The sequence below is a fragment of the Nyctereutes procyonoides genome, unplaced genomic scaffold (genome assembly GCF_905146905.1).
Source record: "Nyctereutes procyonoides isolate TBG_1078 unplaced genomic scaffold, NYPRO_anot_genome, whole genome shotgun sequence".
In the NCBI taxonomy this organism is placed as follows: Eukaryota; Metazoa; Chordata; class Mammalia; order Carnivora; family Canidae; genus Nyctereutes; species Nyctereutes procyonoides.
The window spans coordinates 39,002,113-39,146,291 of record NW_026575030.1 but is presented as its reverse complement, the minus strand read 5'-3'; the positions used below and the strand labels follow the sequence as shown (position 1 = coordinate 39,146,291).

Sequence of the window (144,179 nt, the reverse complement as noted above, 5' to 3'; positions counted from 1 at the left end):
TATCCACAGAGTGCACCTATACCTTTATTTTGGGCATATTTGAGTCTCCAAGCGAACCTGACAGCCTCTGCTTATGAGAGACAGTCCTGGTTTTTGTATACATTCATCTTCTTCCCTCCTTAATTGGCATTATGTATCACTAAATATTCAGATAGTTCAAATGGAAGATCACTGCTAAGTTCAGAGCACTAGTGGAACCTGATTATATAATTACCGATTCTTTTCAAAGAATTTTCATCTACATACTTAAAGGACTTCACTGATAGCCAGCTCCATAGGCATTGACCCAGATTTTCTGTCTCAGTTTCTGAAGCTTATGAAAAAGGTTTCTTAATATCATGAGCTAGGAGCTCTCTCCCTAGGAAAAATGTTGGAAGCATGTTCTGCATGTTCTCTCTGAAGGCAAAACCAATTTCCAATTGTTGTATGTATATAATTATATAATTATACATATATTATTTGGAATAAGAGGGAGAGAAAAAGCACATGTGCTTACTGTAGAATGACTACATTGGTGTATTAAGAAGAAACATGCTTCCTCCCACCAAAGGATGCACAAGTCAAATCCCTGAGACCAGTGAAAGTTACCTTATTTGGAAAAGGATTTTTTCAGATGGGATTAATTTAAGGATTTTGAGAGGAGATCATCCTGTATTACCAGAGTAGGCCATAAAAATAACAACAAAATGAAAAAAAAATAACAACAGAATAGAATATGAGTGTCTCTCTGGGGTACAGGATACTGGTGGTAGAAGCCTATGAGTTCTTGAAGTCACCCATTCATGACTTTTGTTTATGTGTGTATTATTTTCTAAAATACTCAGGGACCACAGACAAATAATTCTGGGACCTCAGGAGTTTGAGTTACCAAACCAAAATTTTACTTTCTATTCAGCCATGAACGCTTTCAGTAGGGGCCATCATACGACAGTAATAATGCCACTCTATTCTCCATTACCTTTAAATTCAGTCCTTTCCAAAATCTGGTATAAACTGAGATCATACCCAAATTGTACAGAGCTGCAAGGCAGTGGTATGAATTAGTCACTTTATCATGTACCAGTAGCTTTAAGAGTCTAAGGCCAAGAAATAGATTAGAAAATCAGGGGCTATAGATTGTGCTATAAATACACCAAATATCTCTCCTAAGCATTGTTTCCTCACTTGTGAAATAAGCTGATGGAGGACAGTTAGAAATTAACAATTACTTGTTGGTGAATTAAAACAAAAATCCAAAGTAATAGATGACTCCATTTTATCAATCCTAAAATAAGCTAGAAATACATACAAAATGCTAAAATGTGTTGACTGTTTATTTTATCATGAAATAAGTAGTGTCCAAGGGCCCCAAATTCAAAATGAAATATTAAGGGTTTGAACACAGGCATTACCCTTTCCGGAGAGCCAACTGAGATAGGGACAATGACAGCTACTGTCTCTCCCACGAGTCAGAATATCAGAGCAGCTTTTGTGTCTGCCTCAGTTGAAGGAAGAGGAAGTTGGGAGCACATGTTGAAAGTTATGTGATTAAAGGTCATTTAGTGCAAGATTTTGGAGGGAGGATTTATTTTCATGACACAGGAGCTGGTTGATTTCAAAAATGGACAATAATTTTTATTGAATCTCTGTTGATGAATTCAGTCCCATTTGAAAGTTGCATGTATATTGGGCACTAATTCATGCATATTAGTGTTCAGTACACATGCCACTAAAAATGACAATAGCTGTATCACAGACCTGGGATTTTATTAGTATTTAGCAGGCTACAGATTTCAATACACAATAAAGGAATGAGAGCCAGTTTGGAAATTGGCCAGAAAAAAAAAAGTAAGAAAGAAGTTCTCCCTCGTTTTCATTGAGTAGCTGAGTTTTTTTTTTTTAATATGCTGAATAAAGAGATAGTCTACAATTTTTTTAGCTATTTAAGCATCCAAATATTTTTATTCAAATGAATTATAAGAGATCTAGAATTTAAAGACATCAGAAAAAAAAATTCTTTGCAATGAAGGACTTCCTGAGTGAAAATGTTTCATGGCACATAGGATAAATTTAAAAACCAAAATTTAATTAATCTTCTTGGGTGGCCAAATGAACAGAGATTTATGCTTGGAATGTGACATGTGTTTTTTAAGGTATAGTGTGATAACCATTTACATTCAAATGTTGTTTAACAAATTAAACATTCCACAGTGAAAAAGTTTTTGCAAGTGTACAGGAGAATGGAGAAACAGACATGAAATAGAATTCCAGATCTCTGTTAAAAAAAAATAGCATGGAAAACGAGGCTCACAAAACTTTCCACATTATTATAAAAATACCATTCAAAAAATGTAAAGCTTGTACTGAGGAAAACATATTTTAATATATCAGACAACTTGCTCTGAAAGTAAATTCTTGTTAAAATAGTAACAATATTTAAAAGGTAAAATTATATTTAAAGAGGAATACAACTAGTTAAAATGTTACAACTTTTTTAAAAAAGATTTTCTTTATCTATTTGAGACAGAGAGCACAAGTGAGGAAAGGGGGGGGGAGACAGGAGAGGGAAAGAGCAGAAGGAAAAGCTTGAGCTTCTGAGCAGAGAACCAGACAGAGCTTGATCCCAATACCCTGAGATCATGACAGGAGTCGAAGGCAGGAAGGCAGATGCTTAACTGACTGAGCCACCTCAAGAATTAGAACATTTCAAATACATAAGTCAGTGCCCTGAGTAAGAAGTAACCACCCTCTGATTTTTCTGCATGTCCTCAGCAGCATAAAAGTTCTCAACTACTTTAAAATGTATAGGACATCTAAATACATACATCTTAACCACATTCCCTAAAATCTTATAACCATAACTGGTATTTAGTCATTGACCAGTGTACCAACCTATTTTCATATTACATGGGTTTACAGATCATAAAAAGACATAAAGTACACTTAAAAGAAATTTCCTGAGAAGTGAAAAGTATGTCTCACAGGATAATAAGCTGGAATCAAAAAGAGAGTGCTTTGAGTCAAATACGATAGTTGTACTAGGTTCAGGAAACAAATGCATTTGATTGCACTCAGATTTAGCATTTCCGTCAACCCCATCCCCAATTCCACACACAGACACTATACAATTTGGAAAAAATGGGAGATCCACAGTTGAACAGGAAGAGATCATAAAGCATTGCAATCGGGACCAACAATATCTGGAGACATTCAAGGTCACAGGTATTCAATGCCACCACCTGTGTTACATTAGTAAGGCCTAAAAGAGCAGCAATAGCTATAGTAATTAATAACCGCAACTGCATCCTGGAGGTGCAGACCCTGATGGGTCTGAAGAAAACAGTACAGCAGAGAGGTGTGGAGGTGCTGATAGTTGCTGAGAGAAGAGAAGTAACGAGGCCTAGGATACACCACTTGATTCTTAGGACTTTCGGATGAAGAATCGAACGTGGCCTTTCTAGAACATACTCTCGTATGTTAGTGTGGTCAAAGGATATTCAGCATTTATGTGTTCTGAATTGAAGGCATAAGTCTGACTGTTACTCCTATATCTTCAATCTTGTTTCTTGAAACTGTGTCAAAACCAGATCAATGAAACCCAAGTAAGGACAATAAGAATTTATAATTCAAATAGGCAATTCATAAATATATTCATAAAATGTATACAATATACAAGGCATAATTATAAGTGCTATGGGAAATTCAAAGAAGAAATAATAACTAACATTTATTAAACACCTATTTTGGGACTGCCCTGGTGGCTCAGCAGTTCAGCGCCTGCCTTCAGCCCAGGGCATGATCCCAGAGACCCGGATCAAATCCCATGTCAGACTCCCTGCCTGCATGAAGCTTGCTTCTCCCTCTGCCTGTGTGTGTGTGTGTGTGTGTGTGTGTGTGTGTGTGTCTGTGTATCTCTCATGAATAAATAAATAAAAATCTTAAAAACACACACACACACCTATTTTCTGCCAAGAGCTCTCTCTCTCTCTCTCTCTCTCTCTCTCTCTCGGTGGTATTGGTAGTGGTAGGGGTAGATGAGTAAGTGAAGATGAAGACAGGTAAACTAGAGAAAATACTTGAGCTCTGTGATGCAGGTTTTAGGTTTACTGCTCTGATACCACACTAACCTATCTCTTTGATTACACACTACACACATACATAGCAAAGGGTATCATTAATCCTCTTTATAGGGAAAAGTTTATCCTACCTGTAAAAAAACAAAACAAACAAACAAAAAAAACCCCAGAAAAAGTGATTTCCCTAAAGCATTTTTTTAATGTGCTGTTGAAAATAAATATCCTATTAGTGGTAACAGACTATAATGTATTCGCATCTATAAGACAGGTGGGAGAGGGCAGATAGATACAAACTATGGACATAGTCAAGGGAGAAAGAAATTAAAAAGAGGATGTGGGGCTGATAGATTCAGCCATAAATACAGAGCCTCGGTTCACTTGTACAACACTAATTACCCAACTTTATTACTCTCTTATTTTTAATACATATATATAGGATATTAACATTAATCATAATAACAGTAAATCTTTCAAACTATTCGAGGTATGTCTTGGTTTGCTATTACTATGTTGCAAATTACCATGAATTTAGCTTAAAACAACATTCATTACCTCACACTTTCATAGTTCATTTTAAATAAGTTCAGCTGGTTCCGTGCTCAAGGTAAAAATCAAAGTCTCAGCCAGGCAGGGCTCTTACCTAGAAGTGCTAGAAAGAATCTGATTCTGAGTCCATTCAAATTTTCGACAGAATCAATTTCCTTGAAATGGTAGGCCTGAGATCTCTGTTTCTTGATAGTTGTGAGGGGCCTGTCTCTGCTCCCTACTGCTACCGGTGTTTCTTCTCTTGTGCCTTTCCCCTCATCTAACAAGCAAGGGTACGTAAAGTCCTTCTCAGACTTCCCAGCTCTCTGACATTTCCTTCTGCCCTTAGCCAAAGAAAGTTCTCTGTTTTTATGGATTCCAGTGATTAAACAGGGCTCACATAGATAATTCAGGAAAACCTCCCTACTTTATAGTCAGTCATGCCATATGACACAACAATCAGGAGCATCATATCATATCTTCAGGTTCTTGGAAATATGACATCTTTGGAAGGACATTGAAAAATTTCTTTACTGCCATGCTTATGAAATTACATTCCAAGAAGTACAAAACACAATGACAATGACCAAACAATACAGATTCATTCTTCTCTACTGGGAAAAAAAAAAAGAAAGAAACAAGGAATTTCAATCATCGTGGTGGAATACAGAGGCCATCCATCTAGCTGTTGCTTTCTTCAGAAATGAAGAATGAAAACGTAATTGTGATTGTCTGGCCCTGGAACATCTTATGGCTGCCTCCACAGGAGCGTTACCAAGATCAATGACTCTTTCCTTCATGTCTTCCACATTCAGATTCATAATCCTTCTAAATCACTGGGTTTTCTAATATGTTGCTTGGGTACATGAATTTAAACTTCCACATTTAATGGACTTAAGAGATCAATATAGAGATGTCTTGTGATCATGAAGGGTTCATTTCACTCTGTAATTACAGTTCTTTACTGAAATCGAGAGGCAGATAGAAGGCTTCTGAAAATGAATTCATTAAACCTCAGCCCAGTCCCTATGCCCATACATTTCAAAATGTGATCTTCATACTCCTAGAAAAAACTTTTGAGACAGACACTAGGAACTTATGTTTTTAAAAACTAAAGTTTGCTGAGTGGACTCTTTAAAAACATATACATATTTCCCTGATGGCAAGTGATGCATTTTCTCATGTGCATATTGGCCATGTCTATGTCTTCCTCTGTGAGATTTCTCTTCATGTCTTTTGCCCATTTCATGATTGGATTGTTTGTTTCTTTGGTGTTGAGTTTAAGAAGTTCTTTATAGATTTTGGAAACTAGCCCTTTATCTGATATGTTATTTGCAAATATCTTCTCCCATTCTGTAGGTTGTCTTTGAGTTTTGTTGACTGTATCCTTTGCTGTGCAAAAGCTTCTTATCTTGATGAAGTCCCAATAGTTCATTTTTGCTTTTGTTTCTTTTGTTTTCGTGGATGTATCTTGCAAGAAGTTACTGTGGCCAAGTTCAAAAAGGGTGTTGCCTGTGTTCTCCTCTAGGATTTTGATGGAGTCTTGTCTCACATTTAAATCTTTCATCCATTTTGAGTTTATCTTTGTGTATGGTGCAAGAGAGGGGTCTAGTTTCATTCTTCTGCATGTGGATGACCAATTTTCCCAGCACCATTTATTGAAGAGACTGTCTTTCTTCCAGTGGATCGTCTTTCCTCCTTTGTCGAATATTAGTTGACCATAATACAAATCAAAACCACAATGAGATACCACCTCACACCAGTGAGAATGGGGAAAATTAATAAGGCAGGAAACAACAAATGTTGGAGAGGATGCGGAGAAAAGGGAACCCTCTTACACTGTTGGTGGGAATGTGAACTGGTGCAGCCACTCTGGAAAACTGTGTGGAGGTTCCTCAAAGAATTAAAAATAGACCTGCCCTACGACCCAGCAATTGCACTGTTAGGGATTTACCCCAAAGATTCAGATGCAATGAAACGCCGGGACACCTGCACCCCGATGTTTCTAGCAGCAATGTCCACAATAGCCAAACTGTGGAAGGAGCCTCGGTGCCCATCGAAAGATGAATGGATAAAGAAGATGTGGTTTATGTACACAATGGAATATTACTCAGCCATTAGAAACGACAAATACCCACCATTTGCTTCAACGTGGATGGAACTGGAGGGTATTATGCTGAGTGAAGTAAGTCAATCGGAGAAGGACAAACAGTGTATGTTCTCACTCATTTGGGGAATATGAATAATAGTGAAGGGGAATATAAGGGAAGGGAGAAGAAATGTGTGGGAGATATCAGAAAGGGACACAGAACATAAAGACTTCTAACTCTGGGAAATGAACTGGGGGTGGTGGAAGGGGAGGAGGGTGGGGGTGAATGGGTGACGGGCACGGAGGGGGACACTTGACGGGATGAGCACTGGGTGTTATTCTGTATGTTGGTAAATTGAACACCAATAAAAATTAATTTATAAAAATAAAAATAAAAAATAAAATAAAATAAAATGAAAAAAAAACATATACATATATAGCATATATACGTTATTGTAACAATCATCACGTTCTCTAATTCACATTTTTTATTTGCATAATTATCTAAAGAAGCATTCACTCAGAAATATTTAGGCAACCAATTATGGGTTCCCAAAAGATACTTAATTTTTCTGACTGTATATTTTAAAAATTCATTGTTTGTAAACACGTAACAATAGATAAGGTAAATGTCATGTGCCTATTTCAGACAGCTTATTAATTAAAATGACATGTTGAAATAATTGCATATCACTAAAAATAATTTTCTAAAAAGTAAAGCTATTACCTATAACCATCTCCACATAATCTTTGCATGTTATCATTTATCTATGTGTACTTGCATACATAACTTCATTTATTTCAAACATTATTCAAATAACATTAAACCAATAGATACTGCTCATGGTTCTTCACAATTTTCAAGGATGACGTACATGTCATTAGTTCCCTAAACCAGGCCTTTTTTCATGAGATATTTAAGTAATTTCCAGCTTGGGTTCATTTTTTGTGTGTATTCCAGCAAAGTCTTCTCACTTCTAGAACACAGTTACTTGGATGGGGTTTCTGAAAGTGTTGTCCATGCTTGCTGAAATAGAAGAAACCCTGGCCTCACCACAGAATTAATTATCCAATTAGAATCTCTGTGGTGGGGCTGGGGGTTTCATATCCCTGCAATCTTTATTTTAAGACATTTTTCCAAGGTTTCTCCTCTTTACATATTATGAAAGCATTTTTATTTTTCCTTTTTGCTTCTTCTGTCCATTCTAATTTATTGATACATTTTTTTTAGGAATTAATTTTTGAAAACAATCTACTCAAAGATCATTCATTATCTATTGTTCACTGCAGGGTGCATTTTGTAAAATGATCTTTTATGAAATCTCCCTCTATATTTAGAGCTATTATTTATAAAATCATTACAGTGAAACCAGTCTACATTTTCCCTCTAATGCTGGGTTTGCGTGATAATTTTCTTTGTTTTTAAGTGCAAAACTGACTCTCAAGGGGGCTTTTCTCAATTTTTCAACATCTGCTGTAGCTGAATCTGGAATAGCATTTGAGATGCATTTGGTTTCAAATTTATTAAATTGTGCTACCTTCCACAACAGCATCTATAATCCAGTTTTTTGTTTGTTTAAAAAAAAAAAACTTGCCTTTAAAAAATACAAGATACTTACAGTGTGTCTTAAAGAGGCCATCTCTACTAAATAATTGTCCTAATCCAGACTCACCCCTCAAAGTAGATCTTAACTGCTGGAGATAAAGTTGTATAGCGTGTGAGTTCAGGAGGCTTCCACAATCTCACTCAAGAACCATCACAATTATAACAATAAAAATTTATATTGTAAATACATATTTTGCCAATCACTGTTCTAATTGCTTTTCAAAAGTTTATTCATAAGATTCAAAACAATGTTATGATAAAGACAATTAACCTCATCGTCCCTATGATTCAGGTGAAGAGAATGAAGCATAGAGAGGTTGAGAAATTGTTCAAGGTAGGTCCCAGAGCTCATTAGCTGCATAACCAGGATTTGAATTCTGCAGTAGGACTCTAGTCAGTACTCTTAACCTTTAAGATAAGCAACAAACAGCTGCAAGAACTGGGTTGTGTTGGTAGCCAGTACATTTTCCTAAATGTGATACGGATTTCCCTAAATATTAAACATTATTATTTATTCCACCCCATTCCAAAAGTTAGTTGAATTTTGAAATTTCATGGATAACAAACAGCGATTATATTCTGCTACTTATGTCATTTGTAGGCAATAATTAAAAAGAGATATTTAATTTGTATTTTTTGTTCATTTGTGTTTCATATATGATTGATCCTGGAGGTTAAAACTATAGGTTTTACTATTTTAATCTCTCACAGTGACTAGCCCAGTGTTTTGTTCATGGTAAATAAATGTTAGGAAAATAATGTCACTCAGGTAGCAGTTACTAATTTTACCAAAATCTTGGAATTTTGAGAAATGCACCATAATTCTGGTCAAGTAACTTAATATTATATTCTTTATATTAACAATTTTTATTTTAATTAAATTTTCTATGTCAAAGTAACTTGCACTGGTTAAGCATTTACTGCAAAAAAAAAGTTTGTGCTATCCTTGATGCCACATTTACTACATAAATTCAATTAAGGGACACCTCGGTGGCTCACGGGTTGAGCCCTCCTCTCTCCCGCCCAGGAAGTGATCCTGGAATCCTGGGATCAAGTCCCACATTGGGCTCCCTGCATGGAGCCTGCGTCTCACTCTGCCTATGTCTCTGCCTCTCTCTCTCTCTTTCTGTCTCTAATGAATAAATAAATAAATAAAATCTTAAAAAAAAAAACTCTTTAAAAAATAAATTCAATTAAAATTTTGGGAAAAGTTTTTTTCTTCATTGTACAGAAAAAGGAATATATGTTTACTATAAAAATTTATACAAAATATAAAAGTATAAATAAACAAAGGAGGATTTATCCATAAAACAGCTATTCAAATTTAAATATATTCGACACATCAGAATATTCATTTAAATTCCTGTTTTAGAAGTCCCAGGCTATTTATTTTTATACTTCTGCGGATAATCTCATTTTGTTTTGTTTTTATTTTTTATTTTATTTTATTTATTCATGAGAGACACAGAGAGAGATGCAGAGACACAGAGGGAGAAGCAGGCTCCAGGCAAGGAGCCTGACATGGGACTTGATCCCAGGACACTAGGATCAGGCCCCGGGCTGAAGGCGGCGCTAAACCACTGAGCCACCTGGGTTGCCCCTTGTTTTGTTTTCCTAAAGCAATATGAACTGTAACTTTTTTTTTTTTTTCAGAATTCTCTGATATGCTTTTATTTGTTTGCTTAGTTTTTCTGTCATAGCATGTCAATTATTCTTGAGTTTATAGGACATGTGTATGCTCTGTTGAGAGCAGCAAAGCTAAATATGAATATGCTTATTATTAATTTGTCTTCCATTATTTGAACCACTTGAAAAAAAAAAAGAAAAAAACTATTTTACTCATAATAACAACCAAAATATAGACTCTATACCTATTCCAAATGAGGACAAATATAAAAATATATAAAATAGAAAGTTAGGGACGCCTGGTTGGCTCAGTCTTTGGCTCAAGGCATGATCCCGGAGTTCTGGGATCAAGTCCCACATTGGGCTCCCTGCGGGAAGCCTGCTTCTCTGCCTCTCTTTCTGTGTCTCTTATGAATAAATAAATAAAATCTTTTTTAAAAATAGAATATATAATTAATATATTTATTGTATGTTAATAGCACATATGTTTAATACATAGTTAATTTATAACATAGTAAGTATAACATATACAAGATCTACTAAGATAAAACCTAATTTTACTACAGGTAAAATTTTTAATAAATAAAGAGACTAAATATAATAAATGCCATTTGTCTTCAAACTAACTTATAGTGTTTATGTAATCTCAGTGCTTCATTTACTTATTTATTTTACTTTAATTTTACAGGGTAATTCAAAAGTATCTCTGGGGATAAAAATAAGGTGATTATTGCAATGAAAATTCTGAAAATAAGAGTAATGAAAATTGGATATAAAATTTATTATAAGGTCTAATAATTAAACTATGACATCACAAGAGAAATAGAAACTATATGCAGCATCAAGAAACACATTCTAGCTTGAAAAGAATAAAAATTACATTAAAAATTCATATTTTATCTTCAAACCATCACTTCTGAACTCTGTACAGAAATAAATTTCACTTTTTATATACCCTACCTCTAGTTAGATGCCTTTTCTTTTTCCTTTTATTTTCCAGAATTTAATTGTGTTTTCTCTGTGCATAATATATGATCATTTTTATAACAGCTTCATTTGTCCTGGAAACAGATTATATTATCAGTAAGGTAAAAGCAGCAAAATGGGACAATAAAGGCATATTTTCAGTTGCTTTAACATACATTTTGTCCTTTATGTTTGAATTTCTGATCTGGTAAAGCTAAGAGAATTTCATACATACTTAATGTATTTTGGTGCCATGCTGTTCAGTACAAAATGATTTTTAACATAAATTATCTCTTTAATATGATGTGTGTATTGCAGTGATCTAAGTCCCTTAGTCCTGAGCAGGGTGCATTCAGTTTGTTTGTTTGGCTACCTTTTACTTGAATAGGTTTAGGTGACCTTACATGACACTTGGCCATTGGCATTCAGGAGACTCTGAAGTAAGATTCCTGATGGCCTTTGACTAAATGTTGTCAGTTTTGTACAAGAGTAGGTCATATAGCTGTGTCCACTCACCCACCCTCACACTCAACCCCTCCGTGTCTCTCACACAACAGGGCAGCATGACAGAAGGCAGGGGAGCTTGACATGTTTTCCCTACTCAGGCTGCCATTTAAATAGTTTGTCAAAGATCTCCGATAGGTCACTTTATTTTAGATCTTCCTGATTGTACGTTTTTGCTCAAACCCAAAGAATGCTCTTGGTATGGGAGGCAATACATTTATGAATGTGAAGTGAGTAGGAATCTAGTTGTGAAATTTTTATTCTCCAATTGAGTTGATTCTCTTTTGGGTGAAAGTAGAAATTCTGAGCTGTTTCAATGAGATCATCTCACTCTGTCCCACAGAAGGAACAGATTATATACATTGTTGTAACGGAAATACTTTAAGGCATATTTGCCAAACTGTTCTATGATGATCTCTGTTCTATGTGCCTCCTTGTTGTTTCCTGCCTTTATTATGGTAAACATGTGTTAGTGGTAAACCGGGACAGATAATATGAGAATTTCCTAACTGGATGATATTTGGAGATGAAAATATTTAACATTATTTTTATATGATTACCAATGTTAAAAATGAAATTGCTGGCTGTCTTATCTTTATAATAAGAAAACATTTTAATTTCATTATTTTCCTCCTTCCTTCCTCTATTTCATATTTCCAGAATAATGAAGAATTCAATTTAGAAATTTGTAACCACATGCTTATTGTTATTACAATTTTAAATTTGTACATCCACCTCAATATTTTTGATATTTCTATTATTACCTTTGCCTTTAACTATTTCATGGGTCATCATTAGTCTTCCTACTTTGGCTTCCCCAGACGAGAGTAGGGAAGGTTAGGGAAGACAGGAACAGATTGGCATTGTGCGTGTTCTAATTACTAGTTGTGTGACCTTCACTCTCCAAGATTAAATTCCCTTTTGTATAAAATGAGATTAAAAATAACTACCTCTGGGATCCCTGGGTGGCGCAGTGGTTTAGTGCCTGCCTTTGGCCCAGGGCGCGATCCTGGAGACCCAGGATCGAATCCCACGTCGGGCTCCCGGTGCATGGAGCCTGCTTCTCCTTCTGCCTATGTCTCTGCCTCTCTCTCTCTCTCTCTCTCTCTCTCTCTCTCTCTCTCTGTGTGTGTGACTATCATAAATAAATAAAAAATTAAAAAAATAAAATAAAAAAAATAAAATACCTCCTAAGGTTGTTTAGAGATTATATTAGTGCATCTAGAACAGTCATCAAATGCCTGTGACATAAGAAATGGCACTTAACAAGTAGCTATCATGTTTTTTGTTTATACTCATCTTTCCTTCTTTTGACTAAATGTTTAAGTAATTTTTGCAGAAGTTTCTAAGACAAAGAATGTCCAAAAATATTTCCCTTTCACCTTTGCCAGTGAGTGATAACTTCTTGATATAGAAGGACTTATTTTCTATTGCTGCCATCACAAATTACCACCCATTGAGGGGTTTAAAACAACATAGATTTATTATCTTACAGTCTGTAGGTTAGAAATCTGACACAGGTCTCAGTAGACTAAAATCAAAGTGACTGCAGGACTATGCTCCTTTTTGGAGGCTCTAAGGAAGAAAGTTTCCTTCCATTTTGCAGTTTCTAAAAGTTGACCACATAATTGACTTGCAATCCCTTCCTCCATCTTCAAAGCCAGCAATGACACATTTTACTGACTCTTCTTCCATTGTAACATCTCTCTCTTTGACCATAACCTAAACAAGTTTCTTACTTTTAAGAACTTGTGTGATTATATTGCTCCCACCTGAATAATCCAGGATAATCCACCAATATCAAAATCCATAATCTTAATCACATCTGCAAAGTCCCTTTTGTCATGTATAGTAATATATTCACAGATTCCAGGGATCCATAATATAGACATCTTTGAACCACCATTTTTCTGCTTCCAAAATAGTATACTTACTAATAATATTTTATCTTCATGATTTTGTAACAGCATCTTTCATATTGTATCTGTTTCTACAGAGGAGATGTCTGAGGCTAGTCAGATTTTTGGTTATTTGCACTTCAATTGATGAGGATGATGTGTTTTTTATTAAGATTGTATAGAAATGTTTGATTTTCCAGGACCTTTAGAACATTTGTAAAACTTATTGCTTATGATTTATTTGTATTCTTTCTTGTCTCATTCTTGATATGTAAATTGGATTCCCCATATCTGTGAAACTGTCTCCTCTCCTACAAATATTTTCATTTTTGCATTCCTTTCCTATAGTTCCTACTAACTTGAATATCTCACCTTTGCTTTCTCCATCACTAATAAAACTCTTTCTTAAAAAAAATATTTTATTTATTTATTCATGAGAGACACAGAGAGAGAGAAAGAGGGAGAGACATAGACAGAGGGAAGAGCAGGCTCCATGCAGGAAGCCCGATGTGGGACTCCATCCTGGGACTCTGAGATCACACCCTGAGCCAAAGGCAGATGCTCAACCATGGAGCCACGCAAGCATCCCACTAATAATACTCTTTTTAAAACAGCTGATTAAGAGCTGCATATATCCTAGAAATTTATGCAGACCTGTCCACATGGAATTCCAGAAAAAAATGGAGCATGGTTTGAAGACTGCTCAGGTTTTTAGTATCTTCTCAACTCTACGAACTGTGCTCCATCGGAAGAGGAGAGACACAGGGGAGCTCCTTACAGTGTGATAACTAACATAAGAGGGCCCTATTGCCCAGATCTAAGCAAGGAGGTGGGATTTTCTAGCAATGAGAAAAGAAATGATTTTGAGGACCGGGAGAATACAGAGTGAATATTGGGATAACTGGTTCTCCCTTTCATTGGATGCTCAATTTTCAGTATCAGGAACAAATGAAGTATATGTCTTCATAAGAATAGGATTGTCTATGCTGAATAACTGGGTGTCCTTAGGGATTCCTGGGTGGCTCAGTCGGTTAAGCACCTGCCTTTGGCTCAGGTCATGATCTCAGGGTCTGGATCCAGCCCTGCACTGGGCCCCCTGCTCATACAGAAGCTACTACTCCTTCTCCCTCTGCCTCCTTCTCCCTCTCCCTCCACCTTCTGCTCCACCTTCTTGTGATCTCTCTCTGTCAAACAAATAAATACAATCTAAAAAACAAAAAACAAACAAAAAAAAACAGGGTGTCCTTAATTTGACTGGTTCCATGAAACTTCCTCCGACTCGCAAGTTTTGTGAGGTATTTAATTCATATCCTTCAATCCATGGAAAATAGAATACCATTCTCCCTGGCCAGTGGGGCTAGTGTAAAGGAGATGTAAGACAAGGGCCGATTGCATTTTCTCTACCAGTTGGCTGGGTAGCTGTCAAGCAACAGTAATGGTTCTATGAAAGCCAACTCTTTATCCACAATTAGCCTGCCCTGCAATATTATACATGTAATCATTCTACCTGGTGTCATTCCTTTGCTGTTACATTTGGGAGCACATATAGACAACTATCAGTTACAGGTTACTCATTCCATACTGCCTCTAAATAATATTAAATTCTAAGTATTGAAAAGTAGCCAAAACCCAACCCAAGACTCAAATACTACCAGTTTGGTAAGGCATGATGTTTTGTCCAACCTAGCTGATTTATTAAGCAAGACATCTCTAAAAATGCCAAAAATTGTGTTTAGTTATTGCTGCTGCAGGTTGAACTCAATGTATAATATATCAACTTATTAGCCTTTCCCCTTGATAGAGTTATTGATTAATTTTTTTTCCTATGCCTGATGGGTAGACTATTAAATATTCCACTTTGGGCCATATGCAGTCCTAATATGCCTCTTCCGAACAGAAAATTAAAAGTAGGGTGGGGCAGATTGTTACATTTAAAACATTAAAAATTCAATGACACAACTGGTCCTAAATAGCTCATCTTTCTTTAGCAATTACTTTGGCCTAATAAAGACTAATCACCCGGGTGGGGGTGGGGGGATTGCCCAGGGGTAAATCCCACTTGCTACAACCCTGCATTATTGACTTGATAAATTGCAGCAATGCAAAAATAAAATTGCTTACTATTATGTTAGCCTAGGGGGCCTCTAAAAGTTACAGCTTGACTTCTGATTTCAAAGTTCAGTGATTCACAAAATTCCTGAGGCCAGAAGTTAAAACTTCAGAAGAAAAATTATTTTTAAAATGTTTATCAGTTGTTTTCAATGATTTATCATTTTTTTACACATGTATTGGATCAGTTTGTTTGCTCTCTACAATTTATCAAATCAGTTTCTGAAACACAAATGCCCTTATTCTTAATAATGTAGCTGGCTTTGTTTCAGTGGCTGTCTTATTGCTAGGCACAGTAATCAATACTACATAGTTTTATTAGAGCAGAGTAAGAAAGCTCTCTACTGAAAAGTACATTTTTCACTTATTGCCAAAGAGATGAAATTCTGTCACTCAAGACTAATTTTGTTGGGTAGAGCAGCGCCCTTTCTAGTTATATTCTTCAAAAGAAAATATGTCTTACTGGCAACCATATCAGGTCACTAACACTTTAGTGTTACGTATTTTTCTCTCTTCTCACATTGGTAGCAGAGCTCAGCATCATCAGAATCCTGAGCATGGATGTAAAAGAAAGGAAAATTAGAAAACAAAACAAAAACCCTAAGTGAGCTGATGGGAAATTTTTATGGAGATTAATTAGTTCTTTGAATGTATTTAACCCTAGATCCTCTGCAGCTACTAATGACCCCAGTCTCTTTTAATCTCCCCTACTGGAGAGTGGGTCACAACTCTTTGTAGAATTTCCCATAGCCCTATGGATAGTAGGCTGTACCATTTTACCAAAATTTTACTTATCATTTTCATTTTATGGAAGGAAATTAAGCATAAGAACTAACCTCATAGCTCTTATGGCCAGATATACTGTACTCTGCACCAAGTGATAGCCTGTGGGCCCATCTCATCTTCTTGAATCTTGAAATCTTGAGTGTGCTTATAATTCTGGAAGTTATAAACTTTTAACATTCTTCTATGTGACTATCACTGACTACACAGTTAATGGATAGAGAAATCTTGGATGTTATTATTTAGCTGAGTTTTCCATGCCAGTACATTTGTTAAGAAGCAGTTTTTAGGGGAACATTTAGGAGAGTATCCTGTATCTTATATTTCTCTGTGTAGCAAAACTGAAATGATAATTAAAAACAATTATGTATCACTAACACAGCTAACGGAAATGTACTCAGAGTCAAGGCAAATATTACAGAAACAGAGATCAGTGAAGATGATAGAAATATTCTGGAGCAGAGAGTACCTTTTTCTTTTCTTAAAAGCGTAGTTTAATCATGGATTTCTAAGACCAAAAACACGCTTCTTTAAAGGGATTGTAATTTTCATCCACCTGAAATACAGATCTTTGGATATGTGGGGGCGAATGAAACTCAGCTATGGTAACATCTGCAAAATACAGATCCTTGGTGATTTCCAATTTCCAGGCTGGTATCAATTCTAAAAAATCAGTAAATAAAACAAGAAACTAAGTAAATATTTAAAGGAAGTTTCCCTTGACTTGGTTCTATTTGGCTTCTGTTTTAAAACCATTGCTTTTCTTCTCTCTTTCCACTTAGCTTCTGATGACTTTGTATTTCAGAGCTTTCTGATGAGAGCTATTTCTATCTGCTTTTAAAAAGAATGAAGCATTCAGTGAAGTGTTTAAATGTGTTGGGGCTTTTCTTATTCCATCAGTGCTTGATTGAAGCGACAGGTTGGAATAGGAAGAAAGGAGTGGACTCATTCATTCTGGATTCAGGAATCCAGCTGTGTTTGCTGCACTCTAGATGTTAATCAAGTACCAATTTGACCTCCCCAGTAAGAGATCAAAAATTACGGAAGCCATAAAAAAGCCCTTATTGTTCATTTAGCCAAAAGTGATACACAAACCAACCCTTTTGTTATGTTAGTTTATTTCTTCCTTATCACTTATCTGTAATGCTAATTTGTAGTTTGGATCTAAGATTTACATTTTGGCCAAGTTCATTGCAAATATGAAATTTCTAGTATTAATAATACATAAAATGTGATATGCTAGGCTCTTATTTCCAAATGGAAAAACTGGGACATGGGAAGAGAGTTCACATAACAAACAATATAATTATAGAATATGAAGAAAGAAAAAGAATAAAAAATAAAAGAAGGAAGGAGGGGAGAAAGGAAGACAGCTATGCCATAAAGAACTGGCTCCTGAAATAATTTCAAAACTGAAGTAAATGTATTTTTAATAAAATTTAACTATAAATTATGAACTATAATAAACTTCTTAAGTCTTATCTTTAAAAAATGATATGACATTTGCTAGAAAACATCTTTAAAACAGTTTGCTCGTTTTCTGGAAAAGACCATGACTTATTCTAACAGTTTTTTACTCATTTCTTTTAGGACTCTCCGTAATGACACCTTTCACTCCATTCTATAGCTGACCATATTTGAGTTTGAAAAAGAGAAAGAAAAGTTTGAAAAAAAAAATGGTCAATTGCTCAGCCTTCCAGGAATTTATAATAGAGTACAGGAGTAAATAATGACAATATTCTAATACTAAAACAGATACGTGCCACAATAATCGGTGCATCATGCTACAAATTTTACCATAGGGACATGACTTAGGGAAACCCAGGGCAGTGGTGGATTGAATTGAGATTAGAAGGAGAGTGAGAATTAACTATATTTAACTATTTTGATTCCAAACAGGGGGAACATTGACTTAAACAATCTATCATGGAAAGGAGTGTGTTAGTTCCAAACGGTGGGAAATTTATGAGCACGTTGTACAAAAAGACAAAAGAGGGAAGTAAGAGCCAAATTATCAATGGTCATTTACTTTGTATATGCCTCATTGCTATAATGCCCGAGGTCAAGTTAGTCTAGGTGTATGGAAAACATACTGTTCTATATAAATGTTTGGTGTTTTTGCAATGTTAATCCAGGGAGCTTAGTTTCACTCCAGCAAGAATGAAGTTGCAATGTAAGAACGCGGGAATTAACTTGAAATTGACTAGCCTATGAGGCTGTAGATTGGGATAGCACTCATTGTGATAGGTCTTCAGTAGATCTAAAACAGTAGATATTACACAGTCACATTGAAAAAATATCCTTTTCTCATTGAAGAATTGTGCAAATGATGCTCAGACCTGAGTTGGTACGTTATGTTATGCCTGAAAAGGAAAAAAATAAATTCTGAGAAATATGCAACAATTATGATGGACATGTAATTACTATTATTTATAAAGGATACTTAAAAATATTCTTTTAAAGGTGAGCTTTCTAGGCTGACTGAGTCAGCTAAGCATCTGACTATTGATTTCAGGTCAGGTCATGATCTCAGGGTTGTGAAATTAAACCCTGAATGTGGCTTCACGCTAGACATGGAGCCTACTTAAGATTGTCTCTCTCCTTCCCCCCTCATTCTCCCTCTCAAATAAATGAATAAAATATTTAAAAAGAAAAAGATTGTCTCTCTTCCTCTCTTTCTGCCCCTCCATCCTGTGCACTCTCTCTAAAAAAAAAAAAAAAAAAAAAAAAAAATTAATTTAAAAGTGGGCTCTCTAATAGAAAAGTAGAATAACAAGATGTATTGTTATAATATCAAGGTTATCTTAAGAAGAAATATGAATAGCAAATAAGTATGGAAAAGATTTCTACCTCACCAATTTTCATAAATAAGAAAATTAAAGTAAAATGTGTAATTAATATATAACATATTATAATTGCTTTTAGTAATATATTTATTATATAAAAGTATGTATTAAATAATGTATATGTAATTAAATTAACACATACCAACTAATATATTACCAAGTAATTTTTTATCCATTAAACTACCAAATTACATAAAATTAACAAAAACAGCAAAAAATAGAATAGTGATGATGGGTATGTGAGGTCCTGCTCACATACTCCTAGTAGAAGTGTAAATAGGAAAAATATTTCTTAAAGGCAGGTTTGCAATGTATGTTAAAGTGATACATTTTCTTTGTCTCAGAAATCACCATTTTAGGAATTTACATTAAGGAAATTATAAAGTAAGGAAACACTCATACAGATATGTACACACAAACACACATACATTAACAGAAAACATGTATGGATATATCATACAATAGGTATATATGTTTAAAATGTTAATCATGGCAGTTTTCAGAATACCAAAATCTTGGAAATAAGCTGAATATTCTACAATAATGAGTTGTATATTTGTATATGAGACAACATACAATCATTAATTTGATATGAGTGAGCATTCTCTGCAATGTATATTATTGGATATTTCTTGAATGATGAGAGGCATTTCTTATGGAATTGTAATAAAAACTCCATCCTATCACCTCTCTTGCAGATTCATAATGCACATCAGCATATTAATAACTCCAAGTCTCACCTGTTTAATACAGCTTTTATAAAATAATTTAATCATAGAACACCTTTTCCTACATTGTACCCACAGAACCTCTCAATTGAAATATATCTGTCAGTTGCCACCTGCTTTTTCTCTTTTAACCAAAATATTAAAAATATAATTTTTACTAGTTACAAAGATTTAAGGATATAGAGTAATATTTTTTGGATATGCATGATTCATGAAACTATAAAAATAAATTTTTTAAGTACTGGAACAAAATACATATGAGTAATATTTGTTCCTTTCTTTATGCTAAATGTAATCCATGGAAAAATAAGTAACTCCATCCATTAAACAGTGGTGAAAATAAATATCTTGAAGGTGTTTCTAAGAGTTAAGTGAGATAGTCTAACTGAACCACATTATGAATCATAGCAGGTAAAACATTTAAATATCAATTGCATCCTCTGAACGGACTCTATTCCACAGGAACCCTGTACTGTATCTTTGACCCATGAACAGTGCCATCTTTTTGGTTTCTCCAAACAGATCATTAAACATTCTTTTTTTCTTTTTTTTTTTAAGTTTCTCCCTTGTTTAAATAAACACTTCAAAGGTCAAATCATCCAACAGGAAAAAATCAGTCAAAGTTTTATGGTCTGCGGGTGAAGAGTTGTTTCAAGGCTCGAAAGACTAGAAAGTAGTCTGCTCTGAAAGAGCACAGCGAAAATTTTCTTGTCCTATTCTGGGTTTAAGGGGGATGGTTATTTCTCATTTATTCAGTTTCAGAAAAAGACAAAGCTTTGGTGGAAAGAGTCTTAAACTCATTAGAGGAGTAATAACATAAGTTCAAGATATTTTCACATTAACGTTGTTGGAGAACAATTTAACTGGCTTAAATATCTTGTTTTATTAAAGACACCTGGACAACGGGATAGAAATAACTTGGCCAATTTCAAGTGTCAAAAAAGATCCTTGAAAAGGAGCATTTTAAATTTTAATTTAAATGCCTTATTTTAGAGTTCTTTGGTGAGGTCAAGCTATCCCTTGAAGACAAATGTATTTCCAGGCTTAGTAGAAAAGAGACTTTGAGAAAGATGTCAATCAACCAACGGAAAGTATTGAATATGGACTTTAGAGATAAAGGAAAGTATATAGATGTTCTAAAAACAGCTAAGGCAGAAAGAACAGAGAGCTCAAAATTATGTGGCAATACTTTTGAAAGGGAGACATATTGCTTGGACATCCAGATCTTGACTCTATCTGGTCTCTTTCTGCCTTCTGCCTGACATGCAGCCAGACAGACATTAAGAACAAATCATTCAAGCACCTTACTTCCAATCAAGTCCCCCTCTTCTGCAAATAAAGACAATAGGTTGGGCAGCCTCCAGTCTCTGGATGTATGTTATTAAGATCACCTACTCAGAACAATTCCTTGTCCAAATGTTCTAGTGCTCAAAATTCTTCAATGGCTGACCTTTGCCTACAGGATAAATCCAATTATTTAATGGTATCCAAACTCTCCTCAACTGTGGTATTATCTTCCTGTTACATGCTATAGAGGGGAAATTTAATGTTGAAGAGGAGTGTGAGCTTAAGAAAATATAAAACCATTGGAAGGTTTCAAAATGATTGCCTCAGTGCCCTGTGAGCAGTACACATTTGATAAATGTTTGCTAATTAAATTTAATTGAGCCTTCTTTCCTATTTTTTCCTGCCTAAATATTTAGTTGCTACATACATTTTAGGGTATTTTTCTTGCCCATAGCCTTTACTGTGAAACTGTCATATTCTGCACCAATTATTGTTCCCTCACCCCACCCACCACTCCAGCTGTGGAACCATCTGTGGAAGTTTTTATTCGGAGGGCCCTCTCTGTACACTTTTCTCAAAAATCTATTCACTTCTTTTCTAAAAAGGAAAATGTAGTAAACTCAGCCTAGATTGTAGTGATTGAAAGGGAGAGGGGCAGGGGAGATAAGCAAGTTAGTTCACTTAAAGGAGGGGAAGAAACAAACAATACTTTTAGGCTGTGCAGTCCCTTCCTAAAGTCTTTAAAATAATATCAAGTGCAGCTTTTATTGAGATGGATTAATTTCTTTCTGAAAAACCATTTTTATAACTCTAAATATAAAAAATATGTGTTCTCTGATTGACTTTTGACTATTGTTTTTGTTTTGTTTGTTTTTTGTTCCCGGTTTTGAGTTTTTTGTTTTGTTTTTTTAGAGCAATTTTAGGTTTATGACAAAATTGAGAAGAATGTACAGAGATTTCCAGTATATACCATGTCCCCCACCTCCACACACATAGCCTGTCCCAATTTCAATATCAATCACAAGAGTGGTACATTTTTATGAAGGATGAACTACACTGACATAATCACACAAAGTCCATAATTTACATTAGAATTCACTCTTGCTGTTGTACATCCTATGGGTTTGGGCAAAGGTATAATGATATATATCCATCATTATAATATCATACAAAGTATTTTCACTACTTTAAAGAGTAGTATTATGCCCATTCATCTCCCCCTCCCACCCAGCCACCACCCCCTCCAAGGATCTTTCTATTGTTTCCATAGTCATATGGTTGAAACCATAAAGTATATAGCCTTCGCAGACTGGCATCTTTCACTTAGTAATACGCATTCAAGTTTCACCCATGTCTTTTCCTGGCTTTATAGCTCATTTCTTTTCAGCACTGAATAAATATTCTGTTATCTGGATGCATCACAATTTATACATTCATTCACCTACTCAAGGATATCTTGGCTGCTTCTAAGATTTGGCAATGATGAATAAAGCTGCTATAAATACCCATGTGCAGGTTTTCATGTGGATCTAAGTATTCAATTTCTTTGGACAAATACAATAGAGCCCAATGTCTGGATTGTTTGATAAAAGTGTGTTTAGTTTTGTAAGAAACCACCAAACAACTGTCTTCTGAAATGGCTCTACCATTTTGCATTCCCACTAGCTATGTATGAAAGCGTGTGTTGCTCCACATACTCACCAGCATTTGGTATGTTCCACGTTGTGTTCCACGTTGGCCATTCTAGTAGATGTGTAGTGTTATCTCCTAATTGTTTTAATTCACATTTCTTTGATAACATATGATGTGGAGTATCATTTCATATGCTTATTTGTCATTTGTTTTTTTTTAATTTTATTTTATTTATATATTTATTATTTTTTTATGATAGTCATACAGAGAGAGAGAGAGGCAGAGACATAGGCAGAGGGAGAAGCAGGCTCCATGCACCTGGAGCCCGACGTGGGATTGGATCCCGGGTCTCCAGGATCGCGCCCTGGGCCAAAGGCAGGCGCCAAACTGCTGCGCCACCCAGGGATCCCTTATTTGTCATTTGTATATCTTCTTTGGTAAGATGTCTTTGAGGTTTGGGCCCATGTTTTTCATAAGGCTGTTTATTTTCTTATTGTCAAGGCTTGTTAAGAACAGAGTGCTCTGGCTAATTTCAAAAAGGTATCTTTTCCCCACCCCCTGCTGGAAGCATATAGGGATTTTTTTTTCCCCATTGTTTATTGTGGGAATCCAGTCAAGTTCCTGGAAAGAAATCTTGCTCTATTGTCAAGGTTCCCCTTTACTGGGTCTCTCTGGATTTTTTAACTCTCACAGTGGGTCACATCAAGCCTCCAGCAATTTGCCAATTACAGTTCAGGTCTCCCTACCTGGGAGTCACTGTTCACAGTGACGTCCACTCTTGAGTCATTGTTCCAGAGAGCCATGACTCCCTATTGACTCCCTATATTCACTTGTATTTGTCTGGGGACTGAGTTTTGTCCTGTGTCCTCCCTTCTCTTATGGATCCAAGAAATGTTGATTTTTTTTTTAGCCTGTTCATAAGTTTTACTTGTTGTTAGGACCCAGTGGCGACCTCTAAACTCCTTATGCGTAGAACCAAAAACTGGAAAGTTCTCATTACAGTTCATAAGATCTTAACATTGCTGTTGTTATACAACAAAATATTTGTCCTACTTCTTTGTTAAGTCACACATTACACACATGCACGCACACACACACAGAGACAGAAATTCTGGATTTACTTGATCATGAAGAGGTATATATATATATATATATATATATATATATATATATATATATATTGTTCAACAAGAATCTATAGATACGTATAATGGATAGGGTGCCTCATTTCACTTCACACAAATAAACACAATGTATTGTGAGATGAGGGTCAAGCTAATGGTCCTCCCATCGTGGAAGTGATGGAGAACAACAGAAAAGAAGGAGCAGTTTGAAGAAAGCTCACTGACAGAAGAGGAGACCTCATTTCTACATGGTCCCTAAAATAAAGTGAGTCTTTTGGGTGCTGAAGACTTCTAAATCTCACTTTTCTTTTTCTGTATGCAATCGGCCTTTGCTCCTTGAACCATAGACCTCTAACAAGATTATCCTTTCATTTCCCCCTCAAAATGTTCCATATGCCTTTCCATGTCGATTCACTTGCGGGTGACTTTCGTTAGTATAAAGTTTTATTTTCCCTTCTTCCTGGCTATCATTTCAAGGATAAATTAAAGTATCACTTCCCCCAGAAAACCTTCCTCAATATTTGAAATCTTAAGTAACCAACGACTCACTAAACTCTGGTGACACTTTTGTATGTATCACTTGTTCAGCACTTTATTTCTGCTACTTCATCTTACACAGGTTTGTCGGTGAACATCCATCCATCCATTACCTCATTGTAATTTCTCAATTGCCAAGTATTAAGCATGTTTCTATACCCAATATCAACTACAATGCTCTCAAACTTCTTGATGCTCTATAAAACATAGTTGACTATGAAGATGATAAGGAGCAATAGAAGACAGGAAAACCCATAAGCATCTCAAGTGATTTTGTGGCAATATTTCTCTAAGTGTGATTTGCACAGCACCTGAATCAATAACTCCTGGAAATATATTAAAATGTGCATATTTTGGCTCTTCCATAGACCTTTTAAAACAATATCTGGAGGGGTAACATGAGATGTACAATTTTAACAAGCACTTCTGTGTGCTTCACATGTACTCACTGCTTCACTGACCAGTTAACCTACAACTGGAAAAAGCCAGAAAGTTGTTTTTAATTGAGTTTCTCACAAAAAAGCAAAATAAAAATGGTGAACGTGCATGCATTATATCAATGAGGCACAGGAGAAGTAAAATTTGGTCATAAGGGACCTCCAGATATCTTACATCACACTATGTAGTGTCTTATTTCAACTCCATTAAAATTGCACATACCATACAGAAATTCAATGCCATAATTTACAATGGAGAACATATTTTCAAGCAACTTCTTAGAAGGTGCTACAGAAGAATTTTGGAAAAGAAAAACAGATTGGTTTCCAATATCATTGTGTTTTGATTGCAAGGGAGTTTTCAGAATTATTTCACAGATTGGAAACACATGAGATCAACACAATTTTTAGAGAGTATAAGGCTTTTAAAGAAACAACTAGAAATATTCGATTAGGCTCTTTACCAAACACAGCTAACAAAGCCACATGTTTTCACCTCAGAAACCTCATTTCAATTATTTTGCCTATTGTTATGTGGGGTTTTCATTCATTAGCTACAGATGAATCAATTGCTACAATTAGACATGGTGCTGTATATCAACTGAAAAGGAACAAAGAAGGATAAAAACAAGCCCACTAGTTGGAGGAGGTGGCAGATGATGGGTGGATAACGAAGCCCATTACACCTGGCCATTAAGTTGGACAATTAACCTGTACTGCTTAAATTTTCCATTTTCACATGAACTCCAGTAAACATACACTGATCTCTCTCTCTAAATTGTCAAGGCAGATGTTGGTATAAAGCTAGCTTGACAGGTATAAAAATATGCTGAATTATCCATTAACTAATTGCAAGAGTTGGCTGGAGCAGAGGTCAGCTCCAAGTAGCCAATCAAACAGCCACACAACAGTCTATCATTTTAAAGAAGAAAACAAAGGACAATATTGTCAACTGATTTAAAGGAAAAGTCCACATACAAAAACAAAATAAATTATAAAATGTAGACAATTTGCCACACTGACAGAAGCAAAATTAAGAGATTTAGCATCTCACACCCATTTAATTCACTAATGTCCCTACTGAAACAATTAGCAGGGTGGCATTTGCTGTAATTGTAATTTTTTTTTCCCTACATGTGCTTAATTTGCAGGAAGTTTAGCATCTGTGAGGCTGCTCATCTGACAGCCCCAGAGACTAAAGTCTGTTTATTGGCAGAGGAGAAGGGCCGAGGCAGCCTAAAAGTCTGAGCTAATATTATCACCTTTCCATGCATGTTTTTCCTCAATCTGGAGTCTAGTGAGCTGAGAGAAAGAGGTCTGTGAGAACATTAGGCAGTGATTATTCTCATCTCCTAAAGTATGCTTTTTGGGCTGGGCATGATGCAATAAATCAAGTTTTGTGTTAATTCCAAGATATTTTCTCCTGAAAAGGTCTGTGTAAAGACAGAAGAGACAGAAATTGAGGGTTTGATATTTATTGCTAGGGAATATTGAATTAGATTCCTGGGTCATATGACAAAAGTTTTATGATTTTCTGTTCAAAGTTTGTTTTAACTTGAGAGGCAAAAAGTGCATTCTGGTCAAAGCCCAGGCTGTCATCAGTTCTCATGATAGAACCTTGTTTCCAACATTGACCATGATTTTGCCAAGTCATTTTCTGTTTCTGTGTTTTACTTCCTTTTTCTCTAAGCTAATAGAGAAATAGGTTAATATCTAGTACCTATGCCATAAATAAGATTTTTTGAGGATTAAATGGGTTAATACACATATAGCACTTAATACAATACTTGTTTTGGAAGAAAGAAGTAGAGAAGTAAATGTCATAATAGCTATTTCTTCTACTCTCATGGAATGAAACCAGTAGTTACCCTAACAGTTACTTTACCTTAAAATGGGTCATTTTTGGTCATACAAACATGTAATTTCTCCATGATCATCATGAATATTAGGGAGAAGTGAGTACCTTCTCATTCTTTCTTCCTCTTTTTTCCCCACTTAAATCTTAATTGAATACTATTTTTCTTTAACGCGAAATTCTCAAGTTTTGAGTCATTCTGGCCAACTCTTTTTCTCCAAGTGTTGATGAAGAAGAAACAACTCCTTTATCTCACTTTGTGAGTTCATGGAATGAGGTGCACACTTGAGGCTGGGAATGGTCCCTCTGATTACTGCTGCATGTTTTCAGCTGTATTTTATATCCACGGGGGCTGTGGACATTTTCTTTCCCTTGCTGCTGCTGCAGGTATCTGCATAGCATTGCTTTCTTTATCTTCACCTAGTCCTTACTTAAAAATGTGTCTGATTAATTGATTTTGGACAGAACCAACACATGATTTGTGGGGCCAAGTGAAAAATGAGAATGTGGGTGCCTTGTTAAAAATTATTAGAATTCAGTATAGCAGAGCATTAAGCCAAGTACGGTTTCTTCTGAGTGTAAGACCTTACACGACAGCCCAGGTGACATGACCATGAAGCTGCACTTGATATGAGATATTTGTCGACTTTTTACCCACAATCTAAGCTAATCATTTGTGGTATTTGCATTAATGTTTTACCAATAAAAATTTTTGGTTTTGATTTTGTTTTCCGGGCATATGGACATAGAGTCTTAAAGGTATTTTGACAGACTTTAAATTGCAAAGTAAATATCCTTGTTTTTTTATAAGTCATGGATTTCACTGGATTTTCAGAAGCTCCCTGAATATTAGAAAGAGAAAATACCAAAAAAAGAACATAGATTTCATACCCAAACATGAGCCCTTGATCTCTATTCTGAAAGGGAACTACTAGTCGATTGGTTGAGGGCAAGAAAATTGACCAGAAAAAAACAAAAAAGAAAAGAAAAGAAAAACAACTGATGTGTCTGAAGATCTACAAATAGTCCTCTTATCCAGTCTCTGTTTATCTCACAAAAATATTTTTGTAGACTAACCTAATGCTTTTATTATTTAACCTCATTTATTAATATGATAACTTAATTCTTTTGATTTTAATGACAGAACTATCAAAATACTTTTTCACATGTGACATTGCTTTAATTTTTCTGCAATTTTTCTGCTCCTTTATTTTACTTTGGGACTTTTACATAAAAACAAATTTTAAAAAGATAAGACTGTTAATGGTTTGCCATTTTAAGTTAAAATACTCAGCTTGCAACATTATAATCATTTCCAAGAAAGTCAATTGCAATACTGCAAAGTAGCACATTAAGATGTGAAATAAGAAAACTAGAGAAAACTCTAATGATAACCAAAATATAAAACTAATGGCCTTAGGTCTCTACCTGCCAATTCAGCAAGCATTAGTAACACAAGTAAACCTTTGCTGTTTTTTTTAAAGATTTTATTTATTTGTTTGTTTGTTTGTTTATTTTAGAGACAGAGAGAGCACACAAGAGAGTGGGGGCAGTAGAAGGGGAGGGAGAGGGAAGGAGAAATAATCTCTGCACTGAGCGCAGAGCATGACACTGGGCTTGACCTCATGACACTGAGATCATGACCTTAACTGAAACCAAGAGTTGGAAGTTTACCCGACTGAGCCATCCAGATGTCCCTTATGGTTTTAACAGAAAGACATAACTGCAATCTTTCTGTTATCACTGTTCTATGGTATTACAGTAGTTAATTTATGCGTATATCACCTTAAAGTTTGTAAAGGACTTTATATACATTTTACATACATATTCAACAGAATCTTGTGAGGACATAATTATTGTGCCCACCTTATAGAAGATGAAGCTCAGAGAAGTTCAGTGATATCCTCCAATGTCATACAGTTAATAACAAGATGTCCTTTAGGATCTTGTGGGAGAGGGTATCAGAATCAAAGAGCAGAAATGACATAATGGCAGTGGTTTACAATAAATTACTTGGGGAGTTGGAGGGAATGCATGATTAGTAAACAAAACATAAAAAAAAAAATACCACAAGTCTATTTACTGATTGATTTGTGTTTGTACCCATTCACACATTTATTCAAACATTCTTTCCTTTAATAAAAGCAGACTGATGGAAGCCACAACCAATGCAGGTGGTTGTCTTAGTCAACTAAAAGTAGTGACTTGAATACATTCTTGACTTTTCTTGACAATTTCTTTATTATGAGGCTCAGAAGTGATAAGAAAACTGCTGCCCTGAATGGATTTCTGCCAAAGATGAAACATATTTGCTCAAGTGGAAATGATGGAAATCTTGTGAAGAAGGGTAATGGTGGGTACCAAGCTTTACAGAATGAAGATTTGAACATCTTTAAAATATTTTTCCTCAGCCTTGGCTGTAAATTAGACCAATAAGAAAATTTTTTTACTGTATTCATAGAAGCCTTCCCCAGAGGTTCTGCTTTAATTAGTTTAGGATGAGGCTTAGGTGACTGTGTGAATTAATATATGTATGTGTACATGTCTGTATGCATCCGTTGGTTTGCAAAAAGATATTAAGGAAAAATAAACCAGAAACTGCTGAAAACATTGCCTAAGTGGGGAAAGTAAAAAGGGGAAGAAGAAATGGTTCTATGAAACAGAATATGTTAAGAAAATGAGTTTTTATTTTTGAAACATGTAAATGTTTTATATATTTAAAAATGAAATTACATTAAAATACTGAAAAAAAGCAAATATTTAAAGCAAAAGTAAACAAAAACTGGTAAGCACAGAATCTGAACTACACAGTTTGTAGGCTATTAGTCTAAGAACAAAAACAATGCAAAGATACTACAACCCAATGTGTTGTATGACTTGATTACTTCCTGGAAAGGAAAGTATTTTTTTAATTATAAAGGAAATTTGGAAGATGAATAAAATAATGGGAATATAAAGTAAATTTTAGATTATATTATTTTATCAGTGCCAAACTTTTGGATGTGATAATGGCATTATGTTATGTAAAAGAACATACTTGTTAGAATATGCTGGAATATTCACAACTGAAAATACTAAAATTCCTTTTTGTATGTATGTGCATGTGTATATGTAGAGGTTAGATGAGATAGAGAAAGAGGCAAAGTGTTTAAAATTGATGAGTCTAAGGCAAAAGGTGTACATGTGTTCATTTCGCTATTATTTAAATTTTTTTCTGAAACCATGAGAGTATTCAAAAAATGTTTGGAAAAAATCACATATGAATCTAGTAGAAAAAAAAAGAAAGTATGTAATCATAAGAGAATAATTGATATATTTACGACACTAAAATTGAAATCATCCTACATAAAATTTAAAGACAAATGAAAAAAGATGTGATCAAAAGTAACTCAAATATATTTAAAGGCCCTTAGTAATCAATCTGAAAAGATAAATATCTCAAAATAAAAATAACTTATGGAAAGGAATACAAATTTAATGTAAAGAGCAATATAATTTCTCATTTAATATAGAAAAAATCAACTTCACTAGTAATAAAAGAAATCAGCAGTTAATGTCATTATAATGCCTATCATTAAAGAGGTTCAGTGAAATTGTTTTTCCTATAAAATCTTTCTGGAAGAAAACTTGGCAAATACTTGTCTAAAGCCTTAGTAATACACTTTTTTTTTTTTTTTAGTTTATACATGAGTGTGGAAACATTTCAAGAATTAATCACAGGCAATTAAGGATACCTCTAAAGAGCAAGCAGAAAGATATTCACGATAGCATTGTTTATAATGGTGACAAATTAAAAATTAGCCCAACCAAGTAATGACTTGGCTGTCTAAATTGTAGTACCTTTACACAATTGAAAATGATGTGGGCATTAAAAGGTAGGTAGTACAATTATATTTATTGATATGGAAAGAAATGTTGCAATGTGGAAGAATAAAAGGTTACATATCAGCACAAGTCCCTTTCTATTTAAAAAAGAAAATATGCTCTTCTTTCTTATTTTATTTAAATTAATTAAGCTCTTAATCCCCTTCACCTGTTGCATGAATCCCTCCCCCACTTCTTCTCTGTTAACCACCAGTTTATTCTCTGTAAAGTGGTAATTTTTTAGTTTATCTCTTTTTTTGTTCGTTTGTTTTGTTTCTTAAATTCCACATATAAGTGAATTCATGTGTATCTCTTTCTCTGATGAGTTATTTCACTTAGCATTATACTCTCTACAGTGATCCATGTTGTCACAAATGGTAAGATTTTGTTCTTTTTCATGGCTGAGTAATATTCCATTGTATACATATACTACATCTTCTTTACTCATTCATCTATTGATGGATACTTGGGCTACTTCCAAATTTGGCTAGTGTAAATAATGCTGTAACAAGGAGGGGTGCATGCATCTTTTCAAATTAGTGTTTTCATGATAAGCACTGAGTAATGCATAGAATTATTTAATCACACCATATTATATATCTGAGATTAATATAACATTGTATGTTAATTATATTGGAATTAAAATTTTAAAACCTAAAAAAAAAAGAATGTGTTTCTGTATATACATATATGCATATAAACAAATGGAAGGAAACAATAATGTATTATATGTCACTATCTTTGTAAGAATGTTAAGTGACTTTTCCTGGTTATTTTATGTATTTTAAATTTATAATGATTTTTGCAAAACTAATATATTATCTAGTTGAAAAATATTTTGAAAAAAGAAGCTTATAAAATAAGTTGAGAGTGCTACAAAGAGAGCTCTAAAATTAACTCAGATTTTAAAGACTTTATTCAAATGCAATAAAGAAGCATTTTCAAAAGTATCACTAGGTAGTACTAAGTGCAATGGCACAGTGATAAGGGCACAATGAGTTTAGACTAAGACAAAATAATGACAGAAGGGATGGTTTTTTTTTTTTTTTCCTTTCTTTCTTTTCTTTTCTTTTCTTTTTTTAAGTAGGGGGAGAGAGGAAGAAGGGACAAAGAAGAAAAGGGAAAGGGAATGGTAGAAAATGAGAACTGCTTACTGCATTTTCCTGTCAATAAAAATGATCTTTAGATTATTAAGGAAAGAACAAACTGCACTAAGAGGGAATCAATATCCTTAATACGAAAAAAAAATCATAAGAAGCACATAGACTCTCTAATCATGCTTGTTACTTGGCTCAGAAAAACTATTCCTGAAGGAACTGAATAGGAAAGTTGTTGGAAAACTGAGTCCAGTATATACATGTATTTTCAAGAATACAGGAGGAATATGATTTTTTTAGTCTTTGTGGAGGTTGCTTTTAGGCAACTATTTGAGCAAGGGAAACCAGAGCAAGGCAAAGGGGGACCACAGTGACCACTGAGCTGAATAGGTACAGGCTCAGTAAGCGACCCGCCCTGAAGTAGCCGGCTCCAACTGACCAATGGGCTACTTACTACCAGGCACAGTTGCAAAGATTACCAAAAAGGGGGAAATTCCATACATCCCCTTACTCCCTTACTCTGCCCTATAACTGCAGCCCCTCACCACTCTCTCCTTTGCTGTCCTGCCCACTGCTTCCCTGAAGTATAGTCTATATACTTCGATCTCCTTTGTTCTATCTTGGGTGAATTCTTTGACCACCGTGCCACTGGCCCCCATCTAATTGGGATGCCCCACAGTATTGACGTTCTCAAGGTGTCAATTTGCAGTTCATGGAAGTCAGTTCACCAAAAGCTTAATGTGCATAATACTCCATTCCTGAAAAACTATTCCACAAATATTTTAACAGTATCTCGGACAGTCTGCTGCAGCTGAATATCCACCTTGAGCAAAGGCACAGGTGGACTGAGTGAGCTGGAAAGGCAGGAACAACCGGAAAGGACTCAATGCAAGGGGCAGAGGCCAAGATGGGGCTGAAGCAAGTAGGTACTTGGGCAGATGTGTCTCAGCAGGGGCAGGGGCAAGGAGACTGGAATGGGCTGAATCGTTCTGCAAAAATAGAGAAAACAGGGGCAGCGCTGGGGCAAGAGCCTACCATTGGCGAGTAAATGGGAATTCCGAGAATACGAAACCTTGGGACCTTAAATCCAGCTGCTTTCCTGCAAAACAGTTTCATGGAAGTCTTGGCCCTTAAAGCCTCAAAATGATTCTCTCTTAGTTATACAAACTAGTTATTCAACGAACTGATTTTCTGGTAGTTTGACCTTCTTCCTCTCAAGCCATCACTGGAATATCATTTGTTTTTTGTTATTTTTTGAAGGGGGAAGAGTGTATCATTTGTTAAATTGTTCAGCGAACTGAAATCTCCCCCCGCCCCCCCCCCCTGCAGTGATGGCAATTTTTAACTCACTAATACTTGGACCAACCAAAAAACACAGGGGCTCAAGGACTTTTTTGGGAACAAGTATTATTTTTAAAATGCACTAGGCCACATCAAGGATTTCTAAGGGGAACACATAAGGAGAGGCCATCCCAACCCTGCCTGTGACAGTCTCAGAAAAGTTAGGCGGTATATCCTTCTATGGCCTTAAAACCAGACAGGTCTGCCCAAGCATCCTGCCCCTACCAGCTCACAAAGGCACCTCCTCAAACACCAGCCAGGGTGCAAGCTGTCACTCGGGACGAACTCCCCCAACTACACATTCCCTGTCCAGTTCCAGCTGCTTCTGTTGTGATAAAGTCTCCCCAGCTCTAAATTATTGGCTCTGTAACTCCAGTTATGACCCTGGTAATTTGACCTTCTTCCTCTCAAGCCATCACTGGAATATCATTTGTTAAAATGAAGATAATCCCCTGTAGGGCAAAAGGCCAAGATTTGGCATGATGAGTATTTTTGAGTTAAAAGCAATAAAAAACCCAGCAGATTCAGTAAAAGCTCTCTACTTCCCTTCACAATTTCCTAAGAGACTTCAGACAGAGTACCTGTCCAGGAAGAGAGCTATCAGCACAGATACCTACATTATGGTACAAACTAGGCGTGGCAGACAGGGAGGGACCTGACAAGGCCTATTTAATTGAAGTCCTGTATGTCCCATTGTTTCTGAGTGGCCCAGCAAACGTGTTTACCAAACATTGACTTTTTCATCTTCCATCTTCAAAGGGAAAGAAAGCAAATTGTTAAAGTAAGAAGCAAAGTAAATTTCTTTCCTTCCCTTTGAAGTCTCAGATCCCTATCCCCTTCTCCCTAGTTCAGAATGATATCTATACCTCATTTTGCCTGACCTGTCTTTGGAACTTCCATTTCTATGTGGACTTCCCGTAACTAAAAACTTAAATTTGATTTTCTCACATTAATCTGTTTCTTGCCAATTTGATTCTTAGTCCTGCTAGAAATACCTTGAAGGGCAGGGGAAAATCACCCTACCAAACAGCCCCCCAAAAAAGATAACTCTCACTTTATATCATTACCAATATGTTATGAATTGTAACATATATAGGTAATTCATAATGTATACTACCTTGGGATTATTCATAGTGAGCATTTACTGAGGGCTCATTTTATAGCCAACACTTGAGAGGTGTGCTTTTGTTTATAGGATAACACTGAATTTTCACAGCAGCACTATGAAGTATGTACATTTATGTTCTTCATTTTACAGATGAAAAAAAAAAACTAAGTTTATTAGTCTAGAGAGTCCAGACATAAACATACATAGAAATGGCTCTGAAAACAGGAGCCTGATTTCCATGCCATTTTAGCATTGGGTTTTATACCTTTATATTCTTAATTTGAGAATTTGGAAATTAATGGGATAAATAGCATTTCTCGGAGTTTTTAACTGCTTTGGAATTCTTACTCTGTAAAATAAACATAAGCATTATATATATATTTGGCAAAATTATCTAGATTGTGGGAGAGAGTTCCGCATCATTAAAGACTACAGAGAAAGAAATATTGCCAGGCTTTTCTCAAGTTCTGCATTTCTCCCCTATACCCTGTTGTGGAGGATAAACCATGGCAGAGAACAATAACTCTCCAGCTCAATGCTGGAGAAGATGAAATTGCTGGTGAAGAGGGTAAACCATGGCAGAGAACAATAAAGAGCTCTCCAGCTCAATGCTAGAGAAGGTGAGATTCACCTTCAACAGCATTGCCAGGAATTCAGGTTGTCTTGTGCTCTGATGGTGATAACTACACATCAACTCCATCTCTCCATTTGGTTAACCAGGCAAAAACTTTCAGTGCATAGATTATTTAGCCTCGTTAGCAAACCCAACTCTATTCCAGACTGAATTCTGGCTCCTAAATCTTAACTCAGAGGTAGATCCTCCCTAGCATCCTAGAGACTTCCCAGAATCAGATTTTAATTTTCATTGACTATATTTTTAACTATTGTCTGCCCCCAGATCCCTCGGTTCTGTTCATTGACTTTTGATCTGACAGTTCAACACCACAAGGAACATTTTATTGTTGATCTTATTAGTGTAAATAAACAATCACATATAGATTCCCAATTACAGGGTAGCTACTGAGATGGTTTTAGGAGAAAATATAAAAATGATATACTACCAATATTCAGCTGATTTCTAATCTACAAGAGCTTACCCCAGACAGTCTCAAATTCAGGATTATATTCTGAGTATTTCAGTTATATTCACTTACTTTCCATCACTATATAGAATATTTTGCTTTCTATAAATATGGTATATGATATGTCAGCTTTAAAAAAAAATATGGCTCCTAAAGTGGGAGGTACTGAACAATAATATTTTTCAGAATACATCTAACCTAAGAGGTCCAAAAGAAAAATGGAGGATACAGGAGTTTCACCATACAGAAATGCAATATTTGCAGATAAATGTCAGTTTCTTCCTAAAATTTTACATATGGAGAGATATAGGTAACATATTTTTTACTGATAGTTTTCCATGCATTAATAAAGAACTAATACTTATCTTTATACATGATTCGAAAGAGCTCACCATACTCCTAAGGAAGGTTGATACTCCATTGGTTGACGGATTATAATCCAATTGCTATGAACTTTTTAGATTGGTTCAAAGCTATAGGAGCCAAGGGACTTCTATTGGATTTTGAGAATCCTGGAACTTGTTAGGAGCCATCAGTTCTTTCTCATAATGGGCCCTGATTTGTCCTCGGATATTCAGAAATCTTCCCAGGGCTCTTTCAGAGATCCCACTTAATGTGAGAAATTTTTCATAGGATTTCCAAGATCCTGAACCCATCATTTTAAAGCCAATAACAAAAGCAAGATCAAATCCTAGGCATACTAAAACAAAATCAACCAAATAAGCAATAAACAAATAAAAAGGTAATCAAGTTCATAGTCTTTGTCACATTATATTTTGGCAAAGACAATCTAAATCATTTGTGAGACTCCCTAAATGCCTCTCCTTTCAGATGATGTGATGATATTTCAATTTCTCCAATGAATAATAACTTTGTACTTTTTATCTTCCTATGGGGATGTGCTAGAGTTCAAGAGTGATTTTCTTTGGTGCATAATGTAAGATGATTTTGTTTGTCCTGGCAGTTGACAAATGTTTTGTTTCTATTTGCTTAGTTTGCTTATTCTTTCTTGCTTGCTTGCTTGCTTTTTCTTTCTTTTGCTTTTTTTTTTTTTGTCTGTTTACTCATGCTCCATTGCATAACACAATTTAATGCTCTGTTCTATTTGTTTTAGCTCACAAGAAATGTGGGATGATTTTGTTAAATAAAAACATTATAAGTAAAGATTCCTGGGGGAAAAAGTGAGTTAGAGTCAGGCCCCTGGGTATCAGTCTACTCATAGATCTGCAAATGATTTTTTTTTTTTTTTGGTACTTCTGACTCAACCTGAAAGCACATTTCTGGTGCCCTATTTATAACTGGATCCTATGTAGAAAACAACTCATATTATTACCTAGTATTGTTGTAAGAATCAAATTGATTATAAACCAGTAAACACACTGATATGCAGGCTACATGATTAATTTTTAACTTGTAGATTCTCTCATAAGGCAGTCTGTCAGGAGATTTTCAATCAATAGCAATAATTAGGCCTCTTTTTCTAATATAAATATTCAGTGAACCATTATTCTTTCTTGACTTTGAGGTAGATAGGCAAAAAAGGAAGTGTGTCTTTCAACAAGCTGTTCTGACCTATAAGCTCAATAATGACACCATATAATAGGCAGTCAGTGTGCTTGTTAAAATTAGAAAATAAGGGGGATCCCTGGGTGGCGCAGCGGTTTGGCGCCTGCCTTTGGCCCAGGGCGCGATCCTGGAGACCCGGGATGGAGTCCCACGTCAGGCTCCCGGTGCATGGAGCCTGCTTCTCCCTCTGCCTATGTCTCTGCCTCTCTCTCTCTCTTTCTGTGTGACTATCATAAATAAATTTTTAAAAAATTAGAAAATAAGCCTACTTGTTCATTTTTTATATTACTTTTATTCATAGATGATACTTAGAATCTTGGCACCTGACTTGAAGGAAGTAAGGTTTGCCTGATTTGCTCTTTTATAAGTGCTGGATTCTCTACCATTTCAGCTCAGGGTATATATTTACTGGAACCTAATGCTTTCCTATTCAGAGCTAGATAAAAGTGAATATTGTCATGCAGTCAGAGCTAGGGGTGAAAGTAGGGTGAGGAGCATAAGAGAGTGCTCAAAGTACTACCCCAAGAGAAATCTTAACAGAGGGAAAGTTCTACTGCAGACCCTTTTAGCTTAAAACTCTTGGTAGGGAGCCAGTGCACCCTTGGAGAATTCTCCAAACTCCGGGCATTCTACTTGTCTTATCCATTCAACATGATGTTTCACAGTGGGTGGATTTTAAGGGAAGTTTGCACAGCACTTGAAATAATTACAAGAATAATGATTGGTTTGGACAAAAGAATGCACTGCCAAAGAATATTGAATAATGGATGCTATTGAGTAATTTCCCAGTTTAAGCTATCTTCCACCCAATGTCAGAATGATTGCTTTTTTTTTTGTGGTACCTAAACTGCATATGAGCAACTATCCATTTACTCACAGTGGCATTAAATTCTCTTTCCTACAAACCGTAAAAGCTCTATTTTCCCAGCTTGCCAATTTTTATCCTACCCACCAACTATGCAATCAAAAATAGTAAAAAAAATGTGGGGCCAACAAATTGCTGAACTGTTCTATCAAACAATATGTCACGGTCTAGGTCTTTACTGCCTTTTAAGAAAAGTTACTACTTTTCTTGTGAGTGTTGATCATCCATAGTTCATACAGATAGCAATTATACCATCCTGGTTGCCCTTCATTCAAAGAAACATTGATATTTGTGGACACATAAAATCACACGTGATATGTTTATCTAAGCAGATAAGTTCCATCATAATATCAACTCAATTAACAGCCGTGAATCTTTTTCTGAACGGTTGCAAGAATATAAGCATTCTCTTACAAATGTTCCAAGGGTAAATAGTTGAAAGTAACCCAATATATTCAGATTTGACAAGAAACTGATAATGTATTGAAATAAAAATTAAACTGTGATTAGAATGTTGAAAATGCTTTCCTTTACAGGAAAAAGGGAAAAGATAGAAAATCATGAGTTATTTACTTCTTATTATTCTATAATTTTGTATGTGTAAGGTCCACACCAGATTTCATATACCAAAAAGGAAAAAAAAAAGGAAACTATCTCATTTTTGCATCGATTTGATCTGTTGTATATATTGAATTAAATAAGACATAATAAAATTAATTACTACCATTTTATTTTACTTCTGTTACAGTGACACTCAGAAAATTTTAAATTACAGATGAGCCTCTCATGCTTTAAAATATGTGGATGGTACAAATCTCATTCTTGTTATCTGTGTACTATAATATGTTTGTCTTTATAGATACTGTTATAAAAAATAAAAATATGTGTAAAAGTCCAGAGATAGGAGCCTTTAGCAAAGCATATATGTAATCTACTAGTATATAAATAACTTTAAAATGGAAATGAAAGGATTTTAATGTAGATTAATAATTGTTTTTTAATAGTTGTAACATGGAAGACTTAAAAAAATTAAAAGTATTCATTTAAGAGGAAAGTACAATGATACATATTAAATAGAACACAGAAAAAAATCATTGTTATATGAGAAAATACTCCTTTTTGTAGCTAATAAATTAAACTTGACATGATGTGAAAAAATGAAAATTTTAACAATGCATTCTAAGGCAGTGCTAGTAGTGGATGGGGCCATGGTTTCTGCCTTTAGCCTTCATTGATCTTAGATTTGGGTAGTGGCCTTGTGTTCTTGTGTTTGCTACTTAGTGTCTTATTCTTGGTTCTACACAAAGTAGAGTCTGAGACAAAGGCTTGCTTGTCAGCAGTTTGTCTGTTACCTGGTCTGAGGGAGGAAGGCATGTAGCACAATAGGAGTAAAAGAGAAGAAAAGAAGGCCTGTTCAAAAATGACTTAACAAATTGAACATTAATTTTAGGACCTTCTGTGGAGTCTTATGAAATATGTTTCAAAACTGACTGCAACAGGATAAAAAAGTGGGAGAAAGGGCACATTTCTTATTGTCTCCTGGACCCATGGGTCAGGAATAGTTGCACAGACATTTAATACCATCAGACTTCATTGGTCCATATCCTGGTAATGTGGGTCTGGGTTGTGCCTGTACGAAGGCAGAGCTGTGGTTGTCCCATGCTGTGGTGTAGAGGAAGCCTAGAGGCAAGAAGTGAGAAGTATGCTTAGTCCAAGACATACAGTGACTTCATCTTTGTGAAGCCCGTTGACATCCTTTTGGAATTACTTGCTGTTGCTGCAGCAGTGGCTAGAAGAAAAGAGAAGAAACAAGATTTTAGAATGATGCAGGAGAGGTGTGAAAATATTAAGTACCTACAAGTTGCAGTTTTCTCACTTTGAAATGGGAATGAGAATACTACCTTCCACACACTATTGTTATGAATATTAATCAAGATCGTAATGATAAAGTATTAAGCACAGTGCTTGGTACAATGCCCCTTTGTAGTAGATCTTAATTATTTGATTACTTAGGATCAGCTACAGTATGCTGTGTAACAAATAATCCCAGATTCTAATGCTTAAGAAAAAAAATATATGAATGTCCATTGTGTGTTACCAGGAGGGATCTGGTCATTGTGGTCACCCATGATTCAAGGCCTATCATTGGGATGATAAGATTGTTTGTTTTTTTTTTTTTTTAAGGAAGGATGAAGAAATACAAAACACATTTCACAAAGAATGTAAACTTTTATTTGATAATTTTATCTATGCAAGAAGCAGCTCAAAGACTGAAATGATACCTACTTTCCAATTACCTTCTCTATGCTTGTACCCCAAAGACCCTGATTTTCGATCTTGTCAGGTACATTAAAGACTGTGTAACCAAATTATATTGAATTACTTATTTACTGATTTGTATTAAAATCAAGATCTACCATGAGGAAAAATAAGGATAAATTACACACTTCCACATTTCCTTCCAATTTGTGGTAATTTATGAATACTACAACGGTCACACTGATGAAAGGTCAGAAAATGAGGAAAGGGTTACTTGGAAAGAAGGGAATTGCAGAGTTTGAAGGAATACACAGCTGGGTCCTTTCTCTGTGATTCAGAAAAGATAGAGCAAGCTCCAAGGCTTCAGCTGGCATCTTGTTTTCCGGGGCGGGAAGGCGGGGGGTGGGGGGGCACTGTGCTAATGAGGTGAAAAGTGACCTGCATGCTCATTTTCTGGCTCCTGACTCAGGAATGGTGCGACATGCTGAAAAGCTGACAGCGTACACTGTGTTAGAGATTAGATCATGCAATACCTAACAGATGCTCTTAGGGTCTTTGAAATAGCAAATCTAAAGTTTCAAAACTGCATGTGTTTTTCATCTAAAATGCTGAAGGAGTAACAGTGCTCCTGCTAATTTCACATACTTTCACATATGGTTCCTTCATTACAATGTGTCAAAAGCTAGTTGCCTACAAATTACTCTGTTTGCCAATCCAATCAATAATAATGACCTGTGAGGAGCCCACGAATGTCCAATTTGATTTGGATGTATTTTGCACTCTGACTCTTCTATAAGGAAGTGTCTTTCTTTTGATAGCATTAATATCACCTTTTCAGGTTAGCCTTGCAAACTCAGGCGTCAAGGGGCTTTTCTTTTATTGTCACCACATGAAGGGTATCTCTTTGGTTATGGCACTGAGGTTAGTATGGACAGAACATATGTGTCTGTGGATCTCTGCCTATTGGGGGATAAGGGAGGAGGGAAAGGAATTTACCTGGAATTGAGAGCAGCATACTTTGTAAATTACATTTCAAAAGGAATACAGTGAAATAGTTATGTTAACATAAAACAAATGCCAAGTTTGCCTAATCATACAGTAAGAGAAACATGAAAATGGCCCTGACAAGTTTTCTCTCCTAGGTGTTATAGTGAAAAAAGTAAGTTTCCTGCATCAGAAAGGCAATGGCTTCACTATGACTGCTGAGGAAATGTGGTGTAAAGGCTGGGTCATTCAGTCTGCTAAAAAAGAGAAAAGATTATCTTTATTGTAATAGGAGTAGCAGCAAGGGGAACACCACTAATCTCTTCAGGCAATGAAACCTCATAAATAGGAATGAAGAGAGTAGAGTCTGGAAAGATAATATGCCATTTACTAGTGGGAGATCAGAATAGCATTCTAGGTTTTAAATAGAAAGAAACTCTTGAAGAGATAGCATGCGTTTAAATTCAGTGAGTAAAAGACCTGGTCTCTGAGTACAAAAGAATATAAACCTTCAGATTTCTTGAATTGGATGTTTTTTTTCCCCTCCCATCCTTTGCTGTATCACAAGTATTGAAAGTAAAAGCTCTTTTTTATCATGTGGGGAAAGAAATGAAATTCCTAAAGGGATAAGATTACTTGGTTGTTTAGAGCCTAGATCTAATTAACCATCAAGTATTTTTGTAAAGAAAAAGAAAGAATGAAGAGGGCTTTACAGAAGAGGTAAAGGAAGGGGAATATATGGACTTAGAAGACTTAGTGCTCAGAAAGAAGATTGTTCTTCCAGACCAAAAGGAATAGCTGACATGTGATAAAAAGAGAAGAAAGAAAACAAGAAATGAGGAGAGGAAAGAAAAGGAGAATAGAATGGAAATACAGAGATTATCTGCAACTATGATTATCTTACCTAATGGAATCTTCCTAAACACCATGAAATCTTTAAAAAAGAAAAAAGAAAGAAGGAGATTATTAAGAAGCCATTGTTCTTGTTACTGCAATTATTGAACCATCTATACAAGCTCTTCAGGATGGAATTTGATTTTGATGCAATAATTTATCAAACTGGTGGTTAATAAGATTGAGAAATTGTTTCAGGGCTCTTGGTTCTGAGAAGTGCCCTCCTTCCCAATTCTTTGATCACCAACTGGTCTCAGGTATTTTTATTTCCCCATCACATTTGGAAAATTGATAGGCAAATTTCATTATAACAGAATCTTTACTTTGATGCATCTGAATTCCAAAGAAAAGACATGATCAAGGGACATCTACTACAGAATGTTCTGGGCTAGGCATCAACCAGTCTGGGCAAGTCAAAAGGAGAAGAGAGAGGAACTAGGAAGTATATCTTGCTTCTCCAATCAACACTCACTGAGGAAAAAGATGCTAATTGTGTCTCAATTCACACAGCATGAGCTTTACTTTAAGTAGCAATGGATCTCATGAGGGTCATTTCTGATGGGCTTTGGAACCAAAAGGGAGCTGATCCTGCACCCACAGGCTAGCTGACCTCTTAAGTACCACCCACTGCATAGAACACAAAAAGATTGGCTTTACTTGATCAGCAGCCAGATTCTTTTAGTCTACTGTTTTGAAGGAGACATGCCGAAGTGTCTAATGCCTGTCTAACTTATCCCATTTAGATATACCCCTTCACAACACTTCCAGGAAACCCATATGCCTAAGCAAAAGATTTTTAAAAATTCCCATATCTATACTTTAGGAATGAAGAGAGAACAAAACACAGTTTTGAAGTTGTCTGAGCTTATAATCTGGTTAATAAAAACATTTTATACAAACATGAAAAACCACTCGACATGAATATAAAAAAAATCCTTTACTCATTTCATGTGATTATTCAAGATAGTGGTATGTCAAATGAAGGACAGGATTTTGGCTGGACATAAAACTGCAAATGTGTCAACTTCTTGCAGAGAATTTGCTTGCCACAGGTAGTAATCTGACAAAAAGAAGTATAATGCACAGAGGAATATGATGGTTATTTTATTTTATGAATTTTGAAGGTTTTTTAAGGAATTAAGACGTGGATATTTTCATAATCTTTTGAATTAAGAGTTTGGGTGCTGTCCTTGCCCATACCTTGTCTCCTGATCAGAGAATTTTGAAGGGCCTTGGTTCCAGTGGAGGTGGTGACAGGTCTCATTTCACAAGCCCACTAGAGCACACCTAGTTAAAACTCACCACACTCAGGCCAGGGACCAAATACTGCCCACAGCAGGCAAGGAAAGCTTCTGCAGATGGCGACTGAAGGATAGAGCAGCCACAACATGACAGCAGAGTTGAAGAAACTCCCTGAAGTGCCAGGCCCTGAGTACTACTTGATCTCATAAAACCATTACACTCAGGAGCAAGAGACATAACTGACTTTTCTAACACAGAGAAGCTGGCAGAGACAAAATGAGAAGACAGAAAGTGAAAGAACAAGATAAGGCAATGGTAAGAGATCTAAATGAAACAAATATGTAAGTAAGTAATATGCCTGACGGAGAAGTTAAAGCAGTGATTAGAAGGTTACTCACTGGATTTGAGAAAAGCATGGAAGACACCAGTGAGACCCTTACCAACAGAGATAACAGAACTTAAAAAAGAATCAGAGATGAAAAGTGCAATAAAAAGGCCTAGAAACACAACTGAAGATATGAACAGCAGGCTGGAAGAAGGAGAGGAATGAATTAATGACCTGGAAGACAAAGTAATGGAAAGCAATGAAACTGAACAAAAGAGAGAAAGAAGAATTATGCAATACTTAGGGAACTCAGTGACTCCCTCAAATATAATAAAAATCATGTTCTAGGAGTCCCAGAGGAAGAAGAAAGAAAAAGGAGGCAGGAAATTTATTTGAATAAATAATAGCTGAAAATTTCCCTAATCTGGGGAAGGAAACAGATATCCAGATCCAAGAGGCACAGAGAACTCCCATCAAAATCAACAAAAGCAGACCCACACCAAGACATATTATAATTAAACTGACAAAATATAGTGATAAGGAAAAAATCTTAAAATCAACAAAAGAGGACAGTTACTTATAAGGGAAAACCCAAAAGGCTATCGGCAGATTTTTCATCAGAGACTGTCCAAGCCAGAAGGGAGTAGCAATATATTCAAAGTGCTGAGTGGCCAAGAATGTTCTGGCCAGCAAAGCTAACATTGAAAACAGAAGGAGAAATAGTTTTATAGACAAACAAAAACTAAAGGAGTTCATGACCACTAACCCAGCCCTGCAAGAAATATTAAAGGGGACCTTGTGAGTAGAAAATAAAAGACCAAAAGTGATAGTTTAAAGATGGGAAACACAAAAGTACTAAATATGAATATTTCTATAAGAAATCAATCGAGAAACTCACAAAATAGAAGGCTGTAAAATATGACAACATATACATAAAATGTGGGGAGGACAAGAGTAGGGAATGGGTTTACACTTAAGCGACCATTAACTTAATATAGACTGCTACATGCAAAGGAGCTTATGTACAAACCTAATGGTAACCATATATCAAAAAGTGCTAATAAACATTCAAAGAATGAACAGAAAGAAATCCAAGTATATCACTAAAAACATCAGCAAAACATGAGAGAGATCAGGCAAATCTCTAGAAACAACCATAAAACAAGTAACACAATGGCAGTAAGTACATATCGATCAATTATTATTTTGAATGTAGGTGAACTAAATGCTCTAATCAAAAGACATAAGGTGTCAAAATGGATTAAAAAATAAGACCTGTCTATATGCTGCCTAGAAGAGACTCATTTTATACCTAAAGACAAAACAAAAACTGTAACAAGAGACAAAGAAGGGCACGATATAATAATGAAGAAGACTTTCCAACAAGAAGATCTAACAATTATAAATATTTATGCATCAAACATAGGATCACCCAAATACATAAAACAATAACAAATATAAAGAAACTAATCAATAGTTATACAGTAATAGTGAGGGACATTAACACCCCACTTACATCAATGAATAGGTCATATAAACAGAAAATCAGCAAGAAAACAATGCCTTTGAATGACACACTGAACCAGATGGACTTGACAGATATATTCAGAACATTCTATCCCAAAACAACAGAATACACATTCTTTTCAGATGCACATGGAACATTCTGCAGAAGGGATCACATATTAGGCAACAAAACAAATTCAAAAAGATCAAAGTCATACCATGTATCGTTTCTGACCACAAAGGTATGAAACTAGAAATCAACCACAAGAAAAAAAAAATCTGGAAAGACCACAAAAATGTGGAGGTTAAATAACAAGCTACTAAACAGTAAATATGTCCACTAGGAAATAAAAGAAGAGGTAAAAAAAAAAAAATCAATGAAACCAGAAGCTGAATCTTTGAAAAAATTAATAAAACTGACAGACTTCTAATTAGGTTTATGAAAAAGAAAAGAGGAAGACCCAAATAAATGAAACCACAGATGAGAGAGAAGAAATAATAACCAATACTACAGAAATACAATTATAAGAGAATATTATGAAAAATCAATAAATTGGATAACCTAGAAGAAATGGAAAAGTTTCTAGAAACACACATTACCAAAACTGAAACAGGAATAGAAAATTTGAACAGACTAATAGCCAGCAAAGAAACTGAATCAGTAATCCAAAAAAAAAAAAAAAAAAATCTTTCAACGAAAGTCCAGGGCAAGATCACTTTACAGGCAAATTCCACCAAACATTTAAATAAAAGTTAATATCTATTCTGAAACTATTCCAAAAGCTAAAAAGAAAAAGAAAACTTTCAAATTCATTCTAAGTCCAGCACTGCCCTGAGAGCAAAGGCAGATAAAAGACACCACAAATAAAGAGAACTACAGGCAAGATCTCTGAAAAAAATAGATGCAAAAAAACCTGAACAAAACACTAGTAAACCTAATCCAACCATACATTAAAAAAAAAAATCATTCACTACAATCAAATGAGATTTAATCTTGGGTTGTAAGGCTGGTACAATATTTACAAATCAATCAATGTGATGCATCACATTAGCAAAACAAAGGATAGGAACCAAATAGGTTCAGAAAAAGCATTTGACAAAGTACATCTACTAATGATAAAAAAAAAAAACCTAAAGAAAGTAAGTTTAGAGGGAACATACCTCAACATAATAAAGGCCATATGTGAAAAACCTACAGCTAACATCATCCTAAATGGAGAAAAACTGAGAGCTTTTCCTCTGTAATCAGGAACAAGATCCGGATATCCACTCTCACCACTTTTATTCAACAAAGTACTAGAAGTCCTAGCCACAGCAATCAGACAACAAAAAGAAATAAAAGGCATCCAAATCATCAAGAAAGAAGTAAAACTTTCACTTTTTGCAGATGATATTATACTCTTTATAGAAAACTCTAAAAACTCCACCAAGATACTACTAGAACTGATAAACAAATTCAGTAAAGTTGCAGGATACAAAATAAACATACTAAAATCTGTTGCATTTCTATACACCAATAATGAAGCAGCAGAAAGAGAAATAAAGGAATCAATCAATCCCATTTACAATGGTACCAAACACAGTAAGATACTTAGGATTAGATCTACCCAGAGAGGGGAAAGATATATACTCTGAATATTATAAAATACTGATGAAAGAAATTGAAAATGACACAATCAAATGAAAGATTCCATGCTCACAGATTGAAAAAAACAAATGTGAAAATGTCTAGATGCCCAAAGCAATCTACACAGTTAATACAACCTCTATCAAAATACCACAAGCATTTTTCACAGAGCTAGAACAAATGATCCTAAAGTTTGTAAGGAACTACAAGAGACCCTGAATAGCCAAAGCTATTCTTGAAAAAGCAAAGCAAAGCTGTAGGCATCACAATTCCAGACTTCTATGTTACAAAGCTGTAATGACCAAAAGAGTATGGTACTGGCACAAAAATAGACACATAGACACATAGATCAACAGAACAGAATAGAAAACCCAGAAACGAACTACATTATATGGTCAATCAATCTTCAACAAAGCAGGAAAGAATACCCAATGGGTAAAAGACTATCTCTTTAACAAGTGACATTGGGAAAATTGGACAGCAACATGAAAAAGAATGAAACTGGACCACTTTCTTATACCATAAATTCGAAATGGATTAAAGATCTAAATGTGTGACCCCAAATCAAAAGTCCTTGAAGAAAGTACTGGCGGTAATTTCTCAAACATCAATCATAGCAACTTTTTTTCTAGATAGGTCTCCTGAGGCAAGAGACACAAAAGCAAAAATAAACTTTTGGGGGAGGTTGGTTGGTGTAATCGGCTACACATCCGACTCTTGGTTTCAGCTTAGGTCACGATCTCAGGATTGTGAAATCTCTCCAAAATATATAAAGAATTTGGGGATCCCTGGGTGGCTCAGCAGTTTAGCACCTGCCTTCAGCCCAGGGCATGATCCTGGAGTCCTGGGATGGAGTCCCATGATGGGCTCCCTGTGTGGAGCCTGTTTCTCCCTCTGCCTGTGTCTCAGCCTCTCTCTGTGTGTCATTCATGAATAAATAAATAAAAATCTTTAAAAAAAGAGTTATACAACTCAACACCCCAAAAATGAACAATCCAATTAAAAACTGGACAGAAGACATGAATAGACGTTTTTCCAAAGAAGACCTACAGATGGCCAACAGATACATGAAAAGATGCTCAATATCACTGATCATCAGTGAAGTGCAAATAATAACTACAATAAGATATCACCTCACATCTGTTAGATGGTTATTATCAAAAAGACAAGAAAAAAAGTGTTGGCAAGGATGTGAATGAAAGGGAACTTTTTTGCACTGTTGGTAGGAACACAAACTGGTGCAGCCACTGTGGAATAATGTTTGGAGGTTACTCAAAAAGTTAAAGGTAGAACTACTTTATGATCCAATAATTGCACTACTAGGTATTTACCCACATATAAAAATACTAATTCAAAAGAATACATGCATCCCAATGTGTATAGCAGCATTATTTACAATAGCCAAATTATGGAAACAGCCCAAGTGCCCATCAATTGATGAATGGATAAAGAAGAAGTAGTTTATATATGATGAAATATTATTCAGCCATAAAACAGGATGAAGTCTGCCATTTTCAAAGACATGAATGGAGCTAGAGAATATTACACTAAGCAAAATAAGTCAGTCAAAGATAAAAACCATATGATTTCACTCATATGTGGAATTTAAGAAACAAAACAAACAAGCAAAGGAAAGATAAAAGAGAGAGAGGCAAACCAAGAAACAGATTCTTAAGTATAGAGAACAAGCTGATGGTTACCAGAGGGGAGGTGTGTGAGGTGATGGGTTAATCAGGGGATGGGATTAAGGAGAGCACTTGTGATGAGCACCAGGTAATGAGTAGAATTGTTGAATCACTATGTTTGTACACCTGAAATTAATATTACACAGTTATGTTAACTAACTGGAATTTAAATAAAACCTTAAAAAATCAGACCTATGTGAAATCATATGATGTCAGAGATTGGGGGAAGTCAAGTGAAGGGTATAGATCACATAGAATGGCCACGAGTTGATAATTATTGAAACTAGGTGGTAAGTAGATGGATATCCTATACTTTGTATATTTTGAAATTTTCCATAATAAGTGATTAAAAAAGAGAATTGGGGAATTGTATTTTTTCAAGTGTGAAATTGTAATGTACAAAAAGAATTGTCAAATAGTAAGGACATGATCGAAGAGACAAAATTTGAAAGCAAACAATGCTCATGAGCAAGTACAGTCCACCATGGCCTTTTAAAAATATATATATAAGAACTAGGATACATATGTACATATATGTCACTACATATCAACTAAATCTGAATTTCAATCCAGAACAATTTTTGGAAATATTCCAGAGTTTGAGGAATCTAGTGATATTACTGGAATAGTACAGTATGTAGATGATGTATACACAGACATACACACACACACACACACACACACACCGCTAAAATCTCATCTGTTTCTTAGATTTATTATCTGCAACTTATCTAATGCAATCTTTCTGGACACCATAAACCTTTAAAAAGGAAGAAGAAAAGAAGAAAGAAGAAGAAGAAGAAGAAAGAAGAAGAAGAAGAAGAAGAAGAAGAAGAAGAAGAAGAAGAAGAAGAAGAAGAAGAAGAAGGTGAAAAACCCTAAATAGAAATCCTCAGGTCTAATTATTGCAATGATTGAACTCACCTATGCAATACCTTTAAGATGGGATTTGAGCTTGTCACAGAAAGTTACCAAACTGTGGTATCACAAGAAGGAACAATCATTTCAGGGCTCTTCAGCCTGAGAAGTGCCCTCCTTCCGTTCTCTGTTATCACTCACTTGTCTCTGTAATCCACCTACCACATTTGGTAATATGATGAACAATTTTCTTCTTTTTTAAAAAAAGATTTTATGTATTTATTCGTTTTTTTTTATGATAGTCACAGAGAGAGAGAGAGAGAGAGAGAGAGAGAGAGAGAGGCAGAGACACAGGCAGAGGGAGAAGCAGGAGAGGGAGCCCGCAGGGAGCCCGATGTGGGACCGCAGGATCGCACCCTGAGCCAAGGGCAGATGCTCAACCGCTGAGCCACCCAGGCATCCCAACCTTTTTCTTTATAACAGAATCCTCCCCTTGATATGATGGTGTTCAGGACATGCAATTCCAAAATATGGCACATTGGCATATTGAATACCTTAAGCTGAAGGAGTTTGAGAAAATGGCAGAAACTGGAGAGTCACTCTGACCCACCCCCACTCACCCTTCTTCCCTGAAACAGGCCATAAAACTCTCAATGAGATGTGCTCTCCCTGTACCCACCAGAAAGGAGCATCCTTATTTCTGTAGATGAAGGGACACTGAGAGGAATCCTAACAAACTAGTTGCCTCATACTCTTTTAACCTACCACATTCCTCCACGATGCTGCATTCTTCACGAATCCTAGCATGAGATACTCAGGACTGTTTCTTTGGCTTTTCATTTCCCCAGAAAGGCTCTCTTGTCACATAAAACTTACATTAAATAAATGTGTATACTTTTGTCCTTTTAATCTGTCTTTGTCAGATTAACTTTCAGACCCAGCTAGAGACTGTAAGAGGATAAAGGAAAACTTTTTCCTCCCTTACAGATGATGTAGGACATGATAAAGAAAAGGAGAGGGCATGATAAAGGAAAATATACTGGAAATGTTCTGGTCTAGGCATCAGACACTCTTTTGCAAAGCAAAAGGACTAGACAAAGTAAAGACTAATGTTTCTTATAGATCTAATATTCGTATTCATTCCTTTAAATTTGTAAGGGAATTTGTTTAATTTGTAACAACTGATTAAACACATTCTATCTCTCCTTTAAAGTGGGGATTCCCATCCTTTGGGGCAAGATTTTTACCCAAAAGTTATATTCTTCAGTTAACAATATCACAACAGGATTACTTCTTCGTTTTAATTTTCTATGTAGTTTCATTTTATAAAAGGCAATGATGCACTGTATTAGTTGAACAATTCATGGAAGAAATCAGGGAGATTCATAAAGACTAAAAATGGATTGATGTCATTTAATAAGTTGGGAGAGGGAGGCTGGTTATCTAACAAATTGTTGGTTCAAGTCTTTCAACCAGACCAGATATTCAGGGACTTTTCATCCATTGATATCTAAATTGAACTCACAAAGTATATTTCCTCAAAACATAAATTTGTTTACATAAATGAATATTCTATATGCAAAATGCAGGCAGAAATTTCCATTCTGGCATAAAATTACCTTTTTTTATGTGCATAGGAACATTTTGTGATCACAGACATGGGAACTCAACTTTGAGCATCTGAAAGCAGTAAAAAGTTCACTAACTAGCTAACTAATAAAAAAAATGCCTATTTTCAGTGCATATTCTTTTTTTTCAGATTGATCTTGATTTTAGTTTTAGTGATAAAATCAAGACCTAAAATTACTCATGAATTTCTTTAATCCCTCCACTAAGTAGATTTATATCTACATCAAGCCTGATGCTAGGCTGGACAGGCTTTCCAATCTAGTCTCTTCTTCATTCTTTCTATAACTACAGCTAATATCCTTCCCCACCCCCCACTTTGGTTCATCTGTATATCAAATAGGGTATGATCAGGTGGGAATTTAAAGGGATCTTTAAGTTGTTCCTTTTTCTGAACCATCCATACTCAGTTTGATCTTGATAATTGAACATGTTTTCCAATGATTTTCATTATCTCTTTTGATAGCTGCTGCACCATCAACAACTTCAGGCATATCAACCTTGTGCTGATACATCATGATCTTCCTTATTCAGAGCAATTTTTCTTAAAATAATATCCTTTATTCTAATAAGCACATTGTGCTTTTCAGATGTCACAAAGTTTGAGGGAAAAAAATGTTTTGCTAAAAGGGAACAAGGTCTGTTTTCAACCACATCTTATTACACCTGTAAGTTCATTTTCTATACATTGCCTAACATATATTAGGTGCTCAATGAATATCTAATATTTTACAGATTACACTGACTTTGTGAAAACCATGTTAAAAAATATACTGCAATTCTTGGATAAAAAAGGTATAGGTCTTACTGTTGTCGAAGCTATGCCCCATTTCTAAGCTAGATTACTATTTAGGCATTTTACTATGCCTTAAATAAAGCTAAAACTAAAATATCTATACAAAAGTTATCCTGAAATTTGTTGATATGGGAGTGCTTGGTTCTTGTCTCATGGAGTTGAAGAATGAATCTTGCAGACAAAGGAGAGTGAGTAAAGAGAAATTTATTAAGTAAAGATACAGAGAAAACTCTCAGGAGTGAGAGGGGTCCCGACACGGTTGACACTGAGGGCTTATAGGGTTGGTCTTTTATTGGAAGCCAACCAGGGAAATTAAATCCTTCTACTGGCATCACCATTGAGTAAAGACTAGTGATGACATATTTAATGCTTTACTTCTTTGGTGTCTGGTTATTCTTTGTTGGTCACAGATGAGTGTCATAAAAAAAGACATCATCCCTGCACATACCTAGGGCAGGGTGGTGGTGCTTGTTCCCTTATCTCTAGTTTCCTTACACCTCAGTATTTTGGGGATTTTTGTGAGCCTGCTTCTGTGGCCCCCTACCTAGCCCTGCCGAGCGCCATTTGTCCCTAAGTAGAAGTGTGCTCATATCAAAAATAGCAGAGGAAAAAAAATGGAAAAAGCCATAGATTTTATTTTTAATTTCCACTACCAAGAATTTTCAGACTTTTTGGGGGGATAGGGACTCGGAAGAGTAGCAGAAACTCATAGCTACTTAAAGGATATCGAATAAATTTGCATATGAAATATGCAGGTTTATTGCCTTAAATGAGCAAGTTCATAACTTAAAAAATTCTCAGAATACTTCCTATAAACACTATCACGTCAAAACTATAGTTTGTTTGAACATGTTTCTGGGAAAATCCCAAAGAAATATCATTCTTTCACAGTTAGAAATAATTATGAGAAATCTTTTAATAAATATATTTTAATATAACACCGCAGACTTTACATATAATTATTATTCTATAATTAAAATAATAGAATAAATGATTCTCTGATAATAGTACTGATCTTTTTTATATAGTTCTAAATGGCTGATGATCAAATGCAAAGCAAACCAGTAATTGACCCCAGCAAATTATACATACATTCCAAGGCATCACAATTTACTTGCTTTAACTCAAAGGAATATACTTTGATAAGATTTTAGTGGTGTTCTAATTAGGGGGTACCTAACTCAATTCAAGTTAGCCCTCCTATTTTGGATGTTGGTAGATATATCCTGGGATTTGCCACTGGCTGGTGAGACTGCAAAGTTCTTCATTAGCATGCAGCCCAGTGGAAGAAACTCAAAAAGCCTGTGCATGAAGAAGTGGAAGGACTCCTAGTTCTGCATACTGATGTCCTTGGAGGAGTCTGTGAGCCCCAGATATCCCGGGAGCAGATCAAAAAAGCACATTATGAGCCTCATCGTCTATTATTGGACAATATATTTAATGTCCAATGGAAAAATTGACACAATCTTCCCCACCTTGTGATTTGTATAATGGTTTACAATTACCTGCCCACATGAAGGAACAATTAAAATAATGTTGGCTTATATCCAAAAACTTTGCAGAAGAAAAAAAAAAGTTGCAGAAAGGTGGGGGAAGTGGAAAAAGTCATGTCCTTAACTATGAGTGGTTAAAAGTTTTATAGTAAAATATGACAAGCATTTAGTTGTACATGCATCAAAATGCAAACAACTTTCCTGCTGAAAAAGTACTTTCAAGCTTTCCATTTGCATTTCTCTGTACACTTAGATTGGTCAACAAACTCAAAAATCTTAGCCCTTTCCCTCCATTGCTGACTCACTAAACATTCCTTTTTATAAAAGGCAAAGTCAGCTAGAAGCATTTAGATAAAACTGCCTTTAGAAACCTAAAATTCTCATTAGACAGAAAAATAGAAAACGTTAAGATGAAATGTTAGAGTTTGTTTTTTTTTAACAATTTAGGGAGAAATTTTTGTGTAGATAATTTTCTAAAAGGCCTTATAAAACAACCAGAGCTGCATCCTATAAGCAGATTTCCTCACCTTTAACCCAGATGATAATGGTGACATTTTCCTTACTTTTCTCAAGTTTGAGGAAACCTCAAAATAGATCAGAACTGAACACAGAGGACTCTGCCAAATTCCAAATCTGCAGCCCCAATGACTGTATTTTAAACATTTTACAAACAAGTAGCATGGTTACCCACAGCTTTTCAGAGCCATTTTTAAAAGCTTAATAGAGGATTATCTTGGATGATGTCCTGCTCTAACACATTTCTTCTTCTTAAGACAAGTCATGTTCAGGTATTACTCTGGAATTCCAGAGTATACTCTGGAATTAGGATTAAGAAGGAATTGAGTTATGCTTGACTAACACAATTTACTACATCCTCTGGCATCTATGTCCACTAGAAAGCAAGAAAGAGAGGAAGTATATCAATATTTTGCTCTACTTTCTATTCAACTCCTCGTTATCCCTAAAGGAATAATCTAGAACCCTGTTTCTCTCACCTTTAGTCATTTCACTGCTCATTAGAATGGTGATAACATTTGGAAGGCAAACACTATTTTCTTCAACAAATGTTTTCTGAACACTCTGTGAGCAAATGCCATTATACTAAGCACTGTTGTAAGGATGCTACATTCTCTCAAAATATTAAAGTGCTTCTGTCTGAACAAGAACTGAGTGGTTGGCCATAAAGTGAAGGCTGTGGTAACAGGAAGCTCTCTTGACCACTCTAATTAACCTGTATTTTAGGTCCTTTTGCTAGAGCCTTTCCTTCTCCTCTCACTCCTTCTTCTTCCCTTCTCCTTCTCTACTTCTCTCCTCTTCTTGCTCTTTTTCTTCCACTATAAATGAATAATTAGAAAAAGAATTAATTTCCAACACACAGAAAAATCTGGCCCAATTAGTACCATAGGATCCATTCACATGAACTTTTCTTTACCAATCAAGAACCTGAAATTTTAAAAATTTTGAAAATTTGAGATTCATGGGTTGTTTAAATTTTATAATTTCATTACTTTTTTCCCAGTTCTCTTTTTGAGCAAATCTGACTCTCAGTGCAAAGCTATTCTCACTAGCTTCCTCTTAAAATCTTATTAGTTAAGGAAGTCACACTTATGTCTGCCCACAATATCATTTCTAGATGACTTGTAATTTCTTCATTGTGCAACTCCCTTTAGATGCCATACCAATTATTTCTAACATTCTCTTTTACTCTTCTCAAATATCTATCAATCTTTAAGCTCACTGCTACCTAATTTAATTGTTTAACACTTGTTTTCTACATTTTTCTTTCTCTTATCCCATAGAATCAATTTCAGATACTTCAATCTCCTCGCTAACTTTACGGTGTCTCTACATGCTTCAGAATTCTTAGTTCTAGCTCCACTATTTTCCTTTTGAATCCTCTTATACCTTTTATCCTATGTATTAGCCTAGGATTTTTCAGTTACAGTTGACATAAAGTCAACTGAAAGTTTATTTAAAAAAGATACTGGTTCATGGAATTGTGAAGTTGTCATGCCTGGATCCTGATCAACCAAGGACCTGAAGAATCTATTTTTTGTTTTGTTTTCCTCAACTTCTTGATTATGCTTTGCTCTTGTCATTTGCAAACATGAGCTCTTCATATAATGAGAGAGATACATTTTTTTTTTAATCTAGCTTTATGGGTCCTTTGCAGAAAGTGCCCAGAGATATATCAACATTTATACTTCTAAACTTTTTCATTCATGGATTTTGCTATTAATGACACCATCCTCATCAAAGTTGGAACCCTGGGGTCATCTTTGTCTTCTCCCTTTTTTTGTTTCATTTCTAATACATTGTTAAAATTCAATATAGTCTAACTACACAAAGCTTCTCCCTGTCTCTCACTTGAACCACTGCAGGAAACTTGTTGCTTTCATGTTGTTTCCAAGTTTGCCCAATAAATATTTCTAAAATGAGTTTATGGTACTTTTTGCAACTCAAAATTTTTCAAGTGCTCCCCAGTGCATTGAGAATTAAGTAATGATCCTTTACAGTTGCATGATAATGTTTTATAATTAACAAAGCACTTTGCATTCATTATCATACTTTTTTGTTACAGGAATAGGCTTGTAAAATATTTTAGTTTTTACTATGATTGAGGAAACTGAGATATAGAGTTGGAATTTTGTGATGGAGTTATGTGGTAAGTAAGTAACAGAGATTTACATCAGACCTATTGTACTCAAATCTACTATTTTTTTTTGAGACCGAGAAACTTATTTTGCTGTTCAATGTTTTCCAATAGAAAAGCATGACCACACTCTCTAATAAAATTCTACTACCTTAAGCCTCTGATTTTGAGCCATTATAATGTTCTTTCTTTGTAAAATTTCCATCTCTCCCTTTTGTTATCCTATACATTTCTCCAGTTCTTCATGAAGTGTAGATATTGATTCAATCTGATCTCCTTCTCGTGTTTTCATTCTGTGTATGTGTGCATTTTCTTATTTTGCTCTTAAGTATTTGAGGCAGTGATTAGCACAGAGGGAACCCTTCATATGTGAGCCACTGAGGATAGAATGTTAACATATTTTGTTCCTATCTATAGCATGTTTTAAAAATCATGAGAATTCCTACACAGGGTTTGCCTGCAGCATTCTGTCTTTAAGAGAAGAAAGATCAGATGTGTATTCTGACACTTCCAATGGCAGAGGATGAGGCCTAATAGAAAAGACTGCTCAGGGGAGCCTGCCCAAAGTTTGGTCAAGGAGAGTCTTCTTCACATGGCATAGAGGATAGGAGAGAAATAATGGTTTTCTTTCCCTAAACAGCTTTCTTTCCCATTATAGATTAATGACTAATGATTTTTGTCTAACTTCTTTCAATCCATTTGTAATTTTATCTCACCCTGCTCTCAGGAGGTATTAACAGTTTTATGATAGATAGCCTCTCAGAAGTATTAGGAGATGTCTATTAGATACTATCCTAGACTTGGAAATGTGCTCTATGCACTGTGTCCATACTTTTCTTGATATTAACTACATTCCTTTGCCAACATTTGCCTTTCACAACTGAGGAATATTCACACAATTTATCTCCATATTCTTTTGTGCTGCATTGTTTTTGTAACCTTTCTTTGGACTTTTCTATTTCAATTTTAGCTGTCTCATACTGTGACAATTAAAGCTGTAAACATTTTTCCAGATGGCAAAGCATCAAAATGGTTTCAAAGTTTGAGATAATATCTTATATGTTCTTTTTACTATGACATATGCTAATGTCTGATATTTTAGTTGTGTTCTTGATCAAGTCAAATTTTAAGCTTGCAAGATTGCGGTCTTAAGTGATAGTTTGGAGTTGATAATTATAATACAGGTTATCTTCTCGTTCACAAGAAGTCATCTGCCATTTGTATGTGCACTCAAAAGTTGGTGAGAATGTGGTTTAGTCTACTGAAGTAAATTATTACTAATTTCATTTACCCTTATTTTCCTGATATTTTAGTCGTCTGAAAGATTTTTGCTCTCTTGAAATTCCAGGATAATATAATTGAGGAATTGCTTTTGAACTTCTCCAGTTAATACATTCTTTTAATTTAATTTATATTCTATAAATTCAAGTATATATAAAAGAACAGAGATCAATGTTCATGATATTTAACCACCATTAAGATTTTTAAAATTCTTATTATTTTGCCATTTTCTTTTAATGAGTAAAACAGTATGGATTCAGTTCACATCTCTTTGTATCTCCCTCCAAACCTATTTCCCTCATCCCTTTCTCAGAAATAACCAGTTTGTTAAAATTGTTTTCCGTGGATCATAGAAAGACAGCCTTGGGAAGTTGACAAAATGCAGTTTCTCCTGGTGATCATCTCTCTAGATCAGACTTTCATATTTTTATCTTTACCAAGCTTTCCCATGGTTTTCTAGAAAGACAAATGAGCCTTTTGAAATTATGGGCACATAATAGTGTTTGATTTTCACGTGTCACATGATTTCACCTCTTATTTCAGCTTTCACATTATAATTAACCAACCATCTCCAAGGTGTGCATATCTTAAGAAAATGAAATGTCATTCTAGTTCAACCTATGTGACAGCAGAAAACTTACCTCTAAATTATAATCAAGTGCAGGTCACATGCCGAGAGAATGACAGAACAAAAGCTGTGAGTATATTAGATTGTCACCTGATTTATCCATTTTCAAGCTAAATTAACTTCAGCAATAATCATTTAAAATATCAAAAATATCTTTTTAAAATGTAGTTTCAGCAATTGGTCTGACCCCCATCAAGAGTTACAGGTGTAGTAATAATGATTCGTGTAAGAAAAAAAAATAAATTCAAATAAAACAAAATGATATATCCTAATCATTATTGGTAGAAAAGATGAAACCTCCAAGTAAAAATAATATTTTTAAATCTTTAGAAATGTAAGAATTAATCAATGTTTATTATCTTTTTTCTCTCAATAAGGAATAACATTTCTCTCAATAAAAATAACCAGTGAAAATTAGAAACACCATGGGAAGACTACAGTTAGCAATTACTTCTATCCAGGCACACATATCTACAATAGGATAGCTAATATTAGTCACTGTAACCACTCAGGAACCATTATAATATAAGAATGGAAATGTAACAGAGTCCAGAAAAACAAATCTATGTCAGGAGATACTCATTACTACTAAGTGATGATTATTAACAAATAATAATATAAGCTCAAAAAATGTATCTACCAAAGCTCATCTGTAGTTACTACTATTACTTCAACAAAAACATGTGTAGTGTATAAAATGTAAAAAGGAAATATGACATGGAGCAATCCAGATCCAATTCTGGCCTTTGAACATCATCCAGTTTTATAAGTAAGTTTTGTTTTTTTTTATAAAACTTTTGTTTTAATAAGAACATATCCACTGCAAAGGGAAAACTACAATTTTTAAATTGTCAGGATTACTTCTATACTCCATTAATGAATTTACAAAGAAAAAATCTTTCCCACTGGGCCTAAAGGGTTGGCATATGATTTACGTTTGTCTTCATCTAGGTGATATGTAAAGTCTAGAAGTTAGCCAGATGAAGCCAAAAGAAGCTACTTACATAAGCTTTTAGGGCAACAGATCAAGTCCTAATCTGGACTTTTCTCTCTCTTTTTTTTAAAGATTTTATTTATTTATTCATGAGACACACACACACACACACACAGAGAGGGGGGGGGGGCAGAGACACAGGCAGAGAGAGAAGCAGGCTCCATGCAGGGAGCCCAAAGTGGGACTCGACCCCAGGTCTCCAGGAGCTCTGGGCTGAAGGTGGAGCTAAACCACTGAGCCACTCAGGCTGCCCTGGACTTTTTTAAATTACTAATCACTGATCTGGGTTCTAAGGACACAAGAATGAATAAAGGATATGCTATTCAAAAGTTGGAAAGGAAGAAATGTATTTAAAATGAATAATAGCATTCCAGTATGTCAAAAGGCTTTAGCAGAGGAATATATTCAGTATAATGAAAACAAAGAATACTGGCCATGTCCAGGAATCAGATATATTTCAGTTTTGTTTTTTTTTTTTTTTTTTAAGATTTTATTTATTTATTCATGAGAGACAGAGAGAGAGAGAAGAAGAGACACAGGCAGAGGGAGAAGTAGGTTCCAGGCAGGGAGCCCGACGTGGGACTGGATCCCAAGACTCCAGGATCACACCCGGAGCCAATGGCAGACACTCAACTGATGAGCCACCCAGGCGTCCCTTATTTCAGTTTTATTTAACATATATGTGGACCTTAAGAATACAAAAGAAGGATTTTCAGATAAGGGGTAAAAAAAAAAAAGTTTAATAATCTTTCTGTATTAAACAGTGTTACTCATTTTAAGAGACTTCTACTTTTGATTACATAATGTCTCTATAAGCTTCTCAACAGCTCTATTAAAGAGTGACGCAGGTCAGATCATTTTGTTACACCACCCACCTGAACTCTGAAACATGGATCTTTTACTTAATCTATCAGAAGTTCCACAAATCTGTACCTCTATTCTTAGGAATAGCTTTCATTCTATAAACTATTGGCATGATGTGAACTAATTTCAAACAGATTGATGAGTCACTTGTGTATGTTTATTTTCTAAATAGTGAAAAACATTCTTAATTTATTCACTGTTTATAAAGTTTTAAAAGACTTTTATATATAAATCCCTTGGAAACAGTAGATGTTAATAATACTTCAGACAATTGAATGTAGGACTGAGGCTGAGTAATTTTTGTAAATTGAGTAAGAAAGTGGAGGACTAAAAATAAGAGAATTTATTTATTATCTTAAAAAGTTGTTTTGCTTTACAGTTCCATAGACCTGTTCTTTTTCTTTTTTAATTCAAGCTTACTTTCCATAAATCACTGATGCAAGTTTTGTAGTTTTAAGTTGAAGTGCAACATTACACATTTGCATTTAAGTAACATTATACTGTTTTTATTTTATTTTTCATCTTTGATATGTTATTTGCAAATCCAACAGGCAGTAAGAAACATAAAATAAAAATACTAAAAAGAGGAAAAAGGCAAAGACCAAGAAATTCAAATCAGTGAAGCAAGAAAATGGGAGTAACATGGGGATGAAGGAGAGGAGGGCAGAGGGGAGTTATTTATTAGGAAGAAGTAGAAAAAAGAAAAAAAAAGGAAGAAGGAAAAAAAAGACTTATTTAGAAAAAAATATTATAATTGCTCAAATTATGGTTACTTAAAATGTGTAAATTGTGCATCATTTTATTTTTAAGGATGTATTCTGAGGATACAATGGGGCAAATGTAAAAACATATATGAAAAGAATTTTTTTTTAAAAAGTATGTTTTTAAACATACTGAAATATTGGCATAATCTGAATATCAAATTATAAGGTATGGTTTTTGAAAGTATGTTTCAGTCATTAAAAGGGACAAAGACAACATAAGATAAAGTTCTTATTAACATGGAGAAATATTTATGACATATTTCTTAGGGAGAAAAGCAGATTACAAAGCATAATGTACAGCAAATCCTCAATTTCATAAAAATAGTTATATACATTTGTATTACACAGTGTATGTTTGGAAGAATATAAATAAAAATTGTAACAATCTTATCTCTTGTTCATATAATTAGATGAGCTTTTCATTTTACCTTTTTGTTTATATGAATTTTCTACTTTATTTTTTACAATGAACATGTAAGATAGATTGTTATTTAGCTTGTTCTTGATAGCACATCTGGTGAAAGAAAATGCTAATGTGGCACTGAGTCATCTAAGATTTCAAATGAGTTACAGATATAAAAATGTTAATGTATTAACTGAATGCATATCTATTAGATATGCACTAACCAAAGTTGATATGAACAGTATAAAGTGAGAAGGAGAGTTGAAAATCTCAACTTCCTCAAATGTGAAATGAATAAAAGAGCCACTGTTTCCGTCTGTGAAGGCAGGATCACACAGATGCTGTCTGTGAGGTGATCACTATGAAACACTGGGTAGTGATTCCATTTTAAAAAGGAAGTTCCAGAAAAAATAAGGACAGGGGATCCAGTAATGAGCGGGTTGTGTCTCACACTGCTTATCTGCTAACATCGACTCTTTAGAATCTCTAAACTGTGATATCCATTTCTTTGAAAAGGTGAGAAAATATTGATGCCAGTAAGCTCTTTATACAGAGGGAGTATCCAACATTTTAACAACTTGTCCCAGATCATGAATAGAGGTCCAGACTAGACCACTGTAGCATAAAAATTATTTTGAGTGGAAAACATTTGAGAATAGGTTTTTTCCTGAATACCTTTATCTGCCTACAAGCAGAGACTCCCTCGAAGAACTCAGTTGTGAGGGCACCTGGGTGGCTCAGTGGTTGAGCGTCTGCTTTTGGCTCAGGTCATGATTCTGGGGTCCTGGAATCGAGTCCCACAGTGGACTCCCTGCAGGGAGCCTGCTTTTCCCTCTGCTTATCTCTGCCTCTCTGTGTGGGTCTCTCATGAATAAATAAATAAAGAAAGAAAAATGAAAAAGGAACTGTTTTCATAAATCCCCTTCCCTAGAGTTTCACAACCAGGGAGACTCTTACTACTGGAGAGGAGAAGTCAGCACCCCATCTAAACAGGTATTGCCTCAAACCCATCCTGTCTCCCACTCACTCTCTTAAGGACTCATTTGTCTTCCCTAAAAGTCATTTGTTTTCCCAATAAGTTCTCTTGCTTCCTCAATCCTTCCCCAAAAAAGAAGCCATTCATTTTCCCAGAAGTGCCCTTTCACTCCTTTCTCACACTCTAATATGCTATACAAGCCCCAAATTCTAACCATCACTTTGAGTCACATTTTTTTAGTGAACTTTCATACATTAATAAAAAGCACATGATTACATTTTGGCTTTTCTTAATCTGTCCTCTGTCAGTTTAATTTGGCAGTCGCCAACCCTAAATGAACCTAAGAAGGTAGATGTATAAATATTTTTCCTTTCAAATAGTGCCCTTGCTAACACAGAAATGATTACTTAGAAAGGTGCCAGTAATTTTTTAGGGCATTTTAAATTTTAATTCCAGGATAATTAACATACAGTGTTGTATTAGTTCCAGGTGTACATTATAGTAGTCCAACAACTGCATACATTACTCAGTGTTTATCATGATGTGTGTATTCTTAATCCTCTTCACTCTTTCACCCATCCCCTCACCCACCTCCCCTCTGGTAATCATCAGTTTGTTCTCTATAATTAAGAGTCTGTTTTTTGCTTTGTCTCTTTTTTTTCTTCGTATATTTCTTTTGTTTCTTAAATTCCACATATAAATGAAATCATATGGTATTTGTCTTTCTATGACTGATTAATTTCACTTATTATTATATACCCTAGATGTATCCATGTTATTGCAAATGGCAAGATATCGTTCTTTTTTATGGCTGAGTAATATTCCATTGTATATACATACTACTTCATTATCCATTCATCTGTTGATGGACACTTAGACTGCTTCCATAATTCTGCTATTGTAGATAATTCTGCAATAAACATAAAAGTGCATATATCTTTTCAAAATTATGTTATCATATTCCTAGGGAAATAGCCAATAGTGTATCCCATGATAGTTCTATTTTTAAGGTTTTTTTAAAATTTTTTAAATTTATTTAAATTTTTTAATTTTTTTTTATTTTTTGAGAAAACCTCGTACTGTTTGTCACAGTAGCTGCACAAATTTGCATTCCCATCAACAGTGCAAAAGGGTTATTTTTTCTCCATATCTTTGCCAACACTTGTTTCTAGTGGGCCCTTTGTTTTTGTTTTGTTTTTTTAGCCATTCTGACAGTGTGATGTGGTATCTCATTGTGATTTTGATTTGCATTTCCCTGATGATTAGTGATATTAAGCATCTTTTAATGTGTCTATTGTTCATCCAGATGTCTTCTTTGGAAAAATGTCTATTCATATCTTCTGCCCATTTTAAAATTGGATTATTTGGGGTTTTGGAGTGTTGAGTTTTTATAAGTTCTTTATGGATTTTGGATACTAACCCTTTATCAAATACGTCATTTACAAATATCTTCTCTTATACTGTAGGCTGCCTTTTAGCTTTGTTGATTGTTTCCCTTGCTGTGCAAAAACTGTTTATTTTGGTGTAGTCTCAATAGTTTATTTTGCTTTTGTTTCCCTTGTCTCAGGAGCCATATCTAGAGAAAAAAGTTGCTACAACCAATGTTAAAGGAATTACTGCCTGTGTTGTATTCTTGGATTATCATGGCTTCATGCCTCACATTTAGGTCCTTAATGCATGTTGAGTTTATCTTTGTGTATGGTGTAAGAAAATGGTCCAGTTTCATTCTTCTGCGTGTGGCTGTGCAGTTTCCCAACACCATTTTTCCCATTGTATATTCTTGCCTCCTCAGTTGAAGATTAATTGATTATGGGTTTATTTCTGGGCAACTCTATTCTGTTCTGTTGATCTGTATGTCTCTTTTTATGCCAGTGCCATACTGTTTTGATTACTATAATTTGGATTATATCTTGAAATCTGGGATTATAATATCTCCACTTTTGTTCTTTTTCAAAATTGCTTTGGTTATTCAGGGTCTTTTGTGGTTCCATTTCAATCCTAAGATTCTTCATTCTAGTTCTTTGAAAAATACTCTTGATGCCTTGGTAGTAATTGCATTAAATCTGTGGTTTCCTTTGGGACATTTTAACAGATATTTCAATGATATTTGTTCTTCCAATCCATGAGCATGGAATTATCTTCCCATTTGATTGTGTCATCTTCAATTTCTTTAGTCAATGTTTATAGTTTTCAGAGTATAGCCATTTTACCTCCTTGGTTAAGTTTATTCCTAGGTATTATTTTTGGTGCAATTGTAAATGAGATTGGTTTCTTAATTTCTCTTTTTTCTGCTTTATTATTAGTGTATAGAAATGCAACAGATTTGTGTAGATTGATTTTGTATCCTGAACCACACTGAATTCATTTATCAGTTTTAGTAGTTTTTTGGTGGAGTCTTTAGGGTTTCCTATATAAGTATCATGTCATCCTCAAAGAGTGAATATTTTACTGCCTCCTTAATAATTTGGATGTATTTTATTTCTTTTTCTTGTCTGATTTCTGTGGCTTTGACTTCCAATGCTACGTTGAATAAAAGTGATAAAAGTAGACATTTTTGTCTTATTTCTAGTGTTAGTGGAAAAGTTTTGTATTTACCATTGAGTATGAGGTCAGCTGTGGGTTTTTCTTATACAGCTTTTATTATATTGAGGGATGTTCCCTGTGAGCTTACTTTGTTGAGTTTTTTTATCATGAATAAATGAACTTAGCCAATTGCTTTTTCTGCATCTATTGAAATGATTAGTTTGTATGCCTTCTCTTGTTGATGTGATGTATTACATTGATTGATTTGTAAATATTGAAATCACCCTTACATCCCAAGAATAAATGTCATTTGACTGCGGTGAATGACTTTTTTAATGTGTAGTTAAATATAGTTTGCTAATATTTTGTTTAGGATTTTTGCATCCATGTTCATGACAGATACTGGCTTGCAGTTCATTCTTTTTTTTTTTTTTTTCTGTCTTTATCTGGTTTTGGTATCAGGAAAATGCTAGCCTCAGAATGAATTGGAACCTTTTCTTCCTCTTCTTTTTGTTGGAATAGTTTGAGAAGAATAGGCTTAACTCTTCTTTAAATGTTTGGTAGAATTCACCTGAGAAGCCATCTGAACTTCTGTTTGTTGGGAGTTTTTTAAAATTACTGACTTCACTTCTTTGTTGGTATTTGGTCTGTTCAAATTTTCTATTTCTTTCTGATTCAGTTTTGGCAGGTTATATGTTTCTAGGAATTTATCTATTTCTTCCAGATGGCCCAATTTATTGGCATATAATTTCTATAATATTCTCATAATTGTATTTCTCTTGTGTTGGTTGTTATTTCTGTTTTGCTCTCTCGTTTGTGATTTTTATTTATTTGGATCCATTCTCTTTTTTTTTTTGTTAAGTCTGGATAGAGTTTTATCAATTTTATTATTCTTTCAAAGAATGAGCTCCTGGTTTTCATTGAACTGTTCTACTGTGGGCTTTTTTGTTTGTTTCTATATCATTTATTTCTGCTCTAATCTTTATTTCTGATGGCTTTAGGATTCATTTGTTTTTCTTTTTCTAGCTCTTTTAGGTGTTTGGATAGGTTGCATACTTGAGATTTTCTTTGCTTCTTAAGATACGTCTGTATTCTCATATACTTCCCTTTTAAGGTTGCTTTTTGCTGCATCCCAAAGGTTTTGGAACATCATGTATTCATTTTCATTTGTTTCTATGCATTTTTAAATTTCTTCTTTAATTTCCTGGTTGACCCATTCATTCTTTAGTAGGACTTTTTTTTTTTTTAAGATGTTATCTATTCACTCATGAGAGACAGAGAGGCAGAGACACAGGCAGAGGCAGAGGCAGGCTCCTCACAGGGAGCCCAATGCAGGACTTGATCCCAGGATCCCAGGATCATGACCTGAACCAAAGGCAGATGCTCAACCACTGAGCCACTGAGGCACCCCTAGTAGGACGTTCTTTAATCTCCATGTATTTGTGGTTTTTCCAAAATTTTTCTTGTGGTTGACTTCAAGTTTCATAGGGTTGTAGCTGGAAAATATATATGGCATAATCTCAATCATTTTGTGCTCGTTGAGGCCTCACTTGTGACCTAGTACGTGATCTATTCTGGAGAATATCTCACGTGCACTCGAAAAGAATGTGCTGCTTTAGGATGGAATGTTCCAAATATATATTAAGTCCATCTGGTCCAATGTGTCATGTGAAGCTATTGTTTCCTTGTTGATTTCCTGCTTAGATAATCTGTCCATTGATATAAATGGGGTGTTACCGTTCCTACAATTATTATAGAGGTGCTCCAAAATTGGTTGCTCCCATATTGGGGGCATAGATGTTTAAAATTGTTAGGTCTTCTTTTTGGATAGATCCCTTTACTATGATATAGTGCTCTTCTTCATCTCTTGTTACAGTTTTTGATTTAATGTCTATTTTGTCCAATATATATTATATCACAATGGTGATAATGAGTATAGCAGCTAGCGTATATTGCTGGCACTCTGCATAGTATTTTATGTACATCATTTTATTGATAATGTACACCTATTGTTCTACTTTCCAAGTGAGAAAACTCAAGTTTAGAGAGTTGATTTTTGATTCAGAGGAGGGTAGAAGCCTTGAAGTAGAGGACTAGAGATCTCCTTGACCAACTATTTTAACAAACGATACAGAATTCCAGACGGGTTTAAGAATTTAATGAAAAAAAAAAGAATTTAATGAAGATTGTGATGTAGTTTTTGAATGTAGATGAAGTTTGTTGGGATGAAATCTGGAGCTGACGACCAAGAAAGAATTCTTGAAATGTCTTTGATGCAAAAAGCTCATTTTATTAAAGAATGGAGACAGGAGCTATGGGCAGAAAGAGCAGTTGCACAGGAGTTGTGAGGGGTGGCTGATTATAAACTTGGGAATTGAGGGAGGTAAGGAAAAGGGAGATTTTCAAAAGAACTTTCGTATGCTAAAGAGGACCTATAGGAAATACTGGAGGCCTTGGCATTATCAAGTTAAGGTGGTTTTTTCCCTCTAGTAAGGCATTAACATTAAGACAGTTGAGAGCTTCCTTGGAGGAACATTATACTCTACTTGCCTCAAGTACTTGTCAGTGGGCTGCAGATTATAAAGACATTTAATTTTATCTACATCTCGTTCTGGAAGTTAGGTTATTGATAAGAATGCTTTTTTCTTGTAAATCACTAAGACATTTGTAAACTGAGGGAGACACATGTCTTGCAGGATTCTAATCTGTATAAGTTAACCATTTGTGTTTCCTTCCTTTAGCTTGAGGGCAGCCAGGAGTGCCTTAGGAATGTGACACAATTGCACCTGGGAGTGGGGAGGTATTGTGGGGTGTCAGCTTGTGCTTTGTTGTCAGCTTGCCTCCTGCTTCCTTATCAGCTGGACCCCTAGTTAGCTGCAGTGTTAAGATTACGCCCTCACTTTCACACTCTCAATTTTGAACTATTCACACTGCCAATTTATATTCATATATATGTAATACTTCTAAAAGAAAGGTATGATCTAAATTCTTACTATAATTTCTGATTATTGTATTATGATAATATTTAATCAATGAAGCTAACCACATTTTGCTGAGATCTCCCAGTTCATTTTCAAGAGTGCTGTCAGTGTACCTAGAAGCTATGCCTTCTCCTGCCTCCATATTCCTAAGAAGAAATCATTATTCAAAATACATGAATAAAAAAATCTATGGGCTTTTTATAAAATTAGCATCCTCTTTTCTCAGAATTTTAAACAATTCATTTAAATGGTATCACATCATCCGCAATAACATCCAAGAAAATAAAAAGTAATGTGTGTTTAGAAAGTTGTGCTTCTTGTTTAAGTATGAGAGAGGTTGAGGTACAGTTCCAATTATGGTCAGGGTCAAGCTAATAAATTCGTTTTTGTTTTTCAATGGAGTATGCCAGGTGCTTAAATTGTTCTACAGTGACCTGTTGTCCTGACACCCCCATCTATTTTGATCCATTTTGTTTAAATGAAAAGACCATGTTTAACTTTGTAATATAAAACACAGCTGAATCATTGACACTTCAATCAGCAATTATTATGCTGAAATCACAGTAGGATATCCTTTCTACCCAGAATGTACTGACACTAAAGTAGAATTGATTTCAATCTGAAAATGAAAGGCAAACACATCAATATATGCCTACATCTGCATAATAATCTAGCATACTTTCATTATTATTGTGTTCACCCAATAGCAGTACTCATCATAAGATAGACCTGAATCTGGCTGTATTTATTTATAGTTCTAGAAATAAGAAAAAAAAAAGAGGTTGATAACTTTATTTACACAAGTTTAATAATTTCTATACTGGAGGAGTATGCATTGCAAAGGATGTCTTAAATTTGTAAATTACTTGGCTTTCTCTTACCTGGAGGGTTATTTATTGTCACAAATATTGAAAGGTTTACTGAAGGTTATTTTGACTTATCAGATAAGTACAGACTTTTACAGATGGCACAGTTAGAATAGTTCATCAGATACAGGCCAACAGTGTCAACCAAGAAAGAATTCACTGAAAATTAAGCAAAGAACCATTTATTTGGGCAATTAGAATTGCAATTTGGGAGACATAGATTTAGGCAGAAACTTGAAGTAAGTTTCAAGGAAGGTAAAGAGTGGGCAGTTATATTTGTAAAAGGCTCCAAGTGTTGTTCTCACTCAGATCCTCTATGCAAAACAAGGATTGAAACTAGGTTAACTGGGTAGGTTGATTTATTATACAAATGAGGGATTGAACCGTGTTATAAATTGCATTGGCTCCATTGGAAGTGAAGATGAATCAGGTGCCTTGGTAAGGAAGTTAAATCCAGGCTGAGGGCTTGCAACTGGCTGAAAGGCCTTTTTATTATTAATTTTATTTTATTTTTTTGAAAGGCCTTTTTAAATGTTCATGGTTTCTCCAATGAGGAAGTATATAAATTCTTCCTCCCTTATGGCCTCTCAACACTGTTTTTAAAAAAGCCTTTCTTAGCTAGGCTTGTTTTCTCCACTTTGGAATCTCAGGTTCCCCGAGTTAGTCAAAAGAGATTCCAAACCTATGACCAATAAAAGAGATGTGTGAACAAATAAATTTTATATATACATGTATGTACACATATATACACAGACCATGGCAGTAGGATCAAATTATATCTATATGCCGATCTAGTTAAGCAAAGAAAATATAAAACGAATTACCATGATTAATTAATTTAGCAGCCTATTGTCTGGAATCAAACCCCTGCATTTCAGAGGGAAAGATTAGGAAAATGAGCAGCTTCCCAAAATTTCAGTCATGCATTTTGGCTCCTAACTAAACTAGCAAGATTCAGTGTTTTTAAAGCATATTCAAAATTCTATTTGTTTAAACCGAATGCTGCATAAAATGCCAAATAAGTCTATGAGTTTGTGAGGAATGTGCTGGCTTTTGTCCACTAATAAAGTTGAAACAAATCATGTTGCTGCCTAAAACGTTTTCCGGGCCAGATGAAAACAGGGACTCCTACATAATGCATGTGTTCTATTAATTGCAGGAAAAGAAAAGAAAACAACAACAACAACAAAAAACAAGCTCTAGGTTAGAGAGAGAACAGTATTCATACCATAAAAATACCAGCATGAGCAAAAAAAAATAAAAATAAAAATAAAAAGAGACTTACAAATGAGTGCATTTACATGCAGAAAAGAAGAGAACTTAAATAACCAAAGCAGGTGAACTGTTTTAACAAAGAGATCTGTATTTTATTTAACAAAAGGCATTACATCTAATTCCACAGTTAAATCCTCCTTGCAAGGTGAAGTGAAATCAGAGCAGCAACCTGAAATTGTCTATAATGGAAAGTACTCCTTATGCAGAGACATCAGATAGCATAAAACTTTAATCCATAACTTAGTTAAACACAAGAAGTCTTATTTTGAGAACGTGAATCTTAAAAAATCAATGAAAAATCCATCCATAGTTTATGAAATTAGCTCAGATTTGCTAACTGATGTGAAGATTATAGGGGAGGACAGTTGGGACTGGTTATAATTCTTGCAAAGCCTCATCTTCGTCTATAAACAGTAAAAGAAGCACTAGCAGTATCTAGTTTTTTAGCATAATTTAGTGTATAAGTAGTTTGGGCACTTGGCAATAACTGATCAGAAAATTATATGAAGTCATGTTATTAAGTATGATAGCTTATTAATAAAGATATATAACAAAGATCATTTTCATCAATAAAATAATTTTTTGAAGTGAATATATATTATTCAGAGACTGTAGGCTTCAGTATGCTAAATAAATGACATTGGCTCCCCAGCTATTTACATGGCTTTCAGCCCTCCAAAGCCCGTGACCTAGTCAAATTAATGTTGGCCTCAACTTAAAAGTCATCTGTATAAATAAATAATTCACACCCTCTGCATACTCCTTGCCTTAGCAATTTCAGTGCAGAATTCTGCTGGAATTATGAAAAACTTCAGTAGGAATAATGCAAATAAAATATATTTTAGACCATAGTCTACATTAGAACATGAAATTGTAAGGTCAAAGTTGTATCATAATAAAGAGTTACAGCTAAACGTAAAGACTTATTTTGGTTTTACTGTCAGCCTAAGACTAAATGATTAAAATATATGAATATGGAAATTCAATGTAACAACAGCATCTATATGGCAAATGTGATTTGGATAGTAAGGTATCAAGAAAAAAATGCAAACTCCTGGATGGAAAATAAAAGCATAGTTTGAAATAGAATTTGATGCCATATTTTGTTTTCTTTGTTTTGCATTTTTAGCTCTGTGTCAGAAAATGTACTAATCATTCCAACATGGAAAATTAAATTGAACTCATCTAAGTAATTTGAATATTTGTATATGTGTATCTTATATAATCTAAACAGATTGATCTTTATATCAAGCTGAGTTTCTTCAAAATACATTGGTTGACCATCATTTAGTTTATACTTTCCATGTTTTGTTTTAATGACTAATTGTATTTTAATTCTCATAAGACAGAATTTAAAAGCTGGCTGAGGTCCAAAAAGTATTTAGCTTGACTTCCATTAAAAAAAAATCTACACTAACTTTACAGTGCATGCCATTTTGTTCCTCATGAGGAGACTGTATGCCCTAATCTACCTATATGAAGGAAGTCCTAACTGCTTTGTCATTTGCTTTAGCAAACACTGTTATATATATTTATATATATATATACATTTTACATATAAATATATATATATCATAATATTGAAAGAGAATGTCAACTACCTCTATTTTGACCTCAGTCTGTACTTTCCAAATCATTTAAATTCTTCCTTTTATCTTATCTTTTGACTCAGGGAAAAGACCCAGTGGGCAAAGAACCCATGATGGAAAACAAAATCTCTTCTAAAAAAAAAAAAAAAAAAAAATCCCTTCTCCTAAGTAATAACAACTGCCCTGAACCAGCAAGACCCCATGCAATTTACCCCAAGATAGTGATGGACCTGATATTTACTGTCTACATGTGTGTACCTACTAACCTTTGTCTCACATTTTCCTCTTATAAACCTGTAAGTATTTCAACACTTTGGAGACAACCTTTGAGGTGTTAGTCCACTGACCTCCCCCTACTGACCTCACTGAGATAAATTCCTTTCTTGTTTCACCACCGCTCATCTCTCTGCCTCTGGATTTTGTCAGTGGCTAGTGGAGGACCCTGGTCTGTTTGGGACAAGGAGAGCCAGGTCCTCTTGCATCCCTGCATCCCAATTACAATATTTAAAAATTGATTGATTATTTGTCATAGATAGTAACATAATTTCTAAGGTATTTTATTTGTTTGTTCAATAGTAACAACATTGTTATTAATATTAACAATATTAATATTGTTCAATATAATAGCAACTAATAAAATGATTGATAATCTTTATCAAGTATTATTAAAATAATTGAAAATATAAAAAGGTGTATGTGTGTGTGTTTGGGGAAATATCATATTTGGGAATACCTCATCAGTTTCAATAAATAAAAATAAAAATAATTTAATCAGTAATTAATATAAATTCATATCTGCAGACTTCTTAAAATAAGCAAAAATTACATATTTATTAGTTATAAAAGGACATTATTTAAACATTTCCATTGATTTTAATTGGTAAGTCATAGGAGATATGTCATTTTAACAAATTTATGTCAAAAAAATTAAAAATATAAATAAAATTGTACTTCCAAAATACTCTAGAAAATAGGAAGTAAAATACTCTTGTTTATTTTAAAGGATGCACATGGAAAAGTTGTTGTAGGCTTTCCATAACTATTACAATATATTGGAAATATAGATTTTTAAAAATTTTTATCTTATTTATTTGAGAGAAAGAGAGAGAGCATGAGTTGGTGGGGGGAGGGCAGAGGGAGAGGGAGAGAAAGTTTCCAACAGGGGCTGACAATGGGCTCCATCCCAGGACTCCCGGATCATGACCAGAGCCAGAGGCAGATGCTTAAAACACTCAGCCACCCAAGGGCCCTGAAAATATAGGTTTCAGTATAAACATCAATTTATCCATTTGTTTCTTGACCTTCAACTTGCAGCATTTGATTAATTGTATGGAATCCTGGTTTATGTGCCACAACAGAATTTGGCAACATGTGCTATTTCATTGACTATTTGATTTGGGCCACTAGGTGTTATTTATGAAGATTAAAATTAGCTGCTGCTAGGAAGCTTTGCCATTCAATAATTGTTGTTAAGGTCTACCTCCTGAGATATGATTGAGTTAAAGTTCTGTTAGGAATTTATGAAAAACTTCTACGCTGCACATCACTGTACAAATTGTTAAAGGGAAAAAAATTTAACAATGAGACATGACCTTTTCCTTCAAAAGTCTGCACACAAGACGATGAGACAGCATTAATATCAAAAGATATAATTAGGGTAGTCCGGGGGTCTCAGAGGTTTAGCGCCACATTCAGTCCAGGGCCTGATACTGGAGACCTGAGATCAAGTCCCACATCAGGCTCCCTGCATGGAGCCTACTTCTCCCTTTGCCTGTGTCTCTGCTTCCCTCTTTCTGTGTCTCTCATGAATAAATAAATAAAATCTTTAAAAACTTTAAAAGCAATGATAATAAAGGACAAGTATGATGGTTAATTTTATGTGTCAATTTGACTAGGCAATAGGATACCCTGACATGTGGTGAAACATTATTCAGGGTGTGTCTATGAGAGCATTTCATGATAAGATTAATTTTTGAATCAACAGAACAAGTACAGCAGATTGCTCTCCTTAAGGTGGGCATGACTCATCCAAACAATTGAAGACCTTAATAGAACCAAAAGTCTGAGTAAGAAGGAACTTCTCCTGCTTGATTGCTTGAGCTGGGACATTGGTCTTCTGACTCCTACTGAAAACATTAGCTCCTCTAGATATGGTGTCTGATAACTTTCAAAGTGGAATTTACACTATCAGATCTCCTGCTGCTTAGGCCTCAAACTCAGATTGTGATACATATCAGCTCTGCTGGCCTCTAGCTTGCTGACTGCAAATCTTGGGACTTCCAATCATGCCAATTCCTTTAAATCAATCAATCAGCCAATCCTTTTGGTTCTGTTTCTCTGGAGAATCCTGACTAACCCAAGGCTAGCCACTGGGATTGTGCAGAAAGATAAAACGTTTTCCCCCAGAATGGCTAAAATTGTTTACTTATTTCTATGTTCTCCTTTCATACCACTTCTCTACTTCTTCCTTCCACCCTTTTCAGGATCAGGAAATGCTTCGTTGCTACAGTAGCAATAAACAAAGGAGATTTTTGATAGACATGTGGGATAAATCTGTTCCAAGTAGAAGATAGTAAGTACAGGGGAAGATATTTAGATATCTAATGTTTGAAAAAATAATGATAGTGGTACAGAGTCCTATGATAACAGTTTAGGATATTGCTATGAAATGCTAATCTAAGAGATCGGCAAATACTGGATTATAATGAAAATGTCAAGAAGCACTGATGAGCTGGTATTTAGGTATATAGTATACACACTAAGCATTCTTCTAAGCACTTCATTTTAAATCACGTAATCATACTATTCATTCTATTAAAATTTTTCTATTTTTGAAGTTTTACATTTGAAAAAACTGAGACACAAATAAATACAGCAAGTTGCCCAAGGTCATACAAGTTTAATCACTAGTAAAGCTAGGATTCAAGAATGAGGAGACATTCAATTCAGAGGAAGAAAATTAATCAGAGCCTATTAAATGATTCAGATAAGTTATGAGGTTTGAAATAAGATACTAATTATAGAAATGAAAAAAAGAGTACAAGGTAAAAAAATTATATTGTCAAATTATGCAGCATTTGGCATAAAATGGACTTGAAGCCAATAAGTACAAAATAGTCAAACCAGAAAATACGAAAGAGCAGAAGACAAATTTCATTTAGAATATTTTACAGTTGAAAAGAGACACTATCTATATATTCAAGAATAAAATAATTTTTTTCTAAGTCACTGAGTTTACAATTGCTCAATGCACCTGAGATTATTACTGTAAACCAAATATCCCTTCCTTGATTTAAATTCTCCAGTGGCATTTATCCTGGTTGGACTAATTCTTACCAGTGGAATGTCAGCAAAAATGATGCAGTTCAGAGCAGGTGATTCCTGCCTCTGCTCTCATCTCCATGACTGACAACAAAGGATATCTCCATGGTATTGTTGCAAGATGAAGTAGATTGGATCACTGACTCAAACTTTGAAGGAGAGCATGATGAGAGGCACATGACTCACGTTGATCTGTAACATAAAAATTTGATGTGTGCAGTCATTGGGATTTTGGAGTTTGGTTATTACTGCAGCATAGCATAGGTAACTTACCTTGACATATATGTACAAGTAAAAGGTGTAGCTCTAAGACTACCTTAAGAGATCTCTGAGTCTGATCTTTCACTTTAAGGTATGAGGATAAAACAATTCCTAATTGGAATTGGAAATCCTAATTGTTCCTAATGTGCTTAAAATTTAGTAAACTAGTAAGATATGAATGTGCTTTGTAAATCAAAACTACTGTGTAAGTAAAAAGCATTCATATGCTGTTGTTGAATATCAGTCAGATATTATTGCAAGCAACAAAAATATTTGGGCTACCACATTTTTTAAAATAATTTATTGAAGTATATTGTGCTCTGAGAAATTCATTAGAACCTAGGAGTACAGTCTTGAAAATCAGTAGAATCTAGGGTAATTCTAGAGTTCCAATAGTCCAATATAGAAGCTAATAGTCATAGGTACCTATTGAACTCTTAATATTTGGACAATTTGAATTGAGATGTGTTATAAGTGTAAAATACAAACTTGAGTTAGAAGAATTAATATAGGGACACCTGGGTGGCTCAGCGGTTGAGTGTCTGCCTTCAGCTCAGGGCTTGATCCCAGGATCCAGGATCTAGTCCCACATCGGGCTCCCTGCAGAGAACCTGCTTCCCCCTTTGCCTGTGTCTCTGCCTCTCTCTCTCTCTCTGTGTCTCTCATGAATAAATAAGTCTTTTAAAAAATGAAGAATTAATATAAAAAATGTAAAGTAACTTAATAGTTATAGTGATTATTGAAATGAAGATTTTTTTTATTATACTGGGTTAAATAAATCAGATTATTAAAATTAGAGTCCTTTTGTTTCCTTTAACTTTTTCAAATGCTGCTAATAGAAAACTTAAAATTGCATAAGTGGCTCTCATTTGTGGTTTCTATTACTTTTCCAATGGGGAGCACTGACCCAGGCCTTTCACCTTTCCCAGAATAAGCTAAAGGCTAGCTCACTCCAAACAGGATATCATTTCGAATAGCCTCCAACTGGAAAGATATCCTTGAGGTAGAAAGTAAGGAGGTAGAAAACAAAGGAAGAATGATTGTCTCTATTCTGAAAATTGTTAAGAAATCACTTTTTTTTCAAAAGGATAAAATATGATCCTTATACAAATAGAGAATGAACACAAGTCAAAGATTTTGTCTAACTCATTACATTGTAGGAGCCAATAAGATGCTGCAACCAATTCAAAGGAATATTCTAAGAACCACATATATAAAAAGAGAATAACAAATTCTGAAATTAATTTAAAAGAGATGCAACATGGATCTACCCACAAGGCAATAATCACTTGCAGTTTACTGGACACAAGGAATTTGCATTTCTATGCACAAGAATAATTTGCATTATGATCAGTGTTCTACAATTTACATGCTCAGTGTCAATGATAGAAAGAGATACACATATAGGTGAACCAGAGAAGACACACGCTGACTTTTTCCCCTCATTGCAGAATCTTGGAAATTTTTCCTGGCAGGATGAAAAAATTAAGAAACAAAAGAATATCAAATTGCGTTTTTCAGCATTACAAGGGCAATGATGGAAATTCTGTAATCTAAATCATGATCTCTGATTTGTAATATATTCTGTGCCAATGATGTATTTTTCACTTTGTTTTAGAAAATTTTCTAAGTGTTTTTGAAGAAATAGAATAGATATTGACAAAAATTGTACTTTTTAATAATATTTATTTAAAATTACATGTTTTTCCTGAAGCTCCAACCCAGTAGGTATAACACACCACACCTCCAACAAACCCACCCCCTACAGAAAACAACCAACCAGCTAAACAAACAAACAACTGTCCTTGTGCTAACTCCTCGAACCTGTATTTTGCAAAAAAAGAAAAAGGGGGGGGGTGGTTAGTGGGGAGTTTACAGATAATGATTGAGGGTAACAGGTCATACAGTAGGGAAATTACCTGAGATCAACCAGGTGGGCTCCATCTAATCATACAAACACTTAAAAACAGGAAAATATATCTAGCCAGGGGCAGAAAAGATGCAGCAAAAGAAGTAAAAAACATGCACTCTGGGCTGACTTTGAAGAAAAAAACCAAATGGCTACTTTGTGAACCGCTGATGGAGAAGGATAGCCTCTAGAAGCTGAGTGTGACCCTGAGTTGGCAGTCTGCAAGAACACAGGGGCCTTAGCCCTACAACCACAAGGAAATGAAATCTGCCAACAACCAGGGAGCTTGGAAGAGTCCCCCAGGCCTCATATGAGAATGGCAGTCCTAGCCAAAAGCTTGATTTCAGCCTGTGAGATGTGATCAGAGGAGCCAGCTAATTAGCACCCAGACTCCTGAGTCATGGAAACTGTAAGATAATGATTGTCTTGTTTAAATGAGTAAGTGTGTGAAAATTTGTTACAGCAGCAACAGAAAATGTAGATACTTACTCTCATGCCAAACTACTTTTTTTGATTGGGAGTTTTGGTTATTATTGTTTAGATGGCAATCTCTTTTATGTTTGTGAATGATACGCCATCACCCATGAAATGAACTAAAAGTCTTGTCTGGTTTATTAATCTAAATACCTGAATTCTCTCATGTGGCCAAAAAAGGCTAGAATCTAATGTTAAGAGCTGCATAGTGAAGGGGAATATAAGGGAAGGGAGAATAAATGTGTGGGAGATATCAGAAAGGGACACAGAACATAAAGACTTCTAACTCTGGGAAATGAACTAGGGGTGGTGGAAGGGGAGGAGGGCGGGGGGTGGGGGTGAATGGGTGACGGGCACGGAGGGGGACACTTGACGGGATGAGCACTGGGTGTTATTCTGTATGTTGGTAAATTGAACACCAATAAAAATTAATTTATTAAAAAAAAAAAAAAAAAAAAAAAAAAAAAAAAGAGCTGCCTGATGCAGTTTGCTTTTAGCTTATCTCAGGCAGAGCTTTGTTGCTCATTTTGAAAGAGAAAACCAACACTTTTGCTGATTAGAGTGATAGGGCTACTTACCAGAAGCATTAAAGTGTTTAGTGCTCACAAATGGCAGGATCATGTTACTTGATAATAACTTTCTACAAATTCTCTACTACTACAAAGAGGTTGGTACATGATTCTTAGAGGGAAGCTGTCAGCTAGGAGGAAGATCAGAAATAAACAAGGATAAAGTACTTGGATATGAGGCAAGGTTAGAAGTGTTAAATATTAACAGATTGGTCAACTAAAATAGGGAATGGGATTAAAAGCATACTTTATATCTGAAGTTTATTAAACAGCAAATTTATGAAGTAATTGGGAAGAATGTTGCAGCTGGATATTAGGTTAGATCACAACAGGGTTAAGCATTAGGTAAAAGAGGATATATTAGGCTAGAAAAACTTATATAATAAACAACTTTCCAACCTCAGGGGCTTAATGCTTTCTAGCTTGCATCATAGTTCACTGCGGGGTTGAAGGGAGGGCTGGGAAGGGTGCTTTTGCGTGAAGCCATTCAGGAATTCAGGCTTCTATCGTGTGGTTCACCCACCATCTTCTTGGGTGGAAGTAAGAAAACTAGGATTCATGGACCAATTTTGGTTGCAAACCTGTTTTCATATGCCATATGAGCAAAGAGTGGTTTTTGCATTTTTAATGTATATGAATAAAGAATGTAACAAGCACAAAATTTACAATCTGGCCTTTTCAGGGAAAAAAAAAATTGCTAACCACAGCTCTAGAGCCTTGGTAGCCTCAATCAGAGTCTCAGCATCCAGCTGGCTATAAGGAAAAAAGTGAACATAGAAGTTTGTGTAAGAGGTTTTAGGGGCCAGGTCTGGAAATGACAAATACACTTCTACTAAACATACTGATAGTCAGAAATATTTAATGGGACACTTCCTCTCTGCAAAGCACAGTTGCGGGTACAGTCTAGCTCTACGCATAGCTGGAAAAGTAATAGAAATTAAAGAATTATGGGAGATGTTTTACCGCTAGGGAAAGAGTTTTTATAACTTGCCATAAAACCAATTTCTGGTTAACAAAACTTAAAATGGAAACATTTGAGAAATGTTGAATAGAAAATAACTATTTTAACAAATGTTAACTTATAGAAAAAATAACAGAAAGGCCCAGATTATCCAAATTATAAATTGGATGCCAGATAATTGTGGTTTCTGGCATTTAAAACATATATATTAATATAATCCAGTCGTAAATTGGCCTAACTTTTGGACACAAATTTTCTAGAAATATAATGCAGATTCGTAGGACTGTACAAAAAAGACCTTTTTAGACAGCATGCCAAAAATGGAAGTGAGATTATTCTCCAATTTTTACATGATCTGTCCCAAACATATGTTGAATATAATTATTAGATTCGTCTTATTCAGTTAACCTTTATTACCTAAACATTATTTTTAATTCAAAACTTTATAAGCATAATTGTAAGTTTAGTTCTAAATAGCCAAACGCATTGAGAAATGAGCAATGTTTAACAAACATTGAACAGAAGCCTAAATATATAGAAAAAATAAAAAAATATAAATGTCACTACAGTGTGAATCTCATGCTAACTACAAATCATTCTTCCTTGGACTTTGGTGGGAACCGTTAATCATGAGTGTCTGAGAAAAATCTTTGCCCCTCCCTTGTCAAGACGTTTTTCCTTTATTGTCATGATTGTGTTTCATCTGCTTTTATGTACATTAATTCATGTTGGATAACAGTAGACCTCTTGTTTTCTTTATTCAGAGTCAGTATATTAATAAAAAATTATCTTTCTTTCTGTCTGAAACTGCTTTAAGATCAGTCTTTAAAGTAGAAGAAATAGTTGATCACTCAGATTTCATCAATCATTTCTCTTCTTCTAGCTGTGTCTATTACAATTTATATTTATTACACCTGTGAAATGGCAAAGGTAGGGGAAAAAAATCTATCAGTGTCTTTTCAGAGACCTTTTCAATGGAATGCCTTCCACAAAGCACTATCTGTAAACTGTCTGCTTCATCTGTGGTGAGAATGAGTTTGTTTCCTTCCTTCTTTGTGGGAAAATATCATCTTAGATGTTAAGTGTTGCTTGCAACAATCACCTATGTTTCTCATCCTCTTTTCCCTTTGTGGTTGTTGCCTCCTACATTTATCAGGAGACTCCAACTTTGTTCCACCAAAACAGTTGCTGGGACTTCACCTTATCTGTCTGTCATCTTCCAGGAGTTAAAGTGTTTAATGCTTACTTGCACATGGATCAAGCAAACACCTTTTCTCTCATAGTCAAGCCATACATACCATCTCATTGTCCCCACATAGCCTCCACAACTGGCATCTAGGAAAAGCAAAGAGGTAAAAACTCAAGGAAGAATATCTTACCAGGACTTTAATCCTGCCAATCTGGTTCTTTCAACTGTGTCTCAGCAATGACTGTGGAAACACTCATTATAGGGTTTCTTTTAGTGTGAAGGAAAAAAATGATTCTGCGTCATAAAGCCCTTGACTTTCCCTCCTAAATTTTGCAAAGGAGACATTCTCCTTTGGCTGCCATCATCTCCTGTGGATTGCAATTTTGCCACATTGCAAAAGTACATTGTGACTTCTTGAAAGGCTTGTGCTTTCCCATGCTGTTCTGTGAATGGGTTCTCAACTATCAGCCTTGTGCGTGTGTGGTGATTTCACACCATGCACTACTGAGACCTTGTTACAAGTCACATCCTCAGGGATTTTGTGCAATGTGTTTAGAGAAGGCCTTATGGAGGAATATGATCAAACTTTAAGTCAAAGAAAAGAATGGCTATGAAGATTTTCTTGGGTGCAATGCTAGCTCTGTGTGAAACAGTCACAAGTATTTTATGAAATCTGGGCTACTGATTTGAAAGATTTGATAGTATTGTTTTAACCTATAAAACTTGTGATGGCTCTTTAAGTAAAGAAAATCAGGGACTGTCCCTCATATATTTTCACAATCTCAGTCAAGAAAACCAGCCACCTATTTCTGGTATCTGTTCCTATCTAACAGTAAATATATAATATATGTAAATATTTATATATAACATATATTAAATGTATATAACATATAAATATTCATGTATGACATATATTAAATATATATTATATAAATATAATATTTCTATATAATATAAAATTATTATAAAATGTATACTATATAAAAATATGTAATTCAGTACTTTTTTGAACTACCCTTGGTGGAGGACCTCAATACTTTACTTTACTTGGAAGAAAGTGGTGGATAATCAGCTGACTACAGCTCATTTAGCAAATCCTATATCTGGGTGTTATTGCAACTCTTTCCATCAAATGCATGAATATCCAGGTCATGTGGAATGTGTACCATATATATATTTATGTATTTATGTATGTGTATATATATACTTAAGTAAGCTCCATGCCTAGCATGGAGCCCAGCATAGGGCTTGAACTTAGTACCCTGAGATTAAGACCTGAGCTGAGATCAAGTCAGATGCTCAGCCGACTGAGCCACCCAGGTGCCCCTCCATATATATTTTTGAAAGAGTTAAAGTAAAAGGCTAGAAAGTATAACTATATTAAAATATAAATAAAGTTATTATGAATTTTCTGTAAGTGCTTCTCTGAATATCAGTTGGGGGAGTAGCACAACCTTTCACACAGTCAAATTATTTAAAAAAAAACAAATGCTGTGAATCTAAAGTGACTCCTTCTATGAGAGACTGTAGATCCCGAGAAAAGCCAAAAAGAACACAGGTGGTGAGGAAGGAAATGTGGGGCAGTATAGGGAGCAGTAACAATTAAGTCATAATGTAGTCATATACCATGATAAAAATCTGATAGAAAGTAGCTTTCAGAAGACCATGAGGATGAGAACAATGGTGGACAAGATATGTGGGTCCAAAACTTCTCTGATTATCTGAATAAAGGATAAAGGATCATTAAGTATCTACAATTGAAAAAAAGGAAAGAAATGAAAATAATGGAGAATGGAAGAAAGATGACAAGTAGATTGGAGGGGAAAAAAAAACAAAATATTATGAGGTAAGAAGAAAAAAAGAAGGAAAAAAGTTGTTATTTGCCAGGTTTCTTCTTTAAAAGACCATGAGGATGAGATTTGCCAAGAGGAACAGAAGGGACTAAATGACATAAAATCCTGATGGAAAAGAAGAAGAGAACAGAAATATTCCTGTACATGAAGACATTGTCAGGGCCATTTTTATAAATCTTAGCAGTTTCTCATAAAGAAACAATGTACTGTGTCATAAATATTCAATTTTAATAAATCTGAAACTGCTACTACTAACATAGTTCAATTGCTTAAGGGGTTAATGAAAATTTCATATTAGGAAACAAAAAATTAAATAAAAAATTTTCATTGAAAAAAGGACTAGTTAAATGTTGATGAGATTCAACTTAGTAGGTCAAAATTTTAAAAAATTGTTTCTTTCTTATAATGAGACAGTGGACATAGGAAAGGTTGGGAACTACTTAAGGCAAATTGGGATAAAGAACAATTACATATTAAAAATAATAATTACTAATTAGAGCATTAATTTACCTTGTTAATAATGTGCCAGGCATTCAGCAAAGTGCTGTAAATATTATTTCATTCACACATGCACATATACAAGTCATCGTATGTACTAATAATATTATAAATGAAAAAGCATAAGCTGAGAAAGGATAAATGAATTTTCTTAAGACCCCAACTCCATAAGTGGGAAAATAGGGAGTACAAATGAAGTTTGAATCCAAAGCCAGAGCTCTTAATACTTAAACTGAATCTTGGTCTTCCTCTCAAATTGGAAACAGCTATAACATTTGTGATTTAAAAAATATAGCTACTCAAATTCCCCCAGAATAAAGCTGGGTGGGCAAAGTGTGGCTAGTTTCCCTAGCTCAAGGAAAAAAAAAGATCACACAATAAATTTCTCAGTTCATATCATCTACAGAAGTCTTTAGGGGCTCTAGAAGATAAAAGAAATAAGAGAGATTTTAGAAACAGATGTGAAAAATAAAGATGGCTTTCACGTTGTGATGAAAAAAGATAAGAGGTGCCACATAAAGTAGCTGAGCATAAACAAGAGGTCCAGCAGGAAGAAGACAGCTCTTGCAGAGTAAGTGAGCGGGAGTATGTTTATTTTTGAGCTCTCCACTTTGTGTGAAGCCTAACTATGAAGGAAAAGGGGAATGGAGAAAGAAGCCATTAATACAAACAAAGAGAGGATAAGCCAAAGAAAATGAAAGGGGGGGTCAACTAGAGATCGAAGCCAAGTTTCTGATACAGGATAAGAAGCATAACTCAGAAATCAGGTAATAGAAAACAGCCACATTTGGAGAGCAGCAGGTGAAAAAGAACAGTGTGAAAAAACTACATCAAGTCACACACTTACAGGTCAAGTGGTTCTTGAAGCAGGATCATGTAACCTAAGCAACGTAACCACAAAGAAGGCACACAGTTTATGGTTCCTAAGAAAGGAAAAAAAAAAAAGAAAAAAAATTCGTATGAAAAGAAAACACTATAAAGGAAGGAACTAATTTTGGAGTTCTTCAAAATGGTTAGTAAAGGGAAACAGTATAATAAAGGAAAAATGCATTTTACAACGATTGCTTCAATTAATTTTATCCCACGATGTGAATCTGTTAGAATGAATATATTCATAATTATCACTAGCATGTCTTCCCAATCTATATAACATCATAAATTAAGGTTAAAGTGAAAATTTCTTAGAATAGGTTATCTCTGTGCATCTGTGTAAGATATATGAATTGGGACGTATTCAAACAGAAATTTTAAAAAAGACTAGATTAAAAGTGACCTATAGAGAATTTATCTCAGTTTCAATATAAATAGGTTAATAATTTATAGACTTGTCTGTTCATTTATTTGATATAATTTCAAAAGCAACCTATATTCATTGCTAAAATTGTAGAAGATCTCTTCATAGCAGCAATGTAAATCTACAGGTGTGATATGGTATTCTCTAGACCATCTGTGCAAGTGTTTCTATATATCCTTGCATGTACTTTCACTAGTTTGTCAAAGTGGTGAAGATGCCCTTTTGGGTCATCATTTTGGGGTGGTGAACTAAATGCCCGTAGATCAATTTGCAGAAAATCCTTTCACCAATAGCCATTCATCACAAGACCAATTTGCTGCATGACCAATTTGACAAATTATTAACTCCCCCAAAATGTGTATCTACTCACTAGTTATGAAGCTGATAGCAATCTCTATTTCACAAAGACCACTCGATTTTCAATGTCAGTTTAGGTACTGCAATTTCTTTTGGACTTTGAATTTTAGATATAGAATATACCATTTGTGCCTAAGAATTTTAAAGCTATAGAATGAGTCTGTTGCAAAATATTTTCAATCAAGTCTACAAGTGGATATAGAGAAAAGTCTGAGGAATTGGGAATCTTTATGTTATGTTCAGATAGCCATAGGAACATAAACTAGATTCATATAAATGATAAAACTGAATTAAAATAAATCACAACCCAAAAGGAAATAGTTTATAAACATAAGAGTCCCAGGATCCTTGAAACATAGGAAACTAATGTCTTATATGTATTGTTATTCCTGCAACTAGAACTGTTTGATTTACATATATCTCCAAAAAAATAAGAGAAATTGAGCTACATCAATGAATAGCTATTTTTGGCAATAGCTGGCTTCAAAGAGAAAAGAAATAGGGTTTGTACATTTCAAATTCTTGAATACTCTTTTAAATGTGTAGTGTTTTATATACAGATGGGTAGCTCTTCCCATAATTGCAATTTAGACTGACTGGGACATGTGAAAATAGACACTCAGATGAAACTTCCACTTGGTAGATTAAAAACACTTGGCCTCTGGGCCCATCTCTCTTATTGTACATACAATCAAGTGTGCACAAATGAGACATAGTATTACTTATTCTTCCCTAGGATTAGCGAATTGCTATTATTCATTGGATTTATTAGATTATATATTTAGGGACTGTTTTTGAAAAATATGGACAAATTTAGTATAATTATTAAAAAGCCTACAGACTTAAATGTAATTATCAGTATTTTGGAATTTTGGAGAAAAGAATAGAAATAGAGAGTAAGCACATAGTACTTTTCATCTTTCATAGTTTTATAAAGTCTCAATGTATTCTATAATTTTAAAAAATTATAACAATAATAAGTTCTGGGGATATAATTAACAATATATTAGAAAGTTGCTAAGAGAATAGATCTTAAAAGTTCTCACCACAAAAAAAAATAATTTGTGATTATGTGTGGTGATAGATGTTAACTGAACTCATGGTGATCATTTTGCAATATATGAATATAGCAAATAATTATGTCATATGGGCAAAACTAATACAATATTATATATCAATTACAATTTCAATTCAGGAAGAGAATATTACAAACCTAGTTTTCATGACAGAGTAAAAATACTGTAATTCTCAACATTCACATTAAGAAGTAAAATATTCCCGCAATATATAAATCAAGAAATAAAAACTTAAGGATTGTGTTTAAGGTAATGACAGTCATCAGAAAACACTAGAGAGATTTATTCTAACTTAAAGGTGTGGAGAGGATAGAAGTGGAAAAATAGAGTATAAATAGATTTATTTATTCAACAAATATTTCCTGGTACTAACTTTACAAAACAGGCATAAAAAAATGTGTAGTTAAAAACTGGCAATAAAAGTTTTATCTTGTCTAAAGGGTGTAGAATATTAGAAAGAGTTCTGTTTCCATCTTAGTAATTAGAAAAACCAAAGCAATTTATAAAACCGTATCTTTTATTGACCTATCGAAGAGCTGATTTCATGGGGCAAACAACTACCCCAATATCCAAAGAAAAGTAGAAAATCTCAAGGAGAGAAATGGACACATGTGTTAGGTTACTTGGGATAGAACAAGAGACAAATACATGACTGCCATAAAAGTAAGAAGATTTAAGCACAAGTTTTCAGTTAAGTTTTTGGAAGTTTAGAGTCAGCTATCATGGAGAATGTAAAACCCTTAGGACCTGCAGACATTCAGATACAACCCAGATGTTGGAATTACAGTTCAGGCATTTAAAAACAGCTATAATTAACATGTTAAAGCCTGCAGTGGAGAAGATGGATGATACACATGAACAAATGGGGAATATTTTAGCAAAAAAGAGAAAAATATAAGAAGTAATCAAGGGGCGTCTGGGTAGCTCAGTTGGTTAAGCATCTGACTCTTGACTTTGGCTCAGCTCATGATCTCAGGGTGAGATGGAGCCCTTCATGGGGCTCTTTGCTCAGCAGGGAGTCTGCTTCCTCCCTGTCTCATGAGCTCTCTGTCTCTCTAAAATAAATAAATAAATAAATAAATAAATAAATAAATAAATAAATAAATTTTAAAAAATTATCAAGTGGAAATGAGAAAGAAAGAGACTTTTAAATTGGAGCTGGTTTTTCAACAGGCAGTGTTCACAAACTGGAATATGGGAGGGAAGCAGGCAGAGCGAACATAGAATCTGACTGCCAAAAATGGGGCTTTACTCTGGAAAGATGAAGCAACTCAGTTTATTCTATTGCTTTGCCAAATTATCTCCCCTATTTTCCCACATATTTTTTCCTCCTTCTCTGTTGAAAAGTTTTAGTTGATGCCTTACTCTGTTCACTATTCTATTAGAACAAACACCTTCCTAATTTCCCATCTCTATATATATCTATCAAGTCATTGAACAATAGTTCTCGAGGTTTGTGCTATGTGGTTAAGAGTTACTGCCGTATTTACAGAAAATAGTCAACTTATAATAATAGTAATAGTCAAGTTATTTCAATACATTCTTCAATGAATTATCTGATGCTTCCCCTCTCCACCACTCTTCACATTCTGCTTTGTGGATTCTTGACTTAGAAGTTCTAAGATCCTCACTTAGCTGCAGAGTCTCATGCCATTATTTCCTTTGCTCTTGTTTCTCCTACACCTTTATCTACTATCGGTATTGCTAGAATCATGAAAATTTCCTATGGGAATCTTTCTCATACTCTAACACTGCTACATTGAAATGATTTTATAATTATTAAGTAACACCATTTTAATGTAATTTCCATAATGATATAGAAGGATTAGGATTGAGAGACGTTCTTGCTTTACCATCAGGAGCCAGAAATATGTAATGAAGCGATTTTAAGAGAAGAAAGGTTAACATAAAAGGAAACTTACTGATTCAGTGACAAATATTCCAGACTGTGCATTTTTAAATTCGAATACTTTACTGAAAACATACTTAATCAAATAACTTATTGTAAACAATAATTTTTCATTGGTATTTTGCTAACAAATAATCTGCTTTCTATCCTCCCATTTGTCAGTGGCAAATGAGATCTGCAATAATCTGTAATTTCCCTTAGAGAGCAAATAGATTTTAATTCTGCCAAATAATATTTTTAGGTAGAATTAAAGGAAGTGTAAAATATTACCTTAATTGCCTAAGATTCCGAAGTTTGATGACATAAATTATGATCTAATTATAGAACTAGATTTGTTATACCTACAGAATGATAGAAATCATCTCTCCTATCTTAATGCCTATATACATATATTTATATCTAAAAGTACATCTTTCTTTAATATAGATACAAACGTGTAGTCAGCTAACTCTGCCAAGAGAATCAAGCATTTAATCAATCAGATTCTCACAAAATTAAGTATTGTTATAACTATCTTTGGAAATAACCACTAAGACATAGCATGCCCCTCTCTGATAAACCTGTAATAGACACAAAATTGTTAGTGTGAATTCTTCTTAGAAGTCCATATCTAAACTGGACAGCTGGCAAGAGAACATGTCTCTGTCATCTTAGAATAAACCACTTATTATTCAGCTCTCTTAAGAGATTACACCTTTGGCAGCCAAACATTTTATGCCATCTGCAGCAGGTGGGAAACATGGAGAGTTGTGAAATTCTGGTTCATTTCAGTGGTCAAAGTAGTATTTGCAGAAAAAAAAATGCTTTTGTCTTTAGGATAGAATTTTTATATATTTTCAATAAATGCTCCTTCCCCTTGACCTCTGTCAGGATTTATCTCTTTTCCAAGGATATTATTGCTTTCCTTCCCAGAGATGTCTAAGATGATGTCAGGAATTAGACACTTAATGTAGTCATAAATCACAGCAAGAGTTATTTAATAACTATATTTCAAACTGTGATTCTGTTTTCAGTTCCATTATTATCTTATATCAACTTAGTTAACATCCAAAAGATTCAGTCCTATTTCAAATTTCACCATTTTTTCATCCACATCCGTTTTCTTGCTCTGTTCAGCTCTCAAGCCTATGTAAGCACACTATACATACAAGCTTAGCAGAGCTAATCAAAATTACCATACAATTTGGGTAATAATATTTTTTTGTGTGAATTTTCTGTTCCCTAAGGCCTCCTATATTTTAATGCTACATTCAGGACTGTCCAAATCTTATAATTTAAGCAAATATGTGAACAAAACTCCTCACCAATAAATATTGTAATGCCTAAAAGATGTATGATATATATATAGTTGTTATTATTCATGGACTCTTTGAATCAGCACCTAATTACCCTCTTTAAGGTGAATGAATGGATAAATATTATTTCAGAAAGAATCTAGTTAACCATGCCATTCAAAGTATTCTCAGGCAAGATAATGAAGAGTCCCCCTTTACAACTGTGTCAGTGTTGAAAACATTAGAAGAAAATATGAATATTTTCAACTTTTCAAGTCATTTTAGTTTACATTCATTTTAGTTTATGAAAATGAAAAGTATGGAATTTATAAAATAGAAAAGGATGTCAGCACACCAACTTCTTCATAGGGACCAGCTAACTGAGCTAGTGATGGATGAAAGGAAACAACCTATCACCAGTAAATGCTGGAAAATGAGTTAGTGAGCCCTAGAAATTCATTATTACTGAAGACTTCTTCTCAACCCTGGCAGCCTGGAGACACCAGAGGCTTCCACAGGCCTTTTGGCAAGAGATTGGTAAACAATCATGGAGTCCAAGAGGAGGAAGCTAACTCTCCGCCTACATAAAACTTGGATATAACTTAGTACATCATTGCATAAGGAAAAATAAGAACAAAGGCAAAATTCACCAGATATCAAAAGATTCTCAGAATAATAACTGTATATCTATTAAATCCTTGTAGTTTTATGGCTAGAATTTCTACCAGTATGGGTACCAAAACTCCTAGTCAAAAGGCAAATAGTGGTAAGTTGGTCAAAGTTTTGGGCAACTGATTGAAGCAAGCAGAAAAATCATTTCTAAAACAGTGCACTTTAATACAATCCTCAAATAATTCCCATAGAAGTCAGAGGAATAAACACTTACAATAAAAAAAAAATCAACCAACAAGTGAAATCCACCATCATAAATATCAACAGAAAAAAAAAATCCTTGCAAATTGAATTAGGTCCTCGAAGATCTCATATATTGAAATTGTAAGCTATAAAGCATAAAATAAATGTATTTTATACATTTAAATACATTCTTCAAAAATAAGGGGAACATTTAAATAGAAAAAAATTAACCAAACTTATTTTGTGAAACAATCAAATCTAATTTCTAGAAGTCAAAAAGACAATAATTGAAATTTGAAAACAAAAACAAAAGCAAAAACAGTGGTCTGATCAAACTGCAGATTAGGCTCAAATAAGGATTTAGTAAAGTAAATAATGTCTATATAATGAAATTATATGAAGTAAGGCATTAAGAGATCTAGGGAAATAAATATAAAAGAAAAATTAAGAGAGTAAGCAGAGAAAAACAGACTGGAAATTAAATTTCTAGAAGCATTATAAAAGAGAAAACTGGAAAAAGACAATTATCAAAGGGATATAGACTAATAGTTTTCTAGAATTGGGAAAAGATAAAATCACAGATTCAGATAGATAAACAAAGTACAAGAAAAACAAGTAAAAAATGTGCCTCAGGATGGAGTATGTGAAATGGCAGACAGTAAAGAGAAACAGAAAATTTATAAGCAGTTAGAGATAAGATGGATTACCTTCAGCTAAATAACAATTAGTCAAATAGCTGCCTTCTCAATACTGTGTTAGAAATACAAATACAGGGGATACCATATTCATAGTAATTAGAGAAAATAGCCATTAAATTAGAATTGTATATCCATTAAATTGCCTTTCAAGAAAGAGGTCCAAGTAAAAACACTTTCAAAATAACAAAAGTCTGTATTCACTGTCAAAAAAAGTATCGCTAAAAGAATTTATAAAGCAGTTGTATCCAATATAACTTTCTTCGATGATGGAAATATTCTACATCTGTCCTGCCCAATATGGTAACAAGCCACGTGTGATTTTGAGCTCCTGAGCTATGACTACTGTGACTGAGAAACTGAATTTTAAATTTTAATTTTAATTAACTTAAATCGCCACACATGGCTAGTAGCTATGTATTAGATAGCCAGTTCTAAAAATATGGTTTAAGAAGGAATTATGTGTAAAAATAATAATAAAATTATATGTAAATGTTAAAATACATAAAATAATACAATTATCTTATTGTGCTGTTAAGAGAATCAAAAGAAATAAAACTGAAATTATAGAGAGCAGTATGATCTGGCAAGGAGATAATTACAGTTAGAATATTTTAAAGTCCTTGGAGACAAGTAAAGTGATATTGATCTTTGATAAGCTAAAATAGTTCTAGTAAATTCTAGGAAGATTAATAAGAGGAAAACACTAGAATATTTAATTTCTAAACTAGGAGATATATAAAAAATGTGTGGAAGGGACAACAAATTCAATCAATGTAAAATAAGGCAATGGGGAGAAAAAGATCCGTATAATATGCAAAAAATAAAAGGGGCAAATTAAGATGAGTAATAGCCTTAAATTTAAATCTATTGATGATAATATCAAATATAAAGAATATTTTTCTACTTAAAAAATAAAGATTACACAAGTGTGTTGAAGAAAGATTTTGTTATATGCAGGAAATGTATAAGAATGTAAAATTATCAAAAGACAAATTAAAGAAAAATATATACCAGGCAAATATAAGCCAATAGAAAATTGCAGGTATATTAATATCAGGAAAAAAGTAGGATTCAGGGCAAAACTTTGCTATAGATAGACTTTTCTGTGTTAATAAAATGTTTAATTCATAACGATGGAATTAAAATTTCTGGACTTGTAAGCACATAATAAAATAGTTTCAAATACATAATAAATTTGAAAATATTATTAGGGGATCTTTCACATTTTTGCTCACAAAATTATTGATTAGGGAAAAACTCAATAAAGACATGGCAGTTAAAACAACACAACTAACAAGAATGATCAAAAAAATACATAAATACTGTCATCAATATAATCTTTTCATGAATACATATACATTTTTATGGAAATTGACTATGGTCAGAGCCACCAAACAAGTTATACCAAATTTTTTAAAAAGGATATCAATAGTGGGGGGATCCCTGGGTGGCGCAGCGGTTTGGCACCTGCCTTTGGCCCAGGGCGCGATCCTGGAGACCCGGGATCGAGTCCCACGTCGGGCTTCCTGCATGGAGCCTGCTTCTCCCTCTGCCTGTGTCTCTGTTTCTCTCTCTCTCTCTCTCTCTCTCTCTGTGGCTATCATAAATAAATAAATAAATATTAAAAAAAAAGAAAAGAAAAAAAAAGGATATCAATAGTGTTATAGAGACTGGTAGGTGATCATCAAACCTGTATCTTCATCTTTTGAGAAAACAGCTGGATTACGTTTCCCAGACGTAATTCCAACTGAGGCAAAAAAGTGCATGCAGTGTATATTTGCCACAGATGCTTTTTATTCAATGAAACGTAAGCAGAAATGATGTATGTTTCTTCCAAGCTAATACCTTAAACACTTTTCACAAATAATTCTCCATGCTCGTTCCTATACTATCTTCATGATGATGTGCCCAGAGACATGCAAGCCCTTTTCAGAGATACAATAACCATGATTTGAATGGAAACTTGAAGCACTTCTTAGAGAAAAGCTTCTTTCTAATCAAGAAATATATATGTTGGGGGTTTCACATAAAAGAGAAATTAATTGACATTTTGTTAACTCACTGAAAGTATAGAATTTTCTCTTATAAAAGCTAATATTATTCTAATACAAAAATTATTATTAGAAATGATATACTGTAGTAGAAGGAACCTAATATATATTTTATCTCAGTAATTCAGCATTTGGTGGTGGTGAATTTCTTATTGAAGACTAAAGAGATGGGAAGCTCTGGAATGGCTAGCAAAACACAAAATACATGACCTATGATAATTTTGGAGGCAGATCATATGTCTTCTGAATCAGATTCTCTAAGTAAAGGGGTTAGAAATAGTGTAATAGTGTATATCAGATTCTAATTTTGGTGAGGTATCACAAGATACATATGACTTCAAGTAAGTATTTTTCATTTTTTGGCCAAAATTTAAAAAACAGATTAAAAAGAACTGGCAGAGAAATAGCAGAAAAGTCAATTGTTGCTAGACTTCAAGCGGTAAGACCTAAGTCTAAACCTATGACTCTGTAAAGATCACTATATTCATTATGTTATTACATTACAAATTATCTTAGGTAATGGACCCAAAGGCATTAAATATGTATCTATGGAACCCATGAATGTTACTTTATGTGATATTTTTTTTTTATTTTTTGCAGATGTGATTAAGGATTTTGAGATAAGGAAATTATCTGGATACCAAGTAGACCCTAAATCCTATCATAAATGTCCTTAGAAGATAGAGGAACAGGGAAATTAGACACAGAAGAGTAAGGCCATGTGAAGACAGAGGCAGTGATTGGAGTGATGATACAGTCACAAACCAATGAATATGGCGATCACCAGAAGCTAGAAGAGACAAGAAACAGATTCTCCCTTAGAACCTCCAGAGGAAATGTGGCTTGGTTTATACCTTGATTTTGACCCAGTAAAATTGTTATCAGATTTCTAAGACTCCAGAACTCTACAAAAATTACATTTCTATTGCTTTTAACTATCAAGTGGTAATTTGTCAGCCATAAGAAACTAATACACCCTAAAATTTAGCAGCTAAAAACATTTTCTGATTGTTTCCCTATCTCAGGAATCCAGGAGTGGCTTAGCTGGATTTCTCTGGTTCAGGGTGTCTTGCACATCTGTAATCTAGGTGTCTGTAATCATCTCAAGTCTCAACTGGGGAAGATCCCTCTCCAAGTTCATTCCTATGACTCGTGGCAGGTCTCAGAAGATCTGATTCTAAGCTCACTCATGCAGCACTTTCCACATAGATGCATCATTTCATGGCAGCTGGCTTCCCCAGAAAGCAATCAGAGAGATCTAGAGAGAATACCTAAATGGAAGTCACAATCTTTATCCAACTTAATCTTGAAAGAGAAATCTCAACACACATTAGAAATGAGTCAGTAAGCCCAGCCTATATTCAAGGGGAGCATATTGCAAAAGGACATTATAGCAGGAGGGATTGTTGGGGGCCGTGTTAGAGACTATCAACCACAAAGGCATAGATTTTATCAGTAAATACTTAGAAATATCAAGGAAAAATTGTTTAATCTTAGCCTAAAGATGGATGAGGTAAGAGGAGAGGATGTTTCTTATATTCCAGGTACATATATAATTCTGGATATTCTGAAAAAAGGCAAAACTATAAGAATAGAAACCAGATCATTGGTTACCAGGGGCTGAGGGTGGAACACTAGACAATTAACTAAAGAATAGTAACTTGGTGGTGGTAAAATCATTCTATATTTTAATTGCGGTTGTAGTTATCACTGCTGTATACGTTTGCTTGAAGTCATCAAATTATATTCTAAATAGGTCTAGTTTAGAGTACATACTCCCCATCACATCCCCAAACCTGCCCCCCAACAAAATTTAAAAATCCCCTCAATGTAAACCAAGTACTGTATTCTAGAGACAAATAAATCTAATCATACACAAAAATTTCTGGGAAAAGAAAAATGAAAATACTCTTCAAATTATCTTATGGTGTTAGAATAACCGGAGTCCCAAATTCAGAAAAGGACACTAAAACATCAGAAAATTAGAGTCCTGTCTCATTCATAAACACAGACATAAAGTTTATAAATGAAATGTTAGCAAAACAAATATTTTAAAACATTAGGAGGATAATACATCATGACAGAGTTGGATACATCCAACGAATGCAAAATTATTTTCTAAGTAAAGAAAGGGAAAAAAATCAATTAGTGTTATTCATTGGGATAATCTTAATAGGTAATGAAAATACTTCAATAAATTTCAATATCATTTACTTCTTTTTAAAAATATCTCTCACAAAATTAGCAATAGGAAGACATTTCCTTTTATTGGTCTGAAAAGATTGTAGTCACTGTTGCCAGTGTTTTGTAAGCAATTGCTGTCATTGATTTAAAAAGGAAAGAAAACAAACATTTTTCCAAACTCAGAATTGTAGGGTGCTAGTATGAATGAATTCACTCAATTTGCCAGAATTTTTGGTTACTTATTTATCATGCTATATTTCTTGTTAGTAGAATCCGATTTTGCTCTGAGTTGCATTGGTGTCCTTCCACACAATGACAGAGCAAAACCAGTCTAAGCTGTCCTGACAATTTTGCATTTCTTTGCCAGATGTGAAATTTTCCAGCTTCCCAGTACTGCCAGTTGTGGCCCTGTAAAACCTTTTTGGCAAATGGAATGTAGCACACGACTACAATTTGATTGGAATTGCTTTTTATTTTCTTTCAAAAGGAAGCATACACATATGACAGCACCTTTCTTGTCTTGACATGAATATAATATCTAAGAGTGAAGCAAGTCTTCTTATACCCATGCTGTAGAAAGTAACTTGCTGAGGATGAAACACAAAAGAATGAAAAAAGCCTATTTGTTTGAAGACATTGTGAAGCCCCTATACCAATAATGGGTTCCTTTTTTTTTTTTTAAGCTTATTTATTTTTTACGGTAATCTCTACACCCAACATGGTGCTTGAACTCACAACCCTGAGATCAGGCATCACATACTCTTTATGTCTAGACTCCTTATCAAGGAGCCTGATTAATATCTTTGTTTTTTTAAGCCAATGAAGTAAGGAGTTTTAGACTTACAGCTGAATGTACTTTAACAGATATAATTAGTAATCACCCCAATATCTCATGTAATTAAATTATCTTTTCTTCTTACATTCTCATGAGAACGGAGATGGGGTAGCTTGGTCCTTTTTCCTTGTAACAAAATTATTTGGTTCAAAAATCTTACACTTGAAAATGATATATATTCTCAAAGAAACCATGTTTCAGTTATAGATTTCCCTGTAACAAACTAATCCAAAACTGTTGGCTTAAAACAGTAATGATTTATTATTTCTCATTATTTCTTATAATTTCGTGAGTTGGCTGACCTAGCTGGACTTTTTCTTCTGTGCCATGTAATGTTGGCTGAGGATACAAATGTGTGCTTACTTGACTGTCTTTGGCTAGTACTATGGCTGAGACAGCACGATCAAGATGGTTTTATTCCTGCTCATAGCACCTCCACTGTGGTATCTGGAATGCCTGGGGGCTGCCTGGGGCTGTTTCTCTCTTATCACTCAGTAATCTTGCCATAGCTCTTGTGCTTTTGGCTGGATCCCACAAGAGTGAAATGAATCTGCCAAGCTCTAGAACTCACACATCACTTCTTCCTCACTGTCTTAGTCAAAACAAGTCATAGGCCAGCAGCAATTCAAGAGAGGGAAAATACCTTTATATCTTGATAAGGGGGATTGAAAGAATTGTTGATGGCCTTATGCTGACAGGATAATCTACCTTTAAACCACTTGTAATAATATCTTTCTCCTATTCCCATCACACTTTTATAACGTGTCATCTTATTGTAATGCTTAAAAAAATGCGTATCCTATACAGTAAAGAATTGCTAAAAGAAAAAGAGGAAGATATTGTATAGATTCAAACACATATTATTTATTCTATACTAATTCAAGCTAAGTTCTGGCTCATTGCTACAGAAGAACTATTGGAAGTAACCAAATGACTAGTAGAGACAAAAATGATAGTGTACGAAGATTCAACTTTTTTTTTTCATATTATATATTTACTCTGCATTGCTCCTCCCAGACATTCAACTTTATTTTATTTTTTTAAAAAAGATTTTATTTATTTATTCGTGAGAGGCACAGAGAGAGAGGCAGAGACACAGGCAGAGGGAGAAGCAGACTCCCCACAGGGAGCCGGACGCCGGACTCAATCCCGGGACCCCAGGATCATAAACCAAGCCAGAGGCAGATGCTCAACCGCTGAGCCACTCAGATGCCCCTCAACTTTATTTTAGAATGGAGAAACAATATAACATTATTTTGCATTTCCATCTTACAATGTAAATTTTCCTTCATTCAAATATAATTTTTTTACATTTTCCATAAAAATATATAATATAGAGATAATTGGAGAACATTTCTCTATTACCCGAAAAAGAACTTAAAGAAGTAAAACTACAAGTTATAAGACAAAGTCCGGAAATGTCAAGTATGATTACACATACATAGATTGCATGCATAAAGTATTATGTATTTATTTTCTTTCTAAAGAACTATCACATATTTTAAAGCTTATTAAGAACTATCTACAGGGCAGCCCCGGTGGCTCAGTGGTTTAGTGCCTGCCTTCAGCCCTCGGTGTGATCCTGGAGACCCGGGATCCAGTCCCACATCGGGATCCCCACAGGGAGCCTGCTTCTCCCTCTGCTTGTGTCTCTGCCTCTCTCTCTCTCTCTGTGTCTCTCATGAATAAATAAATAAAATCTTAAAAAAAAACTATCTATAAAATTAAAGCAAATTTATTGTTTTGTTTTCTGTTTTTAAGTAAGCTCCCTTATGTATGCATATACATGCATATATATGTGTATATATGCATATACACACATAATGGAATATTATTCAGCCTTTAAAAAGAAAAAAAATCCTTTTAAAAGAAGAAAACCCAAGAATATGCAAGAACATGAGGGTATTATGCTAAGCGAAATAAGCCAGATAGAGAAAGGCAAATACTGCATGGTATCACTTATATGTAGAACCTAAAAAAAAAAAAAAGGGTCAAACTCATAGAAAAAGAAGTTGAAAAAGGGTTACCAGGAGCTAGACAGTGGGCCTAGGAGGCAGGAGGGATGAGATTGGAAGTGGTTGATAAAAGGGTACAAACTTTCAGTTATAAGATAAATAAGGTCTGAGGCTGTAATGTATAATATGGTGACTAAAGTTGACAACACTGTATTCTTTAATTAAATTTGCTAAGAGAGTAGAACTTAAATGGTCTCATTAAAAAAATAGTAAATATTGAAGTGATGGGTGTGTTAGTCATTTTGATGATGAGAATACTTTCACAATGCATATGTACATCAAATCATCATGTTTTACGTTTCAAGTGTCTTACAACTTGATTTGTGAACTATACCTCAATGAAGCTGGGTGAGGAAAGACAGCATGGGAGACTTATCTAAGGTATCATAACTTGTAAATTCAAATATCTTTTTAAAGATATAACAAACAACTTATATATGTTATAGGATTCATTTTCTCCAGTCTAGTTAATATTAATTTTTCATTTTGTTACCTATTTTTAAAAAACACATAACTTTCAAAATCCAAATTATCAAAAATTAACATTTAGAATACATAATATCATATTAAATTTTATTGGTATATGCATGCATGTACTTATATACATATTTATGTACATATACATATATGTATATATGAACACATACGTATACATACACTATAAATACATATAAAGAAAATTGTAAGAAAAATATTTAAAAATAGAAAATTGAAAGACTTAGAGAATTACTGTCACTACATCTAGTCAGAGAGCACAGCCAAGTTGGTAATTAAACAGCCACACTCCCACTGACAGGCCTGCAGCTATGTGGCACTCATCCCAATAATATGAAAGGATCTAGATTCATACTGAAAACTACCATTAAATAGACTTACTTCAGACAAGTTCAATTCTTTCTGGCCAGAAAGTGCAAATTATGAATTTAGGACTATTGTGAAATACCCAATCTTTATCAAATAATACGTACAGGACAGAAGCTGCAATGATATTATACATTTTAATGTGTTGACATCTCATAAGGGCAATATTTGATGATATCTATTAGTAATGTTCCAGCTGTATTTTTGGCTCAAGAGAAGTAAATCAGAACCAATTCCCTCAATCATTTCAAGAAAAATTTAAGCTAAAATTCAAAATGGCCAAAAATATTTAAATAGTGCATACCCTGCTACTACCAATAAAAGATTCACTCCTTGTAATCTCATTGAACTCTATAATTTCTAATAACAGTAATTATACTATATTAAAACATAGATTGCAAAGTGATTTGTCCAAAGAGCACAATTTCCTTTTATAGATATTATTCTGCTCTATATAATACATTTATGGAAACAGGAAAAAGTAGCATTCCCACTTGGAATGGAAACTTATGCAAGAGGACATACTTTTATACTTATCCCAAAATCAAAGAAAACTCTGTTTTTGTGAAATGACACCCTTGAAACAGATGACCAATGCCTCCACTCCAAGTATATCCTCACAAACTACATTTATATTGAAGATTCCTAAAATATTCCTTCATGGTTTGCTACCACTCTGTTTTGTCAAGACAATAAGTAGCTGCAAGCCAATGGTCATAATGTGAATTTAGCATGGCCGAATGAGTGCCAGAGGATGCATTACTGGTATGTTACTGCCTTCAGCAGATTGGTTATGAACGTGGTCTCCAAGTCATAATTTTGTTTCATGATTTTGAACTATAGGTAGTTCTTCTTGGGTCTCTGACCTATGAAATGAAGGGCCACAAAAGACAAATCACAGTGATATTTTACTATTTCACTTAAAATCCTTCCTTATTGATTTGCTTGCCTATTTATAGACCTGTTGACTTTCTGGCCTAAATGATCCCTGATGCAATAATAAAAATTTTCTTGTTCTTCTATCTCCAATAGCCTGATTTTGATCCATAGCCTTTCTCTGACTTGTGGTGTAATATATCAGGATTCATATTCTATGTGGGGATCCCAGCACCTCTTTGATGACAAGCTGTTGAAACTTCACAGGCCAGGTTATCCCATCTGCCTCTCCTGGTTGGCCTTCCATTGGCCTTTCTAGTCTCAATCTTCAGCAATCTGTATTTGCAAGTAAAACTTTGACACTTTCAAGCAGCCTGCTTCTTGACCTTTCCATCTCACCGTCACCTCTCATAATAACATGTTTACCATCGCTTTCCTTACATTGCAGCTTGCATCTGTATAAATATTCCAATAAAGCACCCTCTTCAAATTTTGCTTTTGTTCTTGGCCTAATGGGGGTAACTTCTCCATAGGATGTATTCTATAATGGGGATTCATCACATTTAATACTTGGATGCATTTTGTTTAGTTGGCACAATGATATCAACAAAAAATCAAATTTGGGAAGTAGCATGAAGACCCTAGACTTGCCTCATCCCTTGAACACAGATATCAAATCATTCTGAATATGCAAGAAATCAATTTGAAGACTGAGAGAACACACTGCACAACTAGTGGGAGAGGTGAGGCCACATTGTGGAAGGTAGGAGGTGTAGAGAGGTGATTTGGAAGAGAAAAGGATTACAGATGCAGTGGAGGTGATGGAGCCCTTGTCACAGAGAGAGATTTGAAAGAGAGAAAGGAAGATATGAGAGATAGCACAAGAAAAACACTTCCCTAAAGCCACTAGCTGGGAAAATGAGAGGGGCTGATTTTTGTGAATTTTTCCAACCAGTGGGTCTCAAAGATTAGAGTTTAAGAAGTCTGTGAAGTGACTGAGATGGAGACTAGTGGGTGCTGCAGTACTCCTGTTGAGGAGGACAGATAGTTCAGTACAGATTATGCAATCAGAGGATCCCCTGGAACACACTGGGAAAGACAGTTCCCCTTCTTAGAGTGCATCTGGGAGAGGTGGCATTTCCTCTCCTGAGACAGAAGAGTTGATGGGTGCTATCTCCCTCCCCAAACCCTTAGCATAGGTGCATAGACACCTGCTGAGTGGTCCTAACCTGAACATTGACTCTTTGCTATGCTTTAGTCCAAACTTCACACCATTAGACTTCGGTGCAACTACCCTTCTGGGATAAACCTGCATCTGTCCCAACATGATGAGATCCTTCCCCAGAGGACAAGTGTTGGTCCACGCCATGCCGGGTCCCTCAAGTTTGAAGTTTGAAGAACTCAGCCGGCCAGCCTAGGATAGAATACTACACTGCAGACACAGGGTGAAGGCAGCCAACTGAGATGCCTAGGACAGATAAGGGGAGATTGTTCACTCTTCTGGGAGGGTTTCCTGGACAGAAGTGGGTGGGAATTCCCCCACCCACCCACCCATAGGGCCCAGGAAGCTGGCTGAAGTAGATACTGCTTTTCTGGACAAGTGATCCTGAGAATCACAGCAGCAGGCCCCTCCCCCAGAAGACCAGCACAAACTTCCCAAATGCACATCTACTAACCATAAAGTTCTGCAAAGCTTCAGTTCTAGTGAAAGTAGCATCAGATCTCTTTTAACAAGCAGACCAGAGCCCACCTAGTTAAAACTCACCACACTCCGGCCAAGATCCAAACACACCTCACTGTAGGCAAGGAGGAATTCTGCAGAGAAATAACCTGAGGGAAAGAGCAGCCAAAACACAGCAGCAGAATACACATAGAATACACCAGAGATACTTTCTGAAGCACCAGGCCCTGGAAAGTATATGACCTCTTCTTTATTTTTTTTTTTATTTATTTATGATAGTCACACACACACAGAGAGAGAGAGAGAGAGGCAGAGACACAGGCAGAGGGAGAAGCAGGCTCCATGCACCGAGAGCCCGACGTGGGATTCGATCCCGGGTCTCCAGAATCGCGCCCTGGGCCAAAGGCAGGCGCCAAACCGCTGCGCCACCCAGGGATCCCTGACCTCTTCTTTATAAAGCCAGTACTCTCAGGAGCAGGAAACATAATAGGCTTTCTTAACACAGAGAAGAAGCCAGAGACCTAAACAAAATGCCAGGACAGAGGAATTCATCCCAAAAGAAAGAACAAGAAAAGGTTATGGCCAGGGATCTAATTGAACCAGATATAAGTAATATACCTGATCCAGAGTTTAAAGCAACAATCATAAGGATAGTAGCTGGGCTTGAGAAAAGCATAGAACATAGAGTGCCTTTTAAGTGATAAAACCTAAAAATTATTCAGTCTAAAAATAAAATGCTATAATTGAGATGCAAAACCAATGGGATGTAATGAGCACAAGTATGGAAGAAGCAGATAAATGAATAAGTGATATAGGAAATAAAATTATGGAAATAAGCTAAAAAAAACCAGGGAAATAAAAGTATTGGATTGTGAATGTAGACTTAGGGAACTCAGTGACTCCATAAAGCATAATAATATTCATATCACAGGAGAAGTCCCAGAAGAAGAGAGGATAAAAAGGGTGGAAGGCTTATTTGAGGAAATTATAGCTGAAAACTTCCCTAATCTGGGAAAGAAACAGGCATCCAAATCCAGGAGGCACAGAGAACTCCCAGCAAAATCAACAAGAGGCTAACACCAAAACATATAATATTTAATTTCGCAAAATATAGAGATAAAAAAATTCCTAACAGCTGCGAGACAACAGAAGTACCTAAGTAAGGAAATACAGATAAGGCAGCAGATCTCTCCAAGAAGCCTGGCAGGCCAGAAGAGAGTGGCAGGATATATGCAATGTGCTGAATGGGAGAAATACACAGCCAAGAACACTCTAGCAAGGCTGTCATTCAGAACAGAAGGAGAGATAAACACTTTCCCAGACAAACAAAAACTAAAAGAGTTTGGGATCACTAACTCAGCCCTGCAAGAAATATTAAAGGGGACTCTGTGAGTGGGAAGGAAAGACAAAATTGACAAAAACTAGAAAGGAACAGGGAAAATCTCCAGAAAAAAAAATGACAAAACAAGTCATACAATGACACTAAATTCATAGCCATCAATAATTACTTTGAATGTAAAAGGAACAATTGCTCCAATCAAAAGCTATGAGTATCAGAATGAATTTAAAAAAAAAATACCCATCCAAAAAACAAACAAACAAAAAACAAACAAACAAACAAAAAAACCCAACCAACCAACAAACAAAAAACCCCATCTATATACTGCCTATAGGCGACTCATTTCAGACCTAAAGACATCTACAGATTGAAAATGAAGGGATGAAAAAACATTGATCATGCTAATCAATATCAAAAGAAAGCCAGGGTAGCCATACTAAGATCAGACAAACTAGATTTTAAAACAAAGACTGTAACAAGAGATGAAGAAGGGCAGGACATCATAATAAAAAGATCTATCAAAAAAAAAAAAAGATCTATCAACAAGAAGATCTACTAATTGTAAATAATTATTACCCCCCACTTGAGAGCACTCAAATTTGTAAAATAATTTATAACAAACACAAAGAAATACATTGATAAAAATACAATAATAGTCAAGGACTATAACACCCTGCTTACATCAATAGATCATCTAAGTAGGAAATCAACAAGGTAACTAGGTCTTAAATGACACACTGAACTACATGTGAATGACACACTGGATTTAATAGATATATTCAGAATATTTCATCTAAAAGCAGACTAAACATTCTTTTTGAATGCACATGGAACATTCTCCAGAATAGATCACATACTGGGTCACAAATCAGCCCTCATTAAGTACGAAAAGACTGAGGTCATAACATGCATATTTTCCAACACTATGAATTTGAAGGGAACCACAAGAAAAAATTGGAAAGACCACATGTATTTGTGGTTAAAGAGCATCTTACTAAAGAATGAATGGGTCAACCAGGAAACTAAAGAAGAAATATAACAAAATACATGGAATCAAAAGAAAATGAAAACACAATGGTCTGATACCTTTGGGATGCAGCAAAAGCAGTCCTAAGAGGGAAGTACATAGTAATACAGGCCTACCTCAAGAAGCAAGGAAAGTTTCAAATATGCAGCCTAAACTTACACCTAAAGGAGCTAGAAAAAGAACAACAAATGAAGTCTAAATCCAGCAGAAGAAGGGAAATAATAAAGATTGGAGCAGAAATAAATAAATAAACAAAACAGTAGAATAGTTCAATAAGATGGCTCATTTGGTTAGGTATCTACCTTCAGCTCAGGCCATGATCACAGGATCCTGGGATCAAGCCCCACATCAGTTTCCTTGGTCCATGGGGAGTAGTCTGCTTTGCCCTCTCCTCCCTGCTCATGTTCTCTATCTCTGTTGTAATCTCTGTATCTCTCAAATAAATAAATAAAAACTTAAAAAAAGAGAAAGAATAGCTCATTGAAACCAGGAGCTGGTTCTTTGAAAGAATTAATAAAATTTATAAAACTATAGCCAGACTTAAAAATAAAAGAGAATGAACACAAATAAATAAAATCACAAATGAGAGGGAAGAAATAACAGCCAATACCAGATAAATACAAACAATTATGGGGATATTATGAAAAATTATATGCTAACAAATTGGGCCACCTGGAAGAAATGGATAAATTCCTAGAAACACATAAACTAGCAAAATTGAAACAGGAGGGAAAAAAATGAACAGGTCAATAACCAGCAAAGAAACTGAATCAATAATAAAAAAAAAAAAATCTCTCAATTGACAAAAGTGTAGCGACAGATGGATTCCCAGGGGAATTCTATCAGACATTTAAAGAAGAGTTAGTTATTCTTCTCAAACTGCTTCTCAAACTTCCAAAATAGAAATGGAAGGAAAACTTCCAAACTCATTCTACAAAGCCAGCATTATCTTGATTCCAAAACCAGATGATGACTACACTGAAAAAGAGAATCACAGGCCAAAACCCTGATGAACATAGATGCAAAAATTCTCAGCAAAGTACTAGCAAATCAAATCCAACTGTACATTAAAATAATCATTCACCACAATCAAGTGGGATTTATTTGTGTTCTTTAAGAGTGATTCAATATTTGCAAATCAATGTGATACTCCACATTAATAAAAAAAAGGGTAAGAACCATATGATCTTAACAATAGATGCAAAAAAAGAAACTGACAAAATACAGCATCCATTCTTGGTAAAAGCTCAACAAAGTAGGGATAGAAGGAACATAGCTCAACATCCTAAAGGCCCTATACTAAGGACCCACAGCTAGTATCATCCTCAATGGGAAAAACAGAGAGCTTTTTGTCCATGGTAACCATTGTTACTTGATATAATACTGGAGTCCTAACCTCAGCAACCAGACAACAAAATAAATAAATAAATAAAAGGCATCCAGATTGGCAAGGAAGAAATGGAACTTTCACTATTTGCACACATGATACTCTGTGTAGAAAATTAGAAATACTTGACAAAAAAATTGCTAGAACTGATACACAAATACAAATATCTGTTGCATTTCTATATAGCAATAATGTAGCAACAGAGAGATCAAGGAATTGATCCATTTACAATTGTTTCAAAAACCATAAAATACCTAGGAATAAACCTAACCAAAGAGGTAAAAGAGCTATACTCTGAAACCTATAAAACACTGATGAAAGAAATTGAAGAAGACACAGAGAAATGGAAAAGCATTCAATGCTCATGAATTGGAAGAACAAATATTATTAAAATGTTAAATATTGTTAAATTGTTAAAATAGTACCCAAAATAATCTACACATTTTTTGAAGTTTTATTTAGGTAATCTCTACACTGCACCTGGGGCTCAAACTCACACCAAGATCAAACCACAAGTTCCTCTCACTGAGCCAGACAGGGGCCCAAACAATCTACATATTTAATGCGATCTCTATTAAAATACCACCAATATTTTTCACAGAGCTGGTACAAAGTATCCTAAAATTTGTATGGAACTACAAAAGACTCCAAATAGCCAAAGCAATTTTGGAAAAGAAGAGCAAAGTTGGAGGCATCACAATTCTAGACTTGAAGCTATACTACAAAGCTATAGTGATTAAGATAATATTGTATTGGCACAAAAACAGACACATAGACTAATGGAACACAATAGAAAACCAAGAAATGGTTCCATAACTGTAAAGTCAACTAATCTTCAATAAAATGGGAAAGAATATCCAATGGGAAAAAAAATCTCTTCAACAAATGGTGTTGTTGGGAAAACTGGACAGCAACATACAAAGAATGAAATTGGACCACATTCTTACTTCATATACAAAAATAAATTCAAAATGAATGAAAGACCTAAATGTGAGACAGGAAACCATCAAAATCCTGGAGGAGAACACAGGCAGCAACCTCTTTGACATTGGGCATAACAGCTTCTTACTGAACACATCTCTGGCAGTAAGGGAAACAAAAGCAAAAATGAACTATTGGGACTTCATCAAAAAAATAAAAAACCTTCTGCACAGCAAAGGAAATCATCAATGAAACTAACAGGCAACCTTTGTAATAGGAAAAGGATATTTACAAATGACATATCTGATAAAGGAATAGTATCCAAAATCTATATAGAACATGTCAAACTCACCCTAAAAACAAATAATCTGGTTAAGGAACTATACAGAAGATATAAATAGATACTTTTCCAAAAATGACTTCCAGATGGCCAACAGACACATGAAAAGATGCTCAATGTCTCTCCCCATCGGGGAAATACAAGTCAAAACTACAAGGAGATATTACCAACACCAGAAGCAACAGATGTTGGTGAGGATGTGGAGAAAGGGGAACACCATTACACTGCAGGTGGGAATGCAAACTGGTGCAGCCACTCTGGAAAGCAGCAGGTAAGTTCCTCAAAAAGTTAAAAATAGAACTACCCCACAAGCTACAAATTGCACTACTAGGTATTTATACAAAGGATACAAAAATACTGATTCAAAAGGGCACATGCACCCTGATGTTTACAGCAGCATTATCAACAATAGCCAAATAATGGAAAGAGCCCAAAAGTCCATCAAATGATACTGGATAAAGAAGAGTTGCTATATATTTACGATGGAATATTAACCAACCATCAAAAAGGATGAAATCTTGCTATTTGCAATGATGTGGCTGAAACTAGAGTGTCTCATGCTAAGGGAAACAAATCAATCAGAGAAGGACAAATACTATTATATTTAAATTGAGTCTCATAATTCCCTTCGATTGCAATGACTCCTTTCCATCACACGCGCGCACACACATACACACACACACACACACACACAGCATTCAGCTAAATTGAGGGAGTCATTGTGATGAGAAAATGGATTTTAAATGTAACCTATGGTAAAGGTGGGTGACAGTTAAAAATTTATTAGCTAGCACTTTGGTTAGCCAAAACAGACTTTCATTCATATGTGGAATTTAAGAAATTTACCAGATGAACATAGGGGTAAAAAAGAGAGAGGCAAACCATAAAATAGACTCTTTTAACTATAGAGAACAAACTGAGGGATGTTGGAAAGTGAGAGGAGTGGGATGGGGGGTGGGTGATGGGTGCTTTTAAGAAGGACATTTGTTGTGATAAGCACTAGATGTTCTATGTAAGTGATGGATCACTAAATTCTACTCCTGAAAATAATATTAACTGAAATGAAATTCAAATAAAAACTTGAAACAAACAAAAAAAATCAAGTTTGGATGCCTTGTGCCACGACTACTCACTATCGTCTTTTGCTAAGCCCATTCACAGAGGACATTATACTTTAAATTTGCAATCTCTAAGCTAATGATAAGACAAGAAAGAGTACCATGCTCTACTTCAACTTCCCCACCCTCTTAAAGTCAAACATATGCCAGCTCTGTCCCAGGAAATACGGACTTACAGTCAGACTAGAAAACCTATGTTCTCACTCATTTGGGGAATATGAATAATAGTGAAGGGGAATATAAGGGAAGGGAGAAGAAATGTGTGGGAGATATCAGAAAGGGAAACAGAACATAAAGACTTCTAACTCTGGGAAATGAACTAGGGGTGGGGAAGGGGAGGAGGGCGGGGGGTGGGGGTGAATGGGTGACGGGCACGGAGGGGGACACTTGACGGGATGAGCACTGGGTGTTATTCTGTATGTTGGTAAATTGAACACCAATAAAAATTAATTTATAAAAAATAAAAAAAAAATAATAAAATAAAAACTATGTTTCAAAAAAAAAAAAAGAAAACCTACCGTCTGACTTGGAAGGACTGGAATATTGAAAAAGAATCCTTGATTCTACAAGATCCGTGTAAAACAAGCAAACAAACAAAGTAAGGTGATATTACAGAGACCAACTGAATGAGCACTGGATGGTGAAGAAAGGAGCTTTCAATTCATTTCAGGACTTCTCTCATTATTGCAACCCCAAGACACTGAAAAAAATAAGAGTAAAAATAAATATTTAATTGAATAGAATTAAAATATTGGAATACATTTCCTTAGAAGTTGGAGGACTACATATGCTTGCATCTCCCTCTACTATTATTTTTTAACCCTTTTAAAAAGCAGTTGAGCCACATTTCCTCAAGAGAAATTTTACAGGTAATCTCAGTATTAAGAAATTAAGCAATGAAGTAGAGCTGCTCTAGTTGAGTAAAAGTGGGAAGGAACAGCAAAAATGGGAAGGAACTGAGCTTCTTCAGCATCTTACCTGACACTCTAAACCACCTCAAGCTTATTTCCCCTGAAAAAAAAAACAACCAACCAAAACAAAACAAAACAAACAAAACAAAACAAAAAACCCTTGATTATCTCCTCTCTTTGCCATTATTTTTGGATTTTGCTAGCACCTGCTGCCAGTCTACAGCTCTGATTTGCATCACACTTGCTTTAATTGGCTTCTTGTGCCATTCCAGAACCCAGTTCTCACCCAGCCTGTTTTGGCTAACCAAAGTGCTAGCTAATAAATCTGTCACTCATCTTTACCATAGGTAACATTTAAAATCCATTTTCTCATCACAATGACTCCCTCAATTTAGCTGAATGCTGTGTGTGTGTGTGTGTGTGTGTGTGTGTGTGTGTGTGTGATGGAAAGGAGTCGTTACAATCAAAATATCATAACTGAAATTATGGTATTCGATTTAAATATAATTGAGAGCAATTATACATTTACCTAATTCATGTTACTTCAGTCAGGTTTAAAGGAGTGTTCCATCGCTAGCATCAATTTCAAATTTTCCAGGTGCCTTGCTTGACCTTGCCACTAACGATTGTGTTTCTATGGTCCACTGATTTCCATGTTTCCTTTCAACCCTTGCCACACTGAAATACACAACTACCTTATGATGAGCTGCTTAGAGCTCATCTATTCTCTTTTACCCCCATTTGGATTCTGATCAATCTTGCCTTACCAGTTTGACATATTGTTCTCAAACATCACAAGGATCACCTCATTTTTCACCTGGGTAATTAAATATCATATCTCTTACTGAGAATGTTTTACACAAGTTTTGTCAAGTATTCCTTTATCTCTCAAAATTCTGGTCTTTGTGAATTTTTCAACTTACATGAATTTGTTCTACTGAAAAATAATTTCATAGAAATTGTGGAATAGATTTAGGATTTCTCCAAAATCCATTTTCCTTCTTCTTTCTTTTCTTTTTTAGCAGTGGAACCCCTAATTTTCAAGTAGGCCCCTAGCCTAAACTTGCAGTAAGGCTGAATGACAAAATTCAGAAGATAAAATATGAGTTGAAATAATGTGATCAATTGCTGGGTTATGCTGCTACAGGGAAGTGACATGCACTTTTTTTTTTCTTTTTCATCTTCTTATTGATTTTGTTCTTTACCTTTTCTGTGGTTTTACCTTCCCAAATATAAAATTTTTATTTTAAACAGCTGGAGAATTACAGAAAAATTGTGATGACAATACGAAAACTGTCACATAGCTTCTACTGTTATTAATATCTTATATCATTGATACTTTTGTCACAGTTCTTACTAACATTGATACATTATAATTAACTAAAGGCTATTATTTCTTCAAACATCCTTAGTTTTTGCCTACTGTTCTTTTTCTTTTCCAGGATTTCATTCCAAACACCACATGACATTTACTTCCCATGTCTAATTAAGTTCCTTTTGGCTATGAGAGTCTTAATTTGGTGATCTTTACAGTTTTGAAAAGGACTTTTAGTTATTTTGTAGTTTGTCCCTCAATTGGGATTTATCTGTTCTTTCTTTTTTATGCTTGAAATGGTATTGAATGTTTCAAGAGGAAGAAAAAAGAGGCTAAGTATCATTCTCACTATATCATATCAGGAGGACATATTTTTAAGATTACTTATTAATGCTGATGTTAAACTTAACCACTTGGCCATAGTAATGTTTCTTAGGTTTATCCACTAAAAAATTGTTCTTTACAATGCCCTTTTTAGTATATTGTTTTACAAACCCCGGAAGAAGTCACTTGTGCTACCCACTCTTAAGTGAGAATTAAGCTCAAAATTTTAAAAAGTGGAGTAACTACATATTTTTTTAAAAAAATCATCTATACAGGAGTCTTGTCTATTCTCCTCCATTTATTCATATATTCAATCATTTATTTATATAAGTTTGGACTTAATATTTATTGAATAAAATGCTACATTATTTTGTTGCTAAAATTGTTCTAACTTTGGTCGTTAGGGATTCTTTCAGTTGGCTTCCATGCATTGATGCAATAGCTAGGAATTTTAATACAATGTTGACTTGGAGTAGTGAAAAAGGACATCCTTGCTTTATTCCTGATCTTAGAGGAAAGGTATCTAATTTCTCCCCATTAATTAAAAACAATGTTAATTGTAGATTTTTTGGTAGATATTCTCTATAAATTTGCAGAAGTTCTCTATTCCTAGTCTGTTAAAAAGTTCTATTATAAATGAGTGATCAATTCTGCCAAATTCTTCTTCTGCATTAATATGATCATATGATTTTTCATCTTTAGCCTGTCAATATGGTGGATTACATTGATTGTCTTTCTAATGTTGAATCATCTTTATGTACCTAGAATAAGTCCTACTTGGTCTTTTTATACACTGTAGTATTTGAATTGCTAATGCATGCTTACTAGGGATACTGCTCTGTAGTGATATATTCTTATAACATCTTTATTGGTTTTGTTATAAGAGTAATGTTAACTTCACAAAATGAGTTCAGAGTGTTACTTATGCTTTTATATTCTGGAAGGTATTTTGGAGAATTGGTATCATGTTTCCCTTAAGTGTTTGGTAGACTTCACCATTAAGATAATCTGGTTTAGGGATCCCTGGGTGGCTCAGCGGTTTAGTGCTTACCTTCGGCCCAGGGTGTGACCCTGGAGTCCTGGGATTGAGTCCCATGTTGGACTCCTTGCATGGAGCCTGCTTCTCCTTCTGCCTGTGTCTCTGCCTCTCTCTCTCTTTCTCTCTGTGTCTCTCATGAATAAGTAAAATCTTTAAAAAAATAATAATCTGGCTTAATGGTTTGCTTGTTTGGATGGACAATTATTGATAATTGACTCAATCCACTGAAGAGATATAGGGTTATTCAAGTTATCGATTTCTCCTTGTGTGAGTTTCAGTAGTTTGTGCCTTTCAAGGAATTTGATCCATTTAATCTAAGTTATCAAATTGGTAGGCACATAGTTGTTTGTAATATCACTTTATAAACTTTTTTTTATGTCCATGAGATCAATAGTGGTGACCTCTCATTCATTTTTTTTATTGACTTGTATCTTCTCTTTTTTTCTTGGTTTACATTGCTAGAGGTTTGTAAATTTTATTTATCTTTTCAAAAAACTAGCCTTTGATTTTGCTAGTTTTTTTCCTATGTGTTTTCCTTTGAATTTCACTGATTTCTAGTCTTTTATTTTCATTGGTTTTGCTCTTTTTTGTTTTAAATAGGCTTAAACTATTGTTCTTTCTCTAGTTTCCTGATGTAGAAACTGAGGCTATTGATTTTTAGATATTTTTTCCCTTTTATATATACATTTAATGCTATAAATTTTCCTCTAAGCCCCACTTTTGCTACATTCTACAAATTTTGATAGATTGGTCTTTTAATTTTCCTTTAATAAAAAAAACATTTATTAATTTCTGAGACATCTCCCTCGACTCATGTGTTATCTAGAAATGTATTGTTTAATTTCCAAATCTTTGCAGATTTTCCAGCTATATTTCTGTTGTTGATTTCTAGTTCAATTCCATTGTAGTCTGGGAACATATTTTTTATGACTTCAATGCTTTCCAACTTGGAAAGCTTGTAAAGCATTATTCACTTACTACAATAGTATAATCAAGAGGCAAAAATAGATTCTGGCTCCCCAGTGTTCCATTTTCCCCATGGAATAACACTGAGTGCTGGTAAGATGATATGTAGCTCAGGTAGGAGGAATCACCTCATAACTAAGGAGCCTGGTAGGGGAAGGGGGAGGGAAGGTGCTGATTTCAGCAGAAAGGTATTGATTTAGAGTGAGGAAAAGTACTGAGCCAAGGTCTTGTGATAGGGAGGTGGTTAGAGAAGACACCTGAGAAGTGCATCATTGAAGGCTCGAATAAGGAGGCCTCCAAAAGGAGATGCAGAGGCTAGAAATGCAGGGGATGAGTGTTCTAAGTGCCTGACTGCAATTTAATTCCTAGGGAAATATCCATAGGCTGTGCTCAAACTCTGTTAGGGAGGATTGCCTCTCCTTCTTCCCTATGCTGAGGAACCTGCCAGGTAAAGCTTGTAATTCGCCTATGATTAGGCACAAAAGATCATACCTAGAATTTTGGCCTGGAGCCAGATACATCAATACTTTATAATTTTTTGCTGAAAACCAGACATTTCACTTTCAATAATAGAAACTGAGCCAAATAGACTTTTTATATTAGGATTTACATTAATTCAGTTAGGAGTTTGGCTCTGTTTAACATTTGCTTTAGCTATAAGTACCAGGGTCTTCAGATTCCTCTGGTGTCCTTGCTTTGGTATCTCCTTTGATGTTGGGCTTTCTCTAAGTGCTTCTCAGGAAGGGACTGTTTTGTAGCTCTTTCAGCTTTAATCAGCTATTCTGGGGTTCTCAATGTGATCAATTTTGGGGGTGATAGTTATCAAGTCATCAAATATCTCTCTGCTAATACTTCTGCTTCTCTGCTTGATACTGAAATTGTGCCAATTTAGACCACAAAATGAAAACCATTTTTGGAACTGTCAGTGCACTTTAAGACATTCATACTAAAGGGAAATGACTATGTGTGGCAGCCATCCAAATCCTAGTTCTTACAATGGAATATTACTCAGCCATTAGAAACGACAAATACCCACCATTTGCTTCAACGTGGATGGAACTGGAGGGTATTATGCTGAGTGAAGTAAGTCAATCGGAGAAGGACAAGCATTATATGTTCTCATTCATTTGGGGAATATAAATAATAGTGAAAGGGAATATAAAGGAAGGGAGAAGAAATGGGTAGGAAATATCAGAAAGGGAGACAGAACATAAAGACTCCTAACTCTGGGAAACAAACTAGGGGTGGTGGAAGGGGAGGAGGGCAGGGGATGAGGGTGAATGGGTGATGGGCACTGAGGGGGGCACTTGATGGGATGAGCACTGGGTGTTATTCTGTATGTTGGTAAATTGAACACCAATAAAAAATAAATTTATTTAAAAATAATAATAATAAAATAAATATTTAAAGTGCAACTTGAAAGTAAAAAAAAAATCCTAGTTCTTACTAGAATATGTGTGGATTCTTTGGAAAGTATGAATAGGAGACTTATTGCAGTTTCTTGATGCAGGAGAACTCCACTTCAACACTTCTGGGATATCTTCAGTCCATAGGTATCCTTCTTGGGATAGTTATTAAGAAGACATTGCTCAACAGTCTTCCATCCACTTGTTTGACTCAGGTCTTCAACTATCCAAGTTTAAAGGGCAAATGTGAAGAAGAACTGGGCTCCTTTGCTCTTAACTCCACTACCTCTTTTCTAATCCTTTTCCTCTGTTTGACCAACATAGGAGCAGACCAGCAAGTTTGCTAGTTAAATAAATATGTCTCAAGAGGTCTTGCTGGTTGTGTCACCATGAATTCTACATGGCCCAAAGGCTGCAGGCTCCTATTTCTCCAAATGTCCTTTCATATTTATTTGGGTTTAGAGTGATGTTGAGGGTTTTTAGGCCAATTCTGGTAACTCCTAAGGCCAAAAGGAAATAGGGAAGGATTTGGTCCCAACTGCTATGGCCTCTCTCAACCTAGAATATTGGGAAACTTAGTGCCTTTCAGTGTTCAACATTGATCCTTAATTGTAAGTCAAGGAGCGGGATGTCTGGGTGATTTAGTCAGTTAACCATCTGCCTTCAGCTCAGGTCATGATGTTGGGGTCCTGGGATCCTGACCATGTCAGGCTTCTTGCTCAGCTGGGAGTCTGCTTGTCCCTCTGCTCTTCCCCTGACTTATAATGTCTCTCTCAAATAGGTAAATAAAATATTTTTAAAAATTGTAATTCAAGGAGAAACAGAAGAACATATTAATCTTATGATTTTAAATAATGAGTTGTGCTGGTAGTTGATGTTTCCCATTTAAACAAATTTCTGATTCTTTAGACATATATAATAAAGGATTCTTAAAACAAATCCCCAAATGTCTCTGAAATAGGATTCCTCTTCCAAACTCAGAGCTCCTATAATTTGATCTCCTATTTTTCATAAAATAGCATTTAACTTTATCTTACTAATATTCAAGAGTTGAGAGTCTATTAAGGGCCTGAAAATATTGACTTAACTTTAGGGACATGTTTTCTAAATCCTTTCAAATCTCAAAAGGCTTTCAATAGTAATTATTCACGGATAGATCAACATTCTGGAATCATATCATTCAGAGCATGGGATGCAAATCCAGACTCAGTTGGTTGCAAAAATGCTTAGTAATTTATGAACTGTGCAAAAAATAAACCATGGACATTCAGTCTGTCAGTAGTCTGGTTAAAAGAGTAGCCTAATGAACCATACACACTGCCTGGAGTTTTACTTTCTCTAATCAGTGAAGTGACCTTATAGACATAATTTTCTCATATATCAAATGACCAAATTCTACTGGACAAAGAAAGGAGAACTATCCAGAAAACAATATCAAATCATAACTCACCAAAATATAAAGCTATGTTAAAATCATAACTAAAAAGCAGACTATAGGAAGTGAAGTCTTGGTCTTGGTCACTTTTTTTTTCTTTTAATTTGTTGATCACTTTTTCTATATGAAAATCAAATTTCATATAGATAACATATGGTCATTAAAAAAGCCAAATTGTAAAAATGGCTATAAATTTGACGCTTAAACATTTCTTACCAAAAGCAAAGTAAGATTATTATTTTTTTTGAAATAAGATAATTTAAACATTGATTGTCTTGATTACATTTAAAATGACTGTATTTTTCAGTAGTGCATTACATATAAAGAAGGTTCATTTATATATAATGTCTCAATCATACAGAGAATCTGATACTTTAGGATCACTTTACAGAATCTTAGCTCTCTCTTACAGTAAATGAAGTTCCATTTGTCCATTTCAAATGCTGAATTTTTAATATGTCCCTCTGCTCTTCCTTTGTCTCCTCTTCCCTTCAGTTCAGAAAGCCCAGTTTATATATAAAAACCAATTAACTTCCACAACATCCCACAGGATAAGAATGGTGTGGGGGGTGTGGGAAAGGAGCTTCTTGACCTACCACTATGGTCAAATGTAAAGATAATCTTACGATTTTTTCTTTGCTCATCATGTACATTCTACATGATTTAAGTTCACAGGTATGTTACCTTTACTTTTTCCAAATAATGATTTGAGTTTGACCTGAATTGTCTGCCACAGACAGACTTTCTTACAATAGTAATTTAGGGCAATTTAGGACAAGTATCTACCAACTAAAAACTTGAGAAAGCCTGTTATGGATAATTTGGGAACTTGAATTCAAACATAGTGTTTTTTAAAGAGAAATGTGAAGTAATTTCTTCAAGGATTTTTAAAGTTAGTTATAGAAAACTATTCAATTTTTAATGGATACTCGAAGCACACATTTTTTCATGTGATATTAAATCATGCAAATATTTCCCCCAACAACGCATATAAAATTTTATTTTAAAATAATTGAGATTAGAATAATAAAATGTGAAGAGTAATAATAGATATTATGTAATTAGTGCTTACTACATGATGGTTCCTCCTAAAATTTTATATATTTTATATATCGTTTAATCCTGACAATGACAGAAAATGGTAGTTCCATTATCCTAATTTCTAGATGTTAAAAAGGAAGCTTGAGGGATGCTTGGGCAGCTCAGTCAGTTAAAGCATCTGACTATCCATTTTGGCTAGCATCATGATCCCAGGACCATGAAACAGAGCCCTACGTTGGGCTCTGTGCTCAGTGTGGAGTTACTTGAGATGATCTCTGTCTCTCTCCCACTCCCCCTACTCACTCATTCTCTAAATAAAGAAATAAATACCTAAAACCTAAAAAAAAAAAAAAAAAAAAAAAAAACAAAAAAAACAAAAAAAAAACAAAAAAAACAAAAAAAACCTTGAAAAGGCTAAGTAACCTGCTAATAAGTAGCAAATGAGGAATCCAACTTAGTTATACTTAGCTCCAAAGGCTGCTCTTCTAACATACCCTAATATGTGTGTAATAAGTGTGAATTACAAACAAATTTTAGGAGCACAAATGTTCATGAAGAGAGATTTTTAAGACTTAAAAATGCTTCTCTTATAGACTTCAAATTTAGGTTAGGCAATGCAAAATGAGAGAACTTTTCCAATATTTATTTATTTATTTATTTATTTATTTGTGTATGTATGTATGTTTTAAAGATTTTATTTATTTATTTGTGAGAGACACACAGAGAGAAGTAAAGACATAGGAAGAGGGAGAAGCAGGCTCCCCATAGGGAGCCTGAAGAAGGACTTGATATCAGGACCCCAGTATCATGACCTGAGACAAAGGCAGGTGCTCAAACACTGAACCACCCAGGTGCTCCCTAACACAATTTAAATTATTTGATGTGTAGTCATTACAAAATGTTATTTCTTCTTCAAAAAACAATCTCTAGCATCAATGATACTAATAAATCAGCAAATTTGTCTTAGAAAAAATAAAATCTTTTAAGTCACCTAATGACTACATTTTTTTTCTCATTTTGATCAAATTATGGATTTAATGTAAACATATGTGGCCAAAATAAAATTTGTTTTAATCAAAAACTTCAAAAACACTCTGCAGCCTGATTTTCATCTTATTGGTAGAATTCCACACTCAACCCTCAATCTGCCTTTTTTTTTTTTTGTAATTTAAATTTTAGTTAACATACAGTGCAATATTGGTTTCAGGAGTGGGATTTAGTGATTCATCACTTACATACAATACCCAGTGTTCATCACAAGTGCCCTCCTTATCCCTGTCACTCTTTAACCCATCTCCCACCATCTCTCCCATCAACTCTCAGGTTGTTCTCTATCGTTAAGAGTCTCTTATGGTGGTTTCTCTCTCTCCATTTTCTCTTTTCCCCCTTCCCAAATGTTCATCTGGTTTCTTTCTTAAACCCACATATGAGTGAGATCATATTGTATTTGTCTTTCTCTGACTGACTTATCTCACTTAGCATAATATACTTTAGCTCCAATCATATCATTGCAAATCGCAAGATTTCATTATATTTGATGGCTGAGTATTATTCTATTGTTATATATGCCACTTTTTATCTATCCATCAGTGGATGGACATTTGGCTGTTGATAATGCTGCTATAAGCATCATGGTGTATGTGTCCCTTTGAGTCAGTATTTTTGTATCCTTTGGGTAAATACCTAGTAATGCAATTACTGGATTGTAGGGTAGCTCTATTTTTAACTTTTTGAAGAACTTCCATTCTGTTGTCCAGAGTGACTGCACCAGTTTGCATTCCCACCAACAGTGTAAGAGGGCTCCTCTTTCTCTGCATCCTTTCCAACATCTGTTGTTTTCTGTGTTGTTAATTTTAGCTATTCTGACAGATATGAGGTGTTATCTCATCATGGTTTTGATTTGTATTTCCATGATGATGAGTGATGTTGAGCATCTTTCCTGTATCTGTTAGCCATCTGGATGTCTTCTTTGGAAAAATGTCTGTTCATGTCTTCTGCCCGTTTCTTAACTAGATTGTTTTTTTGGGGTATTGAGTTTGATAAGTTCTTTATAGATTTCAGATACTAATTATCAGATATCATAATTTGTAAATGTCTTCTTCCATTCTGTCGGTTGCTTTTGAGTTTCGTTGATTGTTTCCTTCGCTATGAAGACTTTTATCTTGATGAAGCTCTAATAGTTAATTTTTGCTTTTGTTTCTCTTGCCTCCAGATACATATCCAGCAAGAAGTGGCTATGGCTGATGTCAAAGAGGTTGCTGCTTTGTGTTGTCCCCCAGGAATTTGATGGTTCACTGTCTCACATTTAAGTCTTTAATCCTTTTTCATTTGCTTTTGCATATGGTGTAAGAAAGTGGTGGAGTTTCATTCTTTTGCATGTTCCTGTCCAGTTTTCCCATCATTTGTTGAAGAGACTGTCTTTTTTCCATTGGATATCCTTTCCTTTTTCATCAAAGATTAGTTGCCCATATTGTTGTGGATCCAATTCTGGGTTTTCTATTCTGTTCCATTGATCTATGGCTCTATTCTTGTACTAGTACCATACTTTCTTGATCACTGTAGTTTTGTAATATAACATGAAATCTGGAATCATGATGCTTCCAGTTATGTTTTCCTTTTTTAGGATTACTTTGACTATTCAGAGTCTTTTGTTGTTCCATACAAGTTTTAGGATTGTTTGTCCTAGCTCTGTGAAAAATTCTGGTGGTATTTTGATAAGGATTTCATTAAAGTGTACATTGCTTTGGGTAGTATAGACATTTTAATGCTGTTTATTTTTCTAATCCATGAGCATGGAATGCTTTTCCATTTTTTTAATCTTCTTTATTTCTTTCATAAGTGATAGGTAGTTTTCAGAGTACAGATTTTTCACCTTTCAGTTAGGTTTATTTCTAGTTATTGTTTTTTGTGCAATTGCAAATGGGATCGATTCCTTGAATTCTCTTTCTGCTGCTTTGTTATTGGTTTAGAGCAATACAACAGATTTCTGCACATTGATTTTATATCCTAGAACTTTGCTGAATTCATGTGTTAGTTCTAGCAATTTATTGGTGGAGACTTTCAGGTTTTCTACATAGAATATCATGTTATCTGCAAATAGTGAAAGTTTGATTACTCTTGTCAATTTGCATGCCTTTTATTTCTTTTTGTTGTCTGATTGCTGAGGCTAGGGCTTCAACTACTAAAAAGTGGTACAAATGGAAACCCTTGTCTAATTCCTGATCATAGGGGAAAGCCTCTTGATTTTTCCCCATTGCAGGTGATATTAGCTGTGGGTCTTTCATACATGGCCTTTATGATGTTGAAGTATGTTCCCTCTATCCTTGTTTTATTGAGGGTTTTTATCAAGTATAGATGTTGTATTTTGTCAGCTGCCTTTTCTGCATCCATTAACAGGATCATATGTTTTTTTTTATTCTTTCTTTTATTATGTAGTATATCATGTTGATTGATCTGTGAATTTTTATCCACACTTGAAGCAAGGAATAAATCCCACTTGATCATGGCAAATAATTCTGTTAATGTACTGTTGAATTTGATTTGCTAGTATTTTGTTGAGAATTTTTACATTGATGTTCATGAGGGATACTGGTCTATAATTCTCTTTTCTTTAAATGTCTAATAGAATTCCTCTGGGAATCCATCTGTCCCTAGACTTTTGTCTGTTAGGAGATTTTTGATTACTGATTCAATTTCTTGGCTAGTTATGGGTCTGTTCATATTTTCTATTTCATCCTGTTTCAGTTCTGGTAGTGTGTAGGTTTCTAGGAATTTGTCCATTTCTTCTAGGTTGCTCAGTTTGTAGGCATAAAATTTTTCATTATATTCTATTATAATTGCTTGTATTCCTGTGGTATTGGTTGTGATCTCTCATCTTTCATTCATAATTTTATCTATTTGGGTCCTTCCTCTTTTCTTTTTGATATGTCTGGCTAGGGTTTTATCAATTTTATTAATTCTTTTGGTTGGTCCATCATACTGATTCTTTTTCTTGTTTCTATATAATTTGCTTATCTATTCTTTATTTCTTATCTTATGACTATTATTTATTTATTACCTATCATTTATTTCTTATCTTATTCTTTTCTAATATTTATTATTTCCCTTCTTCTGCTGGCTTTAGGCATTATTTACTGTTCTTTTTCTATCTCCTTTAGGTGTAAGATTAGATTGCATATTTGAGAGTTTTCTTGCTTCTCGTGGTAGGCCTATATTGATATATATTTCCTTCTTAGGACTGTCTTTAGGACCTTGCATCCTAAGGTTTTGGACTGTCATGTTTTCATTTTCATTTGATTCCATGTATTTTTTAATTGCTTTTTAAATTTCCTGGTTGACCCATTCATTCTTTAGTAAGATGATTTTTAACTTCCATGTGTTTATGATCTTTCCAAATTTTGATTGTGGTTGATTTCAAGTTTCATAGCATTGTCATTGGAAAATATGCATGTTATGACCTCAATCTTTTTGTACTTATTGAGGGCTGATTTGTGACCCAGTATGTGATCTATTCTGGAGAATATTCCATGTGCGTTCAAAAAGAATGTGTAGTCTGCTGATTTTAGGTGAAATGTTCTGAATATATCTATTAAATCCAGTGTGTCATTCACATGTAGTTCAGTGTGTCATTCACAGCCCTAGTTACCTTGTTGACTTCCTGCTTAGATGATTTGTCTATTAATGTAAGTGGGGTGTTATAGTCCTTGACTATCATTGTATTATTATCAGTAAGTTTCTTTGTGTTTGTTATAAATTGTTTTACAAATTTTGGTGTTCCCAAGTTGTGGCATAAATATTTATAATTGTTAGGTCTTCTTGATAAATAGACCACTGAATTATGATATAATGCCCTTTTCATCTCTTTACAGTCTTTATTTTAAATTCTAGTTTGTTTGATATAAGTATGGCTACTCTGGCTATCTTTTGATGTCTTTAGCATGATGGATGGTTCTCCATCTCATTTTCGATGTGTAGTTACCTTTAGATCTAAAATGAGTCTCTTGTAGGTAGCATATAGATGTATCTTATATTTTTATCCATTTTGATACTTTATGTCTTTTGATTGGAGCATTTAATCTATTTACATTCAGAGTGATTATTGAAATATATCAATTTAGTGTCATTGTGTTACATATAGACTTGGTGTTTCTGGTGATGTTCTCTGATCCTTTCTAGTCCTCATTGCTTTTGGTCTCCCCCACCCCATTCAAAGGTTCCCCCTCAATATTTCTTGCAGGAATGGTTTAGTGGTCCCAAACTCCTTTAGTTTTTGTTTGTCTGGGAAAATGTGTAGCTCTTCTATTTTGAATAGCAGCCTAGCTGAAGTATTCTTGGCTGTATATTTTTCCCATTTAGTACATTGAATACATCCTGCCACTCTCTTCTGGCCTCTAAGTTTCTGTAAACGGATCTTTTTCCCCTTTCTGTTTGCAAAATTCATTCCTTGTCTGTGCATTTTGTGAATTTGACCGTGACATGCCATTGTAGTAGTTTACATTTGTTGAATTTAATGAGAATTCACTGTGTTTGTTAGATTTTTTTTAATTTTTATTTTATTTTATTTATTTATGATGGGCACACAGTGAGAGAGAGAGAGAGGCAGAGACATAGGCAGAGGGAGAAGCAGGCTCCATGCACCGGGAGCCTGATGTGGGATTCGATCCCGGGTCTCCAGGATCGCGCCCCGGGCCAAAGGCAGGCGTTAAACCGCTGCGCCACCCAGGGATCCCTGTTTGTTAGATTTTTTTTTTATTTTTTATTTTTTAATTTAGTTATGTTAGTCACAGAGAGAGAGAGGCAGAGACACAGGCAGAGGGAGAAGCAGGCTCCATGCACCGGCAGCCCGACGTGGGACTCGATCCCGGGTCTCCAGGATCGCGCCCTGGGCCAAAGGCAGGCGCCAAACAGCTGCGCCACCCAGGGATCCCTGTTTGTTAGATTTTGATGCATGTATCCTTCCCCAGATTAGGGAAGTTTTCAGCTATAATTTGCTCAAATAAAACTTCTGCCACTTTTTCTTTCTCTTGCTCTTCTGGGACTCCTATGATATTAATGTTATTCCATTTTTAAAAGTCGCTGAAAAAAAAATGCATCACTGAGTTCCCTAAGTCTACCTTCATAATGCATTACCTTTGTTTCCCTCTTCTTTCAGCCTCATTATTTTCCATAGTTTTATCTTCTATATCCCTGATTCATTCCTCTGCTTCATCCTCATTTAGCTAAAGCAATTTTGGAAAAGAAAAGCAAAGTTAGAGGCATCACAATTCTGGGCTTCAAGTTATACTACAAAGCTGTAGTAATTAAAACAATATGATACTGACATAAAAATAGACACATGGATCAATAGAACAGAACAGAAAACTGACAACAATATGGTCAGCTAATCTTTGACAAAAAGGGAAAAGGTATTCAATGGGAAAATGTCTCCTCAAAAATGATGTTGGAAAAACTGGACAGCAATATGCAAAAGAATAAAACTGGAACATTTTCTTATATCATACACAAAAACAAATTCCTAAGGGATTAAAGACCTAAATGTGAGACCTGAAACCATAAAAGTCTTTGAAGAGAACACAGGCAGTAACTTTTTTGACATAGTCTTAGAAATTTTTCTAGATGTTTTCTGAGGCAAAGGAAAGAATAGAAAATAAACTATTGATACCAACATCAAAATAAAAACTTTCTACACAGGAGAGGAAAGAATCAACAAAACCAAAAGACAGCATTCAGAATGGGAGAAGATATTTGCAAATGACATATCTGATAGAGGGTTAGTATCCAAAATCTATAAAGAATTTTTCACTCAACACCAAAAAAAACCCCAAATAATCCAGTTAAGAAATGGGCAAAACACATGAACAAACATTTTTCCAAAGAAGACATACAGATGACCAACAGATATATGAAAATATGCTCATCCCTTATCATCATTGAAATGTAAATCAAAACTACAATGAGATGTTACCCCTCACACTTGTCCAAATGGCTAAAATCAACAACACAAGAAAAAACCAGCCATTGGTGAGAATGTGGAGAAATAGGAATCCTCTTGCACTGTTGTTGGTGGTTGTGCAAACCAGTGCAACCACTGTGAAAAACAATTTTGGAGGTTCCTCAAAAATTAAAAGTGGAACTACCCTAAGATCCAGCAATCACACTGTTAGATATTTACACAAAGAATACAAAAACACAAATTTAAAGCTGTGTATGTATCCTGATATTTATAGCAGCCATGTCCACAGTAGCCAAATTAATGAAACAGCTCAATTATCCATTGATTGTTGAATGAATAAAGATGCAGTGTATATATATATATATATATATATATATATATATATATATATATATAAATGGGATTATATATTTTTTTATAGCTAAGTATTACTCAGCTATAAAAAGAGAATAAAGTCTCGCCATTTGTAATGACATGGATGGAGCTAGAGAATATAATGCTAAGTGAAATAAATCAGTCAGAGAAAGACAAATACCATATGATTTCATTCATATGTTGAATTTAAGAAACAAAACAAACTAGCAAATGGAAAAAGAGAGAGAGGCAAACCAAGAAACAGACATTTAACTATGGAAAACAAATTGAAGGTTACCAGAAGGGAGGTGGGTAGGAGGATGGTTTAAGTAGGCGATGGGAATTAAAAAGTGTACTTGTTGTTGTGATGAGTACTGGATGATGTATAGAAGTTTTCAATCACTATATTGTACACTTGAAATTAACATTACACTATATGTTAATAACTGGAATGTAAATAAAATCTTTTAAATCTTCATTTCATGAAAACTCCACTGTATTCATATCAATTGCCTGATTCAGATAGGGCCTGAAACACTCATGTAATACCCTTTTTCGTATATTTTTTAGCAATGTGTTCTTTGATTACCTTCACATCCCAAAAACTTTGTAATGACATTTTTTTCATAAAAAATACATCAGTTTTTATGATAATTTAGCAATAAAAACCTACATTATTATTTACAAAGTTTCTTCAGCTTCATACCTTCTGTCAAATTTTAAGATCATTTTGGATTTGGGAAAATTTCTCAGGTTTTCTTTACGTATGAGCCATCAAATGTTAAAGTTTTATCAAATTTCTGAACTGTACATTACAAACTTTCTTCCTTCACTACTCACATGCTTCCAGTGTCAGTAATAGCATGGAAATACTCAAATCACAATGTGATGTGTGGCTCTGCTTTTTTTGTAATGGTGCCAAATGAGTTTGTACACTGGGCAGTAGGAGGATTGCTGGGAACCATTGCTACGCCTGAATAGCCAGCAATACAGAAAACTATTCATGGGAGTGATTGAGAATGTAAATATATTCCACAGACCCCAAGTGAAAGTATCCCTAACTCAATTTCCCTGCAGCTGGGTCCTGAAAACATACATGACCACATCAAATCCATGATTGGAAGGCAAGTGTGATGGTGGGTTGTCAGAGTGGAAAAAAACAGCCTTATATATTGCAATTAAGATATACTTTGCCGGGGATCCCTGGGTGGCGCAGTGGTTTAGCGCCTGCCTTTGGCCCAGGGCGCGATCCTGGAGACCCGGGATCGAATCCCACGTCGGGCTCCCGGTGCATGGAGCCTGCTTCTCCCTCTGCCTGTGTCTCTGCCTCTCTCTCTCTCTCTCTCTGTGACTATCATAAATAAATAAAAATTAAAAAAAATTAAAAAAAAAAGATATACTTTGCCAAATTTATAAAAAAAACAATGACTATGTGACCACATTGCTAGAGCTGATTCCAGGCTTGTGGCATTAAGGACATGAAGCCTGATATATGTTTCAGTAAATCCACTTCTGTTCTTCATTTTAGTAGTCCTACAGGTGATTTGCTTGGACCAATTTATAGCCTTGGGGTTAGGAGGATGCAATCGTGCACATCTTTCCAACTCTGTTTTCATAGACCTCATGTTCGGAGATTAGAAATTAGTCTTAGTGGGAGAACTTACATCATAGAAAAGGGCAAATACCACAAATAAAGCCCTTTATTGGGGGGTTAGAGGGTGAAGGAGCTGTTCTTTACCAACAGAACACTTGTCCTGTTATCAGTTTAAGTAACACATTTAAAATGTAGAATGAGAATTCGAGATAATAATCAATATTCAGAACTTGAATTAACATTAAATATTCTCCCCTCTGTAAACTTCAGCCATTCTCAGACTAGAAACTTATCCTGAGAATGGGTTTAGAAATCAGGATAGTTCTCTCTTTTTCAACTCTACTTCCCCAGTTACCAACAGCTTTAGACTCTGAATAAAGAGTAGAAATGCAGCAGAAAGATCTATTTTTTGGTACTTTTGCATTATTTGGGCTTAGATTTTAAACTGAACCTTTTTTCTCTTTTAAGATTTTTAAATCTTCCTTTGTGTTTTGTTTGCATATTCCTATTGCTGATTTACACCCAGAGGAAAGTCTATATAAGGACAGAGGGAGAATGTGGCTTGTCTGTAAACTGAGGAGAAGCCTCTAGAGAAGCCTGGTGACACTGACCTTGGGTTTCTAGCCTTCAGACTTGTGAGAAAATAATCTAGGGATTAGGACGTAGCTATCTTGGGGAGGAGGTGGCATTATTCTACCTACCACACAGGCCATCAAAATCCTCAATAATATCATAGCTAAGTCTGGATTTTCCATCTATACTGATCTTTGAATTCCAATTTTGTCCTTTTAATGGAAGCTAACAGTGTCAATCTAGTAGGTAGGTGGTTGGAGTTACATAAGAAAATGTTTATAATATCCTTAGCATAGGATCTGGCACATAGTAAATGCTCAACAAAATTCAGCTATTGTAATATTTATTGTCAATAACTGAATAAAATGGATTTACCTCATATTTTCAACCATTTTATAATCAATGTTTAAATATCCCTAGACATCAAACCTCCTGTGCACCAGAGTAGGCCATGGCATACTGCAGATTTTCCTCAAAGCATTCACATGAGTGTCCAACTACCTTGGAGTTTCTGATTAGACATCTCACAATATAATGTATATTATTGTGATAAATGTTCCTTCAGAATTCTTAAATATTATAAAATATCAACCATGATAGAAAAAAAATATGAATTTCCTACCCATTTCTCATCTCAGCCAGATAGACCTGCTAAGCAAATATCTTCGGAAGCAATTCTGGTTAAGTGTCCTTTTAATATTCTTTAGGATGAGGTCAGCCTAATGCCTTTGGTTCATCTGCTTTCTAACAGCATATCAGAACTCCTTTCACATCTTTCTTATCTTTCATTAATGAAGTCGCTTATCCACAACTTTTCCCTAAAACTCATATACATATACACACACACTGTGTTGCCCCTTAACGCCCTAGTGAGAGTAGTAACACCTATTATGCTCAGTAACAGACTGTTGGAATAATGTGAACACATTTTGAAAACTATAGAGCGCTCTACAAGTGTAAGACATCACATTGTTCATTACAGATACTTGTCTTGATAATGGAGATATTTGACATGTGGAAGTGGTTAAGTATGATTATTTTACCAATGTAAAATACCTCTTCTAAAACTTTGCTGGCTACTCTTACTTTAATGACTAAAAGGGATGATTGTTTTCCTGGAAAAAAGACTAGCTTGGTTTTCATTTGAAGTAAAATAAAAATTAAGATCCTTCAAGTAATATTATACTTACATCCAGGGCATTCCTCCTGTGTCTATTGCCTCCATAGAAGTTAAAAGAAATCCAGTAATAATGAATGATTTTTGGCCTATATATCAATTGCTACAGCATTTCATTGTTAATTTTTATTCAAAATTAAATATGGAACCAAATAGAGGTACTACTATTCTCTGCTAGTCCTTCCTATTAACATGTCCCTCCCATATTTCTAGCTTGTAAATGCAGCCATCATATATAAGACCGCCTTCTTTGTGGGAAAGCTTGTCTAATATCTCTGGGTAATGAGTTTAAAAAAATATTTACTAATGGTAAGTGCTACTATGTTCCTGCCCTGGTAAGAAATAAAACAGATAATGTTCCCGTATTGCTTACATGTCAGTGCGGATATAAATAGTCTAAGAATAAAGTCTCTGTGTGTGTGTGTGTGTGTGTGTGTATACACACACACACACACACATATTCGTATCACTAAGTGAATCAAGTATACTTATATAAGTATGTTTGTATATATAGTGATAAGTACTGCCAATAAGAGAGGGGGAAGTAGAATAGGAGCTATAGTCCCAGAGAATATTAGGGAAGTATCCTAGATATTTGAAAGTAGAAGGGAAAATTAAGGGAAAATTGGAAAGGGCCAAGAAATAAGCTGAGGAAGAAGATGCTGCTGGGGTGGTGGGGGGAGGTAAATGCCCTCAGTGGGCAGGGAATATACTTGGTATGTATGAGGAGTTGAAGAAGTAGTCAAGGTTCAGAGTATGTAGACTTGTAGACTGTGATGAGAATTTAGAATTTTATTCTTAATACAACCAAATTCTGAGTGTGACACAATGACAGGTCCATACCGAAATTTTCAAAGTATCACTGAAGCTGTTTTGTGTAAATAGTGACTGGTAAGGAGTGCAAAAGTTTAATCAGAGATACCAGATAGAATTGTATTGTAAGAGCTCTGATGGAAGGTGATAACAGCTTTCTCTTTAGTTTTAGCAAGCAGAAACAAGGGGTCAGATTCTGTATGTATGTATTTTTAGAGAGAGAGAAAGGGAGGGGTGGGGAGGAGCAGAGGGAGAGGGAGAGAATAAATCTTAAGCAGGTTCCACACCCAACAAAGAGCCTGACATGGGGCTCATTCTCACAACCCTGAGATCATGGCCTGACCTGAAATCAAGAGTCAGATGCTTAACAGACTAAGCCACCCAGATGCCCCCCTCTATTTATTTTAAGTTAGATACAAGAGTATGTGCTCTCAGATTAGATATGAGCTATAAGAGAAGTGTCAAGGATAATTACAAGGTTTTTGGTCTATACAACTGAAAAGATGGAATTGCCATTTGCTGTGATAGGAAGTCCACAGGAGATAGATAAATGGTTTTCGGGGTTAAGATAAAGAGTGAGTCAGGTTTAGAGTATATATACATTGCTTCAGACAGTCTGGACTAGCCATTGCCAAGATGGAGAAGACTTCAGGGTAATCAGGAGTTTACTCTGGATAATAAAAGCTTGAGATTTTCATAGATGCTCAGTTGGAGGCAACAATTAGGAGTAGATTAAATACACAGAACTGGATTTGAGAAGAAAAAAAGTACTGGGTTGGAATTATACATTTGAAAGTTGTCAGTGCAATTATGGTATTTAAGGCCATATGACTGGATGAAATCATCTAGGACACAAATGTAAACAAAGAAGAGAAAATGTTCAAGGACTGAGCCAATTTATTTTGATGAGTATATTGAAACCCAGACTAATTAAGGGATTTCCTCTAGTGTAGCTAATGATCTCCAGGACCAGGATTAGAAATGCAATCTGCTTAATCTCTAGCCAGTGCTCTTTCCAATAAACATGCCTCTACCTTGGGTTAAAATGTAAATATATGTTTCCTATGTAGCCATATATTAACACACCCGAGGACAAATAAATTCTAAGGCACCCTTCTAGCTTTGAATGTGGATTTCCATGAATGTGGATTCCCAAAGGCGTTCTTCACCTCAGAACACCATACAACCAACAGTCATTGTGTGGAGCTCATCAACACACTCTAAGACAATATGCCTTCATCAAATTGCAACTGCTACCAAAAGAAAAGTGCAGTCATCTACTACAGCTCCAAAACACAAATCCTGCAAAGAAAGGCATAAGGTTTATGGCATCAAGGAAATAAAATAATCTTACTGTAACTCTTACAATGGAATGATCACTTTCCCTTTATAGTACAGTGATATTAACTATATATCTCACCCACCAGTTAGGGAATTCCTGAGAGCCAAGGATCTTTTGCTATAGGTATTTGCACTCTCCTGATTATAGAAACTGTTACCTGGCAGATTTTCAATGAATGGTGTTTGGGGGGGAAAAAATGACAGAATGAAGGAAGAAAAAAAAAGATGAAAATGCTATGCTATTAACATTAAGAAGTGTAGAAACTGAGAGAATTTGTTAACTGGCAGTCATTAGTCCTGATAGAATAGTTTCAGTCAAGTAGGAGAATAGGAAAAGATAACCCTAAGAAATAGAAGGGAAAAAGAAGGGGATTATGGAAGAAAAGGCAAGATCAGGACAAGGAGAGCCCAGAACCTTAAAAAAAAAAAAAAAAAAAAAAAAAAAGGAAAAAGAAAAAGAAAGAAAAATCCAGTCATGATGAGAAAGCTTAAAGTTGCAAACAAATATAATGGATGTCCGAAGGCCTGGAAAATATGAAAGAGGGAGAGAGATTAAAGAGGGTTGGTTCACTGATTAGTTAGACTTGTAGGAGCAGAGGAACGTTTTCTTATGATATAAGTGGGGAGTAAATTGGTCAAGAACATTTTGATGTAGCAAACAATTCAGATAAAGGTGAACTTAATCATAGTGAGGTGGGAAACAAGGTCACTCTTTGAAGTGAAGAAGATGATGGTGTGTTTGGCTAGTATATGAAGTCTCTGAAAGTATTAGAACAGTCACTGTGAGGACTCTCATAAAAAGTCCCCAGGAGATAGTAGATAGTTTTCTGAGTTGGAAAAAAAGGATGAAAGCGGTATGAATTTGAAATGGAAATAGTATTGTTTCAAACAGTCTTTAGTGGAAAAGTTTTACTAGCTCTAATTTTGTAAAATAATTATGCAAGTACAATTGTGAATAGTCCCTATCCTTGGAAATATAATTTATAGAGAGTTTAATACAAACATATCACTTCTTGAGTAATTTACTGTGTGTTGCGTTTTTAATTTGAGCACCTCTCATGAAATAACTGATTTTATTCTCCACCAAATTCTATGAGATAGAATCTATTAATATCTCCATTTTAGTTATGACTACCTGAGGCATAGAAGTAGGCCAAACTCTGAGCTGGAGTTCAAATGCCATGGTCTTAAACACAGAGTGAGGAGTGAGTGACCAAAATTAAATAAATTTGTATTTGTATGTGCATGAAGCTTTTTCTTTTCTTATCAGTCCTGTGGTGTAAAGAAAAATGAAAGAGCTAAATCAAAAGCAGATCAAAGCTGAACAACCATTAAGACAAAGAAATGAAATGAGACAGCAGTGTTCTGAAAAATGGAAAATTTCAAGTAAGAAAAACACACATAATGATTTAAGAGATGAAAAATCCAGAAATATGTGGGGTCAACATATTTCACCTGGTTAAAACAATATCTTTGGTAAAGGGAATCTCTGGGAAAGAGTTTCATTTAAAATGATAAAAGCCATTAAAGTTCACACTATAGAAATTTCAATAGGGTTAAAAGTGAACTTCTTCCAGGATTATGAAGGGAAATGTATGAACTGGAAGAGAACCCATTAAAGAATACTATATATATATTTTTTATATCTTGGAATAGTTTGAGAGAAGGCCATTCATTCACTTATTCCTTTAATTTGTTTAACACTTATTTGTGCTTAGAATTATGTAGTGGTAATTTAATTGTGGGATAGTTAGGAAATGAACATAGACAATTTCAGTTTATTGACTTTAGATGGCATCTGAATAACTTTACCAAGGAAGCATTTTGTCTAAAGGAAAGATCTGCTGGTTGTTAAAATAGGAAAATGAGAGAATGTCTACTGTAACAGGTAAGAAAGTTTAAGAAAACAGATTTCTTGGCTTAGGCTCTGGAGACCTATGTCCAGGTGAGTCTCTCCCACCTACCAGCATGTGACTTTGTGCAGACTGCTTCTAGCCTCCTTGGGCCTCCATTCTCTCATCTGTAGAGAAGGAGTTGATATGTCAGGACCTTTCTGGATCTACCATCAATGAGTTCAAAGACATGCATACCATCAATGAGTATCTAATATTAAGATTGAGACCCAAAACACAAAGAATATAATGATGACTCACTGATGATAAGGATTCCTCTCTTGAATGAACTTCATTAGGACCTGTCTTTGGCCTGTTGACCCCATTTGGTATAGAAACCCCACACTTAGAATCTAATCAAGTTCTTCATCTTCCCCACTTGATAACTAATCAAGTTCCTGTGTTGATTTTTTGTCTACTGCCTCCCTTACTCTGTACATTGACTATAAATCCCCATCTGTCTTTGCTGTATCAGAAGTTGAGCTCAGTTCTATACTGAAGTCTCTCTCCTACTGCAATAGCTCAATACAATCTGACCTGCTGTATTTAGCAGATGTCCAGTGCAAATTCTCTTTGACATTAAAGATACCAGAAATTGAACTTTACAACTACCGGATGTAGAAATTTGAGATGAACATAAGGACAAAGATAGAGAATACATGGAATCTGATTTCTTAATATTAGCAAGCAGATTTAAAAAGTAATATTTATGGGGAGGTGGTTGTGGATGTGTGTGGAGTGAGAAAGAGAGAAACAGAGAGAGAGAGAGAGAGATTGATTTTAACAAAGAGTTATTGTGCACATCTTTTGGAAAGGAAGATATGGGTCTATCTGTTTTTCTGAAAGATTTTGTGTACTGGTCATTGTGGAGAGCTCCATTTTTCCCCTGTAAAATGAGATAAAATTGTGCCCTTGTTTTAGTTTCTTTTGCATAAATGGTATGTTTATTTTCCATATTTGAAAGTTTAGAAGAATTAGACGAAGTGTTGCACAGATTGTGGAATCCTAGAGCATACTTCTTTCCTTCTTTCTTATACTCATGCTTAGCCATTTAAATAGTATGAAAATAATACATTTAAATGTCTAAACACTATTTAGACTAGCCCAGGATGCCATTTTAAAATATCCCTAATTGTCTTTATCTCCCCTGGCCCCAAGGGAATAACTTGTTCTGGCTCCATTGGGGTTTTATGAATTTTATTTATTGTAAAAAGATATGCTTGAAAATAAGGCAACTTGTGCTTTTATTTATGATCTTAAAACAGATATTTGCTGTTATGGAGAATGTTTTCAAACACATGCATAGAAAATAAACTAAATACCTAAAAATATTTTGTCTGAGAAAAGCCGCAAGTGCCTGAAGACCATTTCACAGGTATGTTGGTAAAAATTGCCCTGATGATTGCAAAGGTCTTAACTGTGGAAGAAGAACTTTTACTCTCCATGAGCAGATTCTCATATATTTATTTTGGACAATACCTCACCTGAGATTATTTTTTTATATTCTTTTACAGGCCAATCTTAAGTTAGACATTTAAGAACACCAAAAAACATTTTCTTGTATTAAGGATATTGACAAAAAATATAAACATGCACTTTCTGAAATATCTGGATCTTATCCAAACTGTCACCTTGGTTAACTTTTACATGATTTAAAATGATATGGAGGGATAAATGGAAAGAAAATCTAATTCACATTGGAAAGGAAGACTAGAAATTCAAATGGCAACTAAAATAGATTTATCATAGGATATTCAGTAAGTGAAGAAACAAAAGAAATGCATATAAAATCATAAAGAAATATTTAGAATACAAGGCAGCATGTTTAAAATATTTATATATAGCACTTACATATTTATAATTCATATACTGATTATTTGATATTGAGATAACCTAAAAGAGTAACTTGTAGAAAAAAGGTACATATAAATATAGATAAAAACAAATAAGAAAACATCAATGCTTAATAAGTGAACTATAGCTAACTCAACAATTACCAATAAGATGACTTTCATTAGTTTTAAACCTACAATGAAGATCATTAGTTCTTTGGCTTTACTCAGTCCTAGGTTAAATTTCAAAGTAGAACAGGTATGAATGTGATTCACTAACAGTTTCCTTTCAATAGCTTTTTTCTCTTTCTAGTACTTATTCTTTTCCTAAACAGTTCTCTATTCTGCATCCTAAAAGCAAGCTAGCCTGATTCTAGTTTGTTGTCAACAAATCCCTGCTAAGCTTATTATATCTCCTAAGAGAGTTGCAATTTTAATAGGATTTCATATAAAAAATTTTGCCTCTTTATACAAACTATTATTAAAACAATATAATAGAAGAGAAATTTGAAAATAAAACCAACTAAATAATTCCAACACAATACGCCAATAGTGCTTTTGTAATTTTTGCTACTCTCTAGTCTGACCATATAAAAAACTAAGGTTCATATAATTTTGGAATCTCCTTCTTTTTTAAAATTTATTATTAAATTAAATTGTAAAACTGTATCATTAAATCACTTTCTACTCTTTTGGTAATTTTTTAAAATGCAGAACATAACATTTTAGATATGAGAAGTTCTGTTTTGCTTTTGTAGGTATTTTTAATTAATTAAAAAACAAGTTTAAGAAATCAATGTGTAGGGAAGCCACGGTGGCTCAGGGGTTTAGTGCTGCCTTCAGCCCAGGGTGTGGTCCTGGAGACCCGGGATCGAGTCCTACGTCAGGCTCCCTACATGGAGTCTGCTTCTCCCTCTGCCTCTCTCTCTCTCTCTCTCTCTCTCTCTCTGTCTGTCTCTGTCTCTCATGGATAAATAAATAAAATCTTAAAAAAAATTAACATGTAGAAACAATTTTCAAGTTCTCTAGAATAGTGATATTGCTTTTCAAAAGCTTTTTACCAATTTACAGTGCTTCCAGTTAATGTATAAATGTACCAGTTTTACCCCTACCTCATTAGCATTGGGTATTATGTTCTTTAATTTAATAGGTTTTAAATGTACCTTTTCATTGTTTTAATTTGCAAGTCTTTAATTACTAGAGAACTTATTCATGTCACCAGATGTTTATTTTCTTCCTGGATTTTTTTTTAATTAATTATCCCCTCTTGTTATAGATCCACTTAGCTACTGGTATCTTGATGTTGCACAACTTTGAAAATGTACCCTGTATTTTAAACAGTATCTATTTTTAATGTTTGATTCATTTTTCATCTACTTCTTGTTTTCTATATTGCTTAAATTTATTTGTGAAAATTTAAATGAGATTTCTAGTGGTTTTAAACTTTTTTGGCCATGGTAATGAGGGCACAGAGTGATATTTTGAAAGGCTTCTGGATTTTTCTGGTACTGTTCAAAACATATCAAATAGGCATGCTTCGTTAGCATCTTTAGCATTACAGATTCCAGTAATGAGTTCTTTTATGCAGATCTATGGTACATGGAGATTCCTGATAATGAAATGTATCCTAATAGGAATATGTATTTAAATTAATAAAGGCACTGAGATAATGCAGCAAAAATGGCTAGGCTAAAAGGATTGAGAAGGAAAGCAATGGTAAAGCTATAAATTGTATAGCTTCTCAAATTGGATGGGATCAGGCAAAGGCAAGTAATATCCTAATGCTTGGAGAATGTAAGCAAAAATATAAAGGAATATAACTATAGTAATGAAATATCCTGAAAAAAAGTAAGCAAATATCAAATACTTTTGTAGTCAGCTCATATGTATTATGTATGCATACAGCAGCTACTATTGAAGTTTGGTTTGAGTGCTTTACCAAACCTTTATGAATAGAGAGGAAAACAGAGATGCAGTAACTAACTCATTAAAGTCCACAGAGCAAGACAGTGACAAAATCAACACCTAGTTCACAAATGCATTATGTTTGTTTTGCTTTCAGCCTTGGTTCCAGGATTTCCCTCACATTATATTGGACAGATGCAGGGAGGCAGGGAGTAATAACAACTAAAGAAAAAGAAACAATAAACAGTGTGAAACCTTCTTGCAGTGGTTTTGATGGTTTGGCTAATTAGAGAAATGGTGGTAAAACCTGTTTCAGTGCACCTGGCACACCCACGCACACCTCAGACCCCACTGCCAAAAAAAATCATGTTTGTTTTATTTTCTCATTGTCTTCATCTGATGTAGGGTTCATTGTAATAACATCCAGATTTACTGTGAAGTCTTAATTAGTGAAAATATACTAACTTTACTGGTACTGTAGGGTTTTCATTTTTGCTTTCTGACGTTTATGTGAAGCTGCTATGTAATAAATACACTATTTGCAAGTTCTTGAAGAGCCACAAGACTTAATGTGACATCTGACTCACTTACATTTAGTGGAATTCTGGACTTAAACTGAATCGATTTCTGACTTACTTGCTAATGATCTCTCCAACAATATTCGTGAGGTTTCTTTTGTTCTCAATTCATCCATAGTCTTTGACTATACTTTTTTTTTCTTCCCTAGCAGCTCCATTTTTTTCTGGTTGAATTTGTACTATTTAGTCCCTGGTAAAATTTCTGGTGGTCCAGAATATGTTTTTGAGAACAATACACATCTTATATTTTATCTCTTCTTCAACCACTGTGAAGGTGATTCGTGGAGACGAGATTTAGGGAGCTAGAGCAAATCTGAGGGAGCTCCAAAAGGAGATGATATGAAATGAGTGCAAAAAGGAAAACCAATCTGGGACATCTTTTGAAGCTAACAGAGAAAGTATAAAACAGAGAGAGAGAGAGAGAGAGAGAGAGAGAGAGAGAGAGAAGGTAGGAGGGAGAATTGGTGCTTTCTAATTGCTATGACTCAATTCTCTATCCTCAAATGCAAATGCCAAAGAAATATTTCAGTTTCATCTCTGTATTCTCTCTCAATTTTCTTAAGGAATGTAAATCGAAGAGTACAACTGAAAACTTAAAATAAATATGTCATTGTTTTTCAGACAAGAATATTACTTATTTTCAACCATATGAAAGTTTGGCAAGTCCTGTGGTCTCCCACAACAGATTCCAAATTAGATCCTGATGTTGGAATTCTAGATCTTGGATCCTGAAGGATAGAGAATCAGGGATGTTGGGTACTAATTCTAAAATTAAAATAAATACCTAAGAAAAGAAAAAGCATGTCCATCCTGGCTCATCAAAAAACTGAATATAGAAAAAAATAAATAATTGAAATAATAATAAAATTGAAGGAAGAGACTTGCTCAGGAAAGGAGATTAAAATTGGTTTAAAAAAGAAAGCAAACAAACCCCAAAGCCCAAAGATACAAATATGTAAAGGCATATAAAGAAACAGAATGATTTTGAAGTAATTGAGCATTACAACCTGAGAAAATTTAAGAAAATACTGGGGAGTAAAGAGATTTAATATACTTAAGCATTTGTTCTTTCACACACTAGGGAAATAAATTAACAACACATCAAATAGTCCCCATGGGTTCTCTTTTCTTTGCGAGCAACTAATCATTTTCACTTTTGCCTGGGGCTCTGAAACCTTCGGAATTAACTTGGAGCAGGTTATCAGGGAGTGTTTTTGGTTGCCTGATTGAGTCAAAAGGGTGAAAGAAAATAGTTAATGGACAATTAAGATGTCTGCCAGTCCAGGGCCACAGATTAGTTTTCATTCTAATGTCTCTCAATTAGCTGCTGAAAATTCAGTACAAAACAGACTTGATATGTAGAGAGTAATTAGCACTTTCATACAAACATGGATTAGGGGCAACCTTGATGTTAGCAGAAAATAGGATGCTAGTAAAAGTTACCTTGAAGGAATAGTAGAGATGCAAAGCCTGCGTAGATTCGCTAGGCCACAGTCTTGACATGCTTCCACGTACAGCCCAAATCCGGAGTTACTAAAGTCAAACTTACTGACTACTTTGGAGCAGTGCAAGGTCTTCCTGGCTTAGATAAAAGCAAACAATCACATGAACTGAAAAAACAAAACAAAACAAAAAAAAAAAAACAGAAACCAGGACTGTCTTTTGAAATGAACTTGTAGTAATCAGTGAATTTCTGTGGGAAGAACAAAGCTAATTACAAATAGCAATAGCAATACCAGCTCTGGGAAAATAAAATTCTACCATCGTTTCATCCTGTAGCTCTCCAGCATTGTACTGAACCCTCAGGATCCTCACTGTCTCACGCAACAACAGAAGAGCTTGGACATGATGAACACTAAGATCTAGTGCAGATCTGAAATCCCATGATTCTGTAACTGAGTTCTTAACCCTTTCATAAACATTGCTTTTATCCATTCCACTGGGAAAATTTGCACTACAAAATTACCGAATATTTAATGCCCAAATCAAAGTAAAGACCACCTAATCTAGTGTATTCCATGATACTTATGAGACATTTAAGAATAAGAATGAAGGGCAGACCACCCCCCCAAAAAAAATGATGAGCAGTAGATCAGACTATATCCTCAAAGGGCATTTTAGAATGATTTTTTTTAAAGATTTTATTTATTTAAGAGAGAAGAGGGAGGGATCCCTGGGTGGCGCAGCGGTTTGGCGCCTGCCTTTGGCCCGGGGCATGATCCTGGAGATCCGGGATCGAATCCCACGTCGGGCTCCCGGTGCATGGAGCCTGCTTCTCCCTCTGCCTGTGTCTCTGCCTCTCTCTCTCACTGTGTGCCTATCATAAATAAATTAAAAAAAAAAAAATTAAAAAAAAAAAAAAAGAGAGAAGAGGGAGAGAGAGAATGCAAGTGGGGGTGAGGGGAGTGGAGAAGCAGAAGGGGAGGGAGAGGGAGTGGGAAAGAATCTCAAGCAGAATCCATGCGGAGTGCAGAGCCCCATGTGGGGCTCAGTCGCACAACCATGAGACCATGACTGGAGCAGAAACCAAGAATGGGATGCACAACCAACTGAGCCACTCAGGCATCCCAATTTCTGTTTTTTTTTTTTTTTTTAATGTGTAAGTATATTTGTCTAACAAGTATGGTAAATAGAAACATTTTTATTTTAAAATATAGTAAAATATATTTACAATACGATATCAGGAAAGCCAATTAAAATAACATGTGTTTCTCTTTATGGGTTCTAGATACAATAATTTAAGATACAATAATAATTGAGACAGGACAATTTATGTGGCATACAACTGAGCATAATAGCCATGTGATGACTTTTTATACTTTATTATAAACTCATTTAATTATCATTCATCCATTTTATTGATTTAATGGATACTTATTAGATGCCAACAACTATGCAAGGTATGGAGGTGAGGATACTCAACTACAAAGACCATTATTCTCGACTTCAATAATCTTAGTATTTAATTAACTTTAATATATAAAATATAAATCTTCCAGAGAAAACTCAATCATCTTATTTTTCCCCCTAATGATAGACTTATCTCTCTCTTTATAAACAATAGAAATGCTGATACTGCTTCTACTCAGACAGCATTATTTTATATTGTTTCTACTGCTCACGTCTTTCAACAATCTTTTAGGCCAATGTTATCTTCAAAACTCATATATCAACCCAACTGAATGTTATTTTGACTGAGGAAAAACCACATATCCTTCACCTTTTATTGATCAATTGTGAAGAAAGGAAATGCTGGTAAGTTATACATAATAAAAATAACAACTAATATATCTTAATTTGTGAGTAAAGACATTTGTATGGATGTGTAAAATAAGGAAATACATAAGATAGATAGAAATAAAAATCAAGAGCGAGCATGCCTATGGAAGTTAAAAAAATCAGAGAAAAGGAGCACCTGGTAACTTAGTTGGTTCAGTGTCTGCCTTCAGCTCAGGTCATGATCTTGGGGGTCCTAGGATTGTGGGGATCCTCACTTAGTAGGAAGCCTGCCTCTTTCTCTGGTCGTCCCCCTGCTTGTGCTCTCTTTCTCTCAAATAAATAAAATCTTTAAAAAAGAGAAAAGAAAATCAGAGAATAAAAAAGACAACACAAAACAAGGGCAATATTAAAATAAATAAATAAATGCATAAAGTAGCATAACATGGGCCCAACTTCTATCAGAAAGATGCTAAAAACCTACTCTTGTGTCTCTGAGTAGCAACAGATGAAGCAGCTTGATGAATGTTGCTCTGGGCCCTAGCTTCATCCACAGAGGTCACAGAGGCTTATTGATGATCCAAGAGGCATAAAAGGGTTGGGAAGAAGAATTATAGCACGAGGAGTGACAAACTCAATCTGATTACAGAATCTAAGTCTCTATCTTTCTCCAGATTAATATTGAATTCTAACTATATTGACCTTATCTAATATCATGGAACTATTAATTTAATAATATGGGAAAGAAAAAATAACAAAAGAGAATAAAGCACCTATAATTTTGAAAGATGTTGAAGGGGGAATCAATAAATAGAATTTTGTTTTCTTGGACAGAGCTCCTGGGCAGCTTTTCCAAGACATGAGCTGCTTGATCACGAACATCCGAGGAGGTTCAGAGGAACTAATGAAGGGCCATGTATTCATGATTGATTGCCCATGAGCTTTATGGGTTCTCCATAGCTGATTTGGCTACTGAATGTAAGCAATGGAAAAATAAGCATAAATCTTAGCAATATTTATTTTGACCAGTATAAGTGCCACAAAGCATTACAGATGCATTTTTTTAAATAGAGAAGGATATTATATGTTAGACTTCAAGAAGACAGTGACATTTTTTTTTATTCCAAAGTACCTTTTACTTTTTCTTTTTATCTGTATTTCATACCTTCCTATTCTTGAATTTGCTAGTTCAGATTACCAAATTCATCAAACCAGGAGAAACTATGTATAAAAATTAGATAATTTTATTTATATAATATTAATATTGCTACTATTTATATCTTTTGAGCTATTTTCAGCAACTGTACCAATAAAACTAAAGTACACCAAGAAAAGCAAAGTAAAAAAAATCATATTATGTAAAATTATGAAAAAATAGTAGAATATAGTCAATAATATTGTAAAGAAAAAATTATAATTTTAAATACTATTTCAAATCCCTGTACTTGCATGATCTTAAAGGGTAAAGTATGGGCAATCCTAATTCAGTGTCAATCATAGAGTGGGAAGGCAGCATAAACATTTTACATTTCAATTTCCTGTTTGTTTCTTCAATATCTCTGGACAAGGAGGATCAAGCTAATATTTGCTTCTAGTGTAGATAGTATAAATAATGGTTAAAAACCTAGACTCTGGACTAAGGCTTTGTGGTGAGTCTTGCCTTTTCCATCTTAGACAACACACTAAATCTAAGTTTGCAATATTGGACAAATTATTCAATTTTTGTGGCCCACTGTTTCCTCACTTTAAAAACGGAGATCATGATAGTACCTACCTCAGTGGTCCAAGAAGGCCATTAAATGAATCTAGCATTTAAAATAGTGCCTGACTCAGTGGAGTCTCTAAAATCTTCAGCGATTATTAGTATCATGTGATTGCCCTATCTTTGTTGGATAATCTTTAATATAGAAAAGTATTCCATATATTGAATCAAACCTGTCTGCCTAAAACTTGGTTCCATCTTTCCCTTCTTGGTCCCTTCTTTCCAAAGGAAGAAATTTAGTGGTTGTTTTACTTAATAGTTATTCATAATTAGAAAGCAGAGCCCATGTTCCTTCCTTCTTCCCTTCCTTCCTCCCTTCCTTCCTTCATACCTTCCTTTTGTTCTTTTGAGGCTGAAAACACACTCAGTTTCTTCACACATCATTTTTTTCCAAGTCTTTGCCATCTAGCTTCCTTCCTCTTAAAATTCCAATTCACTAATGTCATCCTTCCAACATAACATTTAGGAAATTATATGAAAATCCAGTACATACACATTTATCATCATTTCACATTAGAAGTCTTATTTCCTTCTATCCAATTCAGTTTCAGATTCCATTATTTTAAATCTAGAACATCATATTTTTTGTTTCTTGATTTACTTAGAAAATGATAGAAAAATAGAATATCAGAGTTAGAAAACAATTTAAAAATCAAATAGTCCAAATCCCTTGTTTACAAATGAGGAAATTATAATTGTAGACTGGCTAGGGGAACAATTTTACTAAGGTTCCAAGACTTATTTTCCTAATATCAATGAAACCAGGACTTGGCCTAGAATCCAAGACCCATAGGTCAATATTTTTACTCCAGCGCCAGATCTAATTGACTGCTAGTCATCCTGATGGGGAAGATCTAAAATTTTAATCTGGCTCCAAGGGAAAGAGTGCTATTAGAAATGTCTGCCTTAGCAAAGGAATAGAAAGTGGTACACTCTTATTTCAGATTTCCTGTTTTTAATATAAAATACTCTTAATCCAGATCACTTCAAGACTGATTAAGTAAGCAATTGATTTTTCTGAATCCAGGTGAGAAACTTCACATTTATATTTATCAGATTATTAATTATTATTTTGAGCCTATTCTAGTCCATTGACCTATTCTCAGATCTTGATTCTGATATGAAATATATTTGCTATTCTTTATATTCATAAGACACACCAAATTTGATAAGCATAAAAATATATCTTTATCAAATCATTCATTAAAATGTAGAACAAGGTTATTTTTAATACTTCCATAATATTTATCTCACATATTTCCTAAACTAGAGCTGAAAGCAAATATTCCATCTGCCAAGGGTATATCTAAGAGCAATCTAGGAGCAGATCTAATGAACAGGTCATATCCCAGCTACTCCAATTTCCTTTTTAATATGATTTCATGGGAATAGGAGTGTGAGGAGAATAACTACACATACCTTAGAAAATACTATTGTTTGTTTAATATAAAGGAGTAAAAGAAAGGATGAGTAAGCAGCTTAGGGGTAGGAGTACATGGGAAAGAACTGCTGAGGGCAGACAGCAGTAGGGAGAAGAGGAAATACATTTCCAGGTAGGCCAATTAAAAACTTAAAAAAAAAATTAGTTTAAGTATTTTATAGATCAAAGCAAGAACATCAGCTAGCCCAGAAAACTAAATTGCAACTCTGCAAAGGACTTCCCGTTTTCCTGCACCATGAGGTAGGACAATGCCTGAAGCATTCAGGCAGCCTCTAGTTTTGAAGTGGAGCAGGTCACAGCAATCCCTAGTACTTACTGGCCAGTTCAAAACATTTCACTCCATTTCACTCCTGAGACCAATAAAGGAGTAAGTTGTGAATATTGAAGCACTAGCCAGCATGGCACCTGGCTGCCCAGGAAACATTTCATTTGCTAGGCCTTAAAGGCAGCTTGCTTATGGGTCTTTCAAAATCTCTACTGGTTTCTCATTGCTATTAGAGGACACTAATAAGAGGACACAGCAAACAAAATTAACGTTTAGCTGCTTTCTCCAGTTACCACGGAGTCAAATACTGGGACTTTTTCTGGTTACTATATTTTTATTATGACCTGGGCTCTTACAACAGTAAAAACAAAACCCAAAAACCAAGAAAACAAAACATAAGTAATCAAGAAATATGTTTCACACTATAGGAGGAATTGTGATGGCAGCCAGCACCTGGGAATATATATGTACACAAGGGGCCATTGTGCTTGTGTGTATTTCTACTGCTCAGTCAAGGCAAACAGCAAGCAGCTGGCTGTGACTAGCTCAGACTAATAAGCATAAAATCAACATAGGCTGATCCAGGCTGAATATCAGCATCTGTTAGGCCATTGTCTCTGCTGCTATGTGGGAAGCAGAAGGAAGAGCCGAATAGACAGCCTGCTCTGAGGCAGAACTCAAGATGAGGGGCCCCTAACCACCTGCCAAGGTGTTAGTGGAGAAGCCATGGTAGGAAGAGGCTGCCAAACCCACAGAGAAGGCACCTCATGCAACCTGTAAACTCTGTGCCCTTCTCCAGTTACACTTTCCCCTAGGGCTGCTCTAACCCAGTTTTAAGCAAAAGGCAGTGAAAAAAAAGAGCTATTAATGAATCAGGAATTAGTATTAAAGATCAGGAGATGTATTATCATTTCATGCTTCATTACACTTTGCAGAGAAAGCAAGAGGAACAAAGGAGGCAGATCCTCTCTCACTGCAACAAACGGTGAGGTTGTCCTCTGATCTGAAGAAGAAATATTGAAAAATAAGACGTTAATTCTCACATCAGATATGAGTAATAATTCACTTCTCACCTACTGTGTCCTCATCCTGCTGGGATTTTTCCTAGTTTAGTGTTGTCCTCAGGCATATTTGCCACTTCCTATGACCCCGGAAGCACTCAGGCCTTGCCATTCTGCTCAGATTCTCCCAATGCCTGATTACTCCACAAAGTAAACTCTTCATCTCTCTTGGCAGGACAACCTCTTGAATCATAATTTAAAGGCCAAGGCAGAAAACTGATAGACAAACAAGGGATGTCCTTTCCAATTCCTCTTGTCTAGTATGCCAGATTGGATGTTTGAAAATAATTATTTCCTCTTACTACTCCTCAAATAAAAATAAACTGAAAATTACTTGACATTTCTTTTAGCAGGGTAAGAATGTTAGATTTCTGCAGAGCATTTTCTACAGTGGAAGAGTTTGGATGTGGAAATTTAGTGTGTTAAAAAGTTGTGTTTTAAAAGTGTGAGCTAGAGGGATGTACATGATTGGTATTGAAAGGGGCAAAATACCACTCCAAATATGCCATTTTTTTATATTATTTTGAGCTGCAGGCTCTCGAAAAGCAACAAATGTGGGGAAGCTTCCTCTGAACTCTTCTTATCTGCTTAAGACAGATCTTCCAGAAGAACTCAGTTTTCATAAATCCCTTCCTCAGGGGTTCAATCAACCAGGAAGGACTGACTCATCACAGGAGAGGAGTAGAAGTCGACGTCACATCTAGACAAACTTTGTCACAAACTATCATACTTGTCTCTTCTGCTAAGGGCCCAGTCATCTTTCCTAAAAATCATTTATTCTCTCCTATGTGACCAACATCTCCCCTCACCTTTTCCTTTTAAGATGGGATTTTTTATTTATTTTATTTTTTTTTAAGATTTTATTTATTAATTCATGAGAGACACAGAAAAAGAGAGGCAGAGGGAGAAGCAGGCTCCATGCAGGGAGCCCAATGTGGGACTCGATCCTGGGACTGTAGGATCATGCCCTGGGCAGAAGGCAAGCACTCAACTGCTGAGCCATCCAGGCATTCCTAAAATGGGATTTTTTAAAAAAGATTACTTGAGTGACAGAGAAAGTGAGAGAGTGCACTAGCAAGGGGGTGGGGGCAGAAGGAGAAGCAGACTCCTCACTGAGCAGGGAGCCCAATGACATAGTGCTTGATCCCAGGATCCTGAGATCATGGTCTGAGCTGAAAGCAGCCTCTTAACTGAATGAACCACCCAGGCACCTCTTAAAATGGGATTTAATCCTAAATTCTAATCCACCTGGAGGATTTATTCATTTTTCCCTGGGTATTTCCCACATATGCCAGAGGTATACATGTTAGTAAACTTCTGTTTGTTTTTCTCTTATTAATCTGTTTTTCTCTTATTAATCTGTTTATAGGGGTCTCAACTTAGAACTCAGAAGAGTAGAGGGAATATTACTCTTCCTCCCTAATAGTATGCAAACATTCAAACATTTTTGTGGTGACTAAAGAGTATATGTTATGAGTCTTTAAAAGAAAGCCAAGAGAAATTGCTGTTTTGGTTCACCAGGAGACATTAAAGATAATAGCAAGGAGAAGCAGAAGAGATCAGAGACATAGAATCTGCACTATTTAGTATAAATGCAAAGAAAGGGTAGTTTATGAATGAAATGTGACAAATTCATAAACTGTGATTCACTGTGGAGAGAAAAAAGGAAATTCATGTTACAAATTGGCTTGGCATTTTTATTTTTTCTTATTTTTCAGAAAGCCAACATACAGCACATTTAAAAAATCAGAAACTTATAGATCAATGCTTTTCCATTTTCTCTGTGCTTCAAAATTAGCTGGCAAAAAAAAAAAAAAAGCCCAAATTTTATACCCCTCTTCCTCTTAGCCTATAATTAAGCTTAATTTAGTAGTAGAGCCTGAAGGCAATGGGGAAGAGATTTGGGGTACCACATAACGTTACCTTTACAGGGTTTCAGAAATCATTTGTACGTAGTTTTGGGAAGTTTCCCAAAGCTAGATGATGATAACTTAGAGCAGACCCCAGTCTCTTCAGTTACTTGAACTTGAGATACCAAGCTTTTATAAGACTAAATAGAAAGTAAAGCTCCATCAGTTCAGTTGCCACATTGAAGGATTAAGAGGCTGATTCTTAGAGAGATGAAGGGACTTTTACTTATTACCTATGAAGAACTATATCTCAGGTTAGAGATCTAATATTCTCTCCTCAGGGCCAATAGTTTTTTGTCCATGGCTAAAATAAGAAAACTATCAATTCTGGAAATGTCATTATGAATCCAGAAAACCCTTATCTTGAAGTGTGGATCTGAATGCTGTGTTTCCCACGTGAATTTGGAGAAGTTGACAGGGCGGACAGAAAAAAGGAGACAGTGGCCATTTGAAGGCTTAGTTCCTTCAGAGCTAAGGTGATCATTTAGCTTAGAAAGCTGAGTGAGACAACTGGGTATTCATGCATAAAAAAGAAATCAAGTAATTTGTAAAGATAAATTATAAAATATAAATTATAAACTTATAAAAGTAAGTTATAGTTATGTAAAAAAGACCCAAAAGTAAAGCATGAATTAAAATAATTTTAGAATAAACTATAGCACATATTTAGAGCCTCAGGGTAAAAACGAATTTCTTAAGTCAAACACAAAAGTCACAGATCATAAAAAAAAAAAATGTAAATGTGACTACTGTGTATATATACACAATAGAAGTTACCATTTAAAAAAACTGAAAATTCAAGACTGGCTGGAAGATAATATTTCAATGACATATAAGAGAGAAAGGATTCATTTCTAGAATACACAAATGCAATTTAAGTGTTTAAAAAATAGAATAGAAAAAAATAGACAAATTTATAATTCAAAGGAAAAGAAATTCTAATGACTAATAGACATTTGAAAGTCTGCTCAACATTCCTTAAGGAAATGTAAATTAGAACAACCAGAAAATACTCTTAAGAACTCATCAGACTGGCAAGATAAATAATATATGATAATTCCAGATATTGACAAAAGATAGAGAAATGTGAACTTTGAAGCACCATTATTTGGAGTATAAATTGCTCCAACTCCTGAAAGGACATAGACTAATATGGTAATATTAGTAAGTGTACATATAAAAGACCAGGAATTTTACATGAAAGTATATGAAAGGTATATGGAAGTTCCTTATGAAATTCTCAATGGCATGCAAAAAAATATGCACTAGATTGTTCATTGAACCATTAATTTTTCTTAGCAAAACAAAATGTGAGCACTTC

General features: G+C 34.8%; 1 long non-coding RNA gene across 1 annotated transcript; it reads right to left on the bottom strand.

Annotated features, from left to right (window-relative positions):
* Positions 1 to 38,478: 38,478 nt before the first annotated feature.
* LOC129503971 (uncharacterized) lies at positions 38,479 to 134,725 on the bottom strand. The gene is made up of 5 exons (XR_008663265.1): positions 134,647 to 134,725; positions 82,505 to 82,580; positions 79,416 to 79,452; positions 73,959 to 74,135; positions 38,479 to 39,319 (listed from the first exon to the last, which is right to left on the bottom strand). It is a non-coding gene; the product is annotated as an uncharacterized LOC129503971 (long non-coding RNA).
* Between the last annotated feature and the right edge of the window lie 9,454 nt (positions 134,726 to 144,179).